At 37.3% G+C, this 144,179-nt stretch overlaps 2 protein-coding genes across 3 annotated transcripts; both read right to left on the minus strand.

Moving 5' to 3' along the window:
* Positions 1-374: 374 nt before the first annotated feature.
* On the minus strand, positions 375-112,954 carry LOC119779140 (glutamate receptor ionotropic, kainate 2-like). 2 transcript variants are annotated; one of them, XM_038278676.1, is made up of 16 exons: positions 112,378-112,954; positions 73,747-73,914; positions 71,650-71,907; positions 68,853-69,034; positions 66,842-66,895; positions 65,367-65,540; positions 29,242-29,385; positions 28,380-28,487; positions 28,160-28,273; positions 27,852-28,058; positions 24,913-25,136; positions 20,413-20,531; positions 19,186-19,403; positions 16,048-16,273; positions 11,823-12,073; positions 375-1,067 (listed from the first exon to the last, which is right to left on the minus strand). In XM_038278676.1, exons 1-16 carry the CDS (start codon positions 112,499-112,501, stop codon positions 903-905), a joined length of 2,736 nt encoding a protein of 911 aa, XP_038134604.1. In that variant the 5' UTR covers positions 112,502-112,954; the 3' UTR covers positions 375-902. The 2 variants fall into 2 exon arrangements, with proteins under 2 accessions (XP_038134604.1, XP_038134602.1); XM_038278674.1 differs by having other exon boundaries at positions 71,644-71,907.
* Positions 112,955-136,944: 23,990 nt separating this feature from the next.
* Positions 136,945-141,799, minus strand: LOC119779166 (cartilage intermediate layer protein 2-like). Its single transcript, XM_038278724.1, is given in 10 exon segments — positions 136,945-137,377; positions 137,886-138,060; positions 138,167-138,276; positions 140,068-140,113; positions 140,116-140,220; positions 140,252-140,281; positions 140,388-140,396; positions 141,452-141,478; positions 141,579-141,612; positions 141,716-141,799. Coding segments are annotated over 10 exon segments (648 nt in total). The 5' UTR covers positions 141,728-141,799; the 3' UTR covers positions 136,945-137,277.
* Positions 141,800-144,179: the final 2,380 nt, after the last annotated feature.

The following is a 144,179-nucleotide window of genomic DNA, read 5'->3' on the forward strand; positions in this document are numbered from 1 at the left end:
CTGAGTTGGTATCTGCTACATATTTTGTCCACAGGAGGGGCTACTGTATGATACAAAGTACTACAAAACTTTGTTGTTCTTGTACAAAAACAAAACACTTTTGTAGAAATCCCAACTTTTAAACAATGACCAATACAGAGTGAAGACCGCTGACAGTGTTCAAGGGCGGACATGAGTAAGGAGCTTGACAGATTACATTGCCTCTAGAAGCTCAAACAAAAAGAGGCATGGTAGGAAGTTCTTCACAATGGCAAAACTTTGGCACATATAGAAGAGAATGACAGTATTTGACAAGATCGGCATAGATGAATCCAAACTAATTATCACCTTTATACATCAGTTCATAATAAACCAGATAGTGCTGATATTTTTCATTTTTTTTTTGGTGTGAAATTAGTTTTTGATTTAATGATTTAGAATAAACTTAAGCCACTGGAGGAGGGGGCCACAGACATGGAGGTAAGAGAAAGGGCATTGACATCAACAGAAAACTACAACTGAATTCACTGTTCAAACTGTCTTCCCTTATACACAGCAGTAAAGAGTGTGGACGGACAATATGAGTGTCTGTGTATACATGTGTGATTGTGTTTAAATCCACTTCTGGTGTGAACCAGCAAATATTTTCTTGTCCAAACTACTATGATCTGCTTTCAAGTTTACACACTTTACCCACCTAGCCAAGGGGAGAGTCCACAGTCCGGCCCCTTTGAAAAGTTATTGTCACAGTGAGGTGACACTGCTCAGGTATCTGTATTTCCACAGGAAACATCTGTCTACATAACATGTTGGTTTAAAAGGAATCCTGTTGTTACTTCTAGCCTCGGCCCGTCGTGAAGTCTCTGTTAATTTGACCCCTGTATCCCCTCAGTGATTTTTATTGAAGGGAGTGTTGTCAGTTTTCATGCCATGGTTTCCTTCCCTGGGAGTCTCCTGTCATTGAACGTGTGCATGTTAATGACCTCTTCTGTCTTGACAATGGCGGGTGGCTGAGGCTTTTGTTTGAGACGACGTTGGCACTTCAGAGAGACGCGCAGCTCATCCATCATGGCACTACAGAATGAGCGCTGCAAAAGGAAACAGAGAAGATTAAATGGTACTGAGGTTATTCTTTATGTTACGTCTTGGACCAAAGTCAACATCACCATTGCTTATGTGACTTGGAATTAGAAGAGGATTTTATGTGTTTTTGGTTCTTCAGAGATGTTTCTAGCACATCTTCACCAACTTGCAAGGTGCATAAAAATGATGAAGGATTATAAGTATTATAAGCAATACTTATTAGTTAGCTTATATAACAGACAAATACTTTTCAGCCTGTGGCCTTGAATTGAAACCCTGATAAAGGCCTCAAGCCAACAGGCTACAAGGTCTGTTAAATAAGTTGTTTCCAAGCGTTTCACGAATTACTAAACTTTTCCCCATATTCACAAATGTTCAAAGGTTATCATGTAAGAGAGCAACACAAAGTAGCATATTAACTATAAGAAAAATAAAAGGATATATGGTTTTCATTTGATCATTTTCAAATCCGGATTTGACATGTGTCATATGTGAGTAAAAAGAAGTTCAATAAAACCTGAATACATAATGCTTGATTTCAAATTGATAGTAAAAATAGCATTATACACACTAATTGTTGTGGGAAGATTAGGCTGTACTCTATCCTCGAATGTCTATCAAAGCAAATGCCCTGACTCGAGGTGGCCTCCGCACAGACAGGAGAGTGCAAAGCAACTCCTTTTCTTTCATGTCTACAGTCTCTTACTACACTTCTCGAAAGAAAGTACTTTTTGCTTGGAAATAGTATTAATCACAAACTTTCTTTAAATGTAACACAGAAAGGACAAGGCTCCCCAGGCAATAGCTGGTGGTGACACAGTACCCAGATTAGCCAGTTTGCAATAGGAAAATTAATATGCAGAACATCCCTTTTTTGTCAAATAAATCCCTATAGACATACTAGATTTCCCTAAATCCCTTGCTAATAAACATGTGTGCATATTATCTATGCTGTCTCAATTAAGGTATAGTGGACGATCTTCTTTCTTTGAAGTTCTAGGGGAGTGGGAGTGAGGGGTTGGTTTTGGGGATGTCTTATCTATTGGTTGTCCCACGTACCGTCTTTGTGAGGTGCTCACCTAATGCTACTATGCATGCACACTTCTACTGTTTGTCTATGCAAGGAGCTTCAGCTTTAGCCACTCGTAGTAACACTGCTCTGACAATATTTACTTTAAAAATGGTAGAGTCAAAAGAAACAAACTGTCGAGTAGAGAAAAGCCTCAGGAGAAGGAAAAAAGTGCAGAGTACTGTATATCAGGGAGATTGTCTCACACAATGGCAGGGAGCAAGTAGGACATTCTTGCACATGTGTATTCACTTAAAAAGTGACTTGGGTGTTTCTAACCTACATTTCTGGAAAAATCATCTGCTATACATTCACTCACTGCTGATTCTGAATTCTATTAGTCTATAGATACATTATTCCATTAATAAAAAAGTTATTTATCTCTTATTACACAGGAGACTCCTATGGCTTGCAGAGATACATACTCACAGTATGTATTGCTGGTGAAGATTCTCAGTCATCCAGGTCCTAGTCATTCCAAAAAAGTAAAAAAAAGCAAAACACTGGACTTTGTTTTCCAAGTTTGAAGAGGTTTCGCTTCCCATCCAGGAAGCTATTTTAATTTAAAATGTATGGATTGGCATTAGGTTCCAAACTTTACACACTAGCCCAACAAAAGCCCTGTTATAGCTTAGAAAACATGTAAATTGAACCGAAAGAACAGGTCAACCCCTTAGTAATGGGGTTTGAGGTCTTTGTTGGCCTGCAATACCCGATACTGGCCTATGGCTCTGTTCGAAAACCTAGGACGCATCTTTAGAAGACCGGATTTGAAGACCGATTACGTCATAGCGCGGCGCCGAGGTCTGGTCGGATTCCAAGAGTCCTCGTTATGCGGCCTTAAAATGCGTCCTTCTTTTTGCCCGATTTGAAGGACGGGTCCGATGTATCCTCGGTATTCTTGGATATCCCAGGGTTCATTGCGAGACCAAGCAAGCTGTGATCAGAGTAAAGGTTACTTGGCGCCGAACAGTGGTGAAAATTGGAAGTTCAGTTTAATATAATACAAGTCATTTAATAGTTCCGTCTGAGATTAATGAAAATGGTTGTTTTAATGGTTACTGAGTCAGATATGTGGCGGTAATGTTTGATTTATCTAAAGGTTTTTATCTGTTACTGTGTAAATGGGTTTGGCTGTAATTTAAGGACAGATTCTAATATATTTGCAGGGTGGGGACTATAAATCTGATAGGATTTTTATCTTTTTATTGCTGTTTTGCACAATATGCTTAATTTCGTATTTTTTGTTGTTGAATATTAGAGATTTTGCAGATATATTTTTTATAAATATATTGTTTAGATTTACTTATATCTTTCTACCCCTTTTATAGAATAGAATAGAAAATCCCTTTATTTTCCCACAATGGAAAAATTTACAGCAGCAGAAAGATTATTGAAAATGGTCACACAAATGTGGACCTTAGAAAAATGTATAAGAATAACATAATAGGGAAGAGTTAAAATATAAACAATAAAATACTGTAAAGTGTTTTAACAATATAAAACTGGGGAATAAATAACCAATATGCAGCTATGGACATTTTTACAGTAATGGATATTAGAAAATAGCAGCAGCATCAGAGATGTGCAAAATGACAGCAGCATTTTATTTAACTGACTAAGATTTCTATCATTACATTTGATTTTATTTGTTCCTGCTCCCGGTGGTTGGAACCTTTATTCAACTCTGGATTCTTGTGATTGTAGTCTTTGTTCACTTCACAATAAAAAAGAAATAAATAAACAGTTCTGAAAACTTCTGTATTCATTCTTTTCCTGCTTTGTGTGTCGTTCACGGTTGCTAAGCAACAGAGCATACGGCGGTAAAACCCGCCGAAGGGTAGACCTGGTCGAATTTACAGCCAAAACTCTTCCGGTCTCCTTATTTTCAAGGACTTAATTTAATTTGTAATATTTAATATAAGTGTTTCTTGAGCTTCATAGAAGATTATGCGTTGTTGCCTTGTTTTTCCCTACACAGTGCCTGTCCCACAGTGCCTCGCGCCGCTCAGACAGTAGTAGCAGAGGGCTTATACTGGTCACTGGTAGTAGTTAACCGTGGCTAGTTCAACTACGCAGTCATGGCGTCTGGTTTGGACACCTGTGTACGGTTTGTTTGAGGAGCTGGGTGAAAACACCGCCTGGGTGTATGGAGCCATTTCGTGTAAAAGGTGAAGGACAATACCAGAGGAATGACGACTTCCAAAGAGTCTGCAGCTTCAAAATGGCAGGGAAGAACACAACGGATCTCAAGTAACATTTGAGGTGCCAACATGCTGTCATATGGAAGAACGTAAGGAATGGGTGGGCCTGTAGAAGTAGGAATGGGTGTGTGTGCGCAGGTGCGCATGCATGTGGATGTATGTGTGTGTGTGCCTTCCTGTGCCTGTATCTGTCTGTCTCTCTGTCATAGAAGAAAGATGTTCTACTGATACACTGGATATTTATCGTTTAAATTTCTTCCTCCCAACTAGACCTGACACAGTGACACCACAGCCAAATCAGAGGTTGGGGAAGGATGGGAAGTCTGTTGGAGGATGAAGACTTTGTGGATATAATGAAACAAGCCGACAAAAGGTTCGATGTGTACAGTGTGATATATGCTAAAAAGAGAATAAGTGTGTGAAGTTCTATTCTGCACAGTGTCATATAAATAAAATAGAGAAAAAGAGAAGCAGTGTGTGGAGAAGTTCTATTATTTACAGTGTTGACTAAAATGAGTAAAATTTGACTAAGACTAAAATAGATTTTCATCATTTAGACTAAGACTAAGACTAAATTGGAAGGCAATGACTAAATATGACTAAGACTAAAATAGATCTTTGTCATTGGGACCAAGAATAAGACTAGATTTAAAAAAGCTGACGAATTTAACACTGGTCTGCAGCTTCTTTAGTGTTTTCACAAGCAAGACATTGATTTGCTGATCCACACAACAATGATCTCCAGCAGGGAAAAAATATATTGGATTACCACAGGCAAATTGTAGCCACAAAGAGAACACAAGGAAAATATCTGCAATGAATAAGAAAAGTACTTAAAGATCAGCTAAAGGGCGAGAATGAGGTTCAAGCAATCAACAGCTATGTTGAGCCAGTGATCACATATCGTCACAGTCTACATGTAAGCATCAGGAATATATCCGGAAGATGATTCTTAGGGAGGAAGCCCACGGTAAATGTCTCGCACAGTGGAAACTGAAAGAGAAGAAGCTAAAGGAACCATTCTCTGAGGAAAACCTGTCGAATGGAAGAAATTAACTGGCAGAAAATTGAATTGCTGATATAAGCAAATCCATGGCCAAACTAAAGGACAGCACAGAACTACTGATAAAGGCAGCACAGGAGTAGGCCTTGAGAGCCAGAAATGAGGACTAATCAGTGTACAGAAACATATGTGCAAAATGGAGACCGCCAGATCAAAATCGAGGCCACCTTTCAAGGTGGTGGAGAATAAATCATGGGGAGACCTCCAGATTCAAACAGAAAAATTGGTAAATGCCAACCAAGTGGGCATTGTGATAATTGATAAGCAGCAGGAGACAGTGTTTACGATTGTTATGGCAATACAAAATGATAAAAACAACAAGAACATGAGATACTGGAGAAACACCAAGGGTTCAAGAAAGAAGGTAAAGGCAACTGTAGTACCTGTAGCCATTGAATAGTGAGTCAGTGATTCTCACACTGATCCAACAGATGCCTGGAGAAACATCAAGCATCTCTGTCCAGAGGAGTGTATTAGCAGGAAGAGCTAAGATACTGCAAAGGACCCCCAAGTAGGGCTGGGTACCGAACTTCGGTTCTTTTATGGTACCGACCGAAATGCTTCGGTTCTACCGAGTATCGAAACATGCCTCGTCTTTCGGTACCAAGTTTCGACGATTGGCTGTAACACTTAACGTGATTGCGTCATCCAGGAAAAATACACAGGTGGTCACGCCTACAGCCAGGATTCATGTGTATCTGTTGTGAACTGGTTGCGAGCGTCATGGAACCCCTTTAAAATGCCCCCCAGGTCAAAAGTGCGGCTTCACTTTATTAAGACTGATGCCAATAGTGCGCAATGTAATACATCGTGCACGGAAACAATTTAAGAGATGAAAGTTGCTCGGTGTTTGACTACAAGAAGAGCGGACCGCAGCCGGCGCGACCATCCTCCTCTCAGCAGCCCGTGGGCAGTGCAAAGCCAGAGCGGAGTGAATCATGCTGCTTTCAAACTGGACGCTGCAAGAGTAGCAAAATCACGTCTGCTGCTTCCTTTTTTGCTGCTTGTACCAGTTAGTTCTGCAGCGCAGCAGAAGCAGCTTTGCTGCTCTGGCTGCGCGTAGCAAAAGTGTGTCTGACGCGCGTTGGGCGGAGCTACTCTATCCTTTATTTGCCCTGCAGCTATATTTGCTGTGATCAGTGGGAATGAAGTAGTTTTATTATGTTTTTAAGTGGGAAAATCCACCTGAAAACTTAATCAGTGCAGTCAGTTCATCCTGCCTTCCAATATTTTTTCTGTCGGAGCCGCTCAGACCCCGACATACCAGCGGTGCGCTGTCAGTAGGATCCCATTCAACGGGCTTTTTTGTTAGACATGGTAATTTTTCTAAAGGAAAACTGCTAAGTAAAAAGGTCCTCACAATGTAACAGTGAATATTAGACACTGAATTTTTTTTTTTATGTAAGAGGAAAAATGTAAATGGAAAAATAAGAGCTTAAAATAAAACTCAAGATTTGTACTTTTTTATGTTTTGTAATGTTCATTTTCTTCGAATTGATATTATAAAACTGGTATCGAAAAAAGTATCGTTCAGGAACCGGTATCAAAGTGAAGGTATCGATATTGGTACCGGAACCGAAAATTTTTGAACAATACCCAGCCCTACCCCCAAGTTTCCAGGCCTCTTGCTAAGGACACAAGCTTGATTTTGCTTGAGTTTACCTCTAGTCAAAGTACTATTTGGGATTATTATGTAGCATATAAACAGTGAAGAGACAGCATTAAAGTAAATGGGCAGGTTACCAGGAAAAAATAGGATATCAGAAGCAAATTTAAATTTACTTTGAAAAGCAACAGGAAACGGAGCCATGAAAATACAATTAAAGAAAAAGTAAAAATTTAAAGAGGAGGTATACCTTTACAATTATGCTAAACATTTCCACTGGTCAATGTCATTGTCAAAAAAAGTCTGTTGTTTTCTCCTCACCAAGTACCAAATCCAGAAGAATTAATAAAGAAATACAAAATGATGCCACCTTGAGGTCAGATAACCCACTTATCCCAGACTATTGGTAAGCTGTTTAAAACATCTTGGTGTTATGTAACTTTGGCGATATGAGATTCTGGTATGCCTGAATAATGTATGTGCTGTAAAATCCTATAAAATGTCAATATGCCTTTGCACAAACTTTGGTAAATCCAGTTCGGTTACATTCCTGACCCAATTACGCAGGATGTAATTTAAATTCAAAGGGTGTAGGAGGGGAGATGATATACAAGAAAAGCAAGAGCATAAAAATATGACACTCTTATTTATTTATTTTTCAGTTTGTTTATGTGTGTGGGTGTTTGCGATGGATATCAGTAGATAGCACCAGGTAATTTTTCTATTTTTTAGACACATTTGACAGGGGGAAAAAAATAAAATATTTATACAGTTTTAGAAAATAAATAATTAAAGATGTAGACTGATTAGGGGAAGTAAAAAATATGTGACAGAAAATGGGAATGAAATGGTAAAAAGGAGAGAGGTAAAAAGCTGGAGAGGCTTGCAGCTGGGAAAGGACAAGCTTGTTGTCTGTATGCAAATTAGAAGCACCTTGGAAGCCTAGAAAATCACGGCATTTGCAAATCATCTGAATATTGTGACCCAGTCTCGAAGCTCTTGATTAATGATAGCTGAGATGTGCTGTGAAATATATGCAGACTGCAAAAATATTTTATATATATCTAACAAGATTGAAATAATATCAACTGCATATAAATGTAATAGACTGCTGCAATATATTAATACTTGAGATTTAAATAATTAAAAATTACCATCTAGGGACTTTAGTAATTATGTGGAAATGAAATTGCACACATTACAGTGTGCTAAAACACATACTCCTCTCTGCACGATGAATCATGTGCACTGATGTATTAAAATAGAGCATAGATAGTGGTATGTGTAATATTTTTAGTCTCTAGAAACATAACATGCAGGGGAAGAAAAGCTGCAAAAATGGAGCAATATTTGCTGATTAAAAGAAGCTTTTATATCTTGTAATTATTCTACTTAGGTGACCTTAATAACAGTGACAACAGCTGTCTCATTTAATAGAAAAAAATAATAATTATGTGCAATATGAACTATAAGATATTAGAGAGGATTTATACACCAAACAAGTTCCAGTAAGACACCAGGACTGAAATGAGAGCCGGTTCTTAACAGCTGTTGTACTGCAATTTTCTGCTGAGGATCACAGGGCAGGGAGACTGTTTATCTACAGAAGATATGGTCTCTGCAAACTAATGTCTTAATGCCACCAATCTATTTTAGAATCATAGTTTTAAGCAACAGTCTGTGTTTTGTCCCTTATTTAGAAGGCCAACTGGCGTATCGTACCAGAAGCTTATATTTAGGCCCATAAACAAGCTGTAAATGCTAGTAACACCTAAATTCAGTTTGCAATGGCTAATCTAAAAGTACAGCAGATGGCGGATGAGAGACAATAAGGTTTTGGTATACTTTTCCTTGATGTTAAAAAATATGTTTTTGTTGTTCCTATCTAAATTATGCAGACTGAAAAGGAAACTAACCCATTTATGTTCACTGCTGTTTTACAACCTGTCAGTGATGAAAGCAATTGTTTCCCCTGGCCAAGCAAAGTATTGGGGCTGATATAATTCTAATTTCTGCTCCTCAAGAAGGTTTGTTAAAGGTAGGAAGAGAGAGAAAATGGTGCTAAGCAGACAGTAGCGCCTGTGCAGCACTGGAACAGCTTTTGTTGAAATAATAATTGTACTTTATTGATCTCACAATAGAGAAATTTACCTTTGCATTTAACCCATCCCCTGGGGGAGCCATTATGTGAATCCCAGAGAGCATGTGTATTTAAGGGTCTTGCTCAGAGATCCAGAGTGGCAATCTATGGGAGTGGGGCTTGAACTCAGAACCGCAGGATTCCAAGCTCTATGCCCTAATCACTAGGCCAACACTCCCCTTAGATGGGGAATGTGTTAGCCTAAATAAGTAGTTTTATTCTCCAATTTTTTTATTTTTCAGTAAAATTTCACAAGACTTTTGTAACATAAATGGAATAAATAAAAAAAAAATTGCTCAGAAATTTTAACAGCACTTTTTTGATCTTCACTGTATATTTATGCCTGACAACTTTAATTTTCAAGGAGAGTAAATCCACAGATCTGAAGGGTGAGAGCCAAGATTTCAAGTAAAAACCACCAAAAAGAACACACTTCTTGTTTAAAAGATCAGTCAAGTTGTACTTAAGCATTTAGTGGAAAGTTGCACTGAGAGTTTCCACACTGGCTAGCATATCTTCTTAAGAAGATCTCCAGAGAGTCTTCAGGATTTTACTAAATCTGTCACATCAGACAAATTTGACTGACTGTAAATTTACACTGAAAGAGGTAGAAACCACAGTGATTTTCAAGGTGCTCCAAAGTAGCAAAGACATTTCAGCAGAAAATAAAAAAGGGCAGCTTACAAAGGATTTAGTTTATTCTTTCTCACAATATTTAAATCTCTGTTGTTAGTTATGCAATGTTATTTGGACAAATAACACAGAGCAACTAATTTAATTTTCTTATATAATCATATATATATATATATATATATATGTATATATATATATATATATATATATATATATATATATATAGTATATATATATATATATATATATATATATAGATATATATATATATATATATTTTTTATATATATATATATATATATATATATATTTTTTTTTTTTTTACTATTTCTGACTCCGCTATGCTACCTACATGCACTTTACATTTTTTTTATGTACGGTACTTTGAAATATCTTGCCACTGACATGTGCTGTATAAATAATAAACTTATCGTTCCTTGCCATAGTGATTATGTTATGGTTCTCCCCTTTGGACTTCTTTTTTTGGGTCTTGTTTATTTATGCGTTCTTTTCCATTTTGTGTCATTGTAGTCGTTTTCTAGTTATATTTAACCTGTGTTGTGTTTTTTGTGTGTTGCTCTCTTTTGCCCCTTTGTGCCAGTCTCCTTTCCACTAGTTTATAGGTGCTTCTATTCACACCTGCTCCCTGTTAGCTGATTATCCCAGGCTTTGTTCTGTCTCTCATATATACTCTCCCTGTGCAGTTCTTCAGTGCTGGTTTCTTGTGGTTATTTGGCTCCCTATGTGTGTTTTCCCCTGACAATCCTGGTTTTTGGTTCCCTTTATTTTGTTCTTCTTGGATTTTGTTTTTATTGCCTTTCTTGATTATATCAGCAAAAGCTCAGATGACCAATATGCAACAAGAGAGAGCTTATGCTCTTGTTCAGTAGTTTACTCTGCTTTCAGGGTTTTAGAAATCACATTCTTTCTCACATAGTGCTCCTTAAGCAAAACATCTTGTTCAGACATATAATTGGATAATTCAGTCTTATCTATTATTTTAGCAGACACATATTGACAACAGGTAAAACATAATTTATAATTCAATCCATTTTGATTTAAAAAATCCGGCTTCACCTGAAGAATAGTAGTCAGAAAGTGTGATGCTGCCACCTCTGTGTTTAACGTTGAGAACTTTCTTTAACTGGTAGTTTGTTTGGCTTTAACCCTACTCTTAATAATATATGAAAAAATACGGGTGGCTTCTATTACAATATGTCAAACCAAGACTTGAAAGAAATTTTAGAAAAAAAGCTTTTTAAATTTTTGACGACTGCTTTTACTGTCAAATATTAAGACCATGGTTGGTCTTTACTTCTCCATGGTGTATGCATAAATTAATAATAATTGGGGTTTCAGGGAGAAAATCAAACAAATAATCCTGGTAAGAGAGCAGAACTTTAAATTGTAGCTTTTCTATTTATTTCTATATCAATTTAATTAGTTTATATCTACATCTATTTATTTCTATATCAACTGAATTTGAATCATGCACCAAAAAGAAAAAAGGGTATTTATTATGTTGGGACAAAAAGCCTTCTGCTTTGTATACTTTGGAAAGCCACAAAGCAACTGTTTCATCTTTCAGGAAATGTTATTCTGAGGTTTAATTTATATAATTTTATTTAACCCAATGAAAAGGATTTCAACCACTTCCTAAGTTACAAAAAGCATTTCATTCAAAAAAATAAAATAAAAAATTGCAGGATGGTAACTTTAAAAAAGAAATTGTCTCTGAAACTTTAAAACTTTGGTGTAATGAGAAAAAAAATCTCACCTTTGTACTACAAAATGGTGCAATGAACAAGCCGGAAATGGGGTTCTACAATGCATAAGCCTTTTTGTTCATTCAAAATACTAATTTTGTAGCTGAGTACCTGGCCCTGTTTTTGGAGTGTGGATTATTTTGTCTCAGTGCACATGATTACTTCACCAGACTCTTTTGCACAGTAAAACACAAAGATAAAACAATGAAATTGCCACTGTTGACAGTTGGTATTCATTATGGCCAGTTCCTATAATCCTGCCAAAAATGACTCCTATACCTTTTCCAGCTGGGCGTTCTGTTTGGACTTATAAAGGACCTCCCCGACGGCAACAAATACTGACAACACCAGTCCTGCAGCCAACACGATGAAGATCCCCCCGATGTTCTGCACTCCAAGAGCGCTCGCCTCTTTACTCTCCTCTTCCGGACAGCCATTGCCTCTCCACCACTTCTCCTTCATCATGTGCAGCTTTCCTTCCTCTTGCAGCTGAAGAATAGCTATAGTGATTTTGTCTCTGTAAGGAGAGCCTGTGGAAACAAAAAGCCCAACATAAGACAAGTGAACATGTTTAAGAGTCTGGAACAGTCCTTGTTTTGTTTGTGAGTGTGTGTAAAACATTGGGACTTGTGATCACAAAACCTGTCATGTTATTGTTGGCTTCTTAGAGGGAGTTTTCATTTGTGAGTCCTTTTTCAAATCCTGCTAATCTGTATTTTCACAGAGTGATTCCAGAATTCTCACTCATCCCTGCAGGGTGCGGATTATGATGTGCAGGGAGCTGGCAACAATAATTTGGCTTTTTGTGCATCAGAACCGCTGTCGATTTTTGACAAATTAGCTGCTGTTCGCAGACACTTTCATGCAACAAAAATAGTGCCTAAAAAAAGAGAAGCCCTGCAGGGTGAACATCACACGGTTCCATATGTGTTTGGGATTATATGTGTGTACCGCAGATAAAACTTCCATTTTTGTGTTTTTTTGTGTATGTAAGCCGGAAGGACCCAAATCCACAGAACGTGGGAAAGAGCCAGACGTTAGTGACATTGAGGCACAGTGGGTGCTTGCATGATCAAAGCTGGAGCAATTGTCACACAGCAGCTGAGTTGTGGTCCTCTCCTGATCACGGCAGCGCTATAGAGCACACTCTCTCTCTAACCACACCAAAAATATGATTAACACTTATATTAAGATTTTACACTCCACGTTTTCAATCTTCTAAAAGCTTATTAGGCTGTTTGTGTACTTACAAGCTCATGCATAATGGAGCGCAGCTGTACATCTCCATTTTAGACACTTGGCTCAATGGATTATAAGCCACAGTTGAGAACAGATGTGTTTCTTTAATAGAGTATTTTTAGAAACTTGAAATAATCCTGTTTTAAGCTCAAGGGAAATTCATAACACATGGCTCCAGGTAGCTGGTAGCATCACTTTGTTTTGTCACCCTGATACAGTTTAGCCTGTCAGCTCCTTTTTGTTAATTCCCCTGCTATCTCATCTATCATTTATCCATCACCATCCATCATCCTTTCATCTTCACTCTCTGTGTGTTTAGACTGACAAAAAAGTGTTGGAATGAAACAGAATAACACTATGTGTTACTGAAGTTTTTTTTTTGCAGCAGATTTTTATTTCTCTTTCCCTGAGATACTTAGCCTCACTTGTATGCATTCCACACTCTGGAGCAAGTACAGGTCTCAAAACAGAATCGTGTAAATGCACGGGAACTTGCATGCGAGGAGCATTTCCTCACTTCATTTAAAGATGAGAGATCCATTGAGTCTGCGAGTCCCCTGGTTCAGACTCCTTTCATATTTCAAATGATTAATGATGGCCTAACAAAGCAGGCCTCGGATAAATGCTAATAGGATGGGTCCTTTGAGAGGAGGATACGGAGAGTGGGATCTAGGCAAATGGAAAAGCGTTGTTCCCTACGCCCTGCACATACCCAGCTACATAACATATTCAACATCCAAGGACATCTATCATTCCTACGACTGTCTGGCCTCAAGCATTAATAGGATCACAGTTTAAGTCGATAGCGCAGAAGATGACGCATTCATGTTTTTGGGCGGAAGGATGGTTGAAAGCAGTAAAGCAGCAAAAGGTTAAGAAATTATACGTTGCTGCTTCTGGTTTTAAAGCAGCAAAAGCTTTTACCACAAGTTGATGAAACAGCTGAGGTTCTCATAGGTTATGGAGCAAGGAAATGAGGTCATAGACACCATTAAAAAAAGAATAAAAACACTTCTATTCTTCCCTTCAACTAATAACGAAATTAACTACCTCAGAACCTCTACGGAAACATCCTGATGGCTGTAATTTGCCTATTGGGCAATGAAGAGTAGAGAGAAAGGCATAAATGTTAGTGGTCAGTAATTGCTTTCAGATTAGACATTTAAATCTTATGCTTTATGTGTCAAAGTATTTGTATTTTTCCTACACTATATCACCACATGAATGAGACAACAACAGTAAATCGACCTTTAGGCTCTGTGCATCCATCTCCAGGGCGTTTCTGCAAATATTTCTGCACTCAAAGTGGGGATATAGTTCATTGCACCTTTTTAGCTTCCCCATCATCATGGCAACGACTGCATCCCGTACAGATTCATAAATATCCCGCCTTCATAGACACAAGTCAGGTTCAAATGTTGGCAGAGAGAGATGTTTCTATCTAGTTTCATGGCTTTCGTATCAGTGATATGTGCCACAATTACAGCTGGTAAGAGTGTCCTCTGTGGCCTTGTTGAGACCACTCTAACCTCTGTGATGCTGGTCCTAGAAGTATTTACAGCTTCTCAGCAGCATGCTCAATATGTTACACTTTTCACATGTGTGCTACTTTGCTCTAATTTTCTGATAACAATAATACAGTTTGAGAGATCTAGTTCCTTGAATTCATTTTAGGATAATATTAATTTTATTTTTTTGACAGAATTAGGCTTGAACCAGCAGCTTAAACATACGCAGGGGCTCATTTTAATCTTCCTTAAGTGGTTATAGATGACATCTAATAAAAAAAAAAACTTCTCATTACTAAATGGGAATACAGCAGCTTGTAAGAGTCTTTTTTCATATTTCATCACATTAGCAGATAACATTCACAAATTTCCTATAAATTTTATGAGACAGATCAACATAAAACAAGGCATTATGAGGCAGAAGGAAATTATACATGATTTTCATTCAATTTTTGTCAAAAAAAAAAATTCTAACTTTAGCAGTATTTATGCTTGTATTCAGACTTCCTAAATTAATACTGTCCATATCATATACCATGTCTGTAAAAGCCTTTTGAGCTCTTTTTCTGCCAACTTAACAACATCTCGAGTTGATGCATTATGCTATTTTGTTTTTCTTCAGAAAAACCGCTGATGAATGGAGTCTGTTTACTACAACTTACCATTTTTGATAGAAATTCTCATTGAATTTGTATCCATTTGTGTCCATATCATATACCATGTCTGTAAAAGCCTTTTGAGCTCTTTTTCTGCCAACTTAACAACATCTCGAGTTGATGCATTATGCTATTTTGTTTTTCTTCAGAAAAACCGCTGATGAATGGAGTCTGTTTACTACAACTTACCATTTTTGATAGAAATTCTCATTGAAATTTAAGTCCAGGTTCTAAATTTGCTTTGATCAAACCAATTTTACCTGAAGCTCTAGGTGTATTTCTAGGGTTACTGTCATGTTGGAAGGTGAATATCCATCCCATTCTCAATTTCTTTGCAGCTTGCAACATGTTGGCTTGCTCCATTAATCCTCCCATTCACTTTGACCAATCATCCTATTCTTGCTGATATAATGTTTCAAACAACATGCTGTTGCCACCACCATATATTAGGCTGATGGTGTTTTCATGGTAATGGGTGAAGTTAGATTTCCATAGCACACACAAGTAGACAAATTATCAGATTGGTCTCATCTGATCAAAGCACATTCTTTTTCTTTTGCTGTGTATAGCTGTTATCTTAGATTTTTTTTACTTGCAAAAGAAATAAAAAATCATGTTCCTCTTTGTGCTGCTGCACAATTAACCCTGTAACATAAATAACAATTGCTTAGTAATCATAAATCCTTGGAAAATTCAATGAGAATGGTGATAATGAAATTAGAAAATGCCAAAAAACAGGGTATAGATGTTTTTGCAAAGTGCAGTGTAACAATTCGACCTTAAGAGGTTTCTTGTTTGCACAGCATTTTGTAACTCTTGTTGAAGGACAGAGAGAGAAAGGTTGTTCTTATCTAAAAATCAAACCTTTCATGGCTCTTTATTTGTATCCATTTACACCCAACCCTGGGAAAAATCTAAGCAACAAAAAGCAACGACGAAAACAGTCAAATCTAACATTTCCAGAGCATTATTATTATAAATTATTATGTTACATAATATAATAAAAATATAGTTTTATCATATTATGTAATTCTTTCTACATATCGTTTTATAACACAAAAGATACAATAAAAAAAGGAAGGGAGGTTTCAAGTATTTTACCCATAGGTGTTCCTACTCCATATGCTTTGGAGTCTATGAGGCCTCCGATCTGTGTGAGGTTACAGTTGCGCTGGGTGACAAACTCAATAGTGGTGGACTCCATCAGGAATGCATAATCTGAGGTCAGAACACGTTGAATGCCCTCGTCAACACTCTTCACCATCACAGATTGCCTCCTGCTGTTCATGAACTCCCACATCTTATCATACGTAGAGATCTTTGTCTTCTGCAAATAACCAGAGAAGAGCACTTTATCAAATTTCAACTTCTCAATACCTTTTAGGTATTTTTTTTTTTTCTTTTTTTTTTTATATAAACCTTTTTTTTATAAGGTATATTTATAAGGATCCTATTTTAATGATATAAAATGAATTAAATCTCTTGTGAACTGATATTAAAGCTTTTATTTTTTACCTATCAGTTTGGATAATTTCCATAGGCAGCTACTTTAATAACACACTGAGCTACTTATATTATCCAACCCTAAACATAAATGTAGAAATATTAGTCTATAGTCATATTAAGTCAATTACAATGTTATTAGAAAGTTCATTTATTCTGTAACTCAGTTCTCTAAGTGGAACATGTTATTTATATTAATAACATAAATACTGTTTTGAAGCCTCTATTTCTGGTAAATATGACGATTTCTGCCAACGAATTTTAAGAACGTGACATGTAGTTTTAGAATATCAAAACGGAACGATAAATACAAAATACTACTATTTTGATATAGAAATACAAACTCAACAAAAAATATTTGTTTATATCCACTGAAAGGTAATTTTGAAAGTAATAGTATTTTTATATATATATATATATAAAAGTATATATACATTGTGCTTCTAACACAAAATCTGCATGTTTAATTAAAAATTTATTTTAGCCATTGAAAGCACTGAGTTGTTCTAACAAACCCCCTAATATCTTATACCATGCTTTATGTTGCATATTTCTCTCTGAACTGGATGAAGAACATCAAAATGCTCATCACATTTCTTATTTTACATGAAAGGGATCAAGACCAGAAATAGGTTCATTTTTATTGAGATCCTAACTAAAGCTAGCATTTTTATGTAGACTTCCTCTGTATTTGTGATACACTACTTTTACCTAGAGGGTTGAAAAAACAATCTGGAATTGCCAAACTAAACAAACTAACTGTAATACAAACTAACAATTTACTTTAGTTTAAAACACACTTCTTGATCTAATTATCATTGACACTGCTAAAACAAGATACTATAAAAATCCTGAAGGTACTGTTACAATAAAGCTTCTTCTCCCTGAATAAAAATCATAACAAATGAACGCAAAATTAGTTTTGCGTTCATTTGTCACTATGGGTGAATTTCATTAAGCCTTAAGTTGCTGCAGTGCTTGAGGCGCGGGGGAATTGTTATGCTGCATCATTAGGCATGATCTAGTAGCTGATTTTTATCCATTTGTTTCTATTCTGTTGCTCTTCTATACTGGTACAGGTTGTAATCTTTATCATCAATATAAAGAGCAGTAGGTTGGTGATTGCAACCTTTCCTCTGACCAGAGGTTATTTCTGATCTCTTATTTTGAGCATGTGATCAAGCATTCCAAAGACAGGCTCTGAAGTTGGACTGTGAGAGCAGACGCTTTATGTTAGAGGTCAGGATGGGCCTAGCATAGGCTACATATTGCTCCATCTTTAACCTTCTAGTGATAGGCTTAGAAAAAATCCTATAAAAGCTCTGGGCCTTATTGATTAATAAATGCTTGAAGAAAAAACCCTAATTGAAGCCACGGTAGGCCACTCAGCAGGTGTTTGTGGAATATATTTTACAACTTTTTGGAGATGTGCGACAATCAGAGGAGATAATATTGTTGTCAGACATCTGGAAATGAGTGCAAAGCTATTTACTTATTGAGAGCGGGGTATATTGAGCATTAATGTTTATGTGGATCTAGGTTAAACAGACGTGATTATTGTTATTTTAGGAAAGTATTCTCATATATGACATAGCTGTATCCTACCAAGTGAACATTGAGGTAATGGGACCCTTCCTTCACTTTCTAACAAAAGTACAACATCTGTATTTCCACAATTAGTTGGTTGGAAATAAGACAGGGAACTGGATTCACTCTTCCTGCCCAATATATGCTCTGGACGCAGGGGTTGGAGTTTTGTCTGGGGTGATTGAAGATAAAAAACAAGTGAGCATCTGTGTCCATGTGTGAAGCGAACTCAAACTCACATTCTGTCAGAGCATCCAGATTACAAATTTAGCTAGGAATTACAGAGCTGGTTACAAACATAGGCGTCAAATACAAATACTTTATTAACTTAAGAAAAAGTTTGGCTTTCAATAATTTACTGGAGTATTTCGTTTTAGACGACGTTTTACTTGTACTCCTTGGATTTATTTTTTTTTGTCATAATATCAACTTTCTAGCAAATTTTCCTTATGGTCGGATGGTATTAAAAAACACAAAACACATCTCATCCAGGCAATTTCTTTATTGCACCACCTTGTTGTTCTCCACATACTAAAATAAATTGTTTTTCAAGATGATGCAAAGTAAAACTAAGAAAATTAAGTATGAGGAAGTTATCATCCACAACTATAGAAAAATTTTCCTTTAATACGGTAGTGCAGTTACCAGAATAAAGCATCTGTCCTTAACATATCAAATAAATACTGGATATTTTATTATATCGTTCTTTAGGTCCATCTCCTCCTCATTTGAATAATGAGGCAGAAGTGGAAATAAAAAGGTCTGAAATATTAAAACATGATTTAAAACAAATGAAGAATAAAAGAGACAAACAAATTAAGAAACATAAGTAATTTAAAATACAGTTGAAAATTAAAATGATAATAAACAACTAACATAATTATTACATAGGTGACTAAATAAAGAAGCTGATTAAGAGATGTATACATATATGTGTAATTGTGTCATTAAATTAACTTTAAAATGTATTTATTTGATGCATTTGTGGTGCCTTTATTTGTATGTTTATTTTATGTAGCATTTACTAATACTGTATTTATTTTTCTTATCATGTCAGAAATGGCACTTTATAAAAGAGACCCAAAGAATGGTGAAAAAAAATGTCCTCGACTGTTTAACTAAAATACCATCAAAGTAAATAAACACTACCTTAAAGAATGTCATGGTGGCGCCATCCTCTACCACTCCATACAAGATTTTGGTTTGTTTAGCCAGATCATCTGCAGAGTCTATCGGCGACTCCATCCTCTCCACAGTGAGGAAAGCAGCTAAGTTGGCTGTGTATGATGAAATGATGATGAGGGTAAAAAACCACCAGATGCCTCCTACTATTCGGGTCGACAGGGCCTTCGGCATGAGCTCGGAGCCTGAGGTGAGGGGCAAGAAAAATTGTTTATGCTGCAAAATGTGTTTATTTCATTAAGTTTCTACGGTTTTGAGAAGTCTGAATTTATTTTTTACTTTAGTACAGCAACAACTGACTTCCACAGTGTATCACTTAAGGGATGCCTGAACACCAGATGATTTCTAACACTTCAAACAAACTAAATCATCTAGAAGTGAATCCCTTAATTAATGCAGGCAAAACCTGAAGGTACTCTCTGATATGCCTGCTGGGTGGGTAGTGTTTGCATAAATCAACGATTTCAAATCAAACACGGTTGGTATTGATTATACAGAATAGTGTGGAGAAGTGAGAGCCAGAGAGTCATGCACCCAAGGTAACCTCACATCCTGACTCCACACCCCGCTGAGCTCAAGGTGCTGATAGGCCACTGGCAAGAGAAGAGGAGGCTGGATATTGGCAGTTGTTTAATCACGGGCTTGTAATCTCCACTGTATTAAGGTAAGTGCTGCCGTCATATAAACAATGTGTTTTAAGTTTCCCTCTGAGCCAGGCCAAAACCCACAACATAAATTATTCAATAAAACTTTACAGATAAAAAAAGGGAACAGCCATCAAACTTCAGCTCAGACTCCAGGATTTCAGGTTATAGAGGGAAGAGCAGATAGCAACTTTTTTTTGTGGAAGAAATAAATAACAATAAATTCAATATAAAATGGAGACATCAAAATAGAAGCCTTTCAGAATGTGAGAAATTTGATTTGATATTTTGAATGTGACAATTTTAAAGATTACAAAAACCTAAAGGTTCAAGTTACTTCCTGACAAACTGAGAACCTCTATCATATGTGTATCTTGTGTAGAAAAGTATGTTTAGCCTGTGCAAACAAAGAGCTGCCAAACATCCACTGACGTCTTTTTCTTTTGCCACTAGTTTTTTTTGTTGTTAAAGCATCCAGCCCTTAAGTCCAGTGGGGTATAGAGAGCTTCAGCTTTACAGATCCACTGTAGCCAAAGGCTGAGGCAAATACCTTGCTGCATGAGAGCCCCAACTCCAAACCAGAAACTGTTGAGCAGTGTAAAATTGTTTTCCACCACATCAGAGTCTGGGTTGCATGGGTGCGGGTTGTACCACTCATAGGGGCTAAACCTACAGAAGAAAGAGCAGAAAGAGATAAAAAATGAGTAGAAAGAGCACAGAGCATTAGATTTCTAGATGTCAATTACAGAGAAAACAACAGCAGGGAAAAAGTAATTGCTAATGTGTTAAAAGAAAATCTTTTAAGCTGTTGAGATCAGGTCTCTTGCAAAAAGAAAAGCACATCATTCATGTTTACATTGAAATCAACATATTGGCATATTTAAATGCCATCAGTTTATTGTGGCACAGATCAATACGCTAAAATAACACTGTCAGTGGTGATAATGTCCCAGTACTTGATGATATTGGCTATCATTACTATTAAATTACTCTAGAGTGTTTCCTCAGCAGCTGCAATCAACAATCGTCTGCACATAAAGCATGTTCCTCACATTTTCCCTTCTTTTGCATGGGACATCTGTTGTCTTCCTGCAAGCAGCTTGTTCCTATTCTCTCACTTTCTCCTCATGTTATCGCCCTCTTTCTTTTCTAACAACCAACACTTTTTCTCTTTACCCCCCAGGGCTTTGCTTCCCCTATGAAACACCCCATTTTAGCCCCATTCATCTGCTGCCTTTCTAGGCAGATTGTTGGTGTCTCTAGGTCACTTGTGGACATTTCCCATTTATTATCCTAAGTAAAAGTGGCATGGCATTAGCACAAGGTGATTGGGTTAGTGTTAAGCATGGAGAACTGATTGAGTTTGTGCTGAAGAGGCTAATAGAGAGAACACTGCTTATGCAGAGTTGAGAGGCCGTCAGGTAATGCTGTTGAGGAGATTTTTCTGCAACTTAGTGCATGCTAATAAGCCGTGGCTGTGTTTTAAAAGGCTTGGACTGCTTAGAAAAGTGATGCCAATTTGTCAACTGTGGCTTTTAAAGATGCAGAGGAAGCTTGAGACACATTGATTGGTTTGTTTGGATGACTTGTCTGGGTGAAGATATATAATGACTGAATGCCATATCAAGCAGCTTCACTCAAAACCAGCTTTTACTTTATCTTTATTATACATAAGAGTTACAGAATTAGGTAAATGAGGTTCAGGATGAGGTAGGAAAATTGATCTATATATTTATGAGGATGAAAAACTGGAGAATAGACATAAGGATACATTTCATGTTATATGATGCTTTTCAAACGAATAAATATGGTTCAATTTTTTCAAAATTTGTAGTATTAAAGTCACAGACTTGATCCAACTACTGCATGCGTTATAGGCTGCTAAGTATAGATATGTCATATCTTAAGGAAAACATCATGCCTTGCGTAATAGATCTGTGGCAAAACTTGAAAATCAATGTTTGAAAATGTTCTCTCCATCCAATATCAGTTGAGTTTGAACTATTTTTATAACTCAGTATGCACAAATATTTTGGTTTCTAAATCTGCAAAAATGGTGGAAACTAACTGTTGGTTGGTTAGGGGAGGCTGAATACAAATGAACAATCCAGTTTTCAGAATTTTTTTATGGCTAATTTTGAAAAGCATGTATGACTTTCCTTTTACTTAATAGTAATGTGATATTTAAAGCTGGCCTATTATCACAACCTACTGATTTTAATACACCAACATTTGAAAAAGTTAAATTGGAATCAGTGCACAAGGGCTGACATGCTTGTGCATTAGTTTGATATCAGGGGAAAGCAGGGTGTACACTTCCTCAGGTGAATTAAAATTTCAATGCAGGACGTGACTGGACTGTGTCAGCAAGAACAGTCTGTCCACAATTACAAAGTGAGGGATATTATGGAGGGGTTGCAGTGCATAAACCTCTCATTACACAGATGAGTGCACATTTAAGACCTTAGTTGTGCAAAAAAAAAAAAGAGGGGGAAAAAAACCCACAGGTGATGGTCTGCAGAGATGTGGAGGGAAGAAAAAAAATGATTATTCCCGGTGAGTCATCTTTCACTGGGAGGAGGAAAGAGGACTGAATGCTTGATGCTTTGAGAGCATAATGCTGGCATGGTTTTCTTTTACTCGTCCCTTTAGGGGACAGTATCACCACAAATCAATGATGTTTATGTAACCTGGATATTTCTCTCTTTTTGATTTCTTTGTATTTTTTAACCTTTTTTTTATTAAATCTCATAGTCTTTAATTATGCAAAATGTTGCTGTAAGCTGTTTGTTGCATAGTGTATTTGATAAACAAAGCCAGAAACTGGAAATCTGTGATGAAACAACGTGAAAGGCTATTGCATGATGACTGTAGATATAAATATAGACTTTTCATCTCGCTTTAATCTTTTCTTTAATCATGGTTGTCTAATTATCTGATTTCAGATGAAGTCAGAATGCAGCAATATTTTTTAGATGTTGCCCTTCCTTGGCAGCTTTCTGCAATTCTGTCCCCTCGAGAATCATCTGCGTGGACATGGCGGTGATGACACACTATAATTCATCCTGTCAACACCATCAGGATGCCTGATTTACTGGAATGTCAATGAGCTCTGTCTCCTTGGAACCACAGGCAACAGTAATGACACAATGGCCTTGTGGAGCTAAGTGGATTTCAGTTTGTTTGCTTGCACATACTTTTCCCTCTTTTTTATTCCTGCTCTCATCCACTCTGTAAGACTATTTCTGAAAGAACCTTTATAGCTGTGCACATGAAGCTGCTGTGTATGTGTCTTGACACCGTCACATCCATCCCCAACTCCCACAGTTATGTGGTTGTTCACAGTTATTACATATAATGTGAAGCTGCTGCCTGAGGCACACTGAGGGCGATGGAAGATGTATGCAGACTGCGTAGATCTATAAGATGCACACTTGATTGGATTGCGTTTGTGTCTGTCTTCGTCTACATGCGTATTCTGCTCCAGTGAGGGCCCGGTGGCTGCTCTATACGACCTTTTCCTGTTGCTGGCCTGTATTCCTGTAAAGTCCTGCCATGCTTACCAATAAGTAGGATGTGGGGAAGGAACAGGCAGACGTAAGGTCACCTCCTCAGAAACAGCTCATGGGACATGTGAAATTGCGAGCAGAATTTTAAGAGAATTGTTCCCCATCTTTTTTTTCTGTACATCTGTCCTAATAGGAAAAGAAAAACACAAACATGCTTTCCCCATTACCCCCTCTGTTGGTTTCAATTTATTGTATTGGGGTTATAGATTTGTTGTCTTTCCCATCCTAGACCAAGTATTAAAAGTGTCCTGGTTGATTTTCACAAATTGTAGCCACCTGACTGGCTGCAAATGTGTCTCACAAGTGCTTACAATTACAAAGCCATGTAAACATGTGATAATACAATTTAAATCATTCGATCTTAAACAGAGGGGGCCTCCCATTGGTGATGTTGTTTTGTGATCTGAGAGCACCGCTTATTTAGTAAATAACAGCAACAATCGATTCAGTCACAAATAGAGCTGGAAATAATAAAAAGCAGAGTGAAATATGTTGCTTTATTTTGTTAGCTTTGAAATGAGATAGCTTATTTAGTCAAGAAAAATATGTGAATGAATTGAGTCAAAGACATGAGTCCCTGGTGAGATGGAGGTGTTTAGTGTTTTATTGTGCAAAGCTGGGACTTCATAAGCTCACTCTACTCGCTCTATTTGCAAGGGATTAAAGAAAATAATATACCCTGCTTTTGTGGGGATTGTTTAATCAATCTGGCAGCTCTGCAATCAATACCACAATTATGAGAAAACCAACTCAGCAAACTGCTGACTTGACTTGAGTGCATATTTTTAGGCTCCTAGAAATGACCTGGTCTATTTGCATGACTGATATGGTTCGCAACAAACATAAAGAATAGTGTAAGCATAGAATTACAAGATTGTATTTTAATAAAACAACAGAAGGCGTGTTTTATTTCAACCAGAATACATTTAGATTAATTTTATGCCACTTACTTACCCTTACCAACTACGGAAACAAATGCTCAAATCTTGCATATTCTGAACTAACTTAGGTGACAGTTGCTGCATTCCTCTTGTGTGATCATTTTGCCGGTAACATTTGCTGAGATGTGCATTAAACCCAAACCTCTCAGGATGAAAGGAAAAGAGCCCTGGGGTCAACACACATTAGACTGCATCAGCCATGCATCGGGGGTTTCAGAGGGAGGGGTTCATCAAGATAAATTTAAAACTGAACACCACACATTTCTCACACTTGATCAGGAGATATGCAGCTGATTTTATAGCTGCACTGTTTGTGGAAAACAAACTTGTAAGCATAAGCCATATTATAAGACCACCGTAGTGTCAGTGTTTGTGTATTTAAGGAGAAAAATGTGTTATTAAATATAATTTAAATTAACAACAAATCTAAGGGGTATTTTCTTGCTCCAGTACTTTGTAACACCCGTCTGTCGGGAAAACAGCCAGGCAGCTTGATTGGCAGAAAATATGAGGATAAATTCAGAGGGGTTAACATGTTACCTGGCTATGACAAACAGCACACAACTGACACCCAAGCAAGCCAGCAGAATATACATCCAGATATCCGGTGAGAGCGGGTTGAGGAAAGAGAAGACCCCAGGATTGGTGCCGTTGGGCTTGCGGTACAGGATACTTATCCCCAGAGTCATGAAGGGCTTTGAGAAGTCGATAACCTTCTCCCGGGCATAAGTGATGGCCAAAGGAGAAACGGCAAGGTCTGCTTTCTGCAATCAGACAATAGAATTAGCTTTGACAGGGTAAAAAGATGTATAAAAAAACTCATTCTAATAACCATCTCAATAACCGACCAACCGTTAAATTAATCAAAGACCTATTAGACTAGAAAACCAACCAATCTTTCAACCAATCCGCTGAAGCTAGCATCACAACATTCCTCTCCCTAACCAACCAATCAAACAGACCAACAGACCAAACAATTGGTAATCCAGCAAACAAAAAAACAAAACAAACAACAAAACAAACACTGAGCAAATACTTAAAAAAGCATTCACCCAACCAACCGAAGAAAAAAAGAATAATTACGAATATATTATAGTCATATGACTGGATAAAAAACAAATTATTTTTATTTGTAAGGCCCTTGAAATGTTAATAAACAAAAACATAACCTATTACAAAAACAAAACCTGACAATGTTTCAGCTAAAGAGCGATTTTCTGGAAATTACAGGTAACATGTTTAATCCTTCTTATTTTGCACCAAAGGTGAGTCACACAGGCAGCCGCCTTTACTGTAGATTAATCTGTGACAAATTAACCTTGTGTCCCATCTGAACATAACATTAGACCCTTGGGCTGCTGCTAAGCACTGGTGCCTGAGTATTTTCTCATAATCCTTTCAAGAGTTATTTAATTTTGAACAGCAGCTCTGTGAACCCCTTTTTACTTGAGTTCCTACTCAAGGTTTTCTTTGATGTATTAGTTGGCACTAATTTCTTTTCCTCATGGCTTTCATTACTCAAGCAATAAAAAGATAATCATCTTTTATTTTATACAAACATTTAGCTGCAATTTTTTCATCATCACTGAAGTTTATATATCAAGTTCTATGATTTATACCAGCATGGGCCAATATTTCATTTCAATGACATTGTCTTTACATTTGGCAAAGGACACTGACAGTGAAAAATTCACAGTGAAGCAAGAAGATGTTTAAGATGAATATTAAACAATCATGCTGTTTATGTTTCAGATAATACCATGATGCAAAACTAACAATAATACCTAATAGTAAATCTGAAGTCTTGAGTGGCAAAAAATTGATTTATATAACCTGTGACTGGTGCAAAAATTAGCCCTATTAAAATGTAACTGAATATAACTTGAAGCTCATTTTTATGAAACGCAGCTGTTAGGATTTTTAGAATTGTAAAACATTTAGATTTTTGCATAAGCAAATTTACAGTTTATGTATTTGACTTCCTTTTGAATATCAATGAAACCCTAAATATATACAGTACTCACCTGTCACTTTGTTAGGTACACTTGTGTGGAATCATATTCCTTAATTGCTTGTTAATATAATTCGCAAATTAGCCAATCACAGCAACTTAATTCAGGTATGTTACATTGAGTCATATGGTGATATAAATGAAACACAGCAAAATTTAGCAACTTCCAACAAACTTGTGTAAATCTTCTCTCAACATGTTGAACCTTGAAGCAAGTGAGCTTAAGTAGGGAAAATACCACACAGATTGTCATTGCTATCTGCTAAGAACACTAAACTGAGGCTACATTACATACATAGTCACCTAAATTGGACAATGAGAGATTGGAAAAATGTTTTCCGGTCCGATAATTTTTAAAATCAGCTAGAACATTTCGAGGAATTGATCGTTTATGGTAGTGTAATGGCCATAGGTATGGCATAGTATCAAATGAATGCTATGTAAGCTGCTAAAAAAGTTGATCATATTCATCTCATGATGACCAACTGACATGAAGTTAAAAAAAATTTTCTTGGCTTGTTCAAGTAGCATAATATACCATCTCACTTGAAATATCCCACATGACTATGAATTACCTGTACTTCCATGGTCTCCACAGTCACCAGATATGATTGGAGATGTAGACATTATCTTAATGTTTTTCTTTTATTATTGCTTATTTTTTTATTACTACTATTATATACCACTTTATTGTTTAATGATTGACTATCTTATGATTGCGTGAAGCACTTTGGTCCTGTTGGGATCATTATAAATAAATTTGGTATAGAATGGTATCACTTAAATAGAGAAGTTTTTGGGAGGTGGTGGGAGAGTACTGTGAGTACTGCATCCTGGATATACAGCTAATAAATCTGAACCACAATCTCCCAAAAAATGTATAGACACTGTTGAATGTATACACTGAATAATTAAGGTAGTTATGGAGGCAAGTAGTTCTGCCTGGGAAGTGCAGGCCTAGTAGTTAGAGCGTTCGAGTCCTTAAAAAAACATTAAGTTCCTGGGTTTCAACTCCTACTGCTAGTCAGAGACCGTGAGCAATACCCTTAGCCCCAGAATGCTTCCTGGAGCTAGAAAGGGGCAGTCTTAAAAAATAGATGAAATACAAAGGACAAATTTCATTGTATCGGAAAATAATGCAATGAAACAAATATTATTATAATTTAAAACAACATTGAAAATTGTATCAGCATGGTGTAATTAATAAAGTGGTTGGTAAGTCAACAAGCTGAGACTCCAGAACGGCTCATTTTACAACCCTGTGTTTTTTTAAAAGATCTGGCAATACCTGCAAGTGCATGTATTTTTTTTACTGCTTTTGGCAGAATTTTAGGTTTTTGCTTAGAGCTGCACAGGTTACACATGAAATAACAAACTTTATAAAAGATGAGTTCCAGCCTGAAAGAAAAGGGAAACAACACATCTATGTGCTGCAGCATGCATGCCGCCCTGCTGAATATTGACTCACATGGTCCATGAGCTCCCGCACCATACCATTCCACTGGCCTGTGCCCTCGTCTAGTGCTCCATACTTTCCATCTTCCACTAATCGCACCTCATAGCGAAACCCCAGGATACCAGAGAGTTCCCTCAGCAGGTCGATGCAGTAGCCCTCAAAACGGTCATTCCCATACAGAGGCTTGTCCGACTTCTTGAACATGACATACGGCTCCTCCTGTCAAGGAAATACATGCTGGTATAGAAATTAGAGTGTTTTTGCAACATAATTATTACATAGTTTGAGTGTTCAGTGCTTGTGTTGTTTCTCTACTATACCAGAATAGTGGAAACACGCAGGGATTTGTTTGCAAGGGAGTCTGTAATGTTGGATGTCTTGCTTTTGTGAGACTCTGTCATATTTAGACCGCTGGGAGGATCCCACGTTCCAATCTGTTATAACAGTTTAGTGTCAAGTTCACATCAGTTTGTGACTTCAAAGAAAATAAAATATGTTGTTTTGTTTTTTTAACTAAAACAGTACCCATTAAGGACACACCTTTTCCAGCCCTTCCTCCTTTAGGCTTATGACGTCTAGATCGAAATCTGTTCTCAGCCCATTGGTCTTATTGAAGAGAACGCGTCCCGTCAAGCCATCCCAGTGAGCCTGGAAGAAGACATTTCCTGAAATCCCATTGCTTCACTGTAGCCTTTCTGAAGAAAATCCAACTTTACTAAATGTAACATTTTCCATCCTGATTTCTAAATTCATCTGGCTCTTACCTCACCTTCTGTCTATGCAACAGAAAAAGCACCAATAAAGCAGCAAGAACAGAGACAGGTTTGACAGGTAAAAGTTCATTATGCATGTGGTTCATTGGGCTTGAAGTTTAACATCAAAGCTGTTTGGAGGAACAGACGGGTGTTGAGAGCAGTGGCAGAAGCAGGATAAGGTGTGGATGTGGGGGCGGGGGGTGGTGCTATGGGAGAGCACCGGCTGCAACAATGGCTTATTGTGAAATTACCTGCAATGATACTACCCACAAAATGAAAGAGCTTTGTAGAACAAAGCAAGCGGCTGACCCTGACTCGAGTTAGGAGACAGCAAGGTTTTGATAAAAACATAGAATGAGATAAGTATGGAGAAAATACAGGGAGAGAGGGAATAAAACATCCTAGAAATAATTATAGTCATTGTGAGTAAAGCAGTGTTTTCCTCGGATTACAGTTTCAAAAAAATTGCTGTAAATGTCAAGATTTGATTACGATGATCATCAACACAATGACAAAATGTTTCCTATGGAAAACAATGTTGAAATTGTTAACTGAAAGGAAAACAAAGAACAAAATAAATAACGTGAAACATGCAACAAAGGAGAAGCTACAGAGTTCAGCCCATCTGAAGGTGATTGGCATTTTACCTCTTTGATAAGGTTTATAAAACGGCCTCCAAAGCGCCACGGCTTGTGGCGATTACACTGCAGAGAGCTGACGGTGATTTGCTGCGACTGCTGCACTGCCACTGCCACCACATGCACGGCATCGTACATCAGAGCTGCGTCCGTCTGAAAACAAGAAGGTAACATATTCAGACATTTTTACAAGACCTGTTGACACATCCGTCTGCATGACCTTCCTTCTCCTCGTTTTATCACCTGCAGAAGGAGCATAGGAAACTATTTAAAGTTTTTTGTGTCTCTTTACTTGCAGGGAACTTAAATCAGGATTATCACCAGCAATAAATGCCCTGAACAAATGGCAGTGTGTCTTAGCCTGTTAGTAAAAATATCCGACTAGTGTCTGAGGCAATCAGAAACCTCTGCCAGACAGAGGCTTTCAGTGGAAGGCTGGCCTGTCAGTGTAAAGACTAATGGGGCCTGATGGGTGTGCCTATTTTCCAGAGAAAAACATTGCAAGAAAAACAGCCACCAGTGGAGACAAAACCCTTTTTGACAGGTTCATTCAACTTGCAGATAGAACAGAAATTACTTGGATATGCATTGAACTACATGTTTAAATTACTAGATGCAATGCTATAACTTTAATCAAAATATGTTTTACATAACTTTAAATATGCAGAAACAGAATCTAATTTATTGCCAAGTAGGTTTGCACTTACAAGGAATTTGACTTGGTGTCGATGGTGCAGTCAAATTAGATATATATACAGAACACAGGATCTGTGTAAACAATATAAAACATAGGATATACAATATACAATACATAGCTATGTACTATATACACAGTAGACTTTGCGTTATAATATAATGCAGGAGGTCTGCAGATGCTACGTTGGTGTAGCTACTAGTGAGGTTTTGGTCCTATTGGACCGCAGCCTCCTGCTAGAGGGAAGTGACTGGTATAGTTTGGGGCTGGGATGCGAGGGATCAGCCACAATCTTCCCTGCACGCCTCAGAGTCCTGGAAGCATAGAGATCCTGGAAAGAATGAAGCCAATCCCCTTCTCTGCAGACCGGATAACATTGCATTGTAATTTCTGCTATAGAACAACACAAAGCAATGCGTAACTGAAGGAACAGGAACCACTTTGAAGAACAATTTTTAGCTGTCTACATCAGCTTTGTATATCAAACAATGTTTTCTGTTAAGTAAATCTAATTTTTAATTGGACTGGATTAGGAAAGTGTCTGCATCAGCTTTAAAGTCTTTAAAAAGGATTAGCACATTTCTTTTGGGACTTTGACATTGTAATACCGATTCATTTAATACTACACTTTTGCTAGCCAGGGTGCCATTCCGAACTTAGTCCCGCCCACAAGGTTTGAGGTCGGGAAGTTCGGTCTGGCAGTGCTCCATAGTAGCGCGAGTATTATCGCCCACTCTCTGCCGATCCAATCAAGTTGTCAGGGCGGGCTTTATACAATGATAGACAGATGATCAACAGTAATGTAATCAACCACGTGACCAAAGCGCGCTTGGGTGACAACAACAATGGCTGCTGCTGGAGAGTTGAGGTGAGTAGATTCTGCTATTAGGTCTGTTCTAGAAGATATCGACAGCAAATTAATTTCAAAAGAGGAACAGAGAAACGCGATTAAGGCTCATCTTCTTATTCTAGGCGTGTCACTGCACGCTTTGATTTTTGTTGACAACAACTATGCGTCGCTTAACATACGTCAGGCATAGGTCTATCCAATTGAGTGCAGAGGCATTTTTTTTCCTGGTTCGTTCAAAACACGCCCCATAATCACAGCTCTATGGAGCAGTATCAGACTCCTATTCTGACTAGAATTTAGTAGGACTACGTCAGGCTACACTTTTGCCTTAATCTAAACCAATCTAGTTTAGCCTCCACAATATGTTAAAGCAGTGGTTACCAAACTTTACTTTGTGGGCTCCTGTTGGTGTGCAAGCAAGTATCCCTCATTCAAGTCAGTTGTATGGAAATCGTTTCTCTACCCCCAAAAAATGGACAGAAAGGAAGTAGGTATCTATACAGGTAGCAAATGGTGTTTTAGGACATTGGTAGCTGATGGAGCAAAAACATCCAACATGATGTCGTCATCAAATAGCAGATGCTAAGTTCATGGTAAAGTTTATGCCATCTTGAAATGAGCATGCAGCCCATAGCATCAGATATTACGGTAAAACACAATGAACTTGCTACTGAGACAAACAGCTTGGTGATTGTGCTGTTCAAAATCACATTTTTGACTTTTTAATTGTGTCAGGTACACAGATCTATTTGTGATTCTTCTCTTTCTTTCTCTCTGAAGGGTGCGACTGGTAGGCTGCAGCCACAGGTGTTTCCATTATCTGGCAATCAAGCGAAGCATAAGAGGAGGCAGGAGTCAAGAGGAAGGTGTCAGAGCAATAGCTCACCAAGGGTTGAACCTGACCTGATCTTTGCTCCTGAAATCGAAGCTTGAAAGAAGAGTTTCACACTAAGCCTTGTTCTTTTTTCCCACAGACCACTTTTGTTCTGGAGCCAACCATCATCCACTGACTACTTGGTTCCTGCAAGTCTGAATCCAAACAAGCCAGGCTAACCATGTGCTTGTGCCTTCCTGAAACTGCTGTTTACCAACGTTCCATCACTGACCAAGACCATTTCACTGCTCCTCCGAACCATTGCCTGCACATCCATCCTCCTACGTCCAGTACTAACAACAGCCTACTGAGAAGTATTACACAAACAGCTGTTAAGCTTGCCAGCCACAGCTCTCTGTGTCCCACTCAAAACCTCTCTGGATTCTCCACCTAACAAATATCATAAACCATACACTTTTTTATTTTCAACAATTTGGTGACCAAATTCTTCCCAATCTCCCTGGTTCTCACACTCCCTTTCCCCTCAGTTAACTTTTACTTTAAATCTGCTCTGTTTGTTGTCCTGTCCGAAGTCATGGAAATTAATATATTGTGCATTTAATTAATTTTAAGTGAGACAAAAATCCCTCTCAGGCTGTAGCAGCAATTTTTGTGCACCCTTGTTATTTCTTTTGTTTCTTTGTGAACATAATGATTTTAAATCTACATTAAAAAACACTTTGTAAAACACAAAAAAACAACATAACTATTTAGCTGAATTGCATTTGGTGCCAAAAATGCTTTGTATGGATGCACACCATAATGTGGAGTGAGACCCAACAATGGAGTAAAATGCTACTGTTATTTAGTAGCAGCTTTCACTGACAATTAGTCGACTACAGGTATGACGTTTATGCCAAAGATCAGCCCCCAATTTGGCAAGAATTTAATTTTTGTTTCTTTTTAAATCCAGATATTTTAAAATAATGCAGCTTAGAGTTGTACTCATAATACTGTAAAACCATAAGAAAATCTTAAGTTTATCCTACTGTGAATATTTAATAGTGGCCCTAGTGTCCACCATAAATCTGAAGGTATGCAAAAGGATGTAGTAACTAGTTACATTTACCCAGTTACATTTACTTAATGTAACTTAAAAGTAACTTTTTGACAAAAACATACTTTTAGGAGTAGTTTTACTGCAACATACTTTTTTACTTTTACTTGGATATTTTATTAATAAAATATCATTACATTATCATGAGTACAATGTTTGGCTGCTCAATCCATTGTGGAAAATTTGACTAAATAATGACCAACCTTGTTTTAAAAAAAGTGCTTCAGACAAAGACACCCAGTTAATGTGTATTTTAAAGCTACAGTGTGTAATAATTACAGGGATATACAGTCAGAAATGTAATATATTATACATAACTATGTTATTTATCATCATCTACGAGCTCAGCCTCTTAACCTTAATATTTGCGTTGCCTTAGAATTCGTTATTTATAATTACATAGGAGCGGGTCTCGCAGCCATGGAGGCAGACATCTTTGCGCTACGGCAGCGCAGAGCCAACAAACTAGCGATTGCGAGATTGCCCATGTAGAAAAAATAACGGGTATATTTATTATCTTAAGTCTACATGAAATCTATACCCTACACAGGCTTATGAAATACTATCTGTAAAATGATCTATGTAAACAAACCTCATCACTTGAGAAGGTAGGTGATGCGGATGTCGTGGAAGACATTTTGTCCCGTAACGCTCGCCGTACTGTTGGGGGGGAGAAGCGGTGAGATGTTCATGTTGCTGCGGTCTGCAGTCTGGACGTTAGATGTCGCTGAAAATTACACACTACTGTATAGCTTTAAAGTAAATGTTGCTGTACACAAGCTTACTTCAACCTTTTTGGAAATCAAGTTTATATACGGTAAGAAGAAAATATAGTTTCACAACTTTTGTGTAAAACTAAATGCTTTGGAAAAATGTTTGTTCTGCCTGTATTTGCAATAGTTTGCTTATTTAAATTATTTTAATATAGTCTCTAAGTTTATATTTTGGTCTGTCATTATAACATAGTTTTAATTATTAGGTATAGGTTAAGTACTTGGGGAGCTTTCTAACCAAATATGTCTTTACTCTTACTAAAATAATTTCTTGGATGGCTACTTTTTACTTAGTGTCATGATCTTGGCGCTGATGGCTGCCTTGATTGCTCATTTCATTCTCCTGCCAGTTCTGCCCAGTTTCTCAATACTGCTCATCATATCCACCTATTACAGCTTCTTTTTAAACTGCTTTCTCCCGGTCATCAGAGCCCGATTATTCTTGAGCCCTTGGTGTGAGAGTTTTAGCCTAACTAATTGTGTTCTGTTTGCCTGATCCTGGATCCTTTTGCTTTTGGACCTCTGAGCCTGCCCATCACTGTTCCTATCTGTTGGCCTAACCTGTCTTTGGACACCTGCCGGATTCTTCTTATGGACTGAACCTGGATCTGACTTCTGACTTTGACCTGGATTATCCTGCCTTCCTTCATCTGCCTGGATCAGACCTCCTGCCAGTTATGTAGCATTTAAGGCTTCAGAGTTTGGAACTCTCTGGCAGCGTCAACTGTGTCTTTTCAACCGACTGGCTGGAATCAACCTCGTTCTCTGGGCACTGACTTTACTGCAAAACCTGGTTAGTGACTCACTCGTTCATAATCATCTCTGTCAGATTATTGTGGTCACTAACCTGTTTTTCTCTGCTGCCGAGATTTGTAGCCGCTGCTACTGCAGAGCCGCAGAACTGCAGATCCGGTTTTAAATAAACACCTTTTGAATAATCCCACTGTCTGTCTTGCCTTGAATACTGTGTCCATTGTTCGGAGTTGTGACGCTTAACTAAGTTAGAAATATGATGAAGCAATGCTACTCTCACCTGAGTACACTTTTTGCCTACTCTACGCAGCTCTAAAGAAAAGTCATCCAAAACTGTAAACTCCCAACCCTAAATTCATTACTCTGGCATGCTTGGATTTCCTAACTGCTCTAGTGGGCACACATGAATTGCCTGCATGCTCTCTGTCCACTCAATTTAAGACAGTTGGCACTCTGATTAGGTAATTTTTACATGCAGGCTACACTTTGCTCATCAGATTTGACAGTTTCTTGAAGAAAAGTCTCAAAGATGATGTAAAAAATTCCTCTAAGGAATAAAACTATTAGGTATTTTGCTGTATAAGTGGTGAGTCTGGTTTCAGCTGATCTCATGCTAGTTTTCCATGGGAACCATTTTCTACATTTATAGCAGGTAAGGGATATAGTTTCCACTAGAAGAAAATTATACTCTTAAGCACGGCTTATTCAAGCTTTATTAATGGTAACAGGGTAATCATAGAAATTAGTCCTGCACCCAACAGCATGAGACAATAATAACTTGATTACATTTGAGCACAGAAAATAAGATGCATTTCTCCTATTTTTTTTCTCTGCTTTAAGAGATGCTGGCTGTGGGTGTAAAAGGCAGCATTCAATGGGAGACATCTCTTCTCTCCTTAATCCCTCCTGTTTTTCAGGGGAGAAGGCTGAGGCCATATCTGCTTGCTTCATGTACCAGTGTGCAGTATTTGGAAGTACTGCATGCTGTGTTAGTGTGGTGGTCAAGACAAAAGCTGATTATGAAAACAGTCTGTCATTTTAAAGCTCTAGTTTTTGGACTGAGGGAGATGAACACCCAGTTTTATTGAGTAATAGGGATGTTTGTTGTGTAGTTATCTTATTTTTTAAGTGAAGTAATGTTAGTGGATTTTTCCTTTTTTGTTTTGTTTAAATAAGTATATTCTAAAGTTAAGGTCTTGAAAACAAAATAATATGGACATGCTATTCAAAAACTTCTTTTTTAACCATCAGTATACGTATTTTACAGAGTAAATAAATGTACTTAAGTCTTGTGCCTATCTCCTATGCTTTTAGCAACAATCTTGATTTCCTCTTCTTAGAGATAACCAGTCTAAATTTTCTTTCGTCTATCATCAACTGTATGCCCTGAATTTTCAGTTAATCAGCCTAGCTCTAAATTTATTCAGAGGGAAAAAAAGTACTTCTGGGAATAAATATCTGACAGCTTGTTTGACAGGAAAACAGATACAGTCTGAAAGTTCAGCCTGGAAGTTTATATTTAGTTTATTTTTGATTCTGAAATATGCCTCAGTCTGAAATCCAGCTGGATTGCTTTAAGCACAGCCTTGATATGTGACAGCAGGCTGACAATTCATTTTATGAAAGCTTAACAGGCCAACTTTAACTACTTCTGTGATTTTTTTTTTTTATTCTCTGTGAAGTTTTTCCTCTGCTATGCAAATTGGTCCCAATATGACCAATACTGTAAAATAACTGACACAAACTTAGGTCTTTTGTTATAAAAATAATGTTGAATTTTAATCTTTATATTACACAACTTTAAATGTTTATATACATTAGTGTACTTAGATGTCAATTTTAATATAAGTTTAATATGCAGTAGAGACTTTAAATGAAGCTATGAGCCCCAAATTGATACACAGCAGCAAGAAACAACAGTAAAACCACTAGTATGAGTTAAAAAATGTGGATGTTTTACAGGGGCTGTGTCCATAAACATAGGGTGCCACGATGCTGTCATATGTAGTAGGACATCCTATAATTTTTTTTTAATAACAATTTGAATAATTCTAAACATTTAAAAATAGTAAATAGACAAAAATTAAAAATTAAAAAAACTCTAAAATCTTAAATTTCCTGTAATATGTAGGAATGTATTCAGACACAGAGTGTCATGATCTTTTACAGCGATCTGACCCACATGCAGAAAACCACTCAGAGAAACCAGGAGAAGGTTTAACAGGTTTTATTGAAAACAAGACGAGATGGGTTACTCTGAACGCTGGTGAACGGCACTGGAAAGTGAGAAGGGAAGTTCAGCGTTTAGTTCAGGTTCAGTGGGAAATTTGAGCTACACTTTGCAAAAGCAGAAACAGTTACTGGACTCACGTTTCCAGAGAAGATGTCCTTCCAAGAATCCAGTCGGTGTGGGTTGTTCCAGAAATTGGTTGACTCGTTGGAGGGCGGACAGGGTTAACCCGGGCTAAGCTGGTTCCTTGAGGAGCGGTGGAGCTGACTGCCACTTAGATTTCCTGAGGTACTTGAACGATTCGTTTTGAGATGTATCCCCTGTTCAGTGTAAAGCTCAAACAATTCTTTCGGGGGGGAGAAGGTCCAAACCTCCTGATTGCATCCCCTGCTCAGTATGAAGCTCAAGACGATCCTTCCAGGGGGAGAAGGCACAAACACCCAGTTTGCAGGGTGACTTCCCAAAACTGGCAAACACTCTGGCATCAAGGTAGTGGCAGTCAGCAGCTTAAGAGTCCTCAGATTATGAGGCAACCATCCGCAGGTGTGTGAAAGGGCCAACGAGAACCGGGCGCAACCTGGTGGTGGAGGAAGAAAACACAAAAAACACAACCCACACAAACTGGATTCCTAACACGGAGACCTGTATTTCCCCCAAATGGCTAGAACTTCCTCTGAATCTATCACAAAAGTAAGCCCTAATCAGCGAATTATCAATTAGCCAGGATACTTACCATGTGTAAACCTAAAATATACAATATGATGTGTTGAATATTAAAGAAGGGGTAGACAGCAATCTGTGCAAATAGCACCACTAAAGACGGTAGTAAATATGCGCTGCCCTGGTGGCACAGTGACAACTCCATAGAATCACACCAAACCTACAGCCAAAAACATGAGGCATGTGCAGACATTTTAGGTAAGGTAAACACAGAAGGATGGTAGCAGAGAGGTGCATTGTTGCCTGAGCTCTTCAAAAAGAAGTTTGAGGCACCATCTGAAGCCCCTGTCAAACCTTGACAATTTAGCCAGTGTACGTCTGACATCACAGAATCTTTTTTTTTTTTGCGTGTCCTGTCTGACAATGTGGCAATAAGAATAATTTCCTTGATGCCAAAAAGAGCCCAGCAGATTTTACTTTCACAAGTGGAGCAGTTCTGCTTGATTTATGCATGTAGATAGCTTTATTATAATTCATGCAAGGAGTATTTCAGGTTATATGGACACTGCAATGTGAAAGTAGAACAGGATAGAAAAAACAAGAAAAAGGAGAAAAGATGAAAGAAAGAGGAGATAAACAGGAGATAAAATATCTTCTGTCTACTTCATCACTTGCAAAGAGAGATGTAAGAAGAACAGCACAACCAAAGGATATAGTATAAGAGATACATAAAGGAACACCTTGATCTCATTGCTGAAGTACATGTAGTATTATTTAATCTGACATGTATAATGTCATAGTTGAAGATAAGAATATGAGCTTTCTGTATGGAAGTGAATCTCCAAGTACCTGGAACCAAGCACCTGTAGTTGTTTGTGAGAGTGCACTTGTGCATGTAAAGTTTATCCAAATGAAAAATGTTCAATAGTGGTTGTGAAGAGCCAAAGACCCACCCACACAGGGCACCGAGGCATGGAAGACCCAAAACACCAGATGTCCAAAGGGACCCCCGAGCAAAGGTGTCCAAGACGGGCCAACACAGGAAATCTGTACCACCACCAAAAGAACAGACGTCCCCAAGGAAATCCCCCTGCTGCTGTAATGCCAAAGACCCCAGGAGCCGTGGGGACGAGTATTCATAATGAGTAAAGAACTTATGTTCAATGAAAGCCTAACTTATGCATAACACACGGCAGCGTAATGCTCATTAAATGTCACATACCAGTGTCCGGAGGGGGGCAGCGATGTGTCCGGCCTGCATAAAAAGATGTCTTTGATCGCAGTATTGACCTAACTGCTGTTTACCGCTCGCCAAAAGAAGAATAAATAAATAAAAAGAAAGAAAGAGGGTCTGCAGTCACAGCAGATTTAGTGTCATGTCTGCAAGGAAGTTCACTCCTGTAAACCCTCTTTTACACAAAAACGCTGTCAATAACGGCATTATAAAGTCGCTGTAAGTTAGAAACACTTTCAACAGATCGTTGACATACTTAACGTATGTTAACGATCAAATAACTTACCTGCAACTTATGCCACATGAGCATATGCTGGCATATGTCAAAATTTACGTACTTGCAGTACGTGTGCTTCAATGTGCTCATAAGTTATATAAAACTGACCCATAACTTATCCAATTTGGTATGTAAGGCATACACTGGTCTACACCGATCGTCAAGGGGGGACAAGGGCTGAGAGTCTTTAAGGGATTGGTGGAGTCTGGAACAAATGATAATTTATCAAAAATTATTTAAAAAAAAAAGGAAACTTTTTTCTGCATAATACTTTAATTAAAAAAAGTAGAACAGTTTCTTTAGAAAAGGTATCTGTAGATCATTTTCATATTTGAAATAACCACATTAGCCTGGTTAAAAAAGAAAAACACAGCAAGAAATATATTTTCTTCAGTATTTCTTCCTTCTTTTCTTTTTAGCAATAGGAACGTGAAATAATCTTGCTTTAATGAATGGGCTGTTCCTAGTCTGTTTTTAGATTATACTCACTGGATTTTTCTTTGTCCTATTTGCAATTGAACAAGATTAAAATAAAAAATATCACTGATTAAGGGGTAGTTTCTGGTAGTCAAACCAAACCACACTAAATACCCGATACTTTTAAAGAGCATTGTAAAAAAAAAAAAAAAAAATTTTTATCTACCCGCAAAAGAAGGAGATTATTATAAGTAATCTTTTTCACGTTAACACTCAATACACTGTTGGCATAAACAGCTTAAATAAATAAAACTTAAGTAAAATAGAGATTAATGAGGTTCAGTTTGAATCTTATAAGGACTCATACGTACGTATAAGAACAATCTGGAAGTGGCTCTCAAACTGCAACAATGACAATTTGTTATCGGCGACATTAAAATGCTTTATCTGCGCAGCGTAGAAGACAGGGCTTTGTTTATATTCACATAAAAATTGATCAGATGCATCGCTTTATTTGCAGACAGGATATTGGCTGTGGCACAGTCTAAATACAGATCTGAAAGCATCTGTGTTTGCCAAAATAATCCACTGATTATGCTATTGGCTGCTTTGTTTGACCAATCTAATCCATTCTTTTATTTTCTCCTACGCGTTCTGACTTCTCGCTTCTTAGAAATTGTATTTCTCTCCCTTTTTTAATGTTACATGTCTGTGATACATTAAATTTGAGCATCAGTTTTGAATTTCCTATTAAAGGCTAAGATATTTTCTTCCACTCTGGAGCCCAATAATCGCAAATCCCTATTTGCTGGAAACAAAAAGAGTCTGGCATCAAGTAGAAGTGAAGATCAAGGGGGAAAAAGATGAAATGATGGCTCACCGCTTTGGCAGATTGCATTCAATTTAAAAACAATTCAAGAGCTATCTTGATATTTATTACAGAGCCAAGCAAAGATCCTCTGGGGCATCTGGAGTGCTTTAAGTAGAATCAATTTTGCGCCTTTGGGACACTTAGAAAAGGAAAAAGGTCTCAAAGAAGATACCCAGAACCTTTGTTTCCTTGTTTTGTATCTCACTCTCTCCTTTAGAAATCCTTCTTACCAGATGGAATGGAAAAACCTCTCCTCCTCACTAAATATTCCAGTCCTGAAGTCATTTTCTTTTCCTGTAACAACTCAACATTCTCTCCTTTCCTTTATGTCTTCATTCTTCTTTGCATGTTTTCCCTCCCATAAAAGTAATACGTGAGAAGCATACAAATGCATACCCATGTGCAAAAAACAATTAGAAAGATGTGTATACACCGTACAAACTCATGAAAAAACATGATCACTCCAAGTCACAGTGACAACCCCCTGACTTGCACGCTTCCCATCGGCATTTGTTGTTGTTGCTTGCTGTTCCCTCATTTAGAACAGGTGAGCCACTCTCTGCCAAAGTAAGCTAGTACGTGTGTGTGTGTGTGTGTGTGTATATATATATACAGACATATTCCTTTCTGCTGTATAAGTATTCAAAACCACCTCTCCATCTGGGACAATGCAGCACCTTGAAAAATGACATCCGACTTCTCTTTGCAACTCTTTCCAGACAGTTGACTTTTTTTAGGCTCTCCTCTAGATATTCAATATAAAAACGCCCCAAGCTATTCAATTTAATTCAGTTTATTTATATGGCACCAATTCACAACACATGTCAACTCAAGGTACTTTACAGTTCACCAGATCATACAATCAAATTGATTTAAAGTTTTCTATCTAAGGAAAACCAGTAGATTGCATTGACTCATTGACTCGAATGCAATCCCTCACACGTAGCGACAGTGGAGAGGAAAAACTCCCTTTTAACAGGAAGACACCTCCAACAGAACCAGGCTGAGTATGAGCGGCCATCTGCAGAGGCTTACTGGGGTTCAAGGAGACAGAAGCAGAGATACAAAAAGCAACTGTAAAAGGTGGCCCCGTCCAGGAAACACACAGCCAGGCAGACGAGCTCCGAGTTAACTCCCATGTCAGAGGATGAAAAGAGCACATCCAGACAGTCACAGTGAAAGAAACAGGACTACACCGAAAAACAGGCCGATCTCCAACATCAATACACAAAGGTGTTGATGGCAGCAACACAGCCGACACATCTCTCCAGGATGGTGTCACAGCCAAACAGGAACAGACGAGGCGAAGCTGCTATGAGAAAAAGCTGAGAGAGCAAAAAGTTGGAAATTGAACAACAGAGAATAGAGATAGAATGAAGGAGAATGATAAAATATGGGTCCCTATGTCCTCCAAAAGTCTAAGCCTATAGCAGCATAACTATTGAGATAGCTCAGGATAACCTGAGTGTTGGGAGCTGGAGTAGTACCATCTTTCTCCAGCAGAGTCCGCCGTGGATCCTCCTGAGCAGAGCCTCCTGCACAGCTGCTGCTCATTACCATCATCAGAGGATCCACTATATACTGTAAGCTGTCTTCAGACCTTGCCTCAATGTCGCAGTGTTGTATTCAGTTGGTTAGCACTTTAGTCAAGATCCTTCTGAGCACTTTGTTGACTTTGAATCCAGATTGGATTCTAACCCTTTTTGTCTCTACTTTCAGGAAACCTGTTTTTCTCTTGTGAAGCTCAGGAAGAGCTTAATCTGCCGAGTCTGCCCTCTGAGCCAAACCTGAAGACTTCTCTCTGGATTTCCATGCAGCTCTGGACCAAGAGCTGGAAACTCAAAACCAAGGTCTGCCCTCTCTCTAGATGTAAGACGCTGAAGCAGCAAACAGACTCAGCTGAACAAACATTCCCAGGACCCAACAGTTCTCCTCCCAAGGCGTTAACCAAGAACCCTCAAGGTACAAACCAGAAACCCTCAAAGTCAAGCTCCTCTGATTCTACGCTAACTAAACTGTCTCCCACGCAGACTCCAGTGAACCAGTTTCCCAGGCCTGAACCCGAACCTGTCATAATCTCAGTGCTTGTTGAAATAAACTCTGTTAAACCTTTACTCCTGTTTCCGCCTCAGTGGTGTTCTGCATAATTGGGTCCCCTTTGAGAGCCCATCATGACACTGAGCCACTATAACTATAAGCTTTATCAAAGTTTTAAGCCTACCCTTAAAAGTAGACAGGGTGTCTTCCTCACAGACTAAAATTGGTAGTTGGTTCCATGGGAGAGGACCCTGATAACTAAAAGATCTGCCTCCCATTCTATTTTTAGAAATTCTAGGAACCACAAGTAAACCTGCAGATTGACAGCGAAGTGCTCTGTTAGGGACATAACGAACAATCACATCTCTGAAATAAGATGGAGTTTGGCCATTTTAGGCTTTATATGCGAGAAGGAGGATTTTAAATTCTATTCTGGATTTAACAGGAAGCCAATGAAGAGAAGCTAGGACAGGAGAGATATGATCTCTCTTTTTTATTTTCATCAGAACTCTGGCTGCAGCATTTTGTATCAGCTGAAGGCTGACAGTAAAGAATTACAATATTCCAGCCTTGAAGTAACAAATGGATGGACTAGTTTCTCAGCATCACCCCTGGACAGGATATTTCTAATTTTTGCAATATTCCGCAGATTAAAGAAGGAAATTCTAGAAACCTCTTTGCTATGGGATTTAAATGACAGGTCCTGATCAAAAACAACAACAATTTTTTTTTAAACTTTATTATCTTAGTTTAATCCTATCCAAATTAAGTGACTTTTTTTTCTAAGACTCTGGTCCAAAGACCATAACTTCTGTTTTTTCTGCATTCAGAAGCAGAAAGTCAAGAGTCATCCAGGTTTTTATGTCTTCAAGACATCAAGACATGCCTGTAATCTATGTAATGGGTTAGCTTCATCTGGATTTATAGACAGATCTAGCTGGGTATCATCAGCATAACGGTGGAAATGATTGCCATGCTGTCTAATAATTCTACTGATTGGGAGCATATATAGTAAAGAGAATTGGTCCTACAACTGATCCCTGTGGTACTCCAAAAAGTAACTATTCACTATCCAGCTGGTGGTAGGCGTGTATTGCTGTTTTTGATTTGTAATTGAATTCCTCTATTCGTACACATTCTAAGTATATGATTAAAGCCAATTCAATTAGCATTAACCTTTTATTCACCATGCATCATCAGGGTGCAGTTACAAGGTAAAGGTAAGCTACAGTAACACAAACTGAAGAGGTGAGGCAAAAAAAAATCTCCCTTTAGCACTGCCACCAGCATCAGAGTCACATTGTCACTGGGAGAGAGAGATAAAGTCTTTGTTTCAGTAATGCTGAAGCTTCTTTGCTTTCTGATCAAACAGGGACCTATGGGGTTTGATGATTTGATTGAAGAGGAAGATAATTATTCATATCATTCCAGAGTTTGTATGGATTTGTGATGCTTCAACAACCGCACAATGAAAGTATTGCAGTCAAAAATAATGTATAATTTCCTTCAGTAGGCAAATATTTCAGCATACATACAAAGGAAGCTACAGACACATTTATTTTCACCCCTGGCGATATGTAAAACATCTTAAAATAAATCCTGCTCTTATTGTAGCAGCATGACTTTACACTCTAAAATTCTTAAAAAACATCCACCCTTTAATGTGAGTGCATTCACTCAGTGGAAAAAAACACACCATTCCAAGAAAAATAAAAAAAACAACAACAAAGCAACTATTGGTGTATCTACTGATATAACTGTGCTCTAAACAACACTTAGCTTTTCCTATAACATTTTTAATGATGGCATACAGAGAGATCTCTGACAGTTTTTGTTGCTTTAGTTTCTATTTTTTACGATCTCTAATTATTTTAGGTTCAAATAACTTTTAAAGAAAAAAACAGGCCCACTTTATCACAATTATTCAATGACTTAAAAGTGAACATTGGAAGTTTTTTTCTTTTTATTCATCATTTGTTTCCAATTACAATCACTAATCTTAGTTCGCTCTGACCCACAAAGAAAATTATAAACAAATGTAAGGGCTAAATGTAATTTTTATGGGATTAATGGTTGTATAAAAATGTGACACCAGTATTTTAGTTGAGGATAATTCTGTAAAATCAAGATTGTTTTTATTGCACAATATATGCTCACAAATTCCGTCAGGATTCCATTGATTTGATATTATTTCACACCTTTTATACATTTTGCCATAAGTGCATGTTGCCAGAAGATACATGACAAGCTGAAAGTCTTTTTCCAATAATGGTCCTAGTGAAAAATATCTGGACTTTATCAATGCTAACCAAGGAGGTAATTGGAAGTAAAGTTAATAAATTAAAGTGAACCGAGCGCATACGAAGATTAACGATGTCCCCAATGTCATTACTACAAGTGACAATTTTGGAGAAATATATTCATTTGGTTAATACTGATTTGTTTGATAAAATCATGGAGACTGATATCTGTCTGTCCAAAAACTAATCAGAAGCCAGCTGTTAGGTTATTATCTGCAATAACAAGGATGAGATGAAATACTGTTTAGGGAAGTGTCTGATTGCTCACTTATTCATTCAGCGTGATGGCGATAAACGTACAGCCAGAGTAATAAATAACTGCTCGAGCGTCAACTGCATGATAAACAAAGAGTGTGCTAACAGATGGTATGGCTCTGACGGTGCCCTCATCTCAACATGTATGAGTCAGGCTGGGACAGATACTGAAACAGAACATATACTGTTGGGAAGATGAAGGATCGGCACTGGGTCTGGCAAGGGAAACCAAAGCAGAAGTGCCTTAAAATACGATAGAAGAGGTCTATCACATGGAGACTCTGCATACAGTTAATTGATTACTAAGCCTTTAAAATAGCTTTTGGCTAACTAGAATTATGACTTTCTTTTTGGTTATTTATTGCTCCGGTGGTAACTGCTGCTCTGCAGGACAAACTTAATCAGATTTAATAATCAGATGAGTTCCAGTGCAAATGTGCTCAGCCCAGCAAGAAAAATCATAAAAGCAAAGAAATCCATTGTGAACAAAGCTTTGTTTTTTCCCTACAGGCAGTAGAACTGCATAAGGTTGGACTGAATCAATATGTAGGTCAACTTTATTTATTTTTATGTTATCAATAAGGGATAACTATTTTATATATATTATTTTCATTGTAATTCCCTCTAAGCACAAGCAGACTCAAGTTGTTTTCTTTTACTGGTTTATTTGAAGTTGTTCTTGGTCTCTCCAAATGTGAAAATTGAATAAGTTATTATTTGTCACATATATGCTACAAATAATAAATGGCACAGCAAATGAAATAATATTTACAACATAAACTAATAAATGAAATTCATCATTGGTTGCATTCTGCAAAGAAAGGGAATTATTCAAAACATCTTTAAGATGATGTTTCCGTAATCATCCTTAGCATTGACCTAGGAAAAAATCCACAGTAACTGCTTGATTGCTTCTTCCATGAAAGCTCAAACAAGACCTCTTTAAACTTAAAAAAACAGCACATTAACTATGTACAATATAATTTAATATGAAAGAGATACAACTTAACTCAATTCTAATTGCACAATTACCTTTTAAAAATTAAAATTATGTACAATAAGCACACATGCAACAATTAAACTCATTTAGTTTCTTTAGGCACCTTAAACTATATTATTGTTACTATCACTATTATTTATAGGTTTGTTTTAATGCCATTTAGCCTCTCAATTGCTAAAATATAAATTTCATGTGGAATAGGTAACTTTCATGTGGCTTGTTCATCAATATATTTTTTCTCCTGTTGTTTAATTTTTATTATAAGTTTGAATTAATCTTAGAGCAGGATGTGTAAAATGTGTACGACATATTTCTATACAGGTAGTTGCAGGACGCAGGTATAATGGAGCTGTAGTGGGATCTACTGTGTTGGTTTTTAATCAAATAAATGCAATACAACTTAAATTGACCTAACAAGAATATTGTTTGCTTTAAAGCTAAAATAATTTTCTTTTATGAAATTTTTTTCCTAGGTTTTTTGTAACAGCTTCTTAGGTAGGTTAGCAGGAAATACACATGCATTTTACTTTGAAGCAGCCTTATTGCTCAACACTAGTCTGTCTTTCTGGTTGCTATGAACAGTATATACTTTGTTCAGTTCACTTATAAAACACATTTTACTCTGAGATTTGCTGTTTCAGCTCTTATAGGAAGGGAGCTTATTTCCATAAATATTCTATTGGTGTTTTCTGTCTTGCAGAACCAAACAAACACATATCTCTATTTACATACACCACCATGCAACTATGATAAGAGCTAGGTTCAAGAAAAGATATCTAACCTTAACCCTAAAGTGTACTGAAAGAGGTGTGTGAGTCTGAGCCAGCAGAATGAAGACAGATGCTTTAAAATTATAATTACTGTATATCCTAATCAAGGTGTATGTGGAGTCATTATCCTTGCAAAACAAACTAATTAATTAGGAAAAAATTCAATAAAAGCATTGCTGATTTCATCGCTTGGGTTATCGATGAACTTTTGAATATAAAGCTTAAATATTTCAGTTTTTATTGAGGGAATACAGTCTAAAATAAATTCCTGGGTTTTGACTTTTCCGTTTTTAAGAGAAAATGGAAACGGCCGCAAAATGATAGTTATATGACTCAGATCTACCTTGTTCCCAAACATACTTTTGGGTAAGTCTGCAAAGTCTTTACCATAAATCTGGCACCAAAATCCTGACTAAGAAAACCAAGTGCCTGAATTGACAAAGTCCAAGCAGGACAAGGAAAAGATGGGGGCTGAAAAACAGTGAAATGAGACATATGTGATTTATGGATCATTTTATGGTGTCTCAGGGCTCTATGTGGAAAAAAAAGAACAGGCAGTGTCCAACCACAAAGCCCTGGAGTGAGATTCAGAGAAATGGCATCTCTCTTTCTCTCTCTCTCTCTCTCTCTCTGAGTGCATGCTGGGAGTTTGGTGGTGGAGAGTGTGGCTGAGAGCTTGTGAGTAATCTCAAACTTTTCTTTTTTTTTTCTTTCTAACTGTTTACTGTGTGATTGTTTGTTAATTGTTTATTCTTGTATCACCCCAAGTTACCGTGTGTTTGGGTGCTTTGGGGGGCGGTAGGCCGTGTTTCTTGACAGGGATGGCGTCCTCGGTGGCGCCGTCCCTGTCTCTGAAGCATGGGGTGAGGATTGTGCCGCAGCCCAGCACTACGGTGGAGCAGGTGCTGCTGGCAGTAGGAGAACAGGTGGGACATGGAAACATCTCATATGCCTCACGCATGAATAAGGCAGTGGTTGTGTTTCTAAAAAATCTGGAACATGTAAGTCAGCTCATAGAAACCGGACTGGTCCTGGATGATGAGTTTTTTCAGGTTTCCCCGTTGGCAGTGCCTTCGGTCCGGATCACCGTATCTGGTGTCCCCCCGTTTATTTCCAATGAGGCTCTGGAGACAGAGCTGAAGCGTTTTGGAAGATTTGCGAGCGGTTTCCGGGTGGTGAATCTGGGCTGTAAGGATGCCAAACTGAAACATGTTCAATCTCTGCGGAGACAAGTGTTTATGTTCCTAGATTCTCCAACCCAAACGCTGGACGTTTCGTTCCGTGTCAAACATGAGCAGGGATACTACATGGTGTACGCCAGTTCTGGAAACATGAAGTGTTTTGAGTGTGGAGATGTGGGCCACAAGCGGGTGGCATGTCCCCACAGACAGAGTGTGGTGGGGCCCGCGGCGTGCGCTGCGGCGAGTCCCGCGGCGGGTCCCGCGGCGTGCGCTGCGGCGGGTCCCGCGGCGGGCGCTGCGGCGGGTCCTGAGGCGGGCGCTGCGGGAGAGGATAGCGGGGAGGGGAGCAGTGGACAGCGGGCGCTGCCCGAGGCTACTCCTCGTAATAATACTGAGGGAGACTGCTCCGTGGTAGGAACTGACAGTGGCTCAGTGGTTGGGACTGAGGGTGATGGTTCCCTCCAGTTGACAGACAGTGCTGTAGGTGAGGAAGAGGCTGTGGACAGGACAGGGCAGAGAGCGGATGACCTGGGGAGGTCAGAAAAGGATGCAGAGTGCAGTCCTGTGCAGGATGCAGAGCTTCTGCAGGTGAACCCTGATAGTGAGGCAGATGATCAGATGGAATCCACTCATGGCCATAATGATTCTGATTCTGATAGTTTCTCTATCGCAGACAGCTACTTTCAGAGTGTTGATTTGTATTCTCTGGAGGAAATCAATAGTTTTCTAGATGACACCTTTGGAAAAAAAGTCAATGTAAAAGATTATTTTCCTGATGTGGATAAATTTATTGAATCGGTCACTACTTTGCAGAGAGTTGTTGGTTATGATTTACTGGACAGCAAGAAACGTTTTCGTCTTAAGAAGCACGTCACAGGTCTAAGGAAAACTCTTAAAACAACAAAGGGTAAAATGTCAAAGAAAATGAAACTTTAACAAACAGTAACATGATTGTACAACACTGGGTGTTTCAATTCTGTTGGTTTTCCCTACTGGTCTGTCTCTATTCTCCTTACATGCAGGGTCTAAGAGTGGCCTCTTTAAACATAAATGGGGGTAGAGAGGGAAAAAAAAGGGCTATATTAACAGATGTTATCACACAGAAAAGACTGGATGTAATTTTCCTACAAGAAACACACACTGATAGCACGAATGAAATAGATTGGGGCTTATGGTGGGGAGGGCAGCATGTCCTTAGCCATGGGACAAATCTAAGTGCTGGAGTTGCCATTCTGTTTTCTTCCAAGTTAAATGTAACTGTTATTTCCAGCACAGAGGTGGTGAAGGGCAGAATGCTTATGGTGAGAGCTGAAGTAGAGGGTTTCAGCTTCATTTTCATTAATTTATATGCACCAAACCAAGGCTCTGAGCGGGAAAAATTTTTTAAAATACTGAAGGAAGAACTAAATAATATTGGTACAGGAGAGTTTATTGTATTGGGTGGTGACTGGAACTGCTGCACTGATTTTACATTAGATAGGACCGGAGAGGAGCCACATGTTCAGTCCTCCTTATTTCTGTCTCAAGTATTTACAAAAAACGATTTGGTTGATGTGTGGAGGATGAAACACCCTTCTGATAGGCAGTACACTTGGGTCAAAATATCAGATGGGAGAGTAAGTGCAGCTAGACTGGACAGGTTTTATCTACCTGCTTCTTTCACTACTAGAGTTCTTAGCTGTCAAATATTCCCAGTAGTTTTTACTGACCACCATCTAGTCTTAATGGAGCTGTTTCTCTCTCCCACTGGAAAACAAACATCTTTTTGGCGTTTTAATGTTAAATTATTAAAGGATCTTACTTTTTGTGAAAATTTTAAATTGTTTTGGGCCTACTGGAGATCCCAGAAAGTTGATTTTCTTTCCCTGGCTCAGTGGTGGGAGGTAGGAAAAGCTCAGGTTAAAGTTTTTTGTCAGGATTATACAGTTGGTGTCACTACAAAAACCAAGAGAGCTGTGCAGGAGTTAGAGGACCAGATAAGGAACTTGGAAAATGCCCTTAAAGAGAATCAGCAAAATGATCTTTTACGATCAAAAAAGGGGGAGCTCAACTCTTTCCTGCAGGAGAGAGCAAAAGGAGCTTTAGTCCGAGCACACTTCACAAGACTACAGGACATTGATGCACCAACCACCTTCTTTTTTAACCTGGAGAAGTCAATTACTTCAAAAAAACAGATGGTGTGTCTCCGTCTCCCGGATGGGAAGGTGACCACAGACCCAACGGAGATGAGGAGGCATGCCGTGGACTTTTACACTGACTTGTTCAGGGCGGACGGCTGTGATGTGGATGCTGCTGCGGAGCTTCTTCAAGGACTTCCTCAGTTGGATCCAGGAGATCGGGAGGCTCTGGGTTTGGAAATAACTCTGGATGAACTGACTGCTGCCGTGTCTCAGATGACATCTGGAAAGGCTCCGGGAATAGATGGTCTGCCTTCAGACTTTTTTAAACATTTCTGGACCATCATGGGACAGGACCTTTTGGATGTTTTTAAAGAGTGTCTTATGAAAAAGACACTTCCAGCTTCTTGTAGGCGTGCAGTTCTTTCTTTGCTCCCTAAGAAGGGAGATTTAGCCCTTTTAAAGAACTGGAGACCAGTAGCTCTTTTATGTACGGACTACAAGATTCTTTCAAAAGTCTTATCAAACAGACTGAAAACTGTTATTGATTTTCTAATTGGTGCAGATCAATCATATTGTGTACCTGATAGGTCTATGTTTGATAATTTGTTTTTAATGAGAGATGTTTTTGATATTTGTAAAATTTATGACATTAATGTTGGTATCATATCCATAGACCAGGAGAAGGCCTTTGACCGAGTGGATCATGATTTTCTTTTTACTACCTTACAGGCTTTTGGTGTTGGGGAAGGTTTTCTGTCTTGGGTAAAGCTGTTGTATCGAGGTGCCTGTTGTGTGGTGAAGGTGGGAGGTGGATTGAGTGTTCCAGTGCCAGTTAGGAGAGGGATCAGACAAGGCTGCCCCATTTCAGGCCAGCTTTACAGTATTGCCATTGAGCCTCTCCTCTGTCGGTTGAGGAGTAGACTGCGAGGTCTCTCCCTGCCAGAGTTGGCTAACATGCCCCCTGTTATTGTATCAGCATATGCTGATGATGTAAACATATTTATTTGCAATAAGGGAGACGTTCAAGAGTTACAAGAAAGTTTGTCCTTGTATAGAAAAGCTTCCTCTGCTAAGGTGAACTGGGGAAAAAGTGAGGCTTGTTTAGTGGGGGAGTGGGCTGTGGGGAGCATTCCTTGTCTTCCTGGTAACCTTAAGTGGGGAAAAAGGGGTATAAAAAGTCTTGGAGTTTTTATTGGGAATGAGGATTTTCAGAGACAGAACTGGGAGGGAGTGCTGGAAAAGGTAGAAGCCAGGTTGTCTAAATGGAAATGGTTGCTACCTCACCTGTCCTATAGGGGAAGAGCTCTGATAGTGAATAACCTGGTTGCATCATCTCTGTGGCACAAGCTCATCGTGTTGGTGCCACCATCAGGCCTACTGAAAGAAGTGCAGCGGCTCCTGGTTGACTTTTTCTGGTCTGGTCAACACTGGCTGAGGGCATCGGTTTTGTATCTCCCTGTGGCAGAAGGAGGACAAGGACTTGTAGACATTCTTTCCAGAACCGCGGCTTTCAGACTGCAGACGGCACAGAGGCTGTTGTATGGTTGCAGTCGCTGCTGGTTATCCCCTGCTCGATTGCTACTTAGGTATGCTGGACGGCTTGGACTGGATAAGCAGTTATTTCTGCTAAGACCATCTGAAGTTGACCTGACAGGACTCACACCTTTCTACACGTCGGTGATTAATGCCTGGCAGACACTGAAGGTCATAAGGAATCAGGACTCTGGGCCAGGGATGTGGATCTATGAGGAACCACTGTTTCACAACAACTTCTTTAGAAACGCTACTTTTTCTTCTGCTACATTAAGAACAAAATTTGTTGAGGCCGGCATTACTAAACTGGGCCACCTCACCAAAACATCCCTGGAGACGCTCAGTGACATTACAAGCATCCAGTCTTACAGAGTGCTGAATAGGATTATGGAGGAAGTCTGGCAGTCCCTGTCTGAACCAATGAGAAGCTTTGCTAAGAATCACGCTGGCCAGTGGAGGGATGATGGTGTGTATATTTTTCCCTCTCTGAGTGTCTGTCCAGCTACTGAGGAGCAACAGGAGAAGAGTTGTTTTCTTCTCAGCATGAAAACACCAGAGCTGGGAATTTTCAGCTCCTGTGGGAGGAAGCAGCTGTACTACAACTGTGTGAAAGTGCTGAATTTTCACTCTCTGGCTGGAGTGAAGGAGTCAAAATGGTGTGAGATATTTGCCTCAGACGTTACCCCTAAAGGCAGGTGGAGGGTCCTGTATAAACCCCCTGTTGAGAAAAGGATGGCGGACCTTCAGTGGAGGATTATACATGGAGCAATAGCCACAAACAGACACAGAGCTCACCTGAATCCAGGCACTGGGGAGGGCTGTCCATTCTGCACTCACAGGGAAACATTAGATCACTTAGTGGTGGGTTGTCCTCGGCTAGTTGATCTTTTTAAAGTTTTGAAAGGATGGGTGGAAGCTTTGGGGGAGGTTTTCTCTCTTCCTCTGTTTGTTTTTGGACCCAGATACACAGTGAGGAGAAAACTGAAATTAGTTTTAATTAATTTTTTGTTTGGGGTGGCTAAACTAGCCATTTGGAGAACCAGGAAGAATCAGATGCTGGGTCAGGGTTGGACAGATGTGGTGCAGAGCCTGAAAGGTCTGGTTGCAGCTCGTCTGAGAGTGGAGCATGCTTTCTACAAACTGACTAATAATGTGGAGGCTTTTAGCGCTCTGTGGGGGACTAGACATGTTTTATGTTCAGTAGAGGAAGATGGCTCCCTGGTTCTTAATATTTAACGTTTGGGGTTTTTTTTTGTGTGATAATGGTTGTTTTTTTATTGTGATGATGGAAACAGACTATGTTTTCCTGATGTAAAGTAAATAAACAACGTCAAACCTCTCTCTCTCTCTCTCTCTCTCTCTCTCTCTCTCTCTCTCTCTCTCTCTCTCTCTCTCTCTCTCTATTTCTCCTTTCTGTGACTTTTCCTGCTCTGTCTATCTTTGCCTCTTTACTAAATATGTTCCTCCTTCCATCAGCCCTGTCTCTTCCTCCCTTATATCCCTTTTGTTGATTCGCCAGATGCTCTCTACAGTATTTCACTGAACTATGAGCCAACATTACTCAAAAGGGGACGTTAATGTTTTTTTATGCTTATATTTCCACATGCTGAGGCACCAGAGGATTTTAGCTTCATTTTAATAGGACTTTGTCACAGAGCTTTCTCCAACTACCACCTCTTCCTTCATCAGGATAGTAGCATTTATTTGACAGCTTAACCAGAGCTTCTCTCTAGATTTAACCTCTCTTTTAATGAGGGATTAAAGGACTTAAGAACTGTTATTTTTCTTTTTTTCCTCGAGAGATCCAGTGGAGAAAGACAGCTCATATCAAGTCCACACAGATAGATTGAGTCATACACTCAAAACTTTTATAAAGTGACTTTTAATGTCTAAAAATGACTTCTCTGATCAAATTTTCTTTTTGTATGCGTTGCCCTGGTATCTTGAATGAACAGTAGGTTGCTTCTGATTGTCTCGCAGTGTCAGTAAGCTTTTCTCTCCAAAAGGAAGACAGTGAATTGTTTGTTCTGTTGTATAACTATGTATATTTAATGACTAAGTGGTTCATTAGATTTTATCTGATTTCAGGCAAAGAAGTGGACACGCTACAAGTATTATAAGAACATATAGATACTGTACGGGTGAAGCTAAGGATTAATAAGAATAACACAGACAAACAAAAACAATAAAAAAATGTATGCATTCAATTGCCTGAATATAAATACGTTATTATTCATACTATTATGCATCCAGCTATCTTATGTATGGTGTGTGTCTGAATGTGCGTGAATAGTAACATTATAGCAGATGAGGGGGGATATTTGTTTTAATTATGGGAGGGGTCAGGTAAAACAAGAGACAATTTCATCAGTTCTGGGTGCAGCTCATCGTGGAAGAATGGAAGCAGCAGAAATCGCAGACAGAAGAGACAACAAGGGCCGAGAGACAGTCACATGCCAAGTTCACTACTGGATGACCCCTGCCATAGAGTCGCTGTAAAGTAACACCAACTAAATCACACAGTTTAACACCTCTACCCTCCACAGCAGCCAAAGAAAACAAACCCTCCTTCTTAGTGTAACCAGCTCAGTACCCAAAACCCCAAATAATAATCAAAAGACTGAAAACTGTCCACAAATCCACAGGGACCATTCTGGCCCAGATATCGAGCAAATCATCCATAAACCATGTCCTGTGGCTGCAGAGGAGCTGTCCACTGCACTAGCCCTCAGTATACAGTAAGCACTACATCCACTACATCTAGATATACACCCCATCTTGACCAGTGAATTGCCCACAATGCCACCAAAACAGCCCCATCAGGAGCCAGAACAACATCCAGGAGACCTTCTGAGGAAACACCAATGTACATCCAAACCATGACTACAATGAACACATGGCCACCCATTACCTCAGACCTGAGGACCCCACACCAGTCACATTGCAACTCTTCTTTAATCAGAGTGCATTTTATTGCCTTGCTCCTTTTTGTTAAATCTTTGGGGGGGGGGCAGATAATCCTAAACAACCAAACAAGAGTTGGAACAGTTGTTTTGGATTGGAGGAAAAACTAACAAAATATTCATAAAATCTCTTCCATTATAATCCAGTAAGGCTACAGGTGCTCCCTCTTGACATCCATTTCCTCTTCTTTAAATTTCTATGAAGATGAATTCAGGTCAAATATACTCTGGGTAAAAAAGCAGCCAATAAATAAAGGATAATAAACACATTTGATGCCATGGAGTGTGTATCTTCAAATTTATTGCTCTTAGAACCACAGTGTGGTAGACAAAGTGACAGACTGCTTCGGCTGTCCCTTGAGCCGTGCCACTTGGCTGCATGGTTAAAAATATCTCAAATTGTGATTGCACACAACAAACATCAAATACATTGCACTGCTTAACTATTTTATTAGATCTGACAAAAGAGGCTGTGATTTTTCAGAGCTGTGGTGTCCCACGTGAGCCCTCAGGCAACAACATACAGCTGGCAGCGCAGTCCAGTTCAGAGTCCTCTCCAATAAATGCCACTTTGTCTAACATACATCTGATTAAGTAGCCTTTTTATATGATAGACCATCATCGTTTCTAATCAACCTTCAGCCAAATTGAGCTTGAAAGGGTTTTGTAGATTTGATCTTCCTTTGGTAATAAACAGGCCAGACATCTCCTGTGATGAAGTGGTAAGTCGCTTAGATTGTAAAGCCATTGTATTTTAAAAGGAGATGAACTCTAAAAAGTAGAGAAGTAGGAAGAGAGGATTGCTGAATGGCTAAACAGTTCTTTGAATCTCACTCACCATCTGGTAAGCTCTCATGGCCAGAGAACTGTAGGCAACAGACAAGACAGCGAGGGAGGAGTGCGAAATTTGTGGAGGGAGTCCCAACCTAATTCCTGGTGTAAACATTATAGGCAGTCTTAATTACACCAGTATTGTTGCCAAAGAGTGATCATTTTGGAGGGAGAGATTCTCCAGAATATGGACATACAGATTGAAGAATTGATAAAGATGCTGGCTTCAACATGAAAAAGATTTTCAAAACAGAAACTAATTAAGGGACAAACTTTGAAAAATATATTTTAATCATTCTATGGTTATATTTAAATACTAAAATGTAAAAAAAAATGTAGAAGTAAAATTAATTTGCTATCCACATGATATTCATTTTGCTGCATGGTTGCTCAGCTTGCAGCACTCTTGCTTTGTATCAAAAATGTTCTGGGTTTGATCTTTCTATGGGTAGAACCTTTTGCCTTCAGAAACTGAATTTGAGTACCTGAGCTTGAATTCATGTAAATTTAAATTAGATGTATTGGTTTTAAAATGTATTTACCAAAGTGAAACTGAATGAATTTTCTCTGATAATGTATGACAGTTTTGAAAATTGAGTCAATCCATTTTCACCTTCTAAAATCGTTTTTGTCTTTTGTTTATGCTTAGGACCTAGTGATGGCCAGCTTGATAAAATCTGTCTAACTGAGGTCTATACTTTCTTTTTACCATTAATGTATATTTTCCACATATATATGTATTAAACCCTTAACCTAAATGACAAAGGTCACCTTATGAACCCTGTAAATAATAATCATATGCTCCAGGGTCCTAAGACCATCCAATATCCCCAAGTCCAAGGGTAAGCATATAACACTCATCCTCTAGTGCAGGCAGCATTAACCTCCAGGGACTGATTGTATGAAACTGATCTGGTGATAGTTGTATCCCTGATTGCTAAGGCTTTTACTGCTTTGTAACCTCTGCAGAGTCTTGTTTCCATTACTGTTGAAGAATGTTGGGCGTACAGGAAGAAGTGAGGAGGCATCTATGATTTACTTGATACTATTGCTTTAGTATCTGTTTGACTTTGTCCTGTCTTTTTGATTTATTGATGTTGCACTGGATTATCTTTTCCGCTGTTTAAGATTCTAGTAAATACTCTCAGTCATCTAGGACAAGGTAACTCTAAAAAGGTTAAAAAAGCAAAACAACAGGACTGCAGTTTTTTGGATGAAAATATTTCCCCAGTGAGGCATAAGCGTCAGGATTTTTAGCTGTTAAGGAAGTGAATGTTTAAGATTAAGTGGTTCTTATTTAAAGCCAGTAAATCGATCAGCGATTGCAGTTGAAATAAAGCAATAGAGAAGCGAAAAATAAAAAGGATAATAAATCCTCTAATAAATGTCCTTCTCTCCACCATTTCTGTTTTCACCCACTCACAAATAGCTTCCATCGACCAAGACAGCAGTGGTGCTAATAATGCTGATGCTGTGCCAAGCCCAGCTGGTGATGCCCGGCACAGGGCATCGAGTGTCTGCTCTCACCAGTCACTTTCTTTAAAAGGTTCTTCTCTCTGCCAAGCAGGATCAGAGGGAGGGACATCATACTGCTATGATAGAAGAATTCAACCTCCAAACCCGTGCACAACTGATCTTTGTGTGTTCCTTTTTTTACGTATCAAATACATTATTAAAGCCCTGTTTTATTTTGAGTTTCCCTGGAATACAACAAATGGCTTGTTATTATTCTCCTTTAGATTAAAGTACAGTTGCATTGTTCACATGTTTTTGTACTGATATTTTTCTTTATATGCAGGATAATTTGCACTTATCTTTGGATGGAAAGAATTTTCTGCCAGAAAAGGCACAAATATCCACAGATATTTACAAGGGTCTGTTTAGAGACCCTGGTGACGAAGCACTGTTGAAAAAAATGTGTATCTACAACAAGCTTTGCAGTGAAGGCAGTAATAGAGTGGACATTGAGGAATTACAGCGATGTATCCATCCAGTTCTAAGGGGAAGTTTGAGTGAACTTTTAAAATGTCATTAAAAAAAAAGAAAATGTTAATTACAAATATTTCAATCTGCTTTATTGTGAATAAACAAGGTAATGAAACTGTAATGCCATACTTTGAAGTTTCAATTGGTCGTAATAAACAAAAAATAGAGGTAGCAAATCTAATAAATGTGTTAGAACTCTGTAAAATTGTACTACCTCTATGGTAGATACCATGCAGAGATGTCAACAGGGCATAGATCAGCTGTTTTTAGTTGCAACATATGAATCAAGGTGCTACAACCGAAAAAAACTTGATTGACAGATGACCGTTGATATATGATTGGCAGAATTTAGGTGTACAAGCTGATGTATAACTAACTGGCCTGCTTAAAATTACAAAAAAAAAAAAAAAAAGCCACAGATTTCAAGACAGGATTTTTTATTTATATAAATGTTCAAACTTTTGGGACTATACCGTCTGATAAAGAGTACATTTATATACATGTTTAAGCCACAACATTTAAATATGACTTCAAAGGTATGCATATTCTATTGCCCTATTTGAAAATATACTGAATAATTTCATTAACTATCAATATCATAAAAGATATTATTACCTCTGCCAAGGGGGTTATATATTTACGCACGTTTGTCTGTCTGTTTCCAGGATAACTTGAAAAGTTCTGAATGTATTTTAATGAGATCTTAACCTAGAGTTGCACCTCAGTCCAAGGAGCAATCCATTACATTTTGGTGATGATCCACATCATAATCTAAATACAGGAATTTTTTACAAATTTCTTTAATGTTATCTAGCAGAACAGCTTTTCTAGTTGATAAATACTTTGATTGATAACATGCAACAGATGGGAATTTTTATTATAGCAACAGTAAATGTAATATTGGATTTTCTCAATAATTTGATTCATTCTTTTATTATATTCAATTACAGTAGAAAGTCCAAATAGTGTTTTTTTCATCTTCCACATTCCCTTGTTAAGACTGTCATATCCAATGCTTCTGTAAACAATACACACAACCAAACAAAGATGTCTACTGCTTAGTACTATTAACCATATGAATATTTTCTCAGGTGTTGAGCTCACATAAACAGCTGGATAGAAACTGAATCCTGATTGAAGCAGATAAAAATGATTTCCCAAGTGCTTAATTTTTTTTGCACAAAGTTTAACTGTGCAGTGATTCATACCAAGAAAAACTACTGTCTGCATCCTCTGTTCAATATTAGCTTGACGGGGGATTTCCTAATTTGGCTGAACACCCTCACCGAGGGCCCTGATTTGGTTGAAATGTTGCTTAAATGAAGCATCAAGGGACCCGTGTGTCTTCAGTTGCCAGATTTCAGACAATTGTATGCTATAACAATCAGCCAAGTCCTCCTCTTTAGGGGCACAATCAATTGGGGGAACTGAATCAGACATTTTCAGCATGTGTTCAGCATATTTAAGGCTTACCTGTAGGACAGTACAAACATGTATTTAAACATGCATTATAAACACTTCCTAATTGGAGTGTATAGCTGCCACCTTGCAGGTTCTGCCAGAACTCACTGTGGGTGTCATCGACTCTTCTCCCAGCAGTGCTTATTAATTCAGCTATGTATCTGCCCACCCCACCCTCTCTTCTTTCCATGCCCCTAAGTATATCCCAGCTACTTCCTCCTTATTTGTCTTCCTCTTTCATCCTCCTATCCCTCCATTCCTCATTTAAACCCCAAAAGAAATTAACAGCTCTCGGGCTCCAGTCACAGATGCAGAGCATGTCCCGGCCAGTGCATGTGTGAACATTAATATAAAGGGATTTATCTATTGCCTAATAACATGGTAGTGCTTTCAACATATGCATCTAACATAGTATGTGGTTAACTCTTCCTCACTTGGGAAATAGCTCTCTCCTACAGACTTTTACAGATTGGTTATATTTAGACAAACACTCTGAAAAAGGCTTCCGGTTAATTATATTATCTCATGAAATATAAAAAAAAAAAATGACCTCATTCAATACTGTACAATTTAAATAATACAAGTTAATTTATTTATTTATTTGAGTATTTAGACTGCTCAAAAGGAGTGGACTTAAGCAAAGGCTTTATACCCCTTAAATAAAAAAACAAAAAAAAATTTCCTTTAACAATCAAACAAGTAACAGAGCACATCAGTATCACATGACAAAAAGGCAAGAAGAGCATATAAATACATTAGACAGCTGCTGCATTTGTTACAGAATTGTAGGATAAACAAAAATAATGAAAAAAAACAAAAATTAACAAAAACAAAAACAAATTTTTTTTTTTTTTAAACAGAAGTACTGATGAACAGGACTTAACCTCATCCTCTAAACAGTTCCCCTCAGTCACACCTTGAAACAACAGACTTTGTCATTTAGTGTCTGTTCGTGTTTTAGGCATAATAAAACATAGATGAAGTTCATATGAGATGCTTTTTACATCAAACAATTTATGGACACAATCCGGAATCATATTATTTTTTATTTTATACATTAAATTGCAAATTTTATAGTCAACTAAGTCATTACATTTCAAGACTTTGGAGCTAATAAACAGATTATGAGTGTGATGATCGTAATCGGCTTTATTAATGAGACAGACTGCATGTTTTTGCAGAGTGATAATTGACTGTATGGTTGATGTAAAGGTTTTCCCCCTATCTCGGTGCACTATGTCATAAATATCTATTATCAGCATGTTGGATAGGAGATGCAAGGACATAACATGCGCTTGACTTTTTGCAAAATTCCAACTGACCTGTACATTTTGATTTGAAATGGGCCACATGGGGATGTTAGCGCCGTTTGTGATTAATAAGTACACCCAGGAATTTATTGTCATAGACTTGATCTAACTGAAAATCGTCAATGGTGATTCTTTAACCTGTTTATATCTAATACCCTGTGCAATAACTATATATATAAATACCTATTTAATACCCTGTAATATAACCCTGTGCAATAATCATTTTAAATAAGTGACTTCAGCTGTTATATATTTATATATCTATATATATGAATGCATGTATGTATATATGTGGATGCACTGAATATACGCCATGCTTACATGTTAACCTTTTCCTCCTTTTGACACCTTCTTTTGATTATTGAGCTGATGGGACAACTGAATTTCTCTACTGTGAGATCAGTAAAGTCTATCTTATCTAATCTTGAATTTTGTCTTATTTATATTTAATGAGAGTTGATGATGTCAAAACACATTTTGAGGATCTTTAATTCTGTTTCCATTTTTCCTTTCCAGAACAAAAAATATTAGTCTCATCTGCAAATAAAATAAAATGAATAAGATACTTTGCAGATATTATTAATGCACAGTAAAAAATGATTTTGAGCCTAGAATTAAACCCTGTGGTAGTGCATATGTTATCCTTTCTAGGTCTATTTTTTTATTTTGTATTTGTACATATTGGTATCTATTGAAAAGATAAATATTTTTCCCGGCATTGGCAATCCCTCTAATTCCATAATGCGCCAATTTCTTTAGTAAAGCGTGGTGGTCAATGGTTTCAAACAGCTTCTTTTAATTCTACAATTATACCAATTAAATGTTCCTTATTTTTTATTGCTGTATATTTACAAACCATTTACATTATTGCCATTTCTGTTGACCTATTTTTACGAAAGCCTTATTGTTTTTCTGTCAATAGTTTGATTATATATGATAATAAGTGAGTACTTTTTTTTATTCTCGAATGTATTTGTTGCATCTCTCATTTAATTAGGGCTTTTAAGTCTAATAGTTCCCAGTTTGAGCTAAACGGAGTCCTCGCCCTTTGTACTTACTATTAATAAAAGTCATTATTATAAGCTATTGCACCAGAAATTTCAATTGTGTTGATGACACTGGAGAACATCCAGCTCTCTGAAGAGGTAATTACAGTTCAATGAAATGCAGACATCAGGAAATTATTCAGAGGTAGAAAATAACTGTGCCCAAGGCTTCATAAAGGAAAAGATGATCAGTTTTTTATTCCCTTGGTTAAATGTAAGACTATTCTTAATTCACTTAATCGGGATTATTGAATTTAAACGAAAGTTAAAAACTCCCACAAATTAACACATTAGATTTGTAGGAATAAATTATTTTTAGATGAGAACCTCTTTACATGGTAGTAACTCTGCACATTTATATATCCATCAGCATCATGCTCTTTTTGACCAACACTGTGTTCTTTAATATTAGATAGGCTTATATTTATATGTTCTTTTTAAGAATGATTTTGCATGCAAAATTATATTTGTTAACAACTGTCAGGTTGTGTGGAGATTTATAGAGGATCCAAACACAGAGATGAGAGAGAAGCTGAGGTGGTTTCTTGCAGGTTTAATAAAAAAAAAAAAAAAAAAATACAAAATCTAATGCCCAGAACGGATCAACAAGTAAAACTCAAGAACCAAAAAAGCTAGGAAGCAAAAGGGAGGAATAAAACAAAAGAATGATGAGGATCCCGCAAAGTAACTGAACAGGATGTGTATATATGGGAGGCAGAAACAATGGGAGGACTAATTAGCTGATAGGGAGCAGGTGTAGACGGGAGTAATTAGAAGGCGCTTCGGGGATAGGAGACTGGCACAAGGGGGCAACAGAGAGCAAATAAAAAATAAAACACTGTTTAAATATAACACAAAAATAGAAAAAAAGAGAAAAAATAAAAAAAAACACAGAATCAAATAAATCAGAGTGTAACTGAAAATAAAAAAAATAAATAAACAGAAGTCCACAAAGGGCACAATCATGAAAACAAGGATTAAAGCTAAATAATATATGTACAATGACTTTCTTTGTAGTAGTAATGGTAAATATAGGAAATTACTCCATCAGTCAGTATGCCCTTCAAAACAAAGTCCAACATAGAAGTTTCTGTTTCTTGACATGTTTACAACATGTAGGTGTACAACATTTTTGAAGGATGTGATACATTTTATCAATGAGTATCTGTCCAATTGATCAATGTTCAATGCTAGTTGTGGCAAAAATGCTGTTTTATGTCAATAGCGCAGTTTAAATTGCGTTTTAAATATCAAATACTTTATTAAAGCCAAAGGGAAAAATGAATCAGAAGCGATTGATTGTTTATTATCAAGAGGGAGAAAAATGTAAAACTATGTACTTTCTAACAGTACACACTTAGACTGCACATACAAAGCCATGAGCAGCTCAATAGTCCTCAGCTGCATTAGCCTATCAATATCTAAATGATGAAGATTTGAAATTTGACTTCTGCCATATAATCAACAAAATCAAGCTTGATGAATCCAAAACTGTGAAAAATAATCAGACAAGAAATTAACCTCTAGTGACTTCTTAACTGAATCTGGAAAGGGTATTCCTGCTTAAAAAGTTTGTGAATTTTGTGAAAAGAAAACCTCCAACTTTATGCATTGCTGCTTTCATACATTAGTATGACTGTGGGCTTAGTGCTTTTGTCCTGCAATGCAGATACAGAACCGTAATGCCTTTGGCATAGAAAAATATTAAAATAGAATAATCCTTAGCTGTCAATTATGTTTCTAGATTCATCCAGGCACAATTAAAAACATTAAATCTGTCTCAATGTGTTGGATTTCATGAATCATCAGGTCTTAGTACATTTTCTTACATACTGTTGTTCTAATTAATGCATGTACGTATATTGTGTTCAAAGGTTTTGTATTTACAGTTTTCTTCTCCATCAGGGTGTGGCATGCTTTTTTTTACCATGATGTTCTCATCTAGTTAAAGATGCACAATGCGATACCCAAACTTTTGCTTGCCTAAATAATTCTCCACTATTTATATTTTTCATTTTAACAAACTACAATTAAACTGAAACCAGTGTATAAAAAATAAATTGCACTAGTTGGTTTTCACATGTCCATTTTATGGTTATAAATGTCAGAAACATTTATTTTAAAACACATTTAGGAGGCATACCCACAGCATGTTCTTGGTTGCAAGCTAACCTCGACTAATGATGAACTTGGATTTTTGCCGGAGAGAAAAACTCAACATCACCCAATGGCTCTGAATGTCACTGTGATTTTGCACTGGCCTGCATTTTCACAAGCCTTGTGATGTGGGAAAATATTGCGTGCAACTCTCAACAGTTGTAAAAAAAGACAAGCCACCCCCCCCCAAATTATATCTCCCGCCCATTCTTCTTTGTCTTTCTTTTTATCAAAGCCCTCTGTGCCCGCAATCTCTATCACCTTCCTCCACACTCTTCCCTCCCTCCTCAATCTCAGTCAATCAATCCCCTCATGAAATCGCAAGGTGACATGTACAGTGTTGTCCTGGTAACCATTGCTACATAACTGTTGCCCGGCCAACGAGTGCAAACAAGCTTCAAGAACAGCAAGGGGCTGGAGCAATAAGAACAAGACATTGAGGAGAAGCTATAAAATGCTAAAAGAAGCTTCAGGGGAGACATAGGATCACACACTGGCTACTGCGGTGCACCCTCTATTTTTATTTAATAATGCCATTGAGATTGGATCCTTTAGCCAAAGAACTACAGCATAAATATCAGAACAATTGTCTGCTAAATAAAGAAATCTATTGGAAAAGAGGCTACATTCTCAATATTTTTGTTAAAGCTACCAAAATGTTCCTATACTATGAATTTATTATTTCTTTAGAAATACTTTTCCTGGCCATGGCCACCCTGTGCAATGCCTTGGCCACCCCACTGGCCAGGGTAAATTGTAGTACCATCAGTTTAGCATTTCCTCCCATTATGCACAGCCAGGGACGTAACCTAAAAAATCACAAAATAATCCAAGATTAGAGTAGGTGTGTAGTAAAGTCTTTATGATTTCTACAGGCACGTCTACCACAATAGTAGATTCAAACACTAAAATTTTGGCATTTAGTTTCAGTGTGCCACCCCAAGATTTTTAGTGGCCCCATCTGGCCACACCTATGAAAAATTTCTGTAGGCGCCACTGCACAGCCATAATGTAGTTGGCAGGTAGTTTTGTTGTTGAGAAATGTTTGCTTTTCATTTAAATAATGATCAACTTGATGAGACTTACTTGTTTATGTAGCCAACTTAAAACAACATTTTGCCTTTAGAGTGAAATGCAATGCAATGAAACACCATTCTACAATTAACTTTTGCTTTTCATTTCTCTTCTTGGATTATGTAAAAAACTGAGTAAATGTTCTATTTAATGTATTTTTAATGTGTTCTTCAGTATGTTTAGTACAAAATAACCTAATGATGAAAGAGGAGCTGCACTAGAAACAAAACAGCCCCAAACGTATAAATAGATCAATCTAAATAATATCTATTACCACATAGTGTATCACTAATTAGCTATTATTTAACTGTATTTTTTTAAGCGGCTTAACTTTGTAGAAAAAAATCTTAATAAGGTCTTTGTAGGTTGCAAACAAATTCACTTGAAAAACCTCTTTCATTCATTTTCATCCCTATGCATCCATGCTGTCTTTTAAAGTGAAGAGGTAAAGATAAAACAGAAACTCATGCATCTTCTTGAGAGAAATTGAATTCATTTTTATTATTAAAATAACTGCAGTGCCCTAACCAAATGTTAGATTAAAGCATGTCAATGTCAACAAAAAAAAAAATAAGTTTTCATTAATCCTTTTATTTTCAAATTTAAGTGAGAGAATTAAGGACGTTACTGATGTGCCGATAGATACTAAGAGATGTGCTTAACTTAAACAAAGGACCGTCTAAAAGCCCTTGATGAAAAGAGATTTCTTTCAATGCACAGATTTCTGCGTTCTACACTCTAAAGCTGCCAAGAAAAACAGAATGGATTGCTGGAGCAAAAAAGGGTGTTTGTCTCAGAGGAAGGTGCTGCGAGGGAGGTGGAGTAAATTGACTGTTTAGAACAACAGACCCAGAGAGGGACCTTGAATGTCCATAGCGAGCTCCCTTCCCTTTTTCACTTTCAAATCACCTTATCCCCGGGTTTTTCTGGATGTTGTCCTAAAAAAACCAAGGCCATAATTTCCATCCAATTTGCTCCTTCTCCCTGCATGAACACTGACAGATTGTCATATTTTGGCCATGCTCCCAGAGGAGTGCTGTGAGAGGCAGGAGGGCAGATAAACGGCTATTACCATTCACACCGGCTCATTACTGGGCATTTAGACCCGGGAGCACCAACTCCTGAGCTCCACGCAGAGGGCATTTATGCTGTTCCAGCTCTCACCCCAGGAACCCAGCAGCATTGGCTTCATGATTGACAACTCACATCAAGCCATTTTTTATATTTAGATAAATAGTGAATATTTCAAAAAGTAACAGAAACAAATGATTTTTCAAACGTCCAATTTTCTGCATCATAAATTCTAAAAGTTACGATTGGCTTTCAATTGATTTGGTCATTCAGATGAAAGATTGTGTGGCCAAAAGCATGTTTGTGTATGTATGGATTGTGTAAGGACTAAAACAAGGCTAAAACCTACTGTCATGAATCCATCCAGCAGGCCTGAGTCAGGTTTGGGCGGGGCTTGTAGCCGCTCCATTGACCACTTCTCGATGATTGATGACACCTGAGAGTTTTCCGTGTTGAGAATGCGAAACCCAGTCATGTTAACTCCACTGTAGCGATACGGTTCCATATCAAGGGCGAAAAGGTCCTGGAAGAGAAACATGATGAAAGTATAATGTTGTGTTTGATCTGGAGAAAAAAAACAAAATAAACTTTCCATACATTTTTCATCTAAATAATTTAGAGATGTGAGTTGATTGGCAGCCCAGGCCTTATGACTAAGGGCTTAGAGGTTTATTTAAAGGTATTTTCTTTTTTTTTCTCATATAGAGGCAGTAGCCTTGATAAAGGCATGATTTCAAGGTTACAGGCAGGCTTTTGGTTGGTTGCCATTTATCATGTGGATGTGAAAGGACAAACCAATTGTCCTGCATAGAGACTATTTGGCATTTAACCAGGCAGATGTCTTTGGGACACAACAACACAGTAGCAGCAGCAGGTGACGGACCCAGAACACGGGTGCCATGGTCAATATTTGCTGTTCCGAAACCAGCACGGATGGCTGGCTACCAGTATACAGTAGTTCAGGCCAACGCAGTGTCCCCTTTTCTGCCAAACATTGGCTAGTTTTCGAAGTGGGCATGCTTCCATCTCTGCAGCCAAAATCACTGTTCTCTTTCCCCTTTCAATGACATACCTACTGTCACTGTCTCACTGTTACATACAGAAAGGTTTCTACATTTGTGTGGATGCACAACCTTTTTTTCTTCCACATCCAGCCTGTACCTTGGACTTCCAAACTACATAGTGCATCATTTGTTTGTTTGGACTATAATGGGCCAAATGGATGACACTATCATCTTCTCAGGGCTATTATCTGAGCTCTCAGTCTTCTGTTCCCTGGTTTTAGTGGGGATGGGATGCTTTTCATCTACAACATAGCAGCAGGCAATCTTTGTAGTAGCTAGATCAAAGATTCTTGGGAGAATTTCAGTGACACCCAGGGTCAGAATAAAATGTTTCCACCTGTTTTGGTCTCCAACACCCCTGTTTCTTGGCAGCCCGGGGTGCTGTATCAGAAAATGTAATTGTTGTTCAACTTTCACAACAGATTTTAACATGCAAGGGAAGTACAGGCTATAGGAGGGTGACAGCACAGTAGAAAATGAGTCAGCTTTTTCAAGCTACATGGTTTTCTCAGGTTGCTGTGAAGCTTCAATATGAGTCACATACAATCAGATTGGATTTGATTTTTTTTCTCTGCGGAATGCTCTCAGTAAAAATTTTCTCTGAGAAAAACTATCAGATTCACAAACAGATGAATCTTCAGACAAACAACCAGTTTTATGCTTGGGGGGGAAGAAAATGATCAAAACAAGTATTACTAATAGTCAACACGAGTGCAAAAACATTCAGAAAATTAACAAATACGAGTGCCAATTTACTCACCAGTGTAGTAAAAATGTAATGGTAGTACTCAGTCATCATACCCATGGCCAAGGCCTAGAAGGGAAAAAAATGACTACATTTAGGGTTAATTTGAATCTAACCTAATGCTAGATTTAATATTAGGATTTTTCCTTTAGCTAATTATTTAACTGCTAGTGACTAGTCTGTAAGAATAACAAGAATGCAGAATTTGAATAATCTGTTAAAGGCAGACTACAGAGAATGCTGGTCATTTGTTAACTAATACTTCAATTAAAAATTAAAATGGGGTTATACACATCCTACAATCTATGAAACTAAATAAAACACCTGACCTGTCCAAACAAGCTTGCAGGGTATACAGCCTGCACCCATAGTGTATTTCTGCCATCCTAAAATGACAACTTTTGAAAACTGCGGTTTACAACAAATGTGATGTTAGAAAACATAACTTTCACATTTCATTTCATTTAGATAAAGGTGTATAGTCTTCTTTGTTTTAGTATTTTTGGGTGAAACGCTTGATAGAACTTGGCCTTGGAAAAAAAGAGTATTTTTCTTTTATATAATAGTGTTGAAATATCTCCTTCAGAAAACAGTTCTTTGTGCATCGAGTTCAAGTTTTTTTTACACATTCTGTGTTATTAGCACTGATAGAAATGCGTTTATTTCACAGCTTCCTCAGTTGACTCAGTACCTACACTTGTTTTCAGTAAGCACGTTAAAATACATAGTCTAACAGCCTTGCACTTATGTGGGATTAACATTTAGAAAGCATTGTTAAAGAGAGAATCTGTTTGTTTTAGAATTTCATGGATGCTGGTCATTTCAGCATTTTTGTAATTTAATAGTTTTTTTTTTGCCTTTTTGTCTCAATATGTTTTATGCTGATAAGCATCATGATTTACTTGTTTTTTATTCGTATAGTTACCTCCATAACAGTCACATTAATCAGTTGCAAAAGTAATCGGGCCATGCTAGTCATTTGACTCGAATGAATAATGTCCACGGAAGAAGAGGGGCACTCAGAGTTGCTTATGCTTTAAAATAGAATTGAAGTCTTGCAATATTTTAGTGCTGAAATATTCAAAGCAGGATCAGAACCAAAATCAAATGTAGAGGATGCACTAGAGATCTGTTTGAATATAATTTTTTAAGGGTGCTGTTTTCATTAAATGCCACCACCTATATGCTCAGTAGAGTTCTGCTTCAAATGTTACTAAACTAAGTTTAATTACGTAATATAATTGTCTAGCTATTGATAAAAGTAAGCAAGTTGAGAAAAAACGGGTTTACCACAGCCGATTTGACTTATTGGGTTCCTTGTTTGACTAATGAACATTTTTTTGTTTGATGTGTAACAGGTCCAAGATTAAATGCTAAATAAATAAATTACATAATAATGAAAGCCTGAAAACCTTTTTTGTATGAGAGAAAAAGGCTTTTGTAGATTTTTTATGGCAATATAATCTTCACTAAAGACCACTTCAATAAGGGCCCCCGGAACTGCCATAAATAATGGCTTATGTTAAATGAACTGGAGATGCCTGCAAGCAGAGTAAGACACTCTAATAAAAAAAAAAAGTTATTGTGCAATTGAGAGCATCTGTTAGGACTGGTCAGTGTTGAAGACCTTATAATCTAGAAGGGAATAAAGGTGCACAGAGCAGAGAAGAGGAATAATAAGAAGAAAGAGCAATAAAATGAACACACTTGTTTCAGCACTTCTACATAATGAATAAGGGATGAGCTTCTGTGTTCAGTCCTAACTTTATGAAATTATGTAAATGTTTCTCCTGTAGGTAACTTTTTAATTAAATGCAGAACATGATATGATAAAATTGCTCATTTATTCACAAAATTAGCTTTTATCAGTTCATACATAGTAAATTTTGGGATGAATAATTTGCAAGTGTTTTGTTAGTCAGAATTCTTCCCATTATTACTCATTATATGACTGGTAGATAAAGGCTACCTCGCTCTTGTTGGGATGAGACCTTGAAGGTATCACTGCTCATTAAGGTGACATCACCTGTTTCAGGATCCAGGCAGCCATCTCGTGTCCACAATCAAAGATGACGTGAAACTCCTTCGCCTTCTTCATCTCCTTCAAAAGTGGCTTGGCGTCCTTGGTCTCTGTGGGCAGCTGTCGAATCTTCAAACGAATGTTATAACGGGATGGTGCCTTGATCAGCTCCTGCAGTCGAATGAGACCTGTGGACAAAGAGGGTACCATATAGCATATGAAAGAGGAATTTTAAAGATGGAGTGACATACTGTGTTTGATCTGTCACCATTTTGAAGCATCTCTGATTCTAAGGGTTGCCATAAAAAATAATAAAAAAAGGAATTTGAGCAGAAAAAGGCTCATGTGCATGCCTTCCTAATCCTCACTCTATTGAACCTCCCACACATCCTTGGCAAGCAATAGACTGCTACAGACCTATGAAAGAATGCTACACCACGCCACCACATTACATTTAAACCAAAAAGTAAAAAAAAAGACTGGAAAAAAACTTGATCCGCACCCTCCTACATTGGGTTCCAATATGACAGCAGTCTGCAAAAATGTTTATTTGCTCCTCGTGTTCCTCTGCACTACACAAAAGCACCAAATGGGTTCAATTTTACCCTGATGGAAAGCCACGGTCAATTCTTCTGTCTTTTCACACACACTTCAGATGTGTTCTGATGAGAGCGACTGTTTGCCCAGCTTGTACTTTCCCCCCTGGGGGAGCCTGACGCCGCAGTCACATATTCAGCCACAATCTTCACCTTTCATTTTTCGACCACACGCTCAGGTAGACAGCTCTCCAGGAGACTCTGTGATGAGATTACAATGAGTTTCTCCCTCGGTAAAGAACTTCAGAGTCCAGGGATGAAAGGGGCTGGATTGATAGGAGAGATGATTACTTGTCATGGGTATAAAAATGGATGGAGCAGAAGGGATAGTTTGAGAGGGAACTGGAGAGAGATGGAATTTTTTTCTTTTCTTTTTTTTTTCCTTTAGAACCACTTTAAGTTAGCTCAGCCTTTTTCCCCCCTCTTTTTTTTTTTTTTTTTTTTAAACAAAGTGCTGAGTGAGCAGTTTAATGGTCTCACTGTGTGTAGGGCTTGGTCTCCCTGAGGCTTATAGAAAAATTGGTGTGAGACAAATCCATGCAAGTCCAGTTTTGAAAAGAACTCTAGTGAGAAGGAATTCTAAACCTCCGAGAGTTGTCCTCAGGTAATCCCTATAGATCCCTACTTTGGGGCACGTCTACTTCTCTCTGTTTTTGTTCAGGCTGACACTTTGGGAGGTGTTAAGCAAGAGGGAAAAAAAAATCTGTCAAGGGAGCTCAGCGTTTGGGAAACACTGTCAGTGTGGATGTTTGCGAGCTCTGGCTAATGCCTTCAGACTTTCCCCCTGGATCTTCTAACGGCCGTGTGTGAATATTTTATCCCCTCCGATAGTTTTTCCTGCCAACCATCAGATAGGCTCCAATCAGTGGTGCAGGGCCCTGGAGCATGAAGCTGTGTGATTACAGCCTGAGACTGGGACCGGGCGGGAAGTGAAGCGGGGGCTATAGAACACGGCTATGCAGCTGTCTCACTTTTCAGAAAGTCAGGTGTCTTACAGTGGAAAAAAATAAATATCCGTATGTTAGTCGTGCGATGCTCTTAACTGACACAGAGGAAAAATCGAGAGGTCATGAGTTTGCATCTCTCTGGGACAATTCTAAGGATATAGAGCGTGTGAAAGATGCCAAGCTGTGAGGAGGGATGTGAAGAATGATGATGATGATGAATCAGAATAATGTGGCAAGTGAGATGAGCTTCTGGGATATAATCAGGGGTCATAATGGAGCTAGGATTTGCTAGGATTGACTGTGTGCTGAATGTTATGTCCTGGATATGTGTGTAGAAATACAGCACCTTGCAAAATATTCATAGCACACATTTTTTTTTTTCATTTAAAACCTATACACCTCAATAGATTGTACTCCAATTTTATCAAACAGTCCAAAAACCAAATATTTTATAAATGTGAAGTGGAAGCAAAGAGACACCTGGTTTTCAAAGTTCATAACAAATGAAACCCTGTTAAGTCTGGAGTCCATCTGTGTTAAGACATGAGGCTCAGGCTTGCGGCAAGCACAGAAAACTCTCACATAGGCCAAATTTGGTTTGACTCTATTTTGGTTAGACGCCAAACTCTAATTGTAAACCTAAAGACACCAGCATCTAAAATGTCAATATAGTTCACTAAATACAACTATATTAGTGTAAAAACATTGCTATATTAAAATAATTATGAGTATATGTGTGCATAATGCCTACTGTGCACATAACAACAATTACTGGGCAGCAATTATTAACATGGGTCAGTGGTCCAAAAACTTTTCTTGCTGGACCTCCTTTTGGTCTACAAACAGTTTTCACGACCACCCAATTGCACCCTGACCCCTACACCCACCCGAAGCAACTTATTCAACAGCTGAGCAGATAAAAGTCAACTGCAGTAAATTGCACATCGCAATTACATAAGCTACAATGTAATTTTACAGAGGAAATACAACTCTAAATTATTCCAACTTATTTATTCTAACTATTTATTAAACTTTTGCACAGACGTCATCATTGCTATCAATACATTGAAAAACAGAACAACCCTCAAAATGGCTTCATTATTGAATTCATTTGTACAAGCAGCACAGTGATTAAACAAGAACATCTCTAGGGGGTGCACTCCTCACTGACATAGGTAATCATAACCTTTTTATCTTTATTCTGAGACACTTTATTGTGAAAATGTACATGATAAAGACAGACACCAACTGTACCTGTACCTGTGCTGTCGTCATAGACTACAGTGACAGTTCTCCACTTAAAGAAGTGCACCAGGTCGAGAATTGCTCTACTGAGGGAGGAGAAGTCGGGATACAGGCTGACATAGTATGAATCTCTGTTGTCAGACACTTGATGCTTCCACTTGGTTTGGATGTGGGGCACTCCCAAAGCATTGCAGATGGACTGGACTGCGTTGGCAGATGAGCTGTGCGAGGGACCGAAAATGGCTGCCACTCCCAGAGAAAGTTGGTCACATGCTGGAATGGAAATAAACAGAAGTGTATATCAGATCAGTTCTCTGTCTGTAGCTGGAGTCTTTATTTAATCTGGATTGAATTTATTATCTTTGCTGTAGAATTAGCAAAAAAAAAAAGGAAATATGGCCAAAAAAAGAGAAACATGTCTTGAATTATTACTGTATAAAATATTTAAAAAATACAAATGTTAAGGTTATATAAAATTATTTCCCATATTCAAAGAGTATTTCATCGCCCAACTACAAAATTAGATGTTTCAATCACTTCCATGGCAACAAGTGTGTAAAATCAAGCATCCACAGGGAGTAGTCTGTTTGGTGAAAGAGTGGGTGGCTCTCAGAAGTTAACTGAATTAATGCCACCTAATGCAGTAGTTTGGTTGTTAAATTGTATTGTTCTTGAATATCACAATTCTTATTAGAATATAACAACACTTATCTAAATAATCTTGCCAAATTAAATGTTTGGCTGTGGCAAGTTGTGGGGTTTATTTTCATAAAATAAAAAGTTATTTAAGTGGCTTTACTTTTGAAAAAAATAATCTTATTTTTCCTCTGGAGTTTTATCCCTTCCATTGTTACAGCATGTAACTAGCAAATGAAGCGCAAAGCTTAAACCTTAAGAACAGTACTTCACTAACGCCTCAAGCAATGGAACATGCATTTCTGTGTCAAGTGACAAGTCCTGTTCAATAAACCAGTGACTCTACATATTTTCACCCCATGTTTACTGGTTACCACTAATGTATTTGATATTTTATAACTAACTGCTGCTTTCTTTGCACTCTGCGTGTTGCACTACTGCTTAGTTGTTTCAATCTGCCAAAACCTGGCAAAAAATTTAATTGAATTTTTTTCAATGTTTAAATAGTTAAGATTATGTTCCTAGAATGAGCCTAATTATCCTGTGAAAGACCTGCTTATTAGGAAGATTTTTTATTATTTTTAGACAAAAAACAAAAACAAGAATAGATGTTTATAAAATTAATGCATTAATACAAATTTTATTATGCATTTTCAACAAGCCATTTTTTTTTACAATCTTTAAAATCTACCACTTCTCTAATGACAAGTTGGTGATTCGAAAGCACCAATAATATATATTGTTGTATATATTGTGATATAAATCGTTCTCCTCATTCACCAGTTCCTTTTGAATGTACATATTTGTCCACTTTTTTAGTGCTTGGAGAAGCATTTGAAGAGTCAAAGACAATGGGTTTGGAGTTCATAGGTAATTGTTCACTGTATACCCCTAATTTTGTTTCTAAATGCAAATGCAATGAGAGGGGCCATTCCTGGGATAAAAAAAAAAAGGAATTACGGTATTAGAACATTGGTGTTTCATGAACCTCAAACTATGTTCTAATATATTTCTATTTAGGATAATTTAATTTAATGGTAAAATGTTTCAGATTTTTGGCTAGAGGTGATCAGTGCAGATTCCAGAAAAAAACAACAAAAAAATCCTTAACATACTAAACAGAATATTTAATCAGATACCTACATCATTGTGATTAATCATCTGCAGTGTATCAGCACGTTCTTACATCAGGGACAGCCTGGTCATACACTGACTGGAGACTACACTAATAAATGATAAATATATTACCTTTGAATTAATAAGTTTGTGAGAAATGCTCCTGTAACTCCAACTAATTCTGGTGATTCAGGCTTAAAAGTAATCACTGCCTTTTCACAAAACATATAATTTAATTCACCAAACTTACTCTCCTAATATTTATGAACAATTGTTTCAATTGAAAAAAAAACAAACAAACAAAAACTTAAAAGTTAGATTTAAGTTTAGCACACGCATTTCATTAGATTTTTTACTCACCTTTCCGAGAGGCCTCAAAGCTATCAAAGATGTTTATTCTCTGGATGTCATAGGTCAATGTTGTGTTTGGGAGCAATGTGCGGTTCCTGTTGATTGTGTTCAAGGCAAATTTAAAGGCTAATTCCTCTGCTCCAGAGGGGCCACTCTCTATGGATTCAAATATTCCCCCTAAGATCAAAAGAAATAAAGAGAAAAATAATGAGTTTGCCGAAGAGTCCATTTAGATAACTGTAATTGCAATTGATTCCTTAAAATGCCTCATACAAGAACATGATCAATTCCCTTTAGGCAATTAAAGATTATGTATTATCTTTTTTCTCCTATATCCATCATGTTGATAATGCTGTGTTCAGGATACACAGTTTGGGTATACCTGGGGAAAACACAAATTTACACTTAGGATAAGATGTTAGAATATCAGCTGATTTGCATTCTGTGAGCTGTCAGTGCAATTATAGGCAATTATCTCCATTGGGAGATGAGTTCATGGGCGGATGCCCCTCCTAAACCCCCTTGTGTTGACAGCAGGCTTCATATTTTGTTTCTTTGATTTCAATAATTTTCATATATAATGTAAGATAATAAAGCCGGATGAAAGAAAAAAGAATATAGTATAAAACAAAGCATCACATAACAACAGATGATAGAAAAGCCACAGGACAATACAGAAGTGATATATGAGAAGAGGATAAAGGAGTTGGTCCTTAAAAATCGCAACTGCAGAAACACTTGGAACTCTGATACCTTCACTTAATAAAACCTAATCATATAAAAACCTGTAAAATGCTCAGAGCATGAAAAACACAGCAGTTCAGCATCAGACAAAATAAATGCTTTTGCAATGCAAGGTGCTGTCTGTTTCTAACAGCTCCCTTCAGAATTGTCAATTATTTTGGACTGAACAGAGATGATTAAAGCTCCAGATGTTCCATCAAAATGATTTACAATCCCAAACAATAAAAGTTTGGAGCCAACCTGAGAAAAATGTGCCACATTTTGTGATTATGTCTAAACTAATTTAGAAGGATTCATTAAGCAAAACACCAGAAATAAATAAAAAGACTGCTCTCACAGCCAAAATGTGCAAGGCCTGAATGAGATTAAAATTTTGTTTGTCCTCTAATGTCCAAACCATACACTAACATTAGCAGAGGAAGGATTGATTGAGGAAGCATTGGAAGGAATGATTGTACATCAGCAAATCCCACAAATGCATCCACCTTTCTTCGGTGGAGAACCATGCCCTCAGATTTGGAGATGCTGATCCCCTTTATTTCTATCAAAAATAATGAATTTTCCTCTTAATGCACAATAGAAGAAAACACAATATGTAATTTATTAGAAAAATTATATTACTTCATAGGAACTAAAGAGCATTTTATTGATATAGAAATGTCAGTTTCATGGAAAAGTATGTTTATTACCTTATTAAAAGTTTTTATTTTAAAAAGCAATCTTTGTCTGACAAATAGGGTCTCACTGCAGTGCATATTTGAATTCCCTGAGTTGTACCTGCATTCCCTCCTATAAAGATTAACAACAAAAAAAAATAATAATTTCAACACTAACACCTTTGAAAGTAAACAAAAATCCTAAGAAAGCTTATGAAATTCAGACTTAAAAGGGAATGTTTGAGAGTAAAAAGATGAAAGAGGGTAGTGAGAGCAACTCTGTGAAACTCTCATGGGGATGAGAGGGGAGTTCAGGAGTCCATCCACAGCTTTTGTCTTCTCAGAGGGAAGAAAAAAGGATTGGCAGAATCTAAACTGCAAAACTGTAATGCCTATTTACTGGTTAAATGACACAATGAGAAAATAAGGCTGAAAAATGAAGAGAAAGAGTGACAACTTTATAAAGATAGTAAAAGGAAAGGGGGAGTTATATAGTAATGGACATTGTAGCTATAAATAGTATGTGGCTGTGGCAGGGAGTGATAGAAAATGTGTGCAGGAGGGCAAAGAATATGTCATTAACCCAGGGAAGTGAGATTCATCACTGTCAACACTGTGAAGCCATGCTTTAGGGTATTTTACTCTTTTTTTACAGTATCTTCATCTGTTCTCTGTATATAGATGTACAATTTAAACTGTGAAAATCATGTTGCAGTGCTAAAAATGAGTTAAGGCTATCTTTGCAAAGTAATATGTAAATGTTTTAACTTTTTATATACAATTAAAGGAACTACTTTAACACGCTTTTCTGTTTTAACTCTCCTTTCAGACAGCAGTGTGGAGGAGATCCCCTTGTTAGTCTTGAAAAGACCGAATACCATAATGAATGAGAAAAAATGATGTCTATCTGACATGAAATCCAAGCGATAGCACATTGAACATTACAGGCCTTTTTTACCGAATGTGAAGCCAGGCTTAATGGTATTGAATTTCGCTCATCATATTCTTTTGAGTTGCTAAATGACTTGATTTAACAGAAATAATTTAGTGCCTCCCAAAATAATTCATATCCACTGAACATTACTGTACTAGTTTGTCTTCTTAAAACATGAAATTTTAATACAGACACAAAATACAACAAATGTGGAGCGTTAAAGATTTTCCAAATGTTTTTTAAAAAATTTAATAAAAGATATTTTGTGGTTAATCTTACACTTCTTTACTCTGAAAGCAGAATGTGAAACTTAAATAAACATAAATCATAGCACTGCTTGAAGTGTACTGAAAAAATTAAGCTGTTATCAAAGACACAGGGGTGCAATTAATGGATAAACTTAGATAGAGGCCTATGGTAACTGGAAATGAGATATTCACAATTTAAATGATTGTTAACAAGAAAAATCTTAGTTATGCACTAATAGAAGAGCTTTAACAATAACGCCACTGTTGAAAAGTGAGCATATGAAGTCCCAGTTATTATTTCCCAGAAGTCATAAAGCAAATTATGTTGAAAATTGTCCTCTGGTCAGCAAAGGCCAAAATTGAATTATTTTATTCAAATTACATCCAGAGATAATTACCCCCAAATTGAAGCATTGTTGTGAGACAGCATCAAACAATATTTCCTCACACTGGACTAAATCAAAATTGTTTAAATTAAAATTGAAATAACAAAATAAAACAGAATTATGAATTAAGATGCAGTGCATCTAGAAACCTCAAACACATCTTTGCTGTAATTGCAGCAAAGCATGGTTTTGCAAAGGTTCGACAGACTGGAGCTGAAACACAATGCTTTTTCCCCCCGATCTTTACAGTAGATGTAAGACATTTTAAAAACCATCCATCATTGTACTTCCACTTCATAATAATGCACTACTTTGTGTTAGTTTAATGCATTAAATTCAATACCCTGAAGCTGGTGATTGTACCATTGGCAAAATGTGATCAAGGTTGAAGAAAAGGAGTACTTTTCCAATTCACTGTTTACGTTGCAGGCAACATAAAGACATACACTCAACACCCAGAACAAAACCTGCTAATTTTAGTTGTTTCCAACACTTAACATGAATACTGAACCTTTTTAGATAAAATACCCTCTGTATTGATTGCACTGACTGATAAATTTGACATTTCACCCCAAGTGGACTTTGTGAAGCTCTGACAAGATTTTTTCCCCTCTTTGTCACTGGTCTTGTATATTTTCCTTGATTAAAGTCTATTAATACTACCTCTCTCATCATTTCCCCCCTCCTCCTCCTGCTTGCTTTTGTGGTCTGTCTGATTGCAGGTGAGTGAATTACAGTTGCTATAATCAGGTACGGTGTGTGTGTGTGTGTGTGTGTGTGTGTGTGAGAGAGAGTGTTTCTCTGTGTGTGAACTGTGCACAGTTGCCAGGATTGCTGTAAATTAAGGTGCAACTGAAAGATCAAAGTGAGTTATGAGCTAAATAACAACCCGGATGATAAAACAGGCCAGCTGATCCTAAGGTTCCTGTGTGTATGTGTGTGTTTGCATGTGTGAAAACAGAAATAATCTAAATGAACAGAGTTAAAACTGAAACACAAGACAAGAGATTTTCTGATTAACTTAAAGGTTTTTATATACAGTAAGGCTTGGAAAATTTACATACCCTCCCATTGCAGAAAATGTTAAATTCAAAATAGTAATTCAATTAACAAAAAATAGAAAAAAGTAGTAAGAAATACAAATGTACTTAATATTATAAAATAATTTAGTAAAATAGAATATTGATTATTAAGTTTTATTTATATATATAAAAAAAAGTCTAAAAAAAGAAACTGTCCCTGAGAAATTAGAGTACTTTGCTCCTAAACAGTGAATATTCCTTCAGGTGAAGTGGTGAAGTCTTTTTTACACCTGATTTCAGTGATTGCATCAACGTTTTGCTCAACAAAAGTTTAGTTTAGAAACTCTGTCAGGCTTGTTTACTCAAAATTATTCAAAATCAGTGTCATGATTTCCCTTTTTCCATTTAGCTTTTGTCATCTAGATTTTATTTTACTGGCAACTGATTTTTTTCTGTCATTAATGGAAACATATGTAAACTTTCAAGCATAACTGTATATCAACCTTTTATTACTTGTTCTTTTCTCTATGGATGACAGAATCTGAGTAGCATCATTTTAAAATAAACTTTACAGTTAAAGAGAAATTGGAAATCCAAGCAAGGTAAAAACTTTATATCAAAAGGAGGTTATAGACACATGGGAAATTCATTAGGACCTAGAGAGTCCTAAAACCAGCTATTTTCGAATTTAACATTTAACGGGAGCCTAGTGGTTAGGGCATTGCGCTTGGGATCCTGAGGTTCTGAGTTCAAGCCCCACTCCCATGAACTGACACTCTGGGTCCCTGAGCAAAGACCATTAACCCCACACATCTCCCTGGGCTCCGTACAATGGCAGCTTACTGCTCCTCAAGAGGATGGGTTAAATGCAGAGTGAATTTTGTTGCTCTGTACTTGTGACAGTATAATGACAAAAAGCTGGAAAAAAAAATAATGAAATTCAATTTGAAGTATTGTCTAATTGCACATTTTAAATTGTATTATCAAAGAGGAATTGTACATTGTATTTATTCATTCATTATTAAATACTGAAATTTGAAAATGTTTTTTTAAAACCTGTTTCTAAATTGAAATTTAAGAAACAAAATTCATAAATATGATTATAAATACCTTTCCTAATAACATATTTAAAAAGGTTATTTGTTTTCCAATCAATTTCCGATTTTTTTTTTTCTAACTTGCATTTTCAGATCCTTTTTGAAAATCTTTTTTTTTATATGCTTTACCCTCTTCATTGAACTTTTCTGTGAACCTTCTGGTCCCAGCGCAGACTGGAAAGAAAAAAAAAAAAACTCTCTCATTGGTTAGACTGCCACACTTAGTTAACGAAATGACCAATGCAGAAGCTGGTTATATCTGAACAGATGTGGACAAAGTATTCAACAGTGGTACTTGAGTAAAAGTACTGACACTCATGGTCAAATCTTACTCAACTATAAGTAAAAGTTACTCGGTAAAACATTTAAAGTTGAAGTGTTGAAGTACCCACTTTTGAAAATTCTTCAGTATTCAAACGTACTGGATTTAAAAGTATTTAAGTATTCAAAAATATAAATTACAGCTTGTAATATGAGTATATGTCTGTCTAGTTTCCAGAGTAATTTTAAAGAATGTTGTAACATTCTGAAACCTCCTGATATGTAGAACCTTTGCTACAAATTCTACACCACCTGGAAAGAAATTCAGCATAAAATGCCACAAAACTAAGGACAGTTATTTTGTTCTTATTTAAAAACAAACCAAAAAGAAAACAGCAGTAGCTTGATTCTCATACTTTCTCTATAGAATTATCACAAAGAAACTCCAACTCTGGTTTCAGGACTCGTCCAACTTAACAACTTAGCCACATGGCAACAACTAATGCCATAATAAAATAATACACTACAAATAATATCTGCGCTCAGTTTTTCACACCTGTGGAATGTAATGCAAATCTCGAAAACAGTGGTGTCCAAATTCAGTCCTAAGGGCTGCTATCTTGCATGATGAAATTGCCTTTCCAGAAAGAAAATCAGCAACATTGGATTAAAAAGCTAAGCTGAGCCAAAAGGAAGAAGTAACTAACAGCTTCTTCTAAATGTAGTGGAGTAGAAAGTACAAAATTTGACTTTGAAATGTCAATAAAATCACTCGAGTAAAGTAAAGATACTCAAAAAAGTACTTTAGTACAGGAATCAAGTAAATGCACTTTGCTTACTTACACCACTGCATCTGAAGAGCCACTATGATTGGTCAAACTGACTTTCATTGTGCTTTTTTTTCAGTGACTCTCTATGTCCTCCATACTTGATAACTTGCACAAAGCAGATCTATAGTAATAACCAGGTACAACTCTGATTTATTGATTACGCACAAAAACATGCTAATAAGCATTTTTGAATTAAAATGTTTTGAAACCTTTTTTGGATGACTATTACTTGGATGACCGAGAATCTTCACCAGCAATAAGCAAAACAAGCAAACTTATAGGAGGATATGAAGTTGTGAATAAAAGCCACCCAGAAAGTGATTTTTCAAACCTAAAACTCCTTGTGGGTGGGTTTCTGCATATTTTGTTATTTCTTTTGCGAGTATGGTCCAAAGCAGCAAAAATATCTATGGTCATTGAGGCAAGAAGGATTGGTGCAACAGACAGACAACAAAGAGGTTCCTGTCTACATATTTGGATTGTTAGAAATAAAGGGCCCAGTAAGGGCATGCAATGTTGCAATTATTGGGCTGCAGTCACCATTGCCCTGAGCAAAGCCTTTTTTCTTTTTTTACACTATTGATATGCATATTGTATTGTGAAAGATAGAGACCAAGTACTTGAAAAAAGTCCTTTTATAAAGCCCTTGAAAAATGGACTTAAGAACAGAGCGGGGCAATACAGTCTACCAGGACAAGTTAGTCCATATTCTGAGAGTTTCCTATCTTTAAAAAATCTCTAGGATTAGTGGAATTGAGCCATATAAGGAAGATAACTGGACAAGGGATTGACATTACACGCTGCTTTACTCAGAAGCTGAGCTTGGTTTCTATTTCACCAATGAAAGGAGTTTTTATACCAGCATTTAATTCTGGCATCAAGTCTGCATTTACGTTTGAAATATTTAGGAGTTTATTTATTAATTTATTTATGAACCAGGAAAACAAAAAAAGAGAGAATAATTTGCTTCTACTGTGTTTGCTATATTCTGCTGGCTAGGCTAGCTGTAACTGCCTGCTAAAAGTTTCTTTTAAAACAGCACAAGCTTTGATTTAAACTTAACAGTGTAAAAATTCAGTTGTAGAAACCATATGTGCCCAAAGCCAGAACGTTGGCAAAATAATATAAAAAATTATGTTTGCCCCAATAACACCTGTATTGTTACTGTGTCTGAGAATCAAATACATTTTACTTGATAGATATCCAAGTTCAGAAGTTATGTTTTTGGTGGAATAATAAGTCCAACAATATGGTATAAAGGGCAGGGGTAAAATTGAGCTTGCAGTTGATGCAAGGTCAATTACCAAAATTGTTCAGCAAATTTTTTAACTACCTCTTTACAAGAACATTCTAACTTCTACAAGTAAAACAACAGTTATTTATTTAGTCCATATCTCAGAAAATTGTTTTTGTTATATGTTCAAGTTGTCCTTCCCTGTCCTTAAAAAAAGAAGTATGAAGGTGATGGTGTCATCTGATTAGATGGTCCAGCTTTGTCTGTCCGACAACGCAGTACTTTCATTCACGATTATGCGTGACTGTTACCGTTTTTCGGCTACTTTAGGTAATCAAAGCAAAAAATATGGAATGAAATATGGAATGAAAAACATAGATTTCATTAAGAAAGCTCAATTTAGCAGATTTCCCAGCAGATGACAGTCGACACCAGATCTGTAGCGGTGAAACAATACATACCACCAGCTCGTTTGCAAATGGGCAAACAGAAATACATCCTGCTCACTATGGATTGCGCTTTATGAAAAAGGACTGAAATTACTTATTTACAGTTGTGTTCGAAATAATAGCAGTGCCTCAACAGCAGCAAGAAAATCACTTGTTTTATTAACATTTCAAACTCTATACCCCAGATAAGTTTCTGGGGGGTAAAATAAAGGTATAGAAAACCAACAAACCCAACAGGACAGCCATGCATACTGTGGATTCTGTGAAATTGAATGATTAACTGAAAAGGGTGTGTTCAAAAAAATAGCAGTGGTGAGTTCAATTAGAGAGGGCATCAATTAGGGAGGGTATTCTGGGAAAAAAGGGTGTTAACAGGTGATCCGTATTTAAGGATCAAGACAACTGGCATGCTGGCTGTGCATTTGTCCTGAAAAAACAAGGAAAATGGGTCGTTCAAGACACTGTTCTGAAGATGAGCGTTTCCTAATAAAAAAATTGATTAAAGAAGGGAAAACATACAAAGAGGTGCAGAAAATCATTGGCTGTTCAGCTAAAATGATCTCAAATGCCCTGAAATGGGAGCAAAAAACTGAAAAACGAGGAAGAAAAAGAAAGACAACCCCTCGAATGGACAGAAGAATAGCCAAACTGGCGAAGACTAAGCCAATGATGGGATCCAAGAGGATCAAGCAAGACCTTCAGTTGACAGTGAGTACTGTGACAATCAGAAGACGTCTTACTGAGGTTAACCTTCCAGCAAGAAGCCCCCGCAAAGTCCCACTGCTGAGAAAAAGACATGTGCAGAAGCGTTTACAATTTGCCAAAGAGCACATTGACTGGCCTGAAAAGAAATGGCATAATATCTTGTGGACAGATGAAAGCAAGATTGTTCTTTTTGGGTCTAAGGGTCACAGGCAGTATGTCAGACGCCCTGCAAACACAGAATTCAAGCCACAGTACTCACTGAAGACCATTAAGCATGGTGGTGCAAGCATCATGATATGGGGATGTTTTTCATACTATGGTGTTGGTCCGATTCACCGCATACAAGGGATCATGGATCAGTTCCAGTACATCAGGATCCTGGAAGAGGTCATGCTGCCATATGCTGAGGAGGAAATGCCTTTGAGGTGGACCTTTCAACAGGATAATGACCCCAAACACACCAGCAAGCGAGCAAAAGCATGGTTCCAGATGAACAAGATTCAACTGATGGAGTGGCCAGCACAATCCCCGGACCTTAATCCCATTGAAAACTTGTGGGCTGACATAAAAAGTGCAGTGCATGAGGCAAAACCAAGAAACGCTGAGGAATTGTGGAATACAGTGCAATTATCCTGGGCTGCAATACCTGTGGAACGATGCCAGAAGTTGGTTGACTCCATGCACCACAGATGTGAAGCAGTCATCAGAAACCGTGGTTTTGCAACAAAATATTAGTTTAGGATACTCAGCTAGGTTCACTTATCAAGAATTTCTTTGTTTGTACAGTACATTTTTGAGTTTCCAAGGAAAGATGGCAACACTGCTATTCTTTTGAACATGCCATTTCTTACTTTATTTGAAATATTATTATTATTATTTAAGTTTTGATGACTGCGCAATTGTTTTGCTTTGGAATAGAATGTACTGTGTCCCCAATGTATCTGTGTTCATTAAAGTACAATTTCTTTGAAGAATTTTGACATTTACTCATTTTTCTAAAGGCACTGCTATTATTTCGAACACAACTGTAAATTTGGTTGAGAATCCCACATTGCAGTGTTATGTCACCCTTTCAAGACCCATAATAAAATGCCAGCAGGAAAAAACAAGTCTACATGGGACAGATCAGTACAACTGGACTGCAAGGGTGACTGACTCAGTGACGCTCAGTAAAAAATACACGTCAGGTCTATTTTAATAGAAAGCAGAGCAAACACTGAACATACTGAGTGTATAACACTGGCCTACAATAGGTGGACCAGCTCTGTCAGCAAACCTCATACAGACTATACACAAAGCCATGTGTAAATATTAAGTCAAGTTCGGGTGTTTAATATTTGCAAATGGTCTTCTTAAATTTAACATAGGCTAGACACTTACAACAGTCAGAGCAACATAAACTAAATGAAACAGTGTTATCTGCCAAACTGCAAGCTGCAGATGGATTTAGGTTTGTATTTAATTTGACTATCTTCATTTATTTCTCAGTATACAGGAAGTACAAATAATAACGGAACGTTTTTATAAAAAGTATGTTTGCATATGTTAAAGTTAGACTTTGATGCTAAAACTGTTGCATAGAATGTAATACAAACTTTAAAATTAAATACTATCTGTTGTGCATGGTAATGTGAATAGACTTAGCCTTAAAAAACTATTTATCCCTCGGGATTACTCCTTCAGGGAAATTCTGGTTCGAGTAGCTTACGTATATAGAGTACAAAGAGTTAAAGAGAAAAAAGTTGTAATGTCCTGGAATATATTTCCCTTAGATTTAAAAATATCTGCCCTGCGAACAACATAGTAGTTGACTTGGGTTATTCAACTACTATGTAGTCTTCTACATCTGCTTTTAAAATCGTAATAAATAGAATCCTTTGATGCAAAAAAAGAAAAAAGAGATCTAAAATTGTATTTATACTATTTTTTTAAACAAACAAACAAAACTGAACATCATAAGTCACAAATATCTACATGCTTTTCACCAGGTGAACACATTAAAGCACCTGGTAAACACACTGAGGAAATTAATGCATGGGTGTTCCAATTATTTTTTTTAGTTGAATCAAAATAACACTTTAGAATTTTCTTTTACCAAAGAAAGGTTGTTTAACAACTACCCACCAGTAGCACATGCTGTTTATTTATTTTTTGGCACAACTGATTCAGTGCTCCTTGTATTGAATTCTTAAAGATCAGGCCTAGGCCAAGTTAAGGGTAAGCAAATTATAAAGGACAACCTTAAATAATTTATATGTGAGCTCCTTAATGACTGAATGAAAATATGTTAGAAAGATTTGTTAAATTCTACTTTTGGTATAAAATAGCCTACACATGAAGTCATGACAAAATATAATTGTAATTCATGTTAATTTAAAACATTCTTCTGTCCACAAGCTGTTCAGAGAATGTATTGAAGCCAAGGCTATTTTTGTGACATGAGTGAACCGAGTCCTTGCAGAGAAATGGTTACTAAAAGAAAAGGGATATTTACATTCCAATGAATAGGAATGCAGCCGTCTCTTTCCACCCAAGGTTGCTCAGTGCAGTGAGCGATGAGATTCAGATATGTTGCCATAGTGACTCACCTATGCTATGGTGCTGATGCACTGAGAGGTTTGAAATCTGAGCAGCAGATTGGTGGAGGGGGGAGATAGTGGAAATATGAATGACTTATATCTGTGACTAATGGTGTTGCTGCAGGAGGGCGGTGAGCTGCAGGGTGGCTGCCTGAAGCTGTTGGCCCTGGTATGTGCATGAGGTTCCTCACTTAGGGGCCCAAATCCCCCTCTAAATACAGACACACACTCGGACACACACACTGCACCCCCCCATGGCCTGTTTCTGTCTCCCTCTATCTCTCAACAACCAAGGATCAGTACTCAGAGCCAATAGGCAGGAGGCAAAAGTGATGGGAACGCTCCATAAATATCAGTGAATTTCCCAGTGGGAGTGCTCCCCGACTTGTTTGGCAGTGAATGGGACATGATGCATGACGGCCTGCAGAGAGTTGCCACCCTTGGTCATTAATCTGATGATCCCCTTGATACAGTGGTGATGTGACCTTTCTATGCTACACAGGGGCCTATTCTCTCTCCCCAGACATCAGAGCAAAGCTCAGGGTCTGCAGGAGACTCACCTGTGCCATTAGAACTTAATATAAACAGACTAAATAATAGGTGTTGTGTGCACAATACTTTCACATCTATCTTCTGTGCGGGCTTGACATGTGGTAATTTGAAGTACTGTTCTTTTCTGTAGTGTAATCCTCTATTCAGTCTACCTAAATGAGCACAAGGACACTGACAATTGCCTGAAATATAATTAGATATTAGGAGGAATGTCAGAAATAATTAGAGTATTTCATTATCACAAGGTGATAAATTCATAATCTTCAAAAAATATATATCAGCTACCTCATAAGTTTCCTCTGAATCCCTTTAATCACATCAGACATTCATTTACTTTGCATTATTTACGACTTAATCTTTTACTTCTATTTTTACGATCTGTGCGGAATGTTTTAAGGGGAGCTTGGCAAGAGATAATAAAATTGTGATGAGTATAATAAATAAAAAGATAGGATTATTAAACTAATAATTCCTGGTTAAGTGATTCATGTTAAATAAGTCATTGGCTATTATTATAACTCCGCAGCTGGCAAAGAGTTAATAAGCAGTGATTTATGATACATAATCTATATTTAGATTAAAGAGCTTTGAGCCAACTATATGTGGAAATTTCAGAAACTTAAATAAACCAATAATTTTAAGAAATGCTAACATAACAGATGAATCCTGTTTCAGAGTTTTGTCCCTACCCTATTTCTTGGCATATTAGTCTTTGCAGTTACATTATTACACTGACAAAACACACACCTGAAGCTGATCCAAAAAGCATGATCCTTTATCACTTCTTAAATTCCTCATGCTCAAATCTATATGACTTACTGTGCCTCCATGTGTCGCCCACACAGCCATCAACCTTCTTACACAAATCCCTGTTTTTTTATTTTTTATTTTCTACACTTGTTAAGGACAAACACAAAAATATGTTGTAAAAAAAAGTTTACTTACGAATACCTATTTAATTTCAAGGTTTTCTGTATGTTTTAAAAATTTTACTCCTAATAGATATGAGTTATTCTACTTCATTAAGTAATTTAAAATGCATGCCAATGATGCTCCTGTGTCAAATTTAATGCATCCTATAAAGATAACCTTTAGGCAGGCATTAAAAGTACTTAAAAATACTAAAAATACACCAATTCTGTTTTGTTTTTTTGTGGTCAGTTACAATATTCTATTTTAAATGTCATGTTTACGATAAATGTAAGATAAAAAATAATCATAATTAATAAAAGGTAGGCTTGAAAACAACAGTCTGTTTGTAGTTAATGTAATCAGTGTGTTTTTCTTAGTGAAAAATATGGGAGCCCTAAATAGAATAGAATAGCAAAGGTTATAGTAGAAGTGCTCACACAATGTGCACCTTAGAAAAATGAGATAAAAGGAAGTGAGAGAAAAAAATCTCGAAAAGAGAGCTTGTATTTTTTTGAAGCTACTCAGGTAGTAAACCAATACCTTAAATTTACCAGTTAATGAGTAAATCATACAGTCTGAACACTAAAAATGGAACGATCAAGCCATACCTGTTTTAGCTTGTTGGGAGTGTGTCCTCCAGGATACACTAAAGCCTGCCAACCTAAAGCCTCTTGATATTAGAGTGGACTGTCACCTGCCACTACTGGACGTTAAGCCTCAGGCTGACTCACACACTTAACGATGCAAGTGTGAACACACATGAGTATGCATAGCAATGACTGAAACTAAACAAATCTGTCGGACCAGACAGAACTGAGTCCAAAGAAAACGTCACTGATGGGGAATTTAGAGTGCATGCCTGCAGTTCCGCTGCACTTTGCGTAATAATTAGCATGTCCGCTGCCACGAGATCAATTTAATCAATCATGAATAATGAGCATATACACAATCCTCAATTAGAAAATGGTTGCTATGGCTGTGGTTCCTGACCTGACTCCAAGTAGGAAACCTGTGATCGTGTAACATGTATTAATTTTCAGCTTTGGCAACAGATGTGCTAATTTCCTGGGCTCTTTCAGTTCATAATAATGTGCCAGCTCCCTCCTCAAAATATGTGCTAATTTGCAAGTACTCTTTGTGGATGTGCTAAACTACCAGCTGACATTTTGTGTGCTAATTTGTCAAACAGGGACCCCTTTTTTGTACTAATTGAGCCAAACTGTGAGTACACACTTCCAGGAGCCTTGAACTGTTGAATTCCTAAATGACGCCTGTGTGCCGGTGGTTTCCAGGCCCTCAAAAGCTCTCGAATTGCAAATGTGACAAAAAAAGAAACCCTCTCTGCTGTGAAAATAGGATGCATGGGTACTTGGGGCACATGCTTGGTGAAGGGAACAGGCAGACACACAAAGACCTCACAGAAATATGAGGCTGCTCTTACGATTAGATGAGCTATTTAAAGTCAAAATATTATGATGCTATGAAAGCATCATAATATCAAAACACAAGAAGGGAAAAGGGTCACTACCAGAGTTGAGTATTAGGGTGCAGTATGTGCTCATATAAATTTCTAAAAACATAATAATAAATAATAAAGTTGTCTATCTGTCCAGCAGCTGAATTTTTGAAATACTATCAGGTCTCATTTAAGGAAAAGGACGCTGTGCTTCAAATACAGCTTGGAATAACATTGAAGAGAAAAGAAAAGAGGTTATAGATCCCCTGGTTTTATATAAAGCACATAGGGATTAATTCTCTTTCACAGAAATTAAACAAGATAAATGTTTTGATTAAAAAAATTGTTTCGAGAGTGTTCAGGCAAAGTAAAAAAGCAATTTTGCAACAATTTGGTAAATGTGTTTCTTAAAAACAAACAAAATAACTATGACACGTTTCAACGAGCAGCAGTGAAGAGTTAGATTTGTTTTCATAAGCAGAGATGCTGTACATAAATAGTTCAATGTTAATTTGACTTTTAACCAGTTCATTTTTTTTTATTTATATACTGTTTCTACACATTTAAATGTAATTATTCTTAGTACTGTTTTATACCCAAGAACAAAGCATTTGGGACTCATGTACTTAAACAAAGACTTTTAATTATATTTTTCAATTTTGCCCATTGACTTAAAGGTATAGGAGGAGGATAGGAGGTGGAGGATTTTCGCACATTTTTGAAGACCTGCCCTCTCCAATTTTCCAAAAAAAATAAATAAAAATGCACATGCAAAACCCTGTACCCGCTCTACAGAGGAAACGGCTATTTAATATGTGCGAGGCCATGCACGGGCCCATTTCTTCTTGTGCACGCTCTATTTAAACGTTGCTGTTCTCATAGCTCATACAAGCTTATTGTGTCCAAACTTCCGCCCTAACCCCTGAATCCCTCAATTTGGGACTTTTTAGTGAACTCAGTTAACTTACTGCTCGGACAGATGATCGGACAGATGATCACTACTTTTTACTCCCTGTTGGTCACGTAACTCCTTTCAATTCGCGGTACCTGCACCATCTTTTTTATTAGTCGCTGCTGTCGGATAGCAGCAGCCTATGGCAACAGTGGGCCGCTGTGACAGCAAATCCCATAATGCTTTGCTAGGAGAGCACTGCGTGCAAAGCATTCTGGGATATATTTGCCTCCTCTGAGACCTTTCTTTTCTTCTCATACACTTCATAGACACTTTTTCTCTTACGACCCTCAGACATTTTCAAAGAACCACAGTGAGAAAGGTGAGCTTCAATGACTGTCTGAAACTTGCTCAGCACAGACATACGGCTGAATTTGCAATGCCCCGAAAAAGATAGCTAACGGGACGAGCATGTAGGATAGATTTACTTAAGCATATCACCAGAATGATTGACAATTTGGGGGATGACATACACTATATTGCCAAAAGTATTTGCTCACCTGCCTTGACTCACATATGAGCTTAAGTGACATCCCGTTCCTAATCCATAGGGTTCAATATGACGTCGGTCCACCCTTTGCAGCTAGAACAGCTTCAACTCTTCTGGGAAGGCTGTCCACAAGGTTTAGGAGTGTGTTTATGGGAATTTTTGACCATTCTTCCAGAAGCGCATTTGTGAGGTCGCACACTGACGAGAAGGCCTGGCTCTCAGTCTCCGCTCTAATTCATCCCAAAGGTGTTCTATCGGGTTGAGGTCAGGACTCTGTGCAGGCCAGTCAAGTTCATCCACACCAGACTCTGTCATCCATGTCTTTATGGACCTTGCTTTGTGCACTGGTGCACAGTCATGTTGGAAGAGGAAGGGGCCAGCTCCAAACTGTTCCCACAAAGTTGGGAGCATGGAATTGTCCAAAATGTCTTGGTATGCTGAAGCATTCAGAGTTCCTTTCACTGGAACTAAGGGGCCAAGCCCAGCTCCTGAAAAACAACCTCACACCATAATCCCCCCTCCACCAAACTTTACACTTGGCACAATGCAGTCAGACAAGTACCGTTCTCCTGGCAACCGCCAAACCCAGACCCGTCCATCAGATTGCCAGATGGAGAAGCGCGATTCGTCACTCCAGAGAACGCGTCTCCACTGCTCTAGAGTCCAGTGGCGGCGTGCTTTACACCACCGCATCCGACGCTTTGCATTGCACTTGGTGATGTATGGCTTGGATGCAGCTGCTCGACCATGGAAACCCATTCCATGAAGCTCTCTGCGCACTGTTCTTGAGCTAATCTGAAGGCCACATGAAGTTTGGAGGTCTGTAGTGATTGACTCTGCAGAAAGTTGCCGACCTCTTCGCACTATGCGCGTCAGCATCCGCTGACCCCGCTCCGTCAGTTTACGTGGCCTACCACTTCGTGGCTGAGTTGCTGTCGTTCCCAAACACTTCCATTTTCTTATAATACAGCTGACAGTTGACTGTGGAATATTTAGGAGCGAGGAAATTTCACGACTGGATTTGTTGCACAGGTGGCATCCTATCACAGTTCCACGCTGGAATTCACTGAGCTCCTGAGAGCGACCCATTCTTTCACAAATGTTTGTAAAAACAGTCTGCATGCCTAGGTGCTTGAATTTATACACCTGTGGCCATGGAAGTGATTGGAACACCTGATTCCAATAATTTGGATGGGTGAGCAAATACTTTTGGCAATATAGTGTATTTTGATGATCCACACAGAGAATTTTAGTTCATCCTCTATATCTTTAAGATTTTCTCCCAACCACAACCAAATCCTTATTCATATGAAAGAGCAGATAAAACCCAGACACTGCTCTAATCTAACAGAAAAAAAAAGAAAGACAACATCATGGTTATGATCGATCTAGTAATGTAGTAGTGCCTTAGGAAAATCAGTCAAGCCTCCATGAATATCTCCCCTGTGTTGTTTTTCCAGAGGCCATTTTAGAAATCTTGTCTCAACATCTAAAATATCAATGGGGGTTCATTTCCACATCTGTCTTTTTCAATCATCAAAAACACTTCATGATTAAACATTATATTCAGAAGACATCACTATGGAAACAGGATTTTTTAAGTAATATTTTCAATAAGCTTACACTAAGAATAAATAATACTGCAAAAGTACTGCAATAATATTTTACTTACATTAAAGTTTTATTTAATTTTTTATGGTATGTTAAGAAATACATGTTTTGCATAGGAATAATAATAATAACAAAAAGGGCTCATTGAACATGCATTTGTTTGGGAAAATATGTTTGTCTTCCAAACTGCTTGTTTAATGAGCCTTGAAGCTTTCGAACTACTAACTTCACCTCATGATATGAATTCCCCTAGATGCAGTCTTATGATATGGTTTGAGTAAAAAGTAATACAAACCTCAAAACTGCAGTTAGGGGCTTTTGGTGTGAGAAGAAAATATGTGAATTGGCTGTAATATAAAGCCCATAGGGGGCGAACAGGAACCCTTATTTAATAGAATGCTTCCGATGGCTTCATGCCTCGCTCACTTCTGTCGTTTCTCTGTCTGTGCCCCATCTTTTTCAAGCCTTCATCGAAACACACACACACACACACACCAACCAGCAATCTCAGGCATGAGCACATCACAGGGTGGCCTCTGCAGGTGACAGATGGCAACCTCACAGCGCTGCTGACTGTAAACTGAGTTTTAATCAAGCCTAAGCACATGTGAGAGATGCTAATTATCCACTGAAGGCTAGAAGAGTCCAACCTGGAGAATGCTGTGACTATGCATGTGCATCACTGGTTCATTATCGCTTTCCCCTGTTGCAATAAAATCACCATTATTGGCATTGCAGATGAGAAGTGCACGGCATGATGGACTGTCTGGTGCATCCCACGATGCTCAGACCCTGGAGCAGTATCACTCAGCAAAAGTAATATGGATAAGGACAGCTAAAAGTGATTGCAGTCCTAACAACAAACTCGCAAAGTTAAGCAGAGGGAGTTCAAGTTCCCTCTACACGATATAAACAAAGAATCTTTAGCCTAATGTTTCCAGCAACATGACAAATAAACTTGTAATAAGAATTTCTAATATCTATGATGTCTAACAGACCTTAGCATAAACTGAAAAGTTAAAATTATGCTGTTGCAATTAGACGGCAGCAAATTATACAAGACTCTATTGTCCTCTTTGCTCCCTTTGTCACTCCGGTTCTCATTCTCTGTTCTTTTGGACATTAAAATGACCCCATATTACACACGCCATTGTAATTTGGAACAAAATGTCTGTAGAATTAGGCTTTCTTCCATGTAGTGGGGTAGATGTTATCTCCCCTCAGAGCCAAAGGTCAAGAATTAATTCAGTAAGCACCTCTCTAATTCTCAAAGCAGGATTTTCACAGGATAAGGTGAGAGGAGAAAAATGAAAAGGTTTTCTTAATCAGTTTAGTAAAAACTTTATAAAGAGATCCATTCATATTAGATAATTATTCTGTTTCATTAAGGCAATTAAAAGTAAACCACAATATACTGCATGTGCTTAAGGTATATAATTTAAGACAAAACAGCTTTCAAATAGATATTTATAGATGCACTAAGTTAAAACTCTGATAAAGTCATTGGAAATTATGCTTGTAATGTTTTCATTCAGTTCACTTCAGTTCATTTATACAGCGCTGATTATAAAAGATGTCATCTCAAGGTACTTTACAGAGATAAGGTGATGAGATCATACAGTCTGATTGGTCCAAAGTTCTCTACCTAAGGACAGCATGCTGATCGTATCAGTCATTGACTTGCAGGACACGCTCCTCCTGGACGGGCATGTGGTGACAGTAGATAATTGTACTTGCATTTCGTCATTGACTCTATGGCAATCCCTCATTATTAAAGCAACAGTGCCTTACAAAGGCAATCACATGATTTGAACTGTTTCGCATCTTATGAAGTTTTTTAAATCATATTTATCTCATTGACATTTTAGATGATAGACCTATACAAATCAGTCAGTTATCATTAAATTGAACATGCTGCATAGTTTTTGAATAATTTGTACTTAAAAATCTAAAACAATTAAGGCACACATTTATACCTATGATCCTGTCATATTATTCTTTACATACACATCTTACTGCAATCCCACTAAGGATTTCTTTGTCTCCATAATGATGGGCATTTTTTGTTTTTTTTTGTTTTACTGTAAATGATGTTTGATGGTATATACATCATAAACATATATATATATATATATATATATATATATATATATATATATATATATATATATATATATATATATATATATATATACCCCATGCACCTTTTTTTCCTTTTTTCTTTTCTTCTTTTTCACTATATAAGCCGCTGTAACAAGTATAGTTCTCCACCGTGAGATCAAAAAAGTCAATCAATCAATCACTCACTCCTTTTACTAAAATTATTTTGAACATGGATTCGACCATTCTAAGACATAGATTTGCTTTGTACCAAAATATTCTAATGTATCTCTTGTTAAAGGTTTATATCTTATTCACAGCTGTGCTCCGCCTTTTGTATCAAAGGATTCGAACAGCAGGTAATTACATATAGCTGCAGCCAATCAAGGCCAATACGGAGGAGCTTATGAGGAGCAGGTTGCCCAGAGAAGAATTCCAGGTTGTTGCTACTCACAGAGTGATAGTCAGACAAATAACCTTTGCTCAGGATCTTCCTCAGTCCTTTCATTTACATTGCTCCAATCCCTGCTTTTTTCCAGTATCTAGCAATGATGTCTGTCCACTGTGTTCTAGTCTTACTAGTCCAAGTAAAAACTTACAGGAAATCCTTACAATAATCTTTGTATGTCTGCTCTGGCTGCTTCCCTGAATCTGCTGTCCACACTTCTGTTTACTGCAACAACACTATCCACCCTCTACTTCTCTGCCCCCAGGACCAGGTCTTTACGTAAAAACAAAGTATTATTTCAAACTCTGCCAAATATGGGCCTTTGTGGATGTACTCACCACCTGAATCTTCATAATCACCACAAAAAGTAAGAATCAGTTTACTTTTCTTCATAATCATCATCATCAAATGCAAAACTCTTTGTTGTCTTTTGGATCCCTCTCCTGAGCCCCAGAGAAACATTTCCTGTTTGATAAAAAAAAAACAAAAAACTATTTAAATTCAGTTTTCTGTAGTTGTTTTTGCCCCAGGGTCTAGCAGAAAACTTCAACATGACAGAGCAATTTGGCCAACAAGACCCAGCTTTGTATAACTACGAACTGCCCTTTCAGAACAAGTGTTTCCTCTACTGTCTCCTCTTGCAACACTTGGTCCAACAGCATTACTCTGCTGCTCAAACTTTAAATACATCATCTACCAAAATACAAACAACAATACTTCCAGATTCCAACATTACCATCATTCTGTGTACTATCCACAGTGCCATCTAATTCCTCTCATTCTCCAGTCTTGTTAAGTGCCATCTCTCCTAAGTCTAAACATTGTTGAGATCGATAATTGTTGTTTTTCTTACATAGTGTGCTCTAGTGTTCAGCTGCTCACCTTACTAATTCCCTGACAATGGGCTCCTAAAGCACTTTAGGGGTCAGAGGCCATAATCAGTGACAGCACCATTCACCTATTTGCCAGAGCTGTTTTAAGTAGATTTAATCAGACTTGGTGAATGAGAATCATTTAAAAGGCAGTGAAGTTTAAAACAAGAAAGCAGATTAGTGTCAGTAGATGGTGATAGATTTTAATATCCTAGGAACATAACTGGGGTGGAGTTTCTGAGCTCTTGAAAGAGTCAAATACTTTTTCTTAATGCATTTAGTGAGAAGCTGAAATATGACGCAGCAACAGAGATTAGCCTAAAGCTAATTAAAAATAAACTTACATATTCAAATTGATAATAATCTCAGACAGCACACAAAATAGCAAATAAAAAGTCACCCACCTTCATTTTATTGCCACAGTTCTTGGACCTAATTTGATATGAGAGAGAAAACACAGTTGTTCTAAAGTAACCCTTGCTAATAAGAAGGACATGTTTTTCCACAAAAGAGAAGTCATGTACAAAGGACTTTTTATACCTCCAAATGCCATACCCAACTAATTAAAAACAATATTTGCAAGTTGAATAAAAAACAAAACAAAAAAACATTTACCTTCCTTTCCAAGTACAATCATTTATCTGTATTGACCGAGACCAATCCTCTGTTCAAGCCTTTATTGATTCTGGTTCAAAGTAAAACTAACCCCAGTTTAAGCAGTACAGTATAACGTCTCATTCCAGAACCTCCCTCAACCTGCATACATCTCTGCCTTGGGCGGAATGTTTATGGAAACCATCACCCTTCAGACAAAACACAACTCTTTAGTTTGTTTCAAATAGTAAGCAAGAAAAATAAAGCATTTTATTCGTTTTTCCTAGTCAAGATCATCCAGTCATACTAAGTCCTATAGGGCTCATACTCCAAATCCCCCATATCAACTGGTCTGAGTTACTTATTGAATCCTGAAGCTTTCACTGTTCTTCCACCTTTTTTATGTTATCCATCCCTACAGTTCTCCCAAGGCCATAACTCTAGTTGACCTCTCAGAAATCTGATCCTAATGAGGGTCCTTCTAGGCATCTTTAAGTTCTACCATTCATCGATTGTATAATGATCTACTGGACACACACTTTTGCATTTACCCTGCCACCTGCTAATGATATGTTGGTCTCCTGCGCTGCTAAGTTGGGTATTTCTCTACTCTGTTCCACAAGTAAGAGCTCTTATCTTCCTTCATCTTTTCTCATCCAATGTCTTTGCATCCTCAGTTGTACTTGGTCCCACATCATCCAAGGTAATGCATGGGTTTCCTTATCTATAGAAATAAAATTGCTATCCTCGTCGTCATAGACCATTTTTCTAAGTCTTGCCATCCTATTTCTTTTTCCAAACTTATTTCCATCGCTGAAACTACCAATGTCCACATCCATTGTGTCTTTAAATCCTTTATGATGTCCCCTTGCAGCAAGAAGGTTCTAGGTTCCATTCGAGGGTCTTTGAAACACACACACACACACACATATATATATATATATATATATATATATATATATATGCATGTATGTGTGTGTGTGTGTGTATGTATAGTAATATAGTTTATGGCTGCCACAAACTGCTAAAGTAAGGCACTCTTTCTGCTGTTGAAAGTAGTTTTAAGGCAAAACTCATCTGGTTACAGAAAGATGTACAAGTCAAATGTGTTTTTTCTCAATCATTAAAAGTAACAATGATGCCAAATTGTCAGGGTATAGTTAGAACAGTATTATTTTCTTTCATATTTGAAAAAGGACAAAAGAAAATAAAAGTCCACACTGTGCATGTTCAATGAGGATTTGTGCTGTTGCCTTTGAGGACACTGAGACCAGAGGACAGACAGGCACATGGTTTGATTGTTAAAAGGGGGAGAACAAAGTAGGGGACAGGCAAGGAGACAAGCTGAGAGCCAAATGGAGTGAAAGAACATTGAAGGACAAATGAATAGAAGAGGATAAAAAAAGAAGTAAAACAGACATCTTTTTGATGCTGAAAGTGTAGTAGAATCTTATTATCTGATCTTAACTTATCAGATGAGTTTAGAAAACAACAAGCTACAAGAGATTATGTTGAGAGTATAAGAAGAGGTTATGGCAAAATGATATACTATAAAAGCAGGAAAGACAAAGAAAAATGTGAAAGGATGAGTCGTACCCCAAAAACTGGATTACCAAAAGAAAACGAAAAGAAAGAATTGAGAACAAAAGAGGTCACTAGAGGCAGATAAAAGACACTTAATTAAAGCAGTGAATGGATGGCCTATTAGATTTGAACAGACACCTGCAACCCCCTACTCGTTCTTTCTGCCGCAGGGCAGGAAAATGTCAGCTTCTGGTCTGGGTTCATCAGCCTCCCCTGTTGTTCAGAACCCAGCTCATGATCAGAGCTGCAGGTACACTTTTGCTGCAAAGGTGTGTCAATTTTTCCTCACTTGTTCTACAAACACACAAGCAATTGCACAGCAGCAGAGAGAGGGAGCAAAAAGGAGGAGACCTACAGAGTCACTCTTTGAAAGAAAATAGCCAATGGCTAATTAATTAAAAAAAGACAAATAATGAAGACCCTCAAGAATAATGTGCTCACCTTATTCTCTGTAAACAAGGGGAAGAGAGGCAACAAAGGTAAAATTTAGGAAAAAGAAAAAGTCCTTCTTAAGTCTTAAGTGTTGTTTTTGTTTTTTGTTTTTTACATATGGTAGCATGTTTCACAAGCAATGAGGAAAGATTTCTTTCATGCAAAGGAATTTTTGTGATGTGGTATGAATGTTATTAAACAATACATTTCTGCATATAAAGGACAGATATGTAAATACATGTTAAACATGTGACCACACAGTAAAATTTTCAAATAGAAGTCAAATGATATAAATGTTGTTTCATAAATTCTTCATCATAGCAATGTGGTTAAAATGTCCACACACATTTTTTTTAGGCTGCTTTATAGATGTTACTACACAATATGCCACTATGTGAGAAAAAAAAAACATTTAACAAAGAGTATATATTTCCACAGTATATATGGCTTCCACATGTCAAACATCAGTGGGAAAATGTTTCACATGTGCAAGGTTGTTCCGTGTGTTTTTCATCTATGTGAAATACCTGTGAAAATGTTCCATATTTACAATATAATATTTTTTTTTAGCTTGAATTGTCATCACACTGTCACACGTACAGAGCAACAAAATTCACTATCTGCATTTAGCCCAGCCCCTTGGGGGATCATTGGACTGCGCCCAGGGAGCAGTGTGGGGTTAAGGGTCTTTACTCAGGGACCCACAGTGCAGATGTGGGGATCAAACCAGGTACTCGCAACCTTCTCAGAGCACAAGTGCAGTGCTCTAACGACTAGGCCAACACTCCCCACATTAAATTTCAAAAATTACATAAAAACATGCAATTAAGATTATACACACACACACCTACACACACACACACACACATATATATATATATATCCATTTAAAATTATATACTCCTGTGTATTTTTATATGTCTTTGGGAAGCACTTAATGACTGCTATATCACTGCATAAGGTTGGGGTAGCAATATTAATTGGTGTTTAAAGAAAGACATTTTTTATGGACCCACTACAGTGGAACAAAATCTGTTAGTGTAAAATAACAATAAGATAAATAATAAATAACATTTAAAGGAATATCTTCTAAAACATAACCACCACTCTTACATCCTGCTTTGTTTGTGTCAGTGTACACGTGTTAGTGTGAGGTCTAATTTGGCTAACTTATGCAATAAGGTACAGAGACATAGATGTAACGAGGGATGACTTTTAATGATGAGGGAGTCTATTTTAAATTTAGTTGGTTTCCTGGATGCATTACCTTCATGGGATTGCCCGTCTGAGACGTTTGTCAGATATATTGTTACCCAGCTTCTTCTGATGTAAGTTGTTTAAACCACTTGGAGTTGTTTAATTCATTTGAACAGAAGTTCAAATCTGAGGCATCCTCCTCTTTTTTGAGTTTGTTGATCTCTTCTAATGAAAGTGGCTTCTTTAACGCCTCACTCAACCTATAAATATTCTCTGTCCAAATTATCAACATTTTATTGCATAAAAGAGTGTGTCCCTGAGGTGTACAGTACAATCTTGTCCTGAGGAGCGGGCTCTCCTGTGTTGAGCCTGACTGAGAAGAGTTTAATAAGCAATTCATGACTAAACAGAGAAAACTACTCTAAACACTTAGACTGGCCTAAAATTTCAACTTTCAAAAACCTTTGGGCCAGCCCTGAGCTTGAAGGCTACGAGACATTGGATTTATACAAGATCTGGAGCATTATTTTTCTATTCCACTGGCTGCGTAGAGGCTCCTACTACGCAAAGGTGACCAGATGTCCCATTTGTGAGGGAGTGTACCAGAATACCCCCATCTGTCCTGGTGTCCCACAAATTTAAACAATATCCCACTGGCTTAAATTCTGAAAGGTTAAAATAGTTATTCAACAAGGGCTTTTCTGGAATGCAAAGAAAAAGCATCCCAAGTCATGACCAACCTGCCACAGCGTTGCCACCTCTTCAGCAGGAAAAGTCACCATCGTCTTTTCCAAAAAAATCGCTAGTAGGTGCAGGATGACATCATTACATAATTTGCATATTCCATGTCATCCAACTGCAAGAGATTCAGAATCACTCTGATTGCTTCTGTTAGTTTTTTTTTGGCTATCTGTCAAAGCAGTGCAAAGAGATATTCTGATAACTGGAAGGAAAACTTGTGAGGATTTTAAGAGTATAAGCTTTTATAGAAACAGGTTAAGAAAATACATATTATCCATTTAGTTCCCCACTCCATACCAGCTAGTGGCACATATTCACCAACTACTGAGAAAAAAAAACTTCTTTGCAAGAGGAAAGCAGTGCAGAGACAGGAGGAGTAGAAAGGGATAGAGAAAAATGTATTCTATAAATTGTTTTGCAACCTTTTGCAGGATTAGTAACAGCTTTAAATATGCGTGTGTGATTTGCAGTCTGGATTTGAAGTGGAAAGGTTCCCTTTCTCTCTGCTGCAGCACAGCGTGCAGGCAGCCGGCCCTGCATGGATCATGACAGCAGACTGAGAGAGCAGGAGGCGGGCTTAGGGTCTATTTGCTCAGGTGGACAGAGTTTAGTGCTTTTACATGTTGTCACCCGAGTCTCCAGTACCAGAAAAAAAATTGCTAGATATAGTGTTCGGTGTTTTTTGAAATAAAAGCTCTAGAGGGGTCTGAAAAATCCCTAAACATAGCCTAAACAATAATCGTCCACCCCTGTTGAACCCCCTACCAGGTGATCTGTGGTAAATATACATCAAAACATTTTTATAACTATATACTACAAATAAAAATCAATACTAAATTTCTGCTTTTTACAAATTAGTTTTTTTAGGTGTTATAGGGGTGAGCTTGTCTCTGCAAAGAACAACTGCTCAACCCATTTACCAAGAATTTATTTTAACAGCACCAATGTACAAATTTGTGCATAATTTTATTTGCAAGGGCCTGTTTTGTTCTTCCTTCAGTAATTTATTTAGAAGAAAAAGATGTGTGTGTTCACTTTCCTGCTGGGTTATTGTAATAAGCATAGGTTGACCAAATGTTTATTGGCAACTATTAGTTTTCAGCCTCCAGTCAGTGCACATCGGTCCCTGCCTGACTGCCACTATGAGCATTTTCTGGAACCCTCCACCGCCAGTGTGTTCTAGCCCAGTATGTTTCATACCAATTCACACCTTCTCCACAGGTGACTATAACATCTCTGCGTTCCAACTAACAACAGCAGTAACAACACCCGACTGATTAGGGTAGTCTAACTGCATGTGAATTTATGTATAGAATGGTTCTGCTAAAACTACTTAAAGTCTTGAACTTATCCTCATTGACACTTAAAGGCACAGATTTGTTACAGATTTGGTGTGATTCTATGGTAGTGTAACAGCCCCACCAAAGATAAACAATCTCTTTATGAAAATATGCCATGTTCAGCTTTGAGAGGAAAAGGCCTCAGAGAAAAACTCTTATGATAATTTATCAAACTGTTAAATAATAGTACTGCTGGATAATGATTAATTCATTAATTAATTAAACTGTATTAATCTCACACTGGATCTCACCTCTGCATATCACCCATTCCCTTGGGGAGCAGCAGGCAGTGTGCCCGGGGAAAAGGGATAAAATAAATTTCTTTATATGATATCATGCTTCACCAGCAATGGAAAGGCCAAAAAAACTTCAACCCAAAGTAGTTGAAAATAAGTATGTCAAAGTCTAATGAAAATATTTGATTAACTGATACATATTTTGTTTTATTTTTTGTTTATATAAAAGCACATTTTTCAAACATATTTTCTGATAAAATGGTTTAATTCCCTGATTTTGTTAAAACCAAATGCTGGGCAGGAAAAAAATATTTCACAAAGGAAAAACAATAAAATTACATAAAAATGACTTCAAGGTTGAAGAGTGCGACATTTTGCACAACCCTGGTGTGCTGTAGACAAAGGAGCCCCATGGTGATTCAAAGAACATGATTTTAGGCAAATCCTGTCTGAATAGGTGCCCCCACAGAGCATATTTTTTCTCTGTGTCCTTTGCTCACACAGAGAAATGTTCTCACCTCCAAAATGCTTGTTTTATCAATTGAAACCTGAATTTTATCCCCTCTCCTGTAGACTGTTGTACCACTTGTCCTCATAGAGCTTTATTAGGCTGGAAAGTGATAATCCAAGCTGATCAGGGTCCAACATCACAGCAAAGAGAGCCGCAGGGCTTTCTGTAATCGAATGACTTTAGGATCCTGGTTACAGCTTGTTTACTGTGGTTGTGCCTAGAATATGCCTTAACTACACCCACACACACACACACACACACATATATATACTATATCTCTCTATATATAGTAACATCTGTGTATGTGTATAAAGAAAACAAAACAACTGCTCTCTCACATCGCATTAGTTTGCATGGGTGTGACTCCTCTATCAGAGGCCTGGGAGGTTGAGGGTTCTGCACATTTCTCGACAAAGATCTCTGATGTTTCTCCTGGTTCTCTGTTGGAGCCACTGCTCCCGTGTGGGTGTTACTGCTATATGGCTTAAGAGATGGAGGACTCATTGCAGACTTAAGCTTTATGCTTGATGCATTCAGGAGCTCCAAATAAAATCATCTGGGGCTTCCACACCACCTCAGGAGCACCTATACAAATTCGTAGCTACAATATGCGGATGAATCTGTGTAGACAACATGACGAGTTTGCAGAAGCTCCTGCTGGGTAAGGTTTCACAAAAGTATACATATAGAGCAGTGTTGTTTTCGTCAACGATGACACAAACAAAATTATTTTGTTGACGCTTCTTTTTTTTCATGACGATAACGAAAACTGACGAGCTAAAGATGGATCTTTGATGACTAAAGCATGAGAGTCATGGGTTTGAGTTTTCTTCAAAGAGACGAGATGAAAATGAATAAAAATTAGTGGGTTGTGTGTCAGACTTTTAAGATGCACTGTATGCTGTAATATGTTAGACAAGCTATGCAGTATCAGCCATGCTGCTGCGTCTTGTTTGGTCACGCACTTCACCTGGCGTGCAGCGGTGCACATTCTGCATGTCCAGAGATGGACCATGGCAGCAGTGACAGGGGATGAAAAAATCTGGAATCATCCGCTTCTGTGCGCTGAACTCTGATAAACTGATCTTCCGTCTGTGCTTGTGCAGAAATGCATCTTTGCGCGTGTGTAGCTCAGAGTCTGCGCTTTATGCTCCACACCGATGTTTCGCTTTCAGCAGTACGGTACTGCTTGCTCTCGCTACTTAATAGACTATATGTGGCTGACCATTCTCTGCCAAAAGTAAAAAAATCCCTTTACTATCAATATTTTATTTCCTCCAGCTCACAAGAGGTGATTTTAAACATTCTTTAATTTCTACCACAAGGAATCCGTTTAATCATATCCAAAGAAAATATTTCATTGCATACTGTTTTTTTCGATGAAGAGCCAAGTGAAAAGGTGCATTTGTATTTGTGCATTTCTCTCTCATAGTTCTCATTTCTGTCTATTTAAATATGATGGAAATCTTTCCTTGTATTGTCATTAAAACATTTTCTTTTTTTCCTTTAAATATTTCAACATTTTACTTAGCATATTCTTTCAATTTAGGTCTGGATTGCCATGGCATTACAAGGCAATTATGTAGGTTCTCTCTGTATTTTATTTTATTTTTTATATCATAACCCTGTGAATTTAAATCAACTTTGACCCCTTAGCAGCAGTATCCAAAGGGGTAAATTCTTAGAAATAAAGCCTAAATTTGCCAAAGCAGAAAGAAGAATGTTTTCGTTCTTTGTTTTTTTTTGGAGCAATGAAGATTTTATTGATCTGTGATATGCATATTTCATATTAGATCAGAAAGTGCTTGCTTTGGGATGGAGACCTTGTATGTCTAAAACCACACCTTTATTGTACATTTTATTAGCTTGTCTGTCAGCTATATTAACCAATATGATGTGTTGAACTAGATCTGCCATTTTCACAGCTTTTGAGAGACATTTTTTTATAAAGTAGTGCATTAATTCATAGAAAGGTTTATCTGAATTCTACAAATCAAAGTTTTCTGCCCAACAGCATTCTGTACCCAGCAATTGTAGTATATAGATAAGAGCGGTCAGTCTGGTAAAGAATTTGGTTGTAATTCAAAATTGTAAAGGTTCACTTTTTTTTGCAACATAAAACTGACTAAAACTAGACTGAAACCTTTTTGAAGTTTCAGTCGACTAAAACCGACTAAAACTATCACATATAGTAATGACTAAAACAAATAAAAGTTTTCGTCCTGAGGACTACAGTAAGACTAAATCTAAAATGGTTATCAAAAACAACACTGATCTAGAGACATCCAGTGATTTAGCTCATAAATATCACCACTATTAACAGATTGTGGAAAAGCTCCAGGAAAGAAATTACTGTGGCTCTTGAACGGCAAGAGGAGGCTTTGATAAAGTTTTTAAACGGTTGGGTTTTCTTTTTTCCCCAAAAGCCAGCCAAGCTTCAAGGTTCCTTTATTACAGCCCTGGTGTCATACACTAAAAATACAACTAAAGCAGAAATATTAAAAAACATAGGCAGAGGCAGGTCCAAATTCAAGCTGGGTCTAAAACACAAGGAGACTAAGTACAAATGCAATGGCTGAAATGCTTGAGATGGAGAACAAAGACAACTGGCCAGGGGTAGCTGCATGGGTGAAGAATAAATATTTCAACAAACAAATAAGGAGTAGGTGAATGACATTAGGGTGTTGCAGGGGAGAATTCAAGAAGTGAAGTTTTCTAAAATTAGTAAAAATATGTGCAAAATAAAACAGGAATTGATTTGGAGATAAAGCAGCATGAAGTGGGAGTAATAGGCCAAACTAAAACAAAAATCACAGCATGACGGTTACTGTCCCCAGTGCTCTGATAACCACGGGCAATACAAATTTTTTTCTAATATATTTATGATCTCCATCCATCCATCTTCCCATATTCTCCCAATTATTCCATCATGGTTGTGGTTTCGCTGGTGCCTGTCTGTGGCAGTCTGTGGGTGAGAGGCGGGGTACATCCTGGAGAGGTTGCAAGTCCATAACAGGGCAACACAGGGACACACAACCATGCACCATCTCACACCTAAGGACAATCTAGAGACTCCAATTAAGTAGTCATGTTTTTGGACTGTGGGAGGAAGCCAGAGTACCAAGAGAGAACCCATTCATGCAGGGGGAGAACATGCAAACTCCATGCAGCAATACCCTGGGCCAAGAATCAAACCCAGATCCTTCCTGCTGCAAGGCAACAGTGCTACAAAGTGCATCATCGTCTGATATAATAGTCTAATTCCCCCACTAAAGGGATGTTTCCGCTTTCTGGTCCATTATAGTGACCTAGGTACAAAGAAAAAACAGTGCCCGCTTTGTATGTATCACTTTAAGACAAATGTTAATATATTTTGTATTATGTGATGGAACAGCATAGAGTAATGGGGAAAAAAAATTGAAGTGAAAATTGACTCAAGACTTTTAAAGACTCCTAAAAAACAGCACATTCTCTATTAGATCAGATGGAGAGTGGCAGTGTTCAGCAATTCTAGAAGTTCTATCACAGATTCTGGAGTTTACAGCATGCCTCTCCCACTACTATGTTTCAGCATGAACTGAAAATGACGTGTCAGGTTAAGACAAAGCTTTTTATATTTACGTCAAAACGTTTACTTTTCTGACCGATTTACCTCCTCCATATATGAGGTGACCCCTGGAAGTGTTGTTGCATAGTGTTACATTTACTCTAAAAGCTTTTGTTCAACAGTCAATTTTATTTTCTATTATTATAGCTGTGATGTTACTTAAAATAACATACTTAAAAAATAAAAGCATTGTTTAGGAAAGCTGTGAACACTCTTTAATCTAAGACTTGACAAAATATATGCTAGTTATTTCAAACATTAGCATTAGGACAAGACCAGCACTAAAGATAGTTTTGAAGTGCCTGATATACAAACAACATTTGGAAAAAAGTGCAACCAATTCAATCTCAGCTTTAAGGGAATAGTAACTTGAATTTAACCTGAGACAACTCCAGAACTGCAAAAAGTTTTAACTTCTTTGCATTTTTGGGACCTTTATTTTTTATGTTTGTTTGTTTGTTTATCCTGCGTTATTTGTCTTAATCCCCCTCTGTTAAATATGCAAAGTGTAGGTATTTAATCTCCTTTTCATTGCTCTTTTCAGCAAATCAAAATGTCTACTGTTACTGAGGGAAACTATCTAAATTAATATAATTTTCAAATGGTTTTTAATGTTGCTCTGTAGCATTTAAGAACATAATAGAATAACAGTAAGCATATTCTTAACAAAATGTGGGAAAATCAGATCCATTGCTGCCCCACTTGACATGTGAATCTATTGCTCACCTTTTCAACTCTGCCACTTTAAGTGGACAGCCACATTTGGATAATTGACATACATGAGCTCCTCAAGATTTTCAAATCTTGGGAAAATAGATTGGTTTAAACTAGGGATTTGTTAAAAAAAAAATATTGATTTACCAATTCTGAATTGATTATCCCATTAATGCCTAAAGATCAAATTATATAACCAGACATGGATTTTTACAAAATTCCCTTTCCAATGTCCTTACCACAACCATTAGTCACCATTAACTTATTATTTGCTGTTAAATGTTAATGCAATAATAGTATCAACATGTTGCTACAGTTTGGTAATTCAGGTAGAATGATAATAAAAAACAAAAACATTTTTTTTTTTTTTTTATGTTTTTAATGGCAGCAATCCAATTTCGAATTAGTCCATTTCAGACTGGATTACACAGATACATTTTCAATCTAGTAACTGGAATCTAATAAATTCTTGAAATTTGAATTGATATTCAGTCCTAGTTTAAACTTCCTCAAACATTATCCCTGACTTGTCTAGTTTTTTCTTTTTGTCTTTGTGTTTACTTTAACCTATTGTTATTATAATATATAACAAGAAAGGTAACTGTGTGGAAATTTCTGTAACAGTATTAAGGAAGTATACATACCTTTTTTCTTTCCATAAGGCATAATTACTGCACATCTATATTTGCATTTCTCATCATCGTTTACATTGTTTTTTCCCCCCACAGATGGGAGCCCGTAAAACAAGAGAGAGATGCATCTGGGACTTGACATTTCAAATTTATTTTGGGTTTTTTTTCCTGACTGATTCATTTTTCTTGATTTTTTATTATTCTCCCTCAGCTGCATTTCGAGTAGTATTGTTTTTCACCCTTTTAGAGTTTACAATAGGTTGAAACACGCTGCTAATAAAGTCTATTATAAACATATCCCTTATTTAATTTCTGAAAAGAACCACAAGGTCATCAGCATCACTGTTTCTCTGCTGTTAAAGTTCTCTGGATCTGTAGTCGCAGGCAAATTTTCAGCTCACTAATACGATTCCGCTGACATTTATTCAGAGATGCAGTGCATGACTTCTGGCCTCCCACCACATTTTCACAGCAAACTCCTCACTACTTTTCTGTCTCTCCTCACAAAAAGCCACAAGAAAACAGCAATAACAGAGCACAACTGAGAGTGGGCTGAGACTGGACTGCTCTAAGGCAAACTAATCTATCTTTACTCTGTATCTGCTGGCATCAACACTCACTGTTTTTCTTTTCACTCACACAGACAATACACAAACCCCCCTCCTGACAGAAATTCTTGGGCTTTTTTCACACCTCTTCATGACATCAGTGCTTGCCACCTTCTCCCTTTGAGGGACAGCGAGAAGGACAGCTCTGCATGTATTAAAATACGAAACAATTCTAAAGAAAGAAGAAAACGTCTTCCGTGTTAGCGGTTTAAGCTTTGACCTTCAGTTGGCTTTAAGCGGGACAAACATACAGTAAGGCACATTTCTCAAAGGACACATTATAGAACAATTGCACATGTGACCCTTAACGCTAACACAGAAATTCTTGAGTGATGACAGTGAGTGAAAGAATGTGAAACGCAAAATCCAACACACAACTCAAGCCAATAAGGAGGGGGATCTTGAATCTCGCGTGTATTTCATTTATTTAGCTAAATAAAGGCAGTTATGCTGCAGACAAGGTCAACCAGCTAAGGCTATTTCCTATTAAGTAATCTTTTAAAATGTTGCTGCTAAATCTGCAAAAATGGCTTTATTCTTAGCACTGCAAGAAAACTAATTTCATACCTCACGGATATTTGCCGTCTCAAAATGTAACAATCTGCGCCCAAGAATTAATCAGCGTTGAGCCTTTTTGTAACTGAGGCATGACAGCGAGACCTTCAAAGAGTCGGAACTGTAAACATGTTTTAGAAATCCATCTAGATAGTTCTCTGCTTTGAGTCCACGTGTGGTGCTGCATGCTAATGTGAGACAGATCTCCTCTTTGTTCTTGAAACCCACAGTGGGTATTTTTAAACCATGGAAATCATTTGCCAGCAGAGATAGTTTCACATTTCTATAAGCCACAGCGAGGCCAAGTGACACATGAATATTTTAAGCAGCTTTGTGTGCATTTAAATGGGTTTGCTGTGAACATGCTGGCAATGGGCCAGGGCGCTGGGTGTTATCCATAATTCTTAGAAATCCTCAACTGAACTCCAGTGTGCCGATAATTCAGACTGGCAGAAACCAAAAGCAAACAAAGTCAATTAGCAACCAATTCCTCTTGAATATATTTTCTCCACTCTCTCTTACCCCTTTTAATTTCACCTCAACACAACTAAATTAACTGGACTACATCTCATTATTATTAAATATGCAATAAAAGATTCCATATAATAGCACAAGCATTGTGAAGGAAGTTAGAAAATCCTCCCTCCTCCCTCCCACTTCACCAGAGGGGATTTTTGTCTTTTGGCAGTTGACTGAAAGAAAATAATTGATTTTTTTCCTTTCTTCAAAATGAAAAATAATAATTGCATTTCTGTCTGAAATATATCCAGCATATGTCTATACCGAGAAAATGTAAACAGAACCGGTTGAGAAAAAAAAGAGCATTTGTGAGTCAACAATGATTTCACCAGCAGCTGACAGCCCAGAGACAAATTGGTTTTGCCAATGCTGTTTGCAGATGGCAGCGATAATACTATCACTCAGCATCACAGTCACTGGCAAGCTGTAGGGCATATAATAAGAAAAAAAGAAACAGACAAAAAAACAGATTGCATAAATTTTTTAGGTGAGGTATGGTTCCTTTATATTATGGTTTACAGACTTGAGTGTCCAAGGTAGATACAGAAAGTAAGACCATAAAAAATTATGTTATAATAAAACACTGAGTAATAGAATAGAATAGAATAGAATAGAATAGAATGGAACTCTCCCCTCAGTGGTAAAAATTTATAGTGTTTTAGCAAAAATTATTATTTGTCTAAGAATTTCTATACAGATTATAAAACATTGAGTTGCGACAAATTTATGAATTCAAAATGATCAGTTACGAAAACATGGGACATTTTGATCATAAACTGTGGCCCACTATTAAGTGTAGTGAGATAAACTTTCCTTTTAAAATTGACTGTGCACAAAAATAGCAATTTTGTATCAAAAATAATTGATCGTAATAAACTAAATTTCCTTTTATTAAAAAAATCAAAAAGGTAAAATTCTACAACCTAAAATCATCATTATTTGAAATTTTATTTGTATTGTAATTTTGTGAAGCACTTTGTGACCTCTATGTCTGTATAACAGGCTATATAAATAAAAATTACTTACTTAATATCTTAGGAAGATTATTAAGCAAGAAAGCAATCGGATCAGCTGACAAATTAATCCAATTTGTGTTCATATTAAGCTACGTTTCTGATAGTGGAGACTGCTCAGGCAGATCATGATATTTTTTCTGGATCCAGGAGATCCTTAGCAGCACAACAAAGTGTTAATTGGTGTTTGTCAGCTTTGCAAAGAAAAAATCTATTCTTATAGAATGTTTGGTTAACTTTTTTGTAATTCCTTTGTAGAGAATCATTTATGTTTTGTGTTCAATGATACAAAAAGGGGGAAAAAACAATTTAATTAATCAAAATAAATTATTTCTGGGAATAAGTTCTACAATAAGCCTGTAGCTGGTGGCCAAAACATCTTTTTTTTTTTTTTACTATTTTTCCTCTTCCTCTGACACTTGTCGCTCTACCCTGGTGAGCCCGATCCTGTGAATAAAAAAGCCTGACTGTGCTGTGGTGTTACAGTGTGTAAAGGTTTCAGTCTGACAAGAGAACAGCAGTTGCACAATGCACGCTGCCTGTCTGAACAGAATGTAGCATGGGGGCAAGGGTAGAAACAGGCAGACTCTGGGGATCTGACCTCCTCATTCAGCCAATCTCCTGCAGGAGTAGCTAGGATTATTCTGCTGAGTAAGCACATCTCGCAGGACAAGAAAATGCTCTGGGAAGTACTCCAGCTTATTTTGAGGGGTTTCTTTTTTAGAATTTCTTTCATTCTAACTGACATGTGCTTTGCATTTCATGTTTTTGTGCATATACATATATATATTTGAGAACAACTATACAAAACCGCACTATCCTTCTAGTAAGAGATTTCAGACCAGTAAATGCAAACCTTTGCAAAGAGAGTGGTCCATACAAAAATACACATATACATAAGCCACTTCTTTTGAATGTATAACTAAATGATACTGAATACTTTTCTTCAGCAACAAGTAGTCATCCTGAACATGTGTGTCTCTGTCCATGGTTCTGAAATACCAGCTTAAAAGCTTTAGCTGATGGGATTTTTTTTAGAACCATGGACAGAGTCTAACCCAGGTTTGAGCTGAAAACCTGTCATGATAACTGCAACAATTAGAGGGAAAAATATTTCAAGCATGAGCTTTTACCTTGAAGCAAAAGATCTCAGTGGCATGAATAATGTCTTACCTCGCTTGATCATGTCTATGTCACAACTGATGCCTGATGCCCTGTGGATTATTTTTCTTCAAGCTAAGCAGAGGCGACAAGTTCAGTACAGCAGGTAGAGATAAAAATATTAAAAATTTTAAATCAAGTTTGGCCTAATGAATCCTTGATAAATCAATATACAAAGGTTTTGGGAGGATTTTAAACGTAAGTTATTGTGTTCTGTGCAGTATCCTGTAAAGAGGATCAAGTCTAATATAAATAAATGGGATACATACAATACATTTCTACAAACTTAAAGGAGAATAAACGTCCTGCTGCTTATGTTGAAGAAAGTTTCTATGTTGGAGCAGAATTTTGATGTGCATCCAGTGCTAATGCTGATGTCAAACTTAACCAACAAGCTGAACCTCTCCATCCTGAGGCAGTCATGGTCAATGAATGGCAGATCTAGCAGTGGTTGTCAGAGGAAAGGCTTACATGCTACCTTTTTAGAATAAATTTAATATCTGTTCATAATTCAGTAAAGTCTTATTAATAAAATTAATTAGTTATTTGTTTATTTTCTTATACAAAGTAGAAGTGAAGTCAAACAGTGGGATAGAAACAATGAAGGTGCTTGGTAGTCATGATAACTCTACAAACAGCAGAGCTGTAAAATAAGATAAGAGAATCCTCTACTTCCACAAAACCTGTTTGCATGCATTGATGACTACAACTGGAAAACTAAAATTAATATTCAGTAAAGCACCAAATAACAAAACTGTAAGAAATTGACCCCAATGTTTTTGTTTCATTCTGTTTCATTTCAGTAATTTTTAACCAGTATATCTTGGCAGAAAACATGACACTAAAAGCCAAGCAAGTAAATTAGTTTTTTTTTTTTTTTTTTAAGATTTACTTAAGCAGAAAGGTACTTAAGTGCTCTATTAATTCATATTTTTAATTCTTAATTTGGTACATCTCCTGAATGATAAAAAAGAAATATACACATGAGTTATTTGTGAAAAAGGCAAAGAAAAGTGGCCAGCTTAACTTTAGCATTAGCACTCAAATAATACATAAACTTTCTATACTGTACTCTTTGAACGCAGAAACTCCATCGAGCAAAGATGTTAAAAAAGTCCTTAAGTTGTAAAGGTTGTCATACTCATCTGTGATAGATCCCCCCCAAAAAAATATGCCAGCCTCCCTGTTCTCTTCTCTTCTCCATACAAGACAAATTAGAATAGCAACTAACTGAACATCTGCACTTACATTTTAATCAAAATGTTTAGGAACCATGAAATAGGAAATGTCATTAGAGTAACATTCACTGAACAATATTAACAAATATGCATGGTGAACATTTAAATAATTTGAATGTCTTGCATTTACACCTCTGAGCACATAGTGTATTCAGTTGAGCAAAGCTTCTGGATTTTAAATCTATACTAAGTATACAAATATTATGAATTGCGAAATATTAAATAATAAGTCTTTATGGACAATACAACTGTTGTGTTTTTATGTGGTTAGTATTAAATAAATTAGCAAAAATTGAGCGTAGTGTCCAAAGATGAAGTTATCATTAAAAAGATAGCTAAAATGTTACTTGTTTGTAAAAATCTTACAGGTTGTTGCATGAACATTAGTATTGGATCCAATGCTCTGAGTCGCACACTTCACTTTAAAGTGCAAAACACCTGATTTGGATCTTATAGTCCACTTAATCTGCAATGAACTCACTGTTTGAAAATGATCCGAATTGAATACCAGAATAAATACCAGACATCTGTTAGATAAAGAGTGATACTGGAAGTCACTTCTGGGGATGAGAATGGAAGACAAGCACTTCCCGTTGCCATAGCGGCGACTATAGTGGACGCGGCCTGACTCTTAAGCAGGACCCCCATTGGCAAAGGGGGGATTGGTGGTATTCGTTAAAGGATGCCTTCTCCTCACCTCATGACATCCCCTTTGTCTGTCACTCCGAGATGTTTTCTGTAAATACAGCAGCAGGATGGAAAGGGGAAAAAATCGCTCTCAATCTCCATCCTGGGAGATGAGAATTTAATCAGGCACCAGGAGAAGCCTGCTGAATTGGGTTACTTCAGCACATGCATTAGGTGAAGTTGCAAACAATTACATACAAAAGTGGCGACTGCAATCAATATTAAATACTAGCTGTCAGTTTCAATAGCTTTCAAGTAAAGTGAAGTTAATTTATCTTGTTTAAATTACTGTGCTAGTGCATGCTGAAGTGAGGAATTCTTTTAAATGGAATTAAACCTGAAAAGCACTACGTGGCGTGCAGATTGTATCTCCTCAGAGCTCAGAGTTGATTTTGAAATGTGAAACCTTCGGGGGTTTGAATGGAAATGCAGGGCTGGATACCTTTAATAAGCCCTAAAGTGATGCTTCTTGAGTTTCCTTTGCGGTCGATAGCCAGGAACTGTTGCATACTCATTCAGATTGACTGTTAGAGTGAGTGTTACAGTGATTCAAGTTTCATGGAAAACCCAAACATATCCTTCATAATAAATCATCAAAAATAGGTATGATTTAACTGAGTCAAGTTGCAATTTATTAAAATGTAATTTTACAAAGCGCTTGCTGAAATCGACACGCAAACGAGCAATCTACAGACATCTGATCATGCCTATCAGATGTTTGTTTTTTCCTCACCGAATCTTAGAACGTGCGGCATCCCGCGAGTGTATCCAAGAAACAACAGCAGAAGCGGGATCACCCTGAGGTTGAACCTGATAGCGAGACCGGTTATCATCAGATGATGGGAGGTAATCTTCATGATGTTTTCAGAGCAAATGCACAGTGGATAATTCCTCCCCGGTGCGCGGCGGGCTTGATTCCCGCGTGATTCTTCAGCGGCTGTTGGGCAAAAGCAGGGGTAGCGGCGGCCCTGGATGTGCAAGATCACGGCATGGTCACTCGCGCTTTCCCCAAATCCATTCGCGATCCCGGCATGATTCCTCCCCACTTTCGTCCGTCTCCCTCTTCACTGCGCCAAGAGACAGCAATCCTCGGGGTCTGGTGATGATGGGACGTCCATGTCGAAAGGTACGGATCCGGCGTAGAGGAGGGGGAGCCCTATAGTACGGGCTTAAAGGTGAGGCTGCTGGAGAGCGCAAAGCAGAGGCTATAGCAGCGATATACAGCCCGCTATGAGGCTCTCTGTGTTGCTTGCTCTCCCATTATACTGCACTGCTGCACAGGCTCTGACGTCGAGCCAAGATTGGTGCTGTGAACGCGCACCACAAAGACAGAAAGCGTGAGTGGGCAAGAGCGTAGAGGAGAGAGAAAGAGAGGTAGACTATCCACAGAGAAAATAAAATGCAAAAGTGGGAAAAGAAAGAGGGTAGAGTGTGTGTGAAGAGTGTGGATTGAGTGGAAAGCCTAATTAATCCCACCTTCCTCTTTCTTCATACAACTTGGCGCCAAGTACTTGAAGAAATGTTGGAGGTTGGATATGCAAAGTTTGCACATGGTCCTTTGCATATCCTGCCAGAAATTGCCATTTGAGTTTTTACATAGAAGAAAATCTTTCCTTCTGTTGAAGGGGAGTATTTGGCTGTTGAACCAAACCTCTGCTTACCACAAGTTTTTAACAACCAGTAAAACCCTTTTTAATTATTTTAATGTTGAAACCATAAACTTTGATACATTGACATTTAACGTATCACTCAATGATACATCAAAAGTGGCTCTTATAAGTAAAAAAAGATCCATCAATTTTATACCCACTCATCTATAACATTTTAGTATAGTGTAGTGCATCTCCAAACTCAGTTCAGAGAAAAAAAAACTTTCCATTTTATTTACAAATGGGCAGTTTTGGCATGCAAATGTACAGTGGGTACGGAAAGTGTTCCGAACCCTTTACATTTTTCACTCTTTGTTTCATTGCGGCCATTTGCTCAAATCAATACAGTTCATTTTATTTTTCATTAATGTACACCCAGCACCCCATCTTGAAAAAAATTTAGATTTTTTTTGCAAATATATTTAAAAAGAAAGACTGAAATATTATATGATCAAAAGTATTCAGACCCATTGCTCAGTATTGAGTAGAAGCACCCTTTTGAGCTAGTAAAGCCCTAAGTTTTCTTGGAAATGACGCATCAAGTTTGTCACACCAGGATATGTGGATCCTCTGCCATTCTTCCTTGCAGATCCTCTCCAGTCTGTCAGGTTGGATGGTGAGTGTTGGTGGACAGGTGTGTATGAGGTGCCCCCAGGGACATAAATCAGAATTAACTTGCATATACACATATTAAATTACACTCTTCCATATAATATACTGAAAACCTCACACAAACACTAGTAAGAAGCTCTCACATAAACTAGTGAAAACATTTACCTCTTATATAATCTACTCAAAAGCTCTCATACAAAGTAGTGAGAACTGTTCATATAAACTGGTGAAAAGCTTTACCTTTCATACACACTACTAGAAAGCTTTCATATACACTATTAAAAAGCTCTCATATACACTACTAGAACGCTCTCATATACACTACTAGAACGCTCTCATATACACTATTAGAAAGCTCTCATATACACTATTAGAAAGCTCTCATATACACTACTAGAAAGCTCTCATATACACTATTAGAACGCTCTCATATACACTATTAGAACGCTCTCATATACACTATTAGAACGCTCTCATATACACTACTAGAATGCTCTCATATACACTATTAGAACGCTCTCATATACACTATTAGAAAGCTCTCATATACACTATTAGAACGCTCTGATATACACTATTAGAACGCTCTCATATACACTATTAGAACGCTCTCATATACACTACTAGAAAGCTCTCATATACACTATTAGAAAGCTCTCATATACACTATTAGAACGCTCTCATATACACTATTAGAACGCTCTCATATACACTACTAGAAAGCTCTCATATACACTATTAGAAAGCTCTCATATACACTACTAGAAAGCTCTCATATACACTATTAGAACGCTCTCATATACACTACTAGAAGGCTCTCATATACACTACTAGAACGCTCTCATACACGCTACTAGAAAGCTCTCAAACACACTACTGGAAAGCTTTCATACACACTATTAGAAAGCTAAAATATATGGACCCCCTCCTTTAATTTAGGCAAACATTGCTCAAATATCACCGAATCCAGATGGTTTGTTGTTGATGAAGAGAGGAATAAACACAGTTTAAGATTTGCAGCTAAATTAATTTGTTTCCATATTATGGAACTGCTATCAGGCACTTCCCATCATCTTATATCAGTAATAAAAAATTATAAATACAAATTTGGTATTTGGTGACTTGACTTTTATTTCTGTCAGGCTTAAGTGAAAAAACTTGGAAAGAGACTGATTCTCTTGGCGTTTAAGATAACAACACAAAACAGCATAAGAAAACCACATTTATTTTTTTTATTTTACAATTTTGTAAACAACAGCGGCTGATTAAACTAAATGTCTCAACCTTGTATAATTTTACGACTTTTTATGTAACCAAGAAATTATCCGAAAGGCCTGGGAAATGATCAGATCCGCTTATGTGGCTGCAATGCGCGGCGCGCTCCCGACACAGGTGGAACAGATTTTCACATGGGAACAGAATTTCGCACAACACCTTTTATTGTTAACAATGACAACAATAAAAAAAGAAATGTAAAGAAAGAGTACATTGGAATGAAAAATTTAATGTATTTTAAGTGAGGTCAGCAGTGGAGACAGAAAATTTTAATAGGGGTGACCGGGCAGGAATAAGTGTTTACTGAGGGGTAGCTGAAAACTGACAAGCTGCATAATCATTTCAGTGTAAAAATGGCACAATACCTGTATTTTCAGTATAAAAACTATAAACAGATTATATTATTATGAAGCTCTTGCTAATAAATCTGCACACATAAATATATATTCTTGTGTGATGTATAACATGGATGCATCATACATAGTATAAAAAGTGTAAAACCTTTACGGTTATGCATAATATACATTATAAATGCATATACTGTTGTTTTTAGTATAGACATGCACATAACTTTCCCTTCTCTCCAATAATACACAAAAAACTGTTAAAATATATTTTGAATTCTTGATTTATCATCTTAAATCTTAGTATATTAATGCAAATAATAAATTACTGTATTTTTGTTGTCAGTATATGGTTAATATGATGGGTGGTCAATATGACAGTGGATAGGCTGATGAATAGTTTGTTTAAATTTTTTGTTGCTTTTGCTCATTTTCTGTGTATTGATGAACAAGGTGTGCTTTTAATGGTTGTAAATATCTGAGTTGAATAAGTATTACTTCATTAAAAAGGGGGGCAGATATTATAAATTTTTATTATTTCTTTCTACTCCTTTTATTTCATTCATGATTTCAGAATGAATAAAATTGAAAAAATATGTAAAATATACTAGCACTTAACCATGGAATTATTCAGGACCTTCCTTTTGAGAGTATCACAGCTACCACTCTGGTTTAGAGGTGGACTTCTTGTCTGGAGGTGGTGAATGGAAACTACATATCACCTAGTAGGGGTGGCCACAGAGGTGGCAAATGATAGGTCATGGCCATGGCTGGTCATTCTAAAGCTCTCACTCTGAGTGAGAATTGGTAGCCCCAGTGGTCTCACTGTAAATTAAAAGAACTTATGTATTGACTGGGCATGACACTGCCATCTAAGATGGCAGGTATTATTGCACTTGTGCTGGGTGCAAATTTCCATAACTTTGGGTAATTTCGCAGAATGTTGTTCTAAAAGTGACCTCACACAGAGAATAAATCAAATCACTTCTAGGTTAATTTAAGCTGGTAGGAGCCAGATGCGAGGGAACCCAGATTGGTGAATACCTGCAGAGATGGCAGGGTTCCATGTGCATCAGTCTCTTCAATACTGGATCAGTATTGGAGAGACTTGGACGCTATTTTATTGCTATTTATTTATCTATTTTCACAAATCAAAATAGAAACTCAGAATACATCCATAAAAGAAGAAATGTGATGGAGTCTGACAGAAACCACATAGGGCTTATACCAAAGGCCACACCCCTAAAACAGCAAAACATCAGGCAGCTCACATTATAAAAGACATTTCACTCGAGAGAGAAATTTAGAAAAGACACGTACAGTAACATTATTTTTACATTTTAGCTTTCAGATTTCAGGGAGTCTATATTTGTAAAATCTTACATCCATATTCATTCCATAGTTTTGCACCACAATGCCAAAAAGAAAATTGCACTTGATTTTTAATACTTAATGGTAAATGAATAGACAAAGCTTTTCTAGTATTATAAGAATGGACTTGGCAGTTCTTAACAAAATAATTCTTGAAACTTTCAGGAGACTGATATTCCATCCATCCATCCATCCATCCATCCATCCATCCATCCATCCATCCATCCATCCATCCATCCATCCATCCATCCAACCATCCATCCATCCATCCATCCATCCATCCATCCATCCATCCATCCATGCATCTTGCTCCGCTTATCCGGGGTCGGGTCGCGGGGGCAGCAGCTTAAGAAGGGAGGCCCAGACTTCCCTCTCCCCAGCCACTTCTTCCAGCTCTTCAGGAGGAACCCCAAGGCGTTCCCAGGCCAGCCGAGAAACATAGTCTCTCCAGCGTGTCCTGGGTCTTTCCTGGGGCCTCCCCCCGGTGGGACGTGCCCGGAACACCTCACCAGGGAGGCGTCCAGGAGGCATCTTAAACAGATGCCCAAGCCACCTCAACTGGCTCCTCTCGACATAGAGGAGCAGCGGCTCTACTCCGAGTCCCTCCCGGATGACCGAGCTTCTCACCCTATCTCTAAGGGAGAGCCCAGCCAGCCTACGGAGGAAACCCATTTCGGCCGCTTGTATCCGCGATCTCGTTCTTTCGGTCATGACCCAGAGTTCATGACCATAGATGAGGGTAGGAACGTAGATCGACCGGTAAATCGAGAGCTTCGCTTTTTGACTCAGCTCTCTCTTCACCACGATGGACCGGTACAGCGCCCGCTTCACGGCAGACGCTGCACACAGAGACTGATATTGTTTTATTATAACAACAAGGGTGGTTTGATGGGGTTATAAATATTAATTTCATAAATATTTAACAGCTGTAATTTGGAGAAAAGGGGAGTACTAGCTGTATCAACTTTACTTGACTTTTTTGCACGCTGTACCAATTTTTTCTCTCGAAAGGAGTGTATCGTCAAGTTGAACACCCAAAAAACGAACAATGGTAACTTTATCAATCTGTTGATTTTGAATACAAATTCTTATTTCATCAAATGTATAATTTCTGTGCCGAGCAAAAACCATGAAATTGCATTTTTTCAAATTCAAAGATAACTTATTGGCTTGAAACCAGTTTTGAAATTGGGCTAGATCTCTATTCAGTTTCTCTGTAAAAGTAGTCAAGTCTTTGTGAGAGATCAAAAGATGAATGTCATCTGCAAACAAAATAGGTATTGCACAGCTTGTGATATTAGCAAGATCATTAATGTAAACTAAAAACAATAAAGGTCCTAGGATGGAGCCCTGGGGTACTCCAAATTGTATTGAATTTTTCTTCGAATAAGGACCATTCATTGATACATACTGATATCTACTTTTTGTATAACTGGTTAACCATTTATGAACAAGACCTTGAAACCGATATTTGAATAACTTTTTCAATAAAATTTCACGATGAACAGTGTCAAATGCTTTCGAGAGATCCAAGAATACTCCTATTGTATATTCATTATTGTTTAATGCAGTTATTATTCTGTCAGTAAGTCCTACAAGTGCCATATAAGTTAATTTATTATTCTTTCAAAATGCTCCTTCTATTAAAGAGGATTGCTCTCCAGGGTATCAACATTGTCATATTCATCGTCATAGACCAGGAAACCTTGGTGATCTCTTTATCGCGTTTGTGTTATGCAACTTATTGGTGGAAAATAAACATTGAAGCACTTATAAATACAACACAGCCCTGAGCTCTTGCCCACATTCTAGGTGAGGCAGTCCGGGCGAGGGAGAGTTTCCCCATTAATATTAATGACGGATGCCTTACCACGTTTGCTTTTAATAACACCACTCAGCTGTCAATTCTCTTGAGACTGTCCAATTGGAACACATGCCCTGCCATGACATCTTTTTCACACTGAGAGAAAAAAATCCTGAATCCTGAGGTGTTTGAGACAGAAATCTGTTTTTTAAAGAAAATCATTTCACTCTTGCAAAGGAGAAAAACAAATTTGAGAGTGAAAATATATTTTTGAAAGAGCTTTTTTCCCCTGTTAATCATTTTCCACAATTTATCTTGAATTTATTCTATGACAAAAAAAATGTTCCTTCCATCTCAAATAACATCAGTTGTTACTATCAGTGTGAAAAAATGTCTCTAAAAAATTTTTGTTTAATTTTCAAGATAATTTCCACTTTAAGATTGCAAAAGTTCTGCAAAGTACTAAGTAAAAGCTCTCTAAAGCCGGTGTACCTACGACGGCAAAGCTGTTAAGGATTTCCTGCAATCACTCGCTGAAAAGTAATCATAAGCGCTTTTTAGGTTTTTGATCACAACAACACAACAATATTTTTTCCAGCTGTTTTTTTACCATGGTTCAGTAAGAATATATTTTAGTGTAGTAGTATTGATCAAAGCACTCTCTTTTCTCCTTTTACACAAAAATACATTCCCCTGGCTTTTTAGAACCAATGGAGTTAAACCCCATGATGCATATTTATTTTCATGCTGACAGTTCTAGATCAGCTGCTCTGATTGGTTGATGCCCAGGGTTTATGAAAATATGGCAGTTTCAGGCCATGTTTTGTGTTTAAGCTAATTTTATAAATGAGAGTCTAGATTTGTGATACTAATTACTAATAGTTATACTATCAATAGTCTTGACGCTGAGCTGTGGACCTCTGTGGCTCATTCATTGAAGGTATCTTGGCTGCTTTTTTGATTAATGCTCTCCTTGCTTAACTTCCTAGAGTGTGTAAACAACACTTTTAGAACCGGGCCATACTCTCTTAGCTTTGAGGACTCAATGGGGAACCAAGCTCTGTCAGATGTTCGAAACTTGAGATATTGTTTTAAAAACCTGTGTGAAGGCCTCACAAACTTATAAACGGTATACTGAAAGTAATTACACAAGGCCAGACTCTATGACATAATTTTATAAAGCACCTGATTGTGCTGTATTATTTGTTGTTGTTGTTGTATCAGATTTAAGGAGTGGATACAACATGCAACAGATTTTTATGTTTTGTAAAAATGACCATTTCTTCTCTCCACCCAATTAATGGTGCTACTTTGTGTTGGCTGTCACATCATTTATCTAAAAATTACACTGACGTTTTTGCACCTTGTATGTTTGAAAAAAGTTTTGGATGTACACATATAATTTCAAGGCAGCAGAGCTTTGCTGTAGTTTGTCGGTCAATCACTCAGCACTATGTAAACTGAAATTGTAACCCTAGATGCTGAAGAAAAAATACAACAACAATCTTTAATGACTTGGCATACAGTACATGTAAGTATTCTGTCTTTATTTTCTATTCATTCAGAAATACCCAGTCTAAGCCCTCATCATGGGATTTCAGGCCCCGTCCGCACGAAGTCAAAACGAACACGAAACACTAATATTTTCCAGAACGTTTGTCGTAAAGACGGAGACGTAAAATAAATGTGATCGTCCACACGAATACATGAAAACGCTGCAAAATGTATGCCAGGCCTGTAAGTGGCGCTGTCGTGCCAAAGCAAAAATAGGCAACAAAATGTTGGGCATGCGCACAAATATTTATACATATTTGCCCTGCGGGTCCATTTTCGTGGTTCAGTCAAATTCAGGTGATGAACTATGTCGTCTATATTGCTCTGTTCTACCTGGAGATATTCCAGAAGAAGAAGATTCTGTTGTAAGCCCGACAGCAGGGTGAGTAGCATTAGCAGCAACCATTCAACACAGTACGGCGCCATTGTTGTAGTGATACTGTGTCGCGCATGCGTGTTTAGAGGCGACGCTATGACGCATGCGTTTAAAAAAAAAATGCGGTTAGAGCTTAAAGATGGAAATGCGAAAACGGCGTTTCAGAATCTTCCCACTCTGAAGGCTGAATAAAAAAAAGATCGTTTACAGACCCCCGAAACGCCGGCTTCGTGTGGATGAGAGGCTGGTTTGGTGAAAAATTTGTGCGTTTAGGCCAGGGTTCGGCTTCGTGTGGACGGGGCCTAGGTAAGAACTCCCTATACCCGGCAAGGTGGGAGGAAGAAAGAAACCCCTTGGAAAATAGCGAAACAACAAATCTGTCATGTCAACTTAAGCCAGTAGAAGGGTAAAAGATGTAACATATGCAAATTTCTCCAAGCACACTTAAATCCTCTAAGACAAAAAAAAAAAAAAAAAAGATTTCTTTAAAGTTTTTTTTTTCTTTTTAAAGGTATTCCTGGCATGGCAAAGCTGTCTGATTTTCATGGATATCCTTAGAGCCTATCACACTTTTTTATCTGATTAATTCTTTTGAAACCAGCTGTACTCTATGTCATGTCTTTGCACTGAGAAGATGCATATCTTTGGTTCTTTTGCAGGCCATCTGGATGCACCTTATCAGTGTCCACCCCCATGACCAACTCTTCATAGGCCAGTGCATCAGCTTGAGGCAAAGGTAGAGCACTGCACCTCTGCCCTGAGAGGATGGATGGGTATTTAATCCCTGTGGGGATGTGAAAGAAGCTCTTTGATCGGCGCCACGGCAGTCCAAGCATGGATGAACACAGCCGTTGTGAGGTTTAAGTGTGAATGACTTGCCTGTGAGTGAAGAAACACTAAAAAAAAAAAACTATCAGTATTTATAGGTGGCCTATCACATCTTTAAATAATATTTTGCGAGTTAATCTCTGCTGATTTAAAATATCCACTAATATATTACTGAAGTAGGCTTGGTTAGTGGTTTATTGCGCCCACTTGTTTATATTCACTTTCCAGCAGAATTCTAATTATATTGCAAATGTGTGAATAAACTCATCATCACTGCTTTTTTCGCTGAAGTGCTGCTCTGCTGTACTTCACATGATCTGTCAAATCCCCCTTACAAATACCAGCAAATGCATTAAACAGTAGAGAGAGTGCTTGTATGCGTTAAAGGAAAAACTAAGTAATTACATGGAACCAAGTAGGTGGTGGGAACATTGACTTTGAACCTGTGTCGGAGTGCGTGGGTCTGCACACCAGCGCTCTGAAGTGTGTGAATATCAAAGAGAATGACACTCATCATGCTACCATCTGGACCATTAGCATAATTATGGAGAAATTTGGGGTTTTTCATATAAGTCAGCATAGCCTTACAAAGCATGAAAGGAATCCTTATTGAGCTCAGAGAAACACATCTATATAAGCCAAGAAAAGCAATACTTAAAAATCTACTTTCCTGCCTTTATTTAGAAAAAATAACTGAGTATTTATGCCCCTATGTTGTGGTAAGAAAGCTAATTTTGCAGTGATAACAGTTCAGTCATGTTATCTGGATATAACAGCATTTCCTATTTAGAGTTTTCTGAGATGTCTTTTAACAAAAGTTACACATCCCTGTTTGACATCCAGTTGTTGATCCTTATAGGCAGATGATCACCTCTCCTGTAAATGTAGGGGAGTTTAGTTTCAATGACCTAGATCAATCTGAGCTTCTACAGTAGTTATGATGTTAAATGCATTGATTTCTGCACATTTTGGACTTTTTTTGTCACTGATGTTCTCTTTTTTCCCCCTCTATAAAAGCAGAGCCTGCCCAAGGCAACTAGTGGGCCCCTGGACTCCCCAAGAACAATTAGCTGAGGGAGGTTTGCATATAAACGATTGCTACATATGTACAGTTACAAAAAACATTTAACGATACCATTATATTTTCTTTAAATTAATATATATAATCATATGGATATCATTACTTGTACATGGAACAAAAATGTGTCTTATGATCATACTGACACAGGGACTGGGAAGGACTAGTGTAAAGTTCAGTGATACAAGCTTCCAGATCAGAGCCGTCAAAGCCATCAAAGAGCAACATTTCAAAGAGCAACGGCAATGCACAGAGCTTAAATAATAGGAATAGGAATAATAGGAATTTAGCAGCTCATGGTAGCATTTCCATAGATGTAAGGAGAGCGTGGCAATAGAAAATGATAATTAGGTTGTTCTACTAAATATTGATCATGGTGACAAAAAGTTACTTCTATAAACAGTACATAAGAGTCAACTGAATATGATTGAGACAGGCTCCAAACAAAAAAAAAAAAAAAAAAAAAACACATTTCAAATGGCGAACAACAGAACTATAAAATGGAGTACAACCTCCATCATAAGGTTTTTGCAATGGTTGTGTACAGTATATGTGAAATATTTACCAAGCAGTCTGTCACTGTACTGCCAAGCACTTCTGCCAAAATAGATGCTGTGGCAAAACTCTCCTATTCATTGGCTCTGTTCCAGACATCATAAAGCACAGATGACTTCATTGAGTGAAGTTTTGAAACAAGCAAATGAAGAAGCCTGGCTCTGTTCTCGGACTCTTCTAAAACCTCTGGAGATGATTTCACAAAGGAGACGTTTTCATAAGTATAGAAGATTATGGACAACACTAAGCATCCTATTAGGAAGATTTTAAAACAATGAAGTGTCTTCAGTAAGACCTCTCTCCAGATCCAGTTCAAGACAGAAGATCCTTCCTGCGTACAGCTATCAATACCTACAACAAATTGATGAAAAGAAATAACAAACAAATAAACAAAAACCTATAAGTTACTGCATTATTTTATGTCACTTTGGGATTTATTTATTTTTTAATTAAATTTGAACTGAGGAAGAACGCAAAAGACAAAGCACCCAAATAGGAGACAATAAACAGCACTGCCAGAACTGTGATGAGTTTCTAGTGTGTGTTGTAATGTGATTGGTGGATGGATCAAGACCTGATGTCCCAGATGTGCTCAATCAGATTCAGGTCTGGGGAATGGGCGGGCCAGTCCATAGCTTCAATGCCTTCATCTTGCAGGACCTCATGTGACCTTCATCTTGCAGGAACTGCAAGATGAAGGTCACATGAGGTCTAGCGTTGTCCTCAATTAGGAGGAACCCAGGGCCAATCAAACCAGCATATGTTCTCACAAGGGGTAGGAGGATTTCATCTAGGTACTTAATGACCATCATGCTACCTCTTGTGAGCACATGGAGGGCTGTACAGCCCTTCAAAGAAATGCCAACCCACACCATTGCTGACTCAATGCCAAACTAGTCATGCTGAAGGATGTTGAAGGAAGCAGGTCGCTCTTCCCTGTGTCTCCAGACTCTGTCACCTCTGTCACATGTGCTCAGTGTGGACCTACTTTAATTTATGAGGACCACAGGGCACCAGTGGCAAATTTTCAATCCTGGTGTTCTCTGGCAAATGCCAAGCATTCTGCGGTTTCTAACAGTATGTGCATACATATGAACATGTACAGCCTGCTGGAGGTCATTTTGCAGGACTCTGGCATTGCTCCTCCTGTTACTCCTTGCACAAAGGCAGTGGTAGCAATCCTGCTACTGGGTTTTTGCCCTCCTACGGCCTTCTCCACGTCTCCTGGTGTTCTGGCCTGTCTTCTGGTAGCGCGTCCAGTCTCTGACCACCACGCTGACAGACATAGCAAACCTTCTTGCAACAGCTTGCATTGACGCGCCATCCTGGATGAGCAGCACTACCTGAGCCACATGTGTGGGTTGTAGAGTCTGTCTTACGTGGACTCTACAACCCAGTGGTCGGCGGTCTCCACCTGCAGAACCACTCCTTTATTGAGTGTGTGTTGCTAATTGCCAATATGTTCAATCTGTTGTCTATTCTATTTGCACAACAGCATGTGAGATTGATTGTCCATCAGTTTTGCATCCTAAGTAAACACTTTGATTTCACAGAAGTTTGATTTTATTGTAGTTCTATAGTGTTGTTTACGTGTTCCCTCTATTTTTTTAGCATTATATGTTTGAATTAGTGTAATACCTAATTTTTTTAAATACTATGTCAAATATTGATTTTATTGGTATGAATTTGATAGAATATGAATTAGTGTGTATGAGTAGATTGATGATTGTGCCTTTGACATTTTATAATTAATGAAGCGTATGCATTAAATAAATGCCCTTCAATTATTTTAATTAAACTCACGGCTTAAGCTGAGTGCTGCATTTTTGGAACGTAAAGCACTTTTTTAAGCTTTTGGGTTTTTCTCTTTGTGTACGCAGGATTCTGCAGACGTTACAGAATGAATTGTTAGAATGAAACCCACGTGTGAGTGAATTAAGAATTCACAAACTGTAGATTTAAAAGCAAGAGAGAAAGACTTGTTTTACTGTTTAATAAACAAAGGATGCAATACAATATCAAGCGACTCTAACCCTTGTGACAGAGCATTCTTCTGCTAAAAAGATGGGAACAGTTTGGTTATACAGTGTGGTTAAGTGTTTCGATAAAGGTTAATAAAATATTCAGTTGTGAAGTAATATTCTAATTGTGCCTAATTGATAGTAAGGACCCAAAATTGTCTCAAAGATACCTCTACAAAATAGCAGCATTCTTAACACTATTATTATTAAATAATGCATTTTTGACCTCATGGCAAATTCTTACCCATAATATCTGAATTCCCATCAGATAAAGCAGTATTGTTTTTCTGTTATTTAGGGATTCTGGGGAGATTGGAGGATCCCTTTATTGTTCTTTGCTCGGCCTGGTTTCCTGCTGCTATGGCCCCTCTACTGATTGGATGTGTTAGCTTCCAATAGTTAAACTCCAAATTTTTTTGCTGCTGAGCTACTGTTTACTTTTTTAATGATATTGACCCAGCCTCCGTATCCCTCTGACTTCTATATCAAGAGAGCCTTTCCATCTACACTAAAACCACTGGCTTAATCTTTTAATTATTCTGACCATTTCTTATAAATCCTATAGCCATGTGAAAATTCTAGTTTCAAAACAAGCTCCTTTAGCTTGTTGTGGTTTATGCACAGTTTCCTTAAATATCTCAATAAGGCTATCTAGCACAAAAAAAAAAACATGTAAGTGCCCTTTCTTCCTCACTCTGATTTACCTTACAGGAGCAGCCATTCAAGGTGACCCCTTGGCGGTCAAAGCCAGCCGAATGACAGCCCCCTTCCCTTAGCCTAGTAAACTTCCGAATTTCCGAAGTTGAGAGTACCGCGGCAACCAGCGTAGCTTCGATGCAAACGACAGCCAGGGCTAACCGCAGCCCGTCTGCAGCGGCCCTCTCTCGGCATAGTCTTATGTGAAGGACAGCTGGCTCTGATGCCGATTTTTGACTCAGCTTTGGAATGAGTTTTGGAAGGATTAGACTTGGGGTTTTCGTTGAAACGTAAACAGGAAGAGGCTCTACGCTCATTCATTAATGAGAAGGACATATTCGCTGTTTTACCGACAGGCTGTTTACATTCCCCCACCAGCTTTCTGTCACGCTTCCTACGTCACAGTCAGTTGCGCTCATTGGTCAGAGTGTTGGCCAATAGGCACAGACAGTGGTTTGAAAATCAATGGGTTGCTCTCATCAACAATCTTCCGATGTCTCATCCATCGGGGCCAGACTAAATAACACCTTTCATCTCCCATTAAGTCTGGTTTACCAGGCTACCCTTCCGAGAAAATGCTCTACAACTTCCAGTCACTGGAGTAACCTCCTCCTTCTCTTGGGTTTGCATACGTTTTTACCCTGACTCCACCCTAACACTGAATTACAGGATCTGACCAGGAGATGGTGCTTCTCTTTAGATCTTAACGTTCACAAATCATGACAGAAAGAATATTTTAGTACAAAGATTGATGTTTAAAAAAGGAATTAGAGGGGGCCAGCCAAGGACCCATCAAGAAAAGTGGTGACATTTTGAATGGCTACCACTCGATGTAAATCTACAGTTGATATAAGTCACATGTATAGATAAAAGGAACATCAAGGCTTCAAAGATTTTAATCACCATGCTAATAAAGTATAAATTGAGTACAGGTGCAATGCATCTAAATTATTTGTGTGCATTTGCTCAAAAACAGAATTTACCCTTTTATTTATGTTTTGTTCATATTTGTGTTAGAAGATCTTTGTTACTGATTGTGCTACAAATTCTCATTTCTACAAAATCTAGTATGGACACAACAACCCTTTGTAACCCGGTTAGACAAGTGGGGGATATAGGAATTGAAAATTTCCTCATTGTGATGCTGAAATGAATCCCGCTCCTTTAGCTTGTTGTTGCTAATAGGAAAATACCCCCGTGCCATTTGATGGATGATCTTTTATTTGTATCCATGATCAGACTGTGTCATTTTTGAAGGAGAGCACAAATTAGGGGAGTTCATACACGCCCACTCACTTACCAACATAGACATCTATGTGAGCTTGTTGGTGCATTTATTCCAACTGCATTCATGGAGCAGGTAATGCAAAGGGGACTTTATGCAAAGGAGAGATAACCACTGCAAAAAGTGTTCTTTCTGCTGTCTGCACTACACTCTCTCTCTCTTTCTCACACACACACACAGGCGACTGGTGGATAGATAGCACTGGCACAGGGAAGGAAACCATGGAAACGAAAAGCTGATGCACTTTGAATGGTAAGACCCTGAAAAAGAAGAGATTCATTCAGTTGTGTTGCGCCTGCACTAAAGGCTCATCTTTGCCTCATTATTTTGAATCCTACAGGTTATTCTAACATCCTTGGGTTGTGAAATCTAGAGATGGTTTCATTTCATCTTGTCAGGGTGACTGTGAATAAGAATGTTTGAACACACTGGACAAGCCCCAACAGAAATGCATACTTTCTCTCCAAATGTGCAAAATGTACAACCCTGCTCTTTTTTCCCGTTGTGCTATCACTGGAGTTTTCAAGCAGGCGGTTTTTGAGCATCACTCCAGCAGTTTTGAGTTTGATGTATTTACTATTTGGAAATGCATTTGAACACAGTGTGGAGTAGCTCTATACATCTTGAGCAAACCTCTCAAAGAATCTTAGAAACCTCTGTGGGAATAAATTCTTCAGAGGCGACAATTAGTCAAGTGAGACAGTAATTAGGACCTCTCTGCACACTGTCACTTCCATTTAGTGCTGACGAATGCCCACGAAACCCCCGCTTCAAGTAACTGCTGTTCGGCAGACTTACTTCTAGTGCTGTACTTTCAGTTCCATCTGTATTTTCTAACTACTATATTCAGAAAGCGAGTTATGGTAAAATGATATCTGTTTTTGTCAAATACAATAATATGCTTTTACAAACAAAAATATAACATTTGTTGGACTGGTGGCACAATGTCAAACAATATATTTCCTCAGCACATTTACCTGTGTAACTTTTAGGAGTAGTTTTACGACACTGTACTTTTTACTTTTGCTTGAGTAATATTGTTATGTACCGGTAGTATCATTAATCTTACTTGAGTAAAATGTCTTGCTGCTATCCACTATGAGCTACTTCACCAATAAAGAACAAGCACGTTTTGGATAAAGAGGCAAAAACACTTAGAGCTTACAGTATGTTGAAATTAGAAATGTCTTTTGAACAAAATTACCTCCCACATATTCTAATTTGTATATATTTATATAATGTATGCATTGATTTTATAACTTAATTTATAAATTATTATGTCTTTGATCTGAATTTGTCAGTGTGTAATAATGTATTTATTTATTCCATTCTGTAAAATACCACAGTCAATGGATACTGTTTATTTTGAGAAACATTACACACATGTATTTCATATTAGACAAGATTTTAATGTTGAATTACTTGTTTCTCAATTACTTAACTTTCAGTTTATATTTTATTTTACTGTCATAGCTTATTTTATTTTATTAGTTACTCAGATTTATATTTAATGATTTATTTAAAATGCATAAAGTTCTGGGTCCACATTTTTAATGCAAACAAAAACATAATTAATTCAAAAAATCAATAGATGAATCCCGGAATACTTTGTGGAGTAGTTTCAGCGTCAAATTGAGTTTATAACAGTTTAAACCTTTATTGGGCTGACAGACTGACCTAGTTTTCCAGCCTAGTGTAAAGTCAAATATCCATATAAACTTTTCCAGGAACCTAATCCACCACTTACAATTTCATTACAGTACATAGAAATGTGTCATATTAGTTTTCGTTCTTTTCATGCCTCTCTGCATGTGCATGCTAAGTTCAACAGAATAATTTATCTTTGAATGAGATGCTGGAATTCTCTTATCAGAACCCCCAACCTGTCTGACCACAAATGTTACAAAACACTGCATATTCATTTTCAAAATACATTTTGTAGTTTTTTAATGTTTCTGTTCTGGTTGGCGAAATTAATACTCTGTGCTTTGTGGTTTCAGATCTTAGGAAAAAGACATCAATATATATATATATACCCACACCCACGTAATACACACACACACGCACACACACACACACACAGACACCCACACACATCCACACACACAGCAGTGAGCCCCGTTGATTGGTTGGTGGATGGCTGGAGCTGTTATTGCAGAGCATCCAGCAGAGTCTGGTTTGCTGGATAAGGATGTCCTTACAGGGCATTTCTCTGTGTGAGCGATGAAGAAGCAACCCAGAGTGTGTGTTTGTGTTTGTATATGTATGCGTTTAGGATAGAGAGAGAGAGAGATCGAGAAAGAGAGAGAGAGAGACTGAGAGAGTAAATACTGTATTTGCAATACATGGACAGTCAAAACATGCATGGATGCATCTGTCTACCTTCATAGTTTGGCCTTCAAGGTGAAATCGTGGCAATCCTTCCTAAAAGATACTTTCCCTGTTGGACTGGTGTGTGCCAAATACTTGCCTGCAGAGGAACCAACAGGAAAATTACAGATACAATCTGTGGACTTTACATCTTTCACCAGAATCCCATCAGTAAACTATTATTTCTACAAAATATCTCCATCTTGAGTTTTGTATTTCGAGTGACAGACTTGAAGTATGACTGGAAACACACAAGCTATAATAAGCTGCAAGGAATTCCTTGAATTTAATTGAAATACAAGCACAAATAGGCCTTTTATAAAGGCTCAGAATTTATTGATTTAATCTTGATATCTTGATTTATGTGCACTTGTTTTTATTCAGGCCAGAAACCCTCTGACATTTGCAGAGGTTTGAAATTACACTTTATTAATCACCAAAAAATTAGAAGAGGTCTGAAGTTATTCAAAAGCTTTTATTGGTACATAGCTAATGCGATCAAAACATGGCAACACGTTTCAGTCTGGATGGCCTTCAGTCAGAGCATTGGAAAAATGTTTGTCAGTCACCTATGGTGTGAGTTAAAAGAGCTCTAGAGCAGACTAAAACATTTTACCATTGCTCTGATAAAGGCCCTTCGAGTCATGACGTGTTTGTGGTGGAGGAGGTTTGACAGGAGGACGCAAATGCAGTTACAAAAGCTGAAGGGGTTTCTTGAAGATTTAATAAAAAAAAGGGTAACAGAAGCAAAAAAAACAAAAACATAAATCTACAAAATCCAAAAGTACTGAAAACCAGGAGTACGCACAACAAAGGGGCAAAGAAATGACAACAAACCAACAAAGAGTAACTGAACAGGAGGAGAATATATGGGAGAGAGAAACAAAGACTAGGCTATTTCACAGATTAGGAGCAGGTGTGAACAGAGGCTAGAAGGTAGCTAGGGAAAAGGAGACTGAAACAGGAGGGCAAACAAGAAATATCTAAGAACTCTAACACAATCAAAAATAACTAGAATACAAAAATGGAAATAAGACCAATAAACAATGAAGAGCACCAGAGGAACTTTCTGGATTTTCTGTGATGTTTGGAAGTGTCACGAGGATTGTGAGACCATTCTCAATAATTATCATAACAATGTAGTTGATCTGTCTGGTAGACATGGGCAGACAAAAGCATGTGTTAACGGAAAAAAGCATATTTGGAGGGGTTACATTAATGTGAATGGTTCCACATCCTGTGACTACTCCTATCATCACCATTCATGGACTAACTCTCTGTCCTTTACTATGAAATGAAGGGGGAAAAAAATCAAATTAGCTGTTCTAGGTATGCCTGGATCTGGCTGAACTTGTTGTACACACTCTTTTGGCTTGGATTGGAGTGGAGCTCAAAAGTGTAATCATAAATGTAGTATGTTGTAATCCTGAACGCTCTATTTCATGGATAAGCAGAGGTGGTCTGCAACGAAACTGACATGTACAGGAGCACAGGATGAGGAATCTGGGCGCCACTCTTTTAGGAGCTGGAACATAAATATGAAGACCACATTTCTGAGGACGTGGGTCATATTATACATTGCAAAAAAAATAATAATTAAGGGAACATGTAAACAAACAATTTAAGTTTAATATAATTAAACTTCTTTTAAATCAAACTGTCCACTTTGGAAGCAACACTGATTGACAATCAACACAAGAGGCTCAGGTAGTGCAGCTACTCCAGGATGGCACATCAATACGAGCTGTGGCAAGAATGCTTGCTGTGTCCGTCAGCGTAGTGTCCAGGAAGTTGAGGAGCAGGAGACAGGCCAGTAAACCAGGAGACATGGAGGAGGCAGTAGGAGGGCAACGACCCAGCAGAAGGCCCACTACCACTGCCTGTGTGGAAGGAGGAACAGGAGGAGCACTGCCAGAGCCATGCAAAATGACCGACCGCAGGCCACAAATTCATATGTCTGCACCAATACAAACAACTCCATTAGGATGTTATGAGTGCCCGTCAGTGGCAAATTCGCCACTGGTTCCCTTTGCCCTTCACAGATGAAAGCAGGTTCACACAGAGCAGTTTGACAGACGTGACAAGGTCTGGAGACATCATGGAGAGAGATCTGCTATCTGCAACATCCTTCAGCATGGCTGGTTTGATAGTGGGTCAGTAATGGTGTAGGGTGGCATTTCCTTAGAGGGCTGCACAGCCCTCCATGTGCTCACCAGACTTAGCATGATGGCCATTAGGTATCGGGATAAGATCATTAGACCAATAGTAATAGTAATACTATACTAGACCATATGCTGGTGTGGTTGGCCCCTGGAAGCTTGTTTGTTTCTCCCTCTTTTTCTACTATAGCGACAGGAACAAACAGCTTGACTGCAGAGCATTGGCCCCCACTCATGGCTTCCCTTCTCATTTCCCTAAAACAGGTTAGAGGGAACTGTTGCTTAAGTAACTTTTCAGGTGAATGTTGTCATTATATACCTCAGAGTGTAGTATAAGAACCCACTTGTAGAGATTTAGTCTAGAAACAGGCCATTGTTTTTACATTTTATTCTAATCTACGTATAACATATCATCTAAAACTCTGACATCAACTTACCACTCAAAAACTGTCCCCTTTCTGTGGTCAAATGCTCCAGGATTCTTGGCTGCGCCAGGGGCCTTGGGCATCCATAGAGTCAATGGCCCTAATCAGTACAGCTCATGGTCGCTGGCCTCCTGAACCTTCTTCTCCTTCCAGCTATTCTCTGTCCCTGGTGAAGACTTAAGAGAAGTCCTCCACCTCACAGAACCACTCAGTAGTAAAACTGTCATCGCTATGATCGACCTCCGTGTGTGATGGGACGTGCATTTTTTTATTGTGTCCTGGGAATCAATGTCTGAAAGATAGACATTAGCCAGACAGATTTGCTCTCCCAAGCAGGCCATTATGGTTGTTGCCATGAGGTGCTGCTTGGCAATTATATGAGGAACTTTATCGAAAATGTTTCAGAGAATAAAGTTGTATACAACACACATCGATACAGAGAGTGAGATTAGAAAGGGAGAGTGGATAAGTTTTAAGGCGAGAAAGAAATAAATAGATAGAAAAGAGGGAGAAAGGATAAGAAATAAGAGAGAAAAATTAGAAACACAGTAGTATGAACGACGAGATGATTGAAAATGAACACAACGGAGATCTAGTCCTATTGGCAGACATCCATTTAAAATGTAGGCAACGGCATGAAAAAAGTGGTTTCTACTTTTACTTTTATACTTTAAGTAAATTTACAAGCCTGTACTTTTTTACTTTTACTTGAGTAAAGAAGTTTAATCAGTACTTCCACTTTTACCAGAGTATTTTTTAACACAAGTATCTGTACTTTTACTCAAGTACGGAAAGTGAGTACTTTTGCCATCTCTGAAAACTAACCACTCATTAGTTTTGCAATTAATGAATTTGTTAATTACATGTTCGAAGTTAAATTGATCAAAAATGAATTTCCTTAGAACTATATAGAATTTGGACCTCATGTTTATTGCTAACTGTGGCTACATTTATAAGCTGTATTGAACTTTCTCCATAGAGTATTAGACAAAAAAATAAAATAGTGGCATCATATGGTATGTGCCCCTTCATTTTTTTCCCCATGAGGTTTTAGGCAGGCAATCCTACTTGGCATGTTTAAGCACCCATTGCACTTGCGCAATCATTTCCACAAAGATCCTTGGATCAACTGTTTCAGCTAGGGATGAGAGGGGCTAGCAGTCACCCCGATACTGAGGATCAAAAACACTGAACAGGGATAACACCCTCTCAGCATTCAATGTTTTTAATCGAGGGATCAGCTAGTGTGACAAGAAACAAAATGTGCCCAACAGCTAAAGCAGAGGAGCAGCTAAAAGGCAGAAGCTGGCACAACTAATATAAGTTGTTGGAGCGAAAATACTCTGGTACTGTTCTCACCTTCCGTTAAGGTAAAGGCATGATGCCCTTTTCATGTCTCAGGAGACATGCTCTAATAGCTTTTTAGGCTCTTATTGCCTTGGTAAGAGAGATTTAATGTTGGTTTTTCACTCCTGAATTATAAGGGAAAGGCATTTGTTTTACATTTAATCCACCGTAAATCCAATTATAACATCATAAATACAATAAATGGTTATTTAGATAAAAAATTTGTTTGACGCATGGATTAAGGAATCATCAAAAATAACAACTGAGGGATTTATCAAAAAATAGCTCAAGGAACATGTACTGGCTGCTGCTGCAGAGGGGTTTTTATCAGCTGCCAAGAAGGTGCACCAAATGTTTTAGACTGATAATAAATATTTAAGTAGTATGATAGTTATGTGGTTGAAAATAACCTGTATGCAGTTCTTTAAATGATCATTAACAAGTAGAGGGAAAATGGCTGGTGGGTTACATTTTTTTTTTTTTTTTGCCAATGAAATATGACAACTTTACAGGGAATTTGTAATTAGAGTGTTTTTTTTTCTGTTGGACAGTGGCGAAGCTTTTAAAGACTTACCCTGTATCTCTATGCACTTATACATCAAGTCAGAAGAAAATGTTTATGAGGATAGTATAAAGTGGAAGTCTGAGTTCCTGAGAACCAGGGTTAATTTAGAGCATTCCACTCCACGCTTAAAACAACACAAGCTTCTTTGAAAATATCGATTCACACTTCAAATATTTTCTAGCCATTATCATACAAGTCCTTGAAGCAGTTGCAATAGAAAGCTAGTTGCAATAGAATGTCCTCAGCATTAACATTGAAGCCTTTTGCCAGATCAGTCCTGCAGATTTTCTTTCTTTTTTTTTTACATAGGCATCAACAAAAAAAAAAACACAAAAAAAACAAAAACAAAACAGGATGTTGATCAGCCAACAAAGCCTGAGCATTAAGACGTAAGGCAGAGGGCTGCTTTCATGGATGCCATCACTAGTTTGAGTAGGAAAAAAAAGTTAAAGGAACGAGGACAGTCTTAAGCTAGCTGAGGTCACTCCTCTTTTCTCTCCCTTTTTTCTCCTCTTATATCCACTCCTCCATTAATCATGTCTTTGCACATTAAAATGAGCTTAACAATTTATCCTGTGCTGTGCTCTACTTCCACTCAAGGACACCTTTCAAGCAGGTTTCCCACTGCGGATATTCTCCTACTCTGTACCCAACTCATTGGGCACCTTTCAGTCTGCATCCAGCTTGACGGAGTGATGAAACTTGGTGGAAGGGAGCTCCATCTTGCTAAGTCAAGGTTGTCACTCATTCTGCATATCCTAATCACAATTAGCACTGTTAATCCCTTTGTCTTTTGCCTAATAGGGAAAATAGATTTTTAAGGACTTATCACTATCCCCTGATACAAACGTTCAATGACATCCAAAAAGGAAGCTTGGATGAGCAATGAAATGTAGTTTATGCTTATAAATACATTGGGATAAAGAAAAAAGCTGAAAAATAACTTAAAGTCACACAGGAATAGAAAGAGAGAAGGGATAGGAGTAGGGAAAAGTAACTGAGATAGAAGACGTGAAAGGGAAAATGAGCTTGGTTCCCTTTGTGGCGCAGTGCTAAACCACTTAATCATGTCCTGGTCTATAAATAGGCCTTCACAGACTTGGAATAGTGGGAGATTAATAGAAGAGAATAGAATGCCGTAATGCTCTGAAGGTTCGACACTTCTGTTGCTCTTCACTTTTTACATTATATTTTATTTCACTACCACTGCAAGAATCTGCCTCTTCAGTTTTATCATAGAGATTGATGCAGGTTTGAGTGCTTGTGTGTGAGTGTGTTTTTGGAGGTGGGTGTGGGGGTTTACCAGCAGATTGCATCCACTCTTCCTCCCTCTTGATTGTCTCTGTATATTTCCTTTGTTCTGCAAAGTCTCACTGGAAGACAGTCACGAATACTGAAAGCTAAATGGCACCAAATGCAGAACAGTTGATGCAATGCAAGTCTGGCAAGCTACCCAAAGAACACAAGCTTCTCCGAGAGCATTACGTGGAAAAGTTGTCCCTGCTCATTTCACATTCTGTGCAATGCACCACAGACTTTCTGCTAGGTACCTATCGCTACAACTCATCTCCTGAGGAAATGTTGAAGCTGCTCAGGTTGCAGGAATCATCTTGTATTTTCCGTCTCCCTCCTTGCTGTTCATGTTCACTTGTGTGAAATCGTGTTGGTACATTCTGGGTTTGCGAGCTTATATGTGAGTGTTGCCTCATGCCAGGGGCAATTTTGCAGGAGCCATGGTAGTGGTGTTATTTAAGCTGGAGAGCAGAGAGGAAGGTTATTATACTAACTCTACTATGAAGGCAAACCATGTTACGCTCTAAATGGGAATAAATTTAGCTGGGGAAGAAAAGACAACTCCAATTATGCTGCTTATATTGTAGATGTGCTTGTTAAGGTCAACATGCTGAGGAAATTCTAATTAGCTGGATTCTTATTCATGATTTCACATTTGTGTTAAAACACTGTTTGTTACTTTTGAGAATTAAATCAGTTTAGACTGCTGGTTCTAAAATGTATATGTGCATGTAGCATAATGTAGGCCTATTAAAGACACATTGGATTTCGTACTTCCTCTTTAATTTTCCTGGTAAGATAGAAATGGACTCAGAGTAGGATGCTTTTTTAACATTAAGGTTTTCTTTCGCCCCCTCTGAGTTTAAAACTAAATACTGACAAATACTTCAAAGGTATTGGCACATAGGTAAATACTAAGATTTTTAACTTCTACAGCAATTAAATATATTTTACAACTGAAGACCAACCATAATTAATTGTTATTTTCAAACAAAATAAAATCAAGATTTTATTAAATATTAACACTTCTTTAATGGTTAAGGCATGCCATGATATAATAAAATTTTCCTTAAAAAGTAAAAAGGTAGGAAAAATGAACAGAAATGCTTTTAAAAATGAAACCTTGAGAGAGTCTAAAGGTTCTCAGCAATTTTGTGTTTGTTCATAATTAAAAAGAACAAGCTCAAAGTTCAGTTCACACAGATGAAAATTACCTAGCAGATGGTCACAGTTCACCATTTTAAAGCATGAACTATGTTCACAAGCCTATAAATGAGCTAGCTCTACCTCATTTTGTAAATTAAGCCACAATCCTACACAAAAGAACCACATATTTCACCTTTTAAATGTGTGATCATAATATATAAAAAGAAATCGAAAACACTAGATGCAGTCAATGTATACTCTATGGCAGTGAAGCCTTTATTGAGACAAATTAAACAGAACTTCAGAAACATACAGGTACATTAAGGTTCTGTTGAAAAGATTTGTATCAAAAATGATTTCTTTCTTTCCTGATTCAGAAGCAGATATTTCCCAAGATAACTCGAATGCTTTGACTCGATGTGTCGCTTTAAATTTGAATTGGACATTGTGGACGTACAGACTTGTTTGTTAAGTCTTGGTGGGCAAACTTTGCACAAAAATTTGAGTTTTTTTCTTTCATTTGTTAGTTCATAAAATTGCAGCTCTACTTTATTATATTCTAAGAAAACAGCGCAGAAACATACAGACAAAAAAAAGGATTTTAGACTTTTTGGCTACGGCTTTTAAAACTAAAACAGATCCATTATGGAGTAAATCCAAAGTCTAAAGGAACTGAAACCAAGAATAACCTAAGAGAGTAAAAGAATAGCAAAGGAATTAACTTAAATTGAAACACCTTACTTAGATTGATTAAAACTGAGAAAGCAACTAAATTATAGCAAGATTCAACCTAAGTAAACAACAGAGGACATGATCTACACCCAGAAAAATGAATACCCCAGGACAGTAATGCTTTTATCCTCATTTTGGTTGTCTTGACTCAGTTATCACAGGGACATCCAAACCGGACTTTGTAATCCTTGCAGGTCCGATCCTTCTGGTCCTCTTGGCGGCAAACGAAACCTACTGTTGGATTGTAGCTGAAAAACAGTAAATACAATGATAGTGAGAAGAATATATTATGGCTCTGAAGTGCTTACTGTCTGGTTTGGTATGTTTGAAAAACATAGATCAGTACTTTTTTTCAAGTTTTTTACAATATGTGTGGAATGTTAACAAATTATTCTCAAAATAGTCAGGTGTGTACAATTGGACTCTAGGTTAACAAACCTCTGTATAATTTGAAAAGGCAAATATAGATTGAGAGATGTTTCCTAAAAAATATTTTGATGATTATTTCACAGAATTCTGTTTAAATGTACATTTAAAATTGTTATGTTAGAATCTGCTTTAACGTCTTACATGTGTTGTGTTTTCCTTCAGTACCAATTTATTGCTTGAATCATGCAGACTACAAAAACAAAAAAGCCTCTATATACCGTAATAGTATTTAAATACTTCATAAGGCATAATAAATGCTATTTAGTTGCTGTTTAGTTGTGGTAGTGCTTGTTTCTGTATCAAGATGTCGTTTTCAAGGCAACGTACGCATAAAAGTTCTCTCCTGTGTAAATAGCTGGGGTCAAAGTGTCAGTGGTAACAGCCTCGATATAGTGAGGTGTATTGCAAATTTCTCCCTTGTATTCATTTTGCAGGGACCTCAGAGTCTCCCAATCACCACTTCCAGAAGGGTTATCTCTATCATACCACTTCGTCCAGCACACTACAGAGAACAAAGACAGAAGAATAAACATCCCATCCTTTTGTAAAAGTGTAAGGAACAAAAAAAGTTAATTTTCATGAACAATCATTGGCTAGATGTATGTTACCTGTCTCAGCACAGTAAGGAGGGGGGCAGCTGAAGCGAACCTTGTAATCCTCACAATACCCATCAGGTTGGTCCTTCTTTCGACATATGAATCCTGTGTTTGTGTCGCTCCTGGAAAAAAAAAGTATAATTTAACAAACGTAATTGAAAGGAGCACTATTTTGTAATGTACTTAGGTTAGTAATAAAAAGATAATAGAGTAAGGAAACCACCTATACAACAAACAAAGTACTGTACAGGAAACAGCAAGATACATGAGAAACATCTTGCATGGTATAGTAAATGCAAAATATTTTGAGAAGACATACTGAAAGGAAATTGACATCACTTGAGTTATAAAGAATAATAAAGTGGAATGGTATAGGGAATAAGTAATTGAGACATGAATGTGTTTAAAATGAAAAACAAAAACACATATGAAGTAAAGAAAATCACAGAAATCTGTATGCATTTAGTAAGCAATCCAGTAAGTTGGAAGTTTAATTAAACTGCTTAAATCCTTACTGATCATCTGCAGCCTAAGAAGATTTATAATCACCAAAATTTCACACAAAATCTCATGATGAATTACAAAAGACCTCTCTCAAGAACTTTACAAGCTCATAGATGAAACACCCTGATGTATAGATAACAGACTTATTTCTAGATTTCTGAGTGTTCCAGTGAGCACTGTTGGGACTATAATCTAGAAGGGAAAAGGACATCATTAAAACATAATTTTGCTTTAACTAGATTTTTCTGACATGCTTCCAACCAAAGTACGCATATGAAGAGTTAGACAAGTTTCCTGGAAGACACAGCTCCTAGAGCTTCAGAAAGACTAGTTGGTACAAACTTATAAGAAATAGAAAACTTCTGTACAGCTATGGTCTCTATGCAGACATCAGGTAAGACTCCATTGCAGAAAAAAAGCATGGTGATGCTTGATTTTTTATTTGTTGCTGGCCATTTAAAGCTGATGAAATGACAGACATGGTCTGATCAAAGGAGATATTAGTGTAACTTTTTATGTTATTGTATATGTTTAGAATGAAGATGTCAAAATATATCAAAGCCGAAATAAAATATGCCCAGTGAGGTTTTTATGATCTGTTTTTCAATAAATAGTACTGCTAGAGTTACTAAGTTGGGAAGAACCTCTTGGAAAACTTTCTGACCACTTCTGTTCTTATTATCTATTTTAGGAAAACATCATTGTGCTTTATGTTTTATATCTCTGATCAATAATTTGACTGTGCACTAGCGAATACAGTCATAACCAATTAATAAGGGCCCGCCTTCTTATAAGATTGTCAGATTAAAAGTAACTTTAAAATAACCTTTTCCAGGTAGCACAATGCTTTCGATAAGGTCCACATTTCTGTTTTAAAATGTTTGTACATATTTATTGTAATCACGTTTCCATTGGCTGTGAGTGGAAAATCCCCATAATCACCAGAAACAAAAACCTAAAATAACATTTAATGTGAAATCATTCTATATTATATGTTTCACTTAGTAAATAACAGAAATAAATGTATAGATATTTTATAAATTTCTTATTCAATGAATATGTTTTCTGTCAATTTGTTTCTATCATTCTACTCAATAATGGCTTTGTACAATATACTCCTTTGAAATTTTGAGATCTCTCTGACTTTGTATAACATTTAGTTTAAAGGTGAACACAAATTTACTTGTGAAACCATATACTATTTTAGTAATCATATTGATTTTTCTATCAGAATAGTTCTCATTTTACATCAATTGTACAGGACATGTGCCATAAAGGTATCACAAAAATACATAATTTAAACTAGTTATGTATATCGTAAGAGCCTCTATATAAAATTCCCAAGAAAGGTTTTTTTTCTGACTGTAAATGTTTAACTTTAATGGGGAAATGAAGCTTGATTAACTTACACTTTAATTATGTCACCTGCTTCCTCTGGAGTCAGGCCAGACAGAGTGGGTTTGGGCAGATCTTTCCAGGATACTTTCTGAGAAGTCTGTTAAGATTTTCTCTGTCTCCATTACTTGAGGGGTTATCACTGTCAAACCATTGGGTCCAGCATTCTTGAGAAAACAAAAATGAAAATCTACTTACGAAGGTTGAAGGCAGGATAACATTGCAATCCTATATAGAGTTTAAAAAGGAGAAGAGAAAGTATAGGTCAAAGGAAAAATCAGTTGAATGCTTTTAAGATAATAATTAAAAAAATGCCCCTTTGATAAAATCTTGCCTGACAAGACTGGAGACAAAAATAAGAGAAAAGTTAATTAATAATTTTCAATAAAAAACACATTTATTTTTGTTTTGTTTGATTTTTAAATATTATATTGAACATTAAAAAGAGTTGAACCAGGGAAGAACAACACTTGTCAAACCACACAGATCAAAATAGGATAGTTTAGTTTTGCTCACAAGGATGTAGAACTTTTAATTACTTAATTTGTTAATTAATAACAAACACCCCATATTCCATAACTAGACCTAGTTTTATATTAATTTCCAATAACATAAAAAGTGACTGCATAGATTGGCAAGTAAAAAGTTACTTTCATTGAGCAGTAACTGAGTTAATAGCTCAGTTACGTTTTTAGAGAAGTAATAATGAATTGCAATCAGTCTTTTTTTAGGTAACTGTTTAAAAGAGGTTGCTAGGATAAACTTTTAGAAAAGCATATTCCAGAAAAATACAATAGTTTTATTGCACTTTAGAAAAGGACCACAAACGTTCAAGCTGCTATAATGACAGATACTTTCATTTGCAAGGCTACAGTAGAGCTCCCAATTATTACTATGCCTGACAGATTAAAACTTCAGGCAATCTTTTACATTTTTATGTTTCTTCTAGTTAAAGGTAATAATAGGAGAAGGCCCCAGCTGGACTTGAATCTGATAGAGATTTAGTTAGAGGGATGACATGGGGGGCTTCCAATTTCAAAGGTCTGGAGTTAATCTCAGAATATAAATGGTTACAAATATAAGTGGATACATTTAAGATTTTTCAAGCAATTATAAGAATGATCTTTTCAGTGATTATAATAATGAAATCTATGGATAGTGTTTTTCTTTTTTCTTTCAATGTATAGTAGGTGAACCTAAATTAGTAAATTGACTAAAGTTGTACCCCTTTAGCAGTGACTTACTATACTTTGAGAGATAAACATCATATTGTATTCTATCAAAAACAAACTTATTTCCTTAAATTTAAATCTGCAGTGGCCATAAATAATTATTGGAGTACATGCATCAAAAAGGTCTGTCACATCAACAAACTGCTACTTAGGTTGAAAAATATACCTATTTCTGGTCTCTGAGCCCATGATTCTGTAAAAAAAAAATAGTTTTTGTTATTCTACACATAGTTTTTTTTATTCAACCTAAAAACAAAACAAAAATAGTTATTGTCATTTCAGGCCAAACTTACCAAAGATCAGTCCAGCCACAATTAAAACACTGACCTAGTAAAAAATAAAAACAATGTCAAATCTAAATTTTTGTTAAGTAAAATTTATGAATCTGGATTTCACATTTCAAAATACAGCTTAAAAAGTTATACATTACCAATCTGTTCATAGCAGCAGATGAAGGAGTTTCTGACTGTTAAACACCCACACACAAATAACTAAGAGCAGCACAATTCAGCTGTAAGGCTCTCTGCAGTTTTATATCATCACTTCTCCGCCCTTGCTTCCATCTAATTACCGTTAAATATGCAACTAGAACACTTAACAGCATTTTTGCATACTTGTAAATACAAACAACACAAAGGAATTACAGCCCCAACTTGCTTTGCTGCTCACTTAGAATTTATTTACGGAAAGTTTTCTAAGAGGTTAAATGGAGGACCTAGGAAGAAAACAGCACCATTAACCCCACAGATACAGCCTGTGGGATAAACAAGTTTATCGAGGATCAATTTATCTTATGGGTCCAGTGTCCCTGAGTGACAGTTACCGTAAGACAACTTTAGAGGGCCATTGTGCTGCAGGTTTTAGATATGTCACTGCTCCAATAACACTGACTCAACTAGCTGACATGCTTCTTTAGCATATCATTAAAGGGACTTGCATTGTATTTTGATGTGTTGACCCTGCAAAAGCTGATACCATTTGAATTGAATAGCTAAGGTACTTTATATCTATCTTCAGCAGTTGACACAAATCTCAATGATGACCAGAACCGGAGACTGAAAAGACCAGCTTTACATGTACAGCATAATTTAGGTCATTCTTTAAATGTAAAAAAAAAAATCTAAACTAAATGTAAATAGAAGAAAAGTCGAAATTAATCACAAATTAGCTCAGTCATTGCTAACTTGAATTCATTAACATAAAGGCAAGGGCTTTTATCTGTTAAAGGTGATATAATCACGCTTCTATCAGCTAGTGCAGACTAAACCCTATTAAAGGGAATAGTTGTCTTGCAATTACGCTGCTTTTACTTCTTTATCTACATCATTTACTAAATTGCTCCATTGATTGTTCAAAACAAAACACACTTTACTTCTTTAAATATGGTGCTAGGCACTATGTTGCGTTATATCCTTGTGACTTTTATTTCTATGCAGAATAAAAAGACGAGTGGAAAATCCCAACAGTTTTACTGGCACCATGAAAAATCTCACTTTGCTGCTTTGTACTTGTTGTTCTCTGTCCAGTTTAGCAGGATTGCTGACCCTTGTTGTGGTATGTAAAGGCCCTTCAATTTCACCTGTGGCTCAATAGATGACATCTGTGGAGGAAACATTTGTGGGGTTTCACCATTGTTCCTCAAAGTCTAAATCACAGATAATATCTAAACACAAAGGTAATTTATTATATATATATTATTAATATATTAATATTAATATATTATATTATATATTATATTATATTTGAGCAGAAAGGGAACATTCTGGCTGTGACTCCAAAGAAGTAATGCCAAACACATACTGTATATCTGTTGCAATGTCAATTTTACATTCTAGATATCAGGAATAAAATAGGCTTCATTTTGTTCTAGATACATAAACATAAAAGTCTCTCTGAGAGTTTTTAAATGTCATATATATCTGGTTAGTACAGATGTGCGTTTGCTACGAAAAAAAATCTTAATGTATGATTTCAACTCAAGATTCTAGAATGTTGCACTAACAAGTGTATGTAAATGTTACAAAATTGTATTTTACATTGACTTAGCAACCATTTAAAACAATTTTGTTTTTTAAGTCTGACTGGCTGATACCAGTTTTGTGAATATGGATTTTCCTTGTCTATCTTTGAGGAATAGATCTTGTTTCAAAGATACATTATTTAATTTGCTAATTAAAATTTAAACATTTTAAATAGGCGTATTTGTCTGAAACACATGTAAATAAATAATTAAAATAGATCTACACAAGTTTCAAAGCCTATCCCAAACAGCATGAGAGCAAAAACATTCAGTATCAAGGTGTGTTAAAGTAAAGCTATGTGTCTACAGCTTGAAGCTTTCTCTCTCCGGTTCTTTTTGCTTGAAAAGAGATAATTCGGGACAAACTCTATAACACTTCATAACGTATATGTAAAAATTAACCATGAGACATGACAGCAGAGTTGATAGAAATTGTAATCTTACTCAGATCAGAGAAGTTGCTCAGGGTTAAAGAAGGCAGCTGCTTACCAACCACTTACCACTTCTCGTGAAATGGCCACGATTAAAAGTTAAAGAGGCATTTTATACAACTCCAATATTCCACATCATAACATAATTACATCATACACCTTTGCAGATGAGGAGACATCCATGGCTCCAGCTTTATCAAAATGTTACACTTTGTTCTTAGCTGAAGGACATCACTCTCATTCCATTCCCATATCTTTGCCACGTACAGAATGAAGATGATACGTGTATATCCGGACAGAAGAAGTGTCTTAATTAGATAAACTACTAGGGAAAACATTAGTTCTGACACGCAAGTAGGATATAATAAACTGACACATCATCAATGACAATTATCATTAATAACAGGTGCATTGTGGGAAATTTTGAGTCCACTGCTTTTAGA

This window comes from Cyprinodon tularosa, unplaced genomic scaffold (genome assembly GCF_016077235.1).
Source record: "Cyprinodon tularosa strain WSP-4 unplaced genomic scaffold, ASM1607723v1 ctg143, whole genome shotgun sequence".
Taxonomy (NCBI): Eukaryota; Metazoa; Chordata; class Actinopteri; order Cyprinodontiformes; family Cyprinodontidae; genus Cyprinodon; species Cyprinodon tularosa.

What these genes read in the sequence shown, in the direction of transcription:
- LOC119779140 (XM_038278674.1), bottom strand. Translation starts at nt 112,501, where the DNA reads ATGAAGATTACCTCCCATCATCTGATGATAACCGGTCTCGCTATCAGG. An exon ending in CTTTGAGGCCTCTCGGAAAG is followed by an intron (nt 71,908 to 73,746) that starts GTGAGTAAAAAA and finishes TTTCCATTCCAG; the next exon opens with CATGTGACCAACTTTCTCTG. An exon ending in CTGCCTGGATCCTGAAACAG is followed by an intron (nt 66,896 to 68,852) that starts GTGATGTCACCT and finishes TTTCCCTTCTAG; the next exon opens with GCCTTGGCCATGGGTATGAT.